At 41.5% G+C, this 144,179-nt stretch overlaps 2 protein-coding genes across 3 annotated transcripts; one reads left to right on the top strand and one right to left on the bottom strand.

Annotated features, from left to right (window-relative positions):
• The first annotated feature begins 4,733 nt into the window (after nt 1-4,733).
• Nucleotides 4,734-13,256, top strand: CYP1B1 (cytochrome P450 family 1 subfamily B member 1). The gene is made up of 3 exons (XM_081253529.1): nt 4,734-5,135; nt 5,560-6,603; nt 9,459-13,256. Exons 2-3 carry the CDS (start codon nt 5,561-5,563, stop codon nt 10,045-10,047), a joined length of 1,632 nt encoding a protein of 543 aa, XP_081109655.1. The 5' UTR covers nt 4,734-5,135; nt 5,560; the 3' UTR covers nt 10,048-13,256.
• A 31,785-nt stretch (nt 13,257-45,041) lies between these two features.
• Nucleotides 45,042-102,533, bottom strand: RMDN2 (regulator of microtubule dynamics 2). Of its 2 annotated transcripts, none has more exons than XM_081254055.1 (11): nt 102,316-102,533; nt 95,668-96,135; nt 87,858-88,032; nt 86,741-86,843; nt 82,339-82,399; nt 76,050-76,125; nt 74,830-74,907; nt 63,162-63,260; nt 57,017-57,070; nt 56,848-56,928; nt 45,042-45,402 (listed from the first exon to the last, which is right to left on the bottom strand). In XM_081254055.1, exons 2-11 carry the CDS (start codon nt 96,117-96,119, stop codon nt 45,349-45,351), a joined length of 1,233 nt encoding a protein of 410 aa, XP_081110181.1. In that variant the 5' UTR covers nt 96,120-96,135; nt 102,316-102,533; the 3' UTR covers nt 45,042-45,348. The 2 variants fall into 2 exon arrangements, with proteins under 2 accessions (XP_081110181.1, XP_081110180.1); XM_081254054.1 differs by lacking the exon at nt 102,316-102,533 and adding an exon at nt 102,064-102,235.
• Between the last annotated feature and the right edge of the window lie 41,646 nt (nt 102,534-144,179).

A 144,179-nucleotide genomic window follows, 5' to 3' on the forward strand; every position in this document is an offset into this window, starting at 1 on the left:
ACATCAATTATCCATATCAAATACTATAAAAGGCAGGGGAGATGGCTTTGAAAGGTCACGCTCCTGGGACTACCCCATCTGAGAAACCTCAGGATCAACACTGCTTAATACAAAGGCAGAGAATCCAGAGGATCATTGCTTGCATGCATTGTGCTTTGTTGACTCTAAAACACACTTTAAAAAAACCATTTTAATATGTCTGAAATCAAAATATGTCTTACAACAATGGCAGTCCTGTAATGGTGTAATTACAATTGGCAGTCCTGTAGCCTTTATATTAGTACAGAAAATAATGGTGCATCCTATAAATGATAGCTGCTTAGATTAGATGAAATAAGATGTATTTTTAGCTCTGTGGTTCTCAGCCTGTGTATTACCAGGAAGAAGGATGCAGAAGCAAGTCAGCTGGAGCACAGGGTTTTGGTATCAACTCCTCTATCCTCTCAATTCCCCTTCACATATTTAAGCTGTAGGATACTGTAGCTGTGCAGTATCCTACAGCTCTCCCCTCTGCCATGTTCTCAGTCACTGCAGCCACTTGGTGTGTCTCCTTATTCCTGTTTCTCTGCCTACTAGCACGTGTCTGGTTACTGATTCTTGCCCATCCCACATGTCAGGCTTGCCAGAGATTGCTGCTTCTACTCCACTGTAGAGCACATTGCTTAGCCATAAAATTGACACAGGGATTATGCCTGAGAGAAATCCCGTGAAGAAAACCCATAAGGCTGAGCTTTCTTGGCTACTGGTTCCAGGCACAAGGTACCTGCCTCATATGCTAATTTATTATTATTATTATTTTGGGTTATTCTTCAACCCAAAAGGGACTGATGGACAGAAGTGGGATGCATGAGGACTGAGGGTATTCTTTTTTTTTTTTTTTGGTACGTGGGCCTCTCACTGTTGTGGCCTCTCCCATTGCGGAGCACAGCCTCTGGACGTGCAGGCTCAGAGGCCATGGCTCACGGGCGCAGCCGCTCCGCAGCATGTGGGATCCTCCCGGACCGGGACATGAACCCGTGTCCCCTGCATTGGCAGGCGGACTCTCAACCACTGCGCCACCAGGGAAGCCCTGAGGGTACTCTTATCTTTGGTTTCCTAGCATGTTTCCCCCACCCCCATCTCTCCTTTTCTGAAAACAGAAGTAGCCCTTTGGCCACAAGGGTGGCCTGATGCCAACCTGGCACAACAGAGTTCTTCCAGGGGCCTGGGTCATGACCTTGAAAGAGACATATTCTCTTTCTCTTGGGGTGGTTAGTTTGAGGCTGCCCATGGCCAGCCTTCCCGTTACATGAAGAGAGTATCTGGAACGAAGCCCAGGCAGAGACTAGCATACTAGACAAGTGGGGCGAGCAGCCCCAGGTCCTTCCATCCTGTGAGGTACCACCATTATCCTTCCCTGCACATGAGCCAGTGCATTCCTGTCCTGCTTAAACAAGCTTCAGCTGGATTTCTGTTCTGTGGAATCAATACAATACAAGGTATTTTAAACCTCTGCTTTGAACTATCTCTCTAGCTTAGCTGTTCTTTTGAAAGTTATTTGTACCAAACAATTCAAATTTGAGTTTTGGGAAGGCAAAATCCCCGTATTGTGTGTTGTTGACTGAAAGGAGATCCCTAGGCCTTAGCCACTGGCTTTGGTTGAGGAACTGAGATAACTTAAAAGCCTGGTGTGGATTTTCACTAGAGTGAGGGCTCCACCATGAGCTGGATCAGGGGTACCCACAGGCCGCTTTGGAGCGTTTTCATCAGGTACCAGATGGACCCTCTAACAGAAGTCTACACCGTAAAGCCTGGGAGAACCTGAGGCCCGGCGGTACAGTAGCCAGTCATTTTGGCTTCGGCTTGTCATAATTGATGAGGTCTATCTTTCTGACAGCATTTGCCCAACTGGTTCCTCTGTCTTTTGAAGGCATGTCCTACAAGAGCTGAGCCCAAGGCATTATGGCTTGGAGGAGGGTTTGCTTGAACTATTTGCTGTGGCAGGAAGGTATGTATCTAGTTTACTAAAAACTATATGACATTATTCAGGAATTAAACAGGAGATCTTAGGAACAGCTTTGTTTGTACTTTTTAAGATAGAAATTTACTTGGTTTAAAAGCACCTCCAGGGCTTCCCTGGTGGCGCAGTGGTTGAGAGTCCGCCTGCCGATGCAGGGGACGCGGGTTCGTGCCCCGATTCGGGAAGATCCCACATGCCGCGGAGCGGCTGGGCCCATGAGCCATGGCCGCTGGGCCTGCGTGTCAGGAGCCTGTGCTCCGCAACGGGAGAGGCCACAACAGTGAGAGGCCCGCGTACCGCAAAAAAAAAAAAAAAAAAAAAAAAAAAAAAAGCACCTCCATCCGTCTGATTCTGGTAGAGATACTGTGATAAAAGCTTTCAGGAATGTCCATAGCTCAAAATTGGCATTAGCCCATACACAGTTCTTGTCTACTGAAGTCTAGTAAGAGACTGATACATTGCAACAGTCTTGAATGACTAGACAAAGGTCATACTAAAGCTGGATATTGTAAGGTTGCTACAAAATTCATTTCAAAGGATATATATGCCAGCACAGCCCTGGGAAACCAATGCTTATTTACTCAGTTGCTCAAAAACTAACTTCCTTACAGAACTGAGTACCCCATCATGAAGTGTAAAATCATTTCCAGAGAACCTCTCAAAAGCTACTGAACGGAGAATTTTACAAAAAGTCATTTTCTTATCAGATAAGATATTTTAATGTTAGTTTCAACCTTTCAATAAGTCAGACTCTTAAGATGTCCCTTTATTTTTCTTTAAAATTTAACCAGTTATTCCAAAATCAGCTATGAAGCAGGCCTCCCTCATTCAAAACCAATTTACCTGCAGAAGGTTAGCATACTTTTTCTTTAGGATCCTCAGAATCCTCAATTCTGTAAAACAAAACAAAACAAAACAAAACCCCCCAAAAACTATTAAAAAAATCTGCCCATCTGATTTTTTTTTTAAGGCGGGTAGGAAAGAAGGCATTTGTGCCTTTTATCTGAGGATTTCCTTCCGCGTAAACTTGTATGATTGATCTGGAGTGCGACTTCGTGGGTTCAAATTCTGGCTCCACTTCTTACTAGCTAGCAGGAGGGAGGATGGGAGGGTAGAAAACCGCCCCACTTTGCCCATGCAAGCATTTCAATCATTTACTTGGAAAGAGAAATCATTTAAGATTAGATTGTTTGATTGTAAATGTATTACTATAGTGCGTGTGACCTTGGGTAAGTCATATAATCTCTCTGAACCCGTTTCCTCAACTGTAAACCGGTAAACAATAGAGATTCGCAGCGCCGGTAAAGCTCAAAAAGCACAGGGCTGTCACGTGGTAAACGCCCAATTTCTTTACCTACACTTGATAACCCCGGAGGCTCGGAAGTACACTTCCTACCTGGGTAACTACTATACATCCCACCCTTTCTCCGGGCTCGTCCTTTCCCCAACCTTAGAGAAAAGACCATTTCTCTCCAGGGTCTTTAAAATACTTCGTACTAGCCGACTGCAAGGGCGCCGCGGCCAGGGAAGCTACCGCGGCCCAAGCGCCTTGGGCTTCCTCTTTGACAAGAGAGTCCCCACTCCGAGAGCAACGCGAGCCCAGATCCGGCCTTCGGGTGGCGGCCCGGGCGGGCGCGGCTGTGCATGCGCCGCGGAGGGTGGTGGCGGTCCGCGCCCCGCCCTCGGCCGCCGCCTCCGCCGCTGCCTCGGCGTGTCAGGTGCCGTGAGAAGCGCCGAGGGACATGAGTGGAGCCGACTTTCCAGAAGCGGCGCACGCAAGGCACAGCTCCGCACGCAAGGGGGAGGCGACAGCAGAAGAGATTTTTCAACCCAATAAAGTTCGCAGGCGCGCGGAGATTGGCCTCCTCCTCTTCTACCCCCCCGCCCCGCCTCCTCCCTCCAGGAATCTTCAGAGCGCCCTCCCTCCCCTCCTCTCTCCAGTGTTCTTCCCAGCTTGGCTCCCGGGCCGGGCACCAGGGCCTCCGACGCGGCCAGTGTTGCCCCGCGCTCTCCAGTGGGCGGCGCCACGTGGAGGAGTTTCTACGCGGGAAACCTCGGGGCCAGCTGCGGTGCGCCAGGGCTGGCTGGCCTTTGTGTGCCAAGGGCACTCTGGGCCCCGGGGCGGGGGAGCGGCGTCCTTCAGGAATTCTCGATCTCGCCGCGCAAGGTGGAATGAGAACTTTGCTCGCCAAAGGGCCTGACATGACAGGCCGATTTGCTTGCGAGAACGTTAAAATAAAAATAAAACAATTCAGGATGCAGTAAGGCAAACCGCTACCACAACCGAGCTTTCTTTTCCAAACTGACAGGTTTCCTTTCCCGGTTCTGGCGCCCAAGGATCTCGAGCGGTTTTCTCTCGGGGAAGGACGCTCAAGCCACCGAGAGGGAAGTACGCTCGGGGCGTGGAGGCGCTCCCACCGAGATCGCAGGGAGGTGCTCAGGTTGTGTCCCGGGGAAACTGTGCGGCCTCGATCTGGGGTGACTGCGAGGAAGAGTAGTTTTTGGGCAAACGAAAAGTTCACACCGCTGCTTCCAGGAAAGCCGCCAGCTACTGCGCCAAGGCCGTCGGGGCGCTCCGGGGCCGCCTCGCGTGACCACCCGCGCGCGCGGCGACCCAAGTTGGAGTCCGAGAGGCTTGGACTGTCCCGGCGCGCCCCGCCCGCCGCAAGCCCCGCCCCCGTCAGGTCCCGCTGCCTCCTCCCCAACACAGACCTTAAAAAAGAGAGAAGCGGGATGGCGCGTTTTGACTCTCCCGAGTGACTGTTCAAACGGGCCACGCCTGTGCGACGCCAGCTGTCAGAGCCGTGCGGGGGGCGTGGGGGCTGGGAATTGACTCTATTCATCGACCCGCAGTCTCAATCCCCATGCAATGAGAAAACCCTGACTTTGCCGAGGCCCAGGTGCAGCGGGGCTCTGCAAAGAAGACACCTTTCTCCGCCCCATCCCAATCCAAGCGCCTCTGGCTCTGACGACGCCTAGAGACTCCGGAGTGGGCGCTAAAGTTCCCAGACCTGGCAACAGGTGTCCAGGGCGGGCCTCCGACTTCCTGGAGACACTTAGGTTGCGGTCTTGAATCCCACAAAGGCCCCAATCCGTCCTCGGAGCCGGCGCTGCTGGAAACCGCGCCGCCTTGCAGGTCAGTCTGTCGGCGGAGCCGCCTTCCTGCGGCCTCTTGTGATGGGTTCTCGCAGATCAGGGGTGACGGGGGGCGCAGGGGCCGGGGTGGTAGGCACTTAGAGGGAACTGAGCGCCACAGCCTTGATGCCCGTCGTGTTGCCCTTGAATTGCATGAACCGTTACGCGGCTGGGGCGGGGTCGGGGGGAGTCTGGGTCACAGAGAGGTTGAAACACGACCCTTGCCTTCGCTTTTGGGGAATGGGTTTGGGATGGCAAGAGGCGTCTTCAGCGGCTTCTCCAGTGAGCTAGCCCTGACCTGACCTACGCACGACCCCCTCCCTACCCAACAGTGCACGGTAGCCCGAGGCCGGGAGTAGGGGCGTAGGGCGCCCGTTCCTTTCTCTGCCTACCTGAGTGTCACGCCTTCGCCCTTCTCTCCTCAGCATGGCCACCAGCCTCAGCCCGGACGATCATCTGCCGCCTATCCCTCTGTCGGCCCAGCAGACCATGCTCCTGTTGCTGCTCTCGGTGCTGGCCGCGGTGCACGTGGGCCAGTGGCTGTTGAGGCAGCGGCGGCGGCAGCCGGGGTCCGCGCCCCCGGGTCCCTTCGCTTGGCCGCTGATCGGAAATGCGGCGTCAATGGGCCCGGCACCTCACGTCTCGTTCGCACGCCTGGCGCGGCGCTACGGCGACGTCTTCCAGATCCGCCTGGGCAGCTGCCGGGTGGTGGTGCTGAACGGCGAGCGCGCCATCCGCCAGGCCCTGGTGCAGCAGGGCGCCGCTTTCGCCGACCGGCCGCCCTTCGCCTCTTTCCGCGTGGTGTCTGGTGGCCGCAGCCTGGCTTTCGGCCAGTATTCGGAGAGCTGGAAGGCGCAGCGGCGCGCGACGCACAGCACGATGCGAGCCTTCTCCACGCGTCAGCCGCGCGGCCGCCGGGTGCTCGAGGACCACGTGCTGGGCGAGGCGCGGGAGTTGGTGGAGCTGCTGGTGCGCGGCAGCGCGGGCGGCGCCTTTCTCGACCCGCGGCCGCTGACCGTGGTGGCCGTGGCCAACGTCATGAGCGCCGTGTGCTTCGGCTGCCGCTACAGCCACGACGACGCGGAGTTCCGAGAGCTGCTCAGCCACAACGAGAAGTTCGGGCGCACGGTGGGCGCGGGCAGTCTGGTGGACGTGCTGCCCTGGCTGCAGCGTTTCCCCAACCCCGTGCGCACTGCCTTCCGTGAATTCGAGACGCTCAATCGCAACTTCAGCAGTTTCGTCCTAGACAAGTTCCTGAAGCACCGTGAAAGCTTTCGGCCCGGGGCCGCCCCCCGCGACATGATGGACGCCTTCATGCTCTCGGTGGGAAAGGAAGCTGCCGCGGGCTCTGGCGACGGCGGCGCGCGGCTGGACGAAGAGTACGTGCCGGCCACCGTCACAGACATCTTCGGCGCCAGCCAGGATACTCTCTCCACCGGGCTGCAGTGGCTGCTCGTCCTCTTCACCAGGTAAAGCCTCCAGGAGGCTTGGGATGGCCTTCCTCCCCTCCTCTGTAAAAGGCAGAGTGGAATTAGAGTATGCTGAGGTCGCGACTAGCGCGCAGGGAGGGTTTGGGGTTTCGCTCAAGGTCCCAACCTCCCAAATCTGAGACCGCGTCCGGAAAGCGCGACTCTGGAAGGCACGGTGCTGGCCGAGATGGGCGCGCACGCACGCCCCACCCAGCGGCGCCCGGAGAGCTCCGCATCTCTGATCTTGTCGCTACCCGCTCCGAGTGGGGACAAATTTGTGTGAAACCCCTTGGAAAAGCAAGATTTGCTTTTAAGTGGCCAATGATCATCCCCGATCTCCCGCACTGACACAGGAGACGCAAATTTGGAACGGTTCCGAAGGAAAGGGCAGCGCAGTTAAAAAAAAAAAAAAAGTTAAATAAACACAGCAACCTAATCGGCTCGGCCAGTCTTCAGCGCGGATCGGAAGCCGCCCGGCCCTGGAGCCAAAAGCCAACAGCTCGTCAGGGCTTTGTACCCCGGCTAAGGTAGCGATTGGCGGTCGGGCCTCACGGACGGCTAATCCGAAACTTTAGGAAAGCGGCCAGAAACCAGCGGATTGTGCTGGGTTTCTAAACCCGCCGCGCTAGAAGTGTCAGTGTAAAGAATGGGAGAAGCAGTAACTTTACCGAACGCAGAGCGGCATCTAGAAAGGGAAACTGGGTATCCGGGAGACACCTGCAGCTCTCTAGGATCCTTGGGCTCGGCTCGGTTAGTTGGACCCCAGTCGCGGACCTCTGCTAAATTTGTACACGCACGAATTAAACGAGTCCCCGGTATCCCCAGACTGAGCAAATAAAAAATAAATTTTACATAGGACATAGTTATATTAAAAGATTAGCCGTTGTTTATCTGAAATTCACGTCTAACTGGGCAGCCTGTATTTTATCTGGCAACCTTACCCCAGGGGCAAATGTCTCATTCAAGGCAACTCTTGATTGCCTTGAGAGACCAGAAATCCTGGTTGTGCAATTTCTTGGCGCACAGGTAAGCGCTAGGAGAAGCTGAATTTGCTGGCCCCCTAGAAACTGGAAGGTAAAAACAACTTTTGTTGTTAGGATCCACTGCATTAGAATCCTGTATTTCCTATGTACTGTACAACTGCTTTTCACAAATCGTTCTTTTTCTTTCTTTCTTTATTTTTGGTATATTTAAAATCACTTTTCAGTATTAATATCATGGAAACACATATGGGGGAGGGGCAGAAATCGAATAAAGAGAAGTCAATAATAACAGGTCAGGAAGAAGACAGTTCCAGAATGGGATCAATAAGTCCTTTGCATCCCCAGATAAGCATGTTATCTTTTGAAACAGCCTTTCTTTTTTTCTTTTCTTTTTTTTCACTAGAAACCGAATTGTAAATCGTTCTCCAGGTACTCCAATTGGGCAGCAAAAAGAAGTAAAACAATTTTGGGATCACTTTCAATTCGGTCTAGCTAATGAGTCCTTTTTTCTTCTTTTTAGTGAAAAAATACGACAGGGGTTGACAAATTACATTACCTGTTTTTGTATGTAAGTCTTATGGAAATACAGCTATGCCCATTCATTCATGTATGGTCTATGGCTGCTTTCACACTACAGCACAAGGCAGAGTTGGATAGTTCAGAGGCAGAGGGTTTGATCCACAAATCCTAAAATATATACTATCTGGCCCTTTATGAAAAAGTTTGCAGACCCCTCAAGTATGAAGCTAAAGAAGCAATTTTTTAAATCACCCATAATTTCACCACATGTGTGCTTAATTTTTTTTTCAGATTCGCAAGAATTATTTACAAATTTTTTGACTTCTGACATTTCCACTTACTGTAGTGGACATTTCCCTGTCTTTTAAACTTGATTTTAGTAATTTTTTATGGCTACATAACATTTTGCCATAGTAACGGATTGTTATATACAATCATTTCTTGTGTTTTAATGTTGATTGCATTTTTAAAATTTCACCTATTGTGGTTATGTTTTTGTACCTGCTAAGTTATCTCCTGAAAATACATTTCTAGATCACTGGGTTTTAAAAGGGTGGGGAGGAGTTACCCTTATAGATCTTGCTTTGTTTTCCAAAAGGATTGTACTAGTTTTATTGGCAACAGTGAATAAGTATTACAGTCTGTACCGTAATCTCGTGAACATTGGGGATTTGCTTTTAAATTTAGAAGATATGCAGCTTTATCTCTCGGGATACCTTTGTATAAAATGAGAACAGTGTGTCTGCTGGAATTGTCTAGGGAGATGAGGAGAAAAGAAGAACTCACTTTGAGGGTTACATTTTAATTTTTGTGGACCCCCGTGCTTTTGCCTTTGTAGACATCTTAATAAAAAATTTTTAAATTAAATTTTATGACTACATTGGTATAAATATTAATATATTAAAATTATATATTGAAACATTCTCATTGACCTAAAAGTTTATTTTCTTCTGATTTTAAAAGAAATGAATTTTCATGAGTCCCTCAAAAGTGCTGTGGGTCCTAGGCACTGTCCCTGCTGTGCCCAATGGAGAAGTCGACCTTATCCATTGTTGTGCTTTTTCAGGCTGAGAAAACTTAGGCCTTTTTTTGACTTATGATGGGAAGGAGAGCGTGAGCCATGGGAGACTTATTACAGGAAATATAACAAACTCCATCTTGTAATGCAGTGATAAATTAGGAAACCATTTTAGCTTTTTTTTTTTTTTTTGCTGGAAATCTTAATTCAGTTTCTGATTCAGATAGCCAGTTTAAAGAACAGTGGTATTAAAATAAATTGTAATGGGCTTTCTAGATGAAAGAAGAATTAGTGTTCCTGACTTATTTTCTCTCTCTGCATTAAAAACCAAACAGGTATCCGGAAGTGCAGGCTCGGGTACAGGCAGAACTGGATCAAGTGGTGGGTAGGGACCGGCTGCCCTGCCTGGACGACCAACCGCACCTGCCCTACGTCATGGCCTTTCTTTATGAAGCCATGCGCTTCTCCAGCTTTGTGCCCGTCACCATTCCTCACGCCACCATGGCCAACGCTTCTGTCTTGGGCTACCACATCCCCAAGGACACGGTAGTTTTTGTTAACCAGTGGTCTGTGAATCATGACCCAGTGAAATGGTCTAACCCAGAAGACTTTGATCCAGCCCGATTCTTGGACAAGGATGGCTTCATCAATAAGGACCTGGCCAGCAGTGTGATGATTTTTTCAATGGGCAAACGGCGGTGCATCGGGGAAGAGCTTTCCAAGATGCAGCTATTTCTCTTCATCTCCATCCTGGCTCATGAGTGCAATTTCAGGGCTAATCCAGACGAGCCTTCGAAAATGGATTTTAATTACGGCCTGACCATTAAACCCAAGTCATTTAAAATCAATGTCACTCTCAGAGAGTCCATGGAGCTCCTTGATAGTGCTGTCCAAAAGTTACAAGCTGAGGAAGACTGCCAGTGAGAAGCCAGAGGCAAGCAGACATTTTATAAGTACACAAGTCTTGGGGGATGGAGAGTAAAATTAAGGGTTTTTTTTTCCCTAGCCCCTCTGTGCCACTTTCTCAATTAGCCTCTAAAGTGAGTGTAAACCAACTGACCCGCAGATGATGTGCTTTGTACACATGTCCTCAGAATGGCACCTCATGAGCAGTGGGGCTGTGTAGGAGCTCCAGGAGATATTTTGAGTCAAAGAATTAAAGGATCCAAAGAATTTTTATACATATATTGAATGTTGGTAATAATAATTTCTTGAAGGAGCATTCTTTGGAGTTAAAATACACATGTGCATATATACAGAACTACCTAATAAAGAGGCATTTTAGTAACCATGCCTCATCGGTTGGGATCCAAGATTGATGTTCTGTGTGCTGAAGTCTGCTCCATCGAAAACCATATTAAGCAAAGTTTCAGGAAATATTGTTGAATATGCAAAGGCAAATAATTTCAGTGTAAGACATGTGATTTGGGGTGATAAGGGAAAAAGTAAAGACCAGAAATTCCCTTCTCACCTTTTCAGTAAAGTAGCTTAGTTAGGCTCTAATATCTATGGATGGATTTATCTTTTTGCCAACTGATGTGCTTCCTGTTACTTTTCTGGATGAGCCATAAAGTTATTTGCTTGGAAAGAAATTAATAGCAGTTGATTTAGTGGGTTTCAGTGATTTCATGAACTTTAAAGTGTAAATTGTTAAATTGTAAAAAATTCCAAGCTGAAGTCATACTGCTCTTGGTTGCCAAAGTACAGAATTTCAATCATGAGAAAAAAAAATTTACCAGCTTAGCTAAGCTTTAAGTTGTGTGATTGTAATGTACTGACTTCAGTAAATCTCATAGGTTAAAAAGTCACCAAGTAGTGTTCAATATGGGTACATATATTACATAATTATTCAGAAGCAATATGTAGTAGTTATTTTATTATTAAGCAGTTAGTATTAATTATTTTGGTCAAGAAAGTGTTGAAAAGTGTCTTTTATAATGTCATAGCAAATAGAAAAGTACAACTAATTTAACCAATTTTCAAATACATGGTATGAACTTGATTAAATCAACTGTTTTTGACATCATGGAAACCAAGTTGAAGCGAAGTCTCTCCTCTCATCCAAAATTTGAATGAAAAATCTCAAAATTAGATCTGCAAGATGTGTTCCTTATCACTTTACAACATGCTTATTAAAATTATATTCACAATACAAAATCTTTTTTTCAAATTGATCTAGTTAATATGTTTTAATTCCAAACTCTTGACGTGCTTAAATTTTAATTTTATTTTAAAGCCATTCTGATTATTGAGTTCTAGGAAGTTACTGGAAATCTGACCATTAGCCTGTGAAAGGCAGAGAGATCGAAGCTGTGTCTGCCTGGGGAATAATGAAAAAATGCAATGAATGATCTGGATGTTCTTTATTAAATAACAAGGGGGAAAATTCCCATTATAATGGACCTAGTTTCTATTTTAAATGATTTTCAAAAAATAGCATTGGTGTTTGTGTTTTGGAAAGTCAGAATCAGTCTTGGGAGGTTGTTTGGAGGATTGCATTGCATTTCAGTGGAGCCAGTCAGATCAGCTGTGCTATTTAAGATGGCCAACCCAGCGAGCAGTCACTTTGGTAACTGTGAAAACATAAAGCTTGAACAAAATAGATATGTTCAGTTTATGTAAATAACCTGAAAACCTTTTTTAAAAAGTGATGGAAGATTGACAATGTACAAAGTGAAGTTTGGAGTTTTAAGTTTTTTGCTCGCAAACGTCCAAAAGAAGTTGTGCAGTGTCCTAAAAGCTTACTGCTTGTTACATTTCATTAAGCTTTTAGGAAACTTTTTATCAAAATTGTAAAGGGAGGAGTGTATGATGGTTGTGGGGTCTGGTAAGAGAAAGGAGTGGAAAAGAAAAAGAAAAGGAAGAAAGTTGGTTAGACATTCTCCTACTCCTTCAAAATTAATTAGTTTGAAGGATGAATATTTAGAAGAAAGATGTTCCACGTGCCAGTGTTGAATCCCAAATAGATTTTTAAAAATCTACAACATAGCAACTCTATTTTATAATTTGGAATTTTTATTAATAAAAATTTTATATAATTTTAATTAATAAAATCTCACAGCTGTACCTCTTGAATATGAAAACACTGTGCCAGTATTTTTAAAGGCACTAAAGTCAACTGTGGAAATCAGGCTTACCCAATACATTTCGATCTGGGGGGTACTGGCTATTCCAAAACATTGTTACCCACCCTTCCCTGCACCCCACCCCCTGCAGGGCTGAGACAGTAATTTGGGGCTGCCCTAGCCTGCTTACTCTGAGACATGGTGTGGCAGCAAAAGTAATCATGTACCAATCTGAATGCCTGCTTAAGTCAACCGGGTCCAAATGTGCTGTAGCCGTTTTTTATGTCCGTAGGCTCGGTTCATCTGGCACTTTCGGCAGTGGGCTGAGGTAGAAGAAAGTAAGGTGGGAGATTTCCTGGTTTATTTAATATGTTTGTAACCCAGTTAAAGGAAGGAAAGCAAAACCAAAAACAAACAAATAAAAATAACCAAATTTGGGGGCTACCGTAATCAGGTTACTAGCTTGATCAGAAAATCTAATATTATTTCTGCCAGAGAAAGAATGTATTTGCTGGTCACCATTTTACTCAGAACATCTAATCCAGGTTATTACAATAGTTAAAGTATATTGTTTATTAAATGCTTCATTTATATATTAAGGCTTTGACTTTGTAAGGAATCTGCTTTTTTTCCAAAACAAGAGGAAGATGTCTCAGGTTTGTTTTGTGGATTATCTAAAAGCTTTCATGTCTCAGAACTTAGCCTTTACCTGTGAAATGCTATTATGGCCTTAATATTTTCATATCACATCTATATTAGATCAAATAGTTGCACAGCATTATGTATTAATTTGTATGTTTTTTAGCTATGACACAACTGTGTAATACAAAGGTATACTTTAGTAGATGTTTATAATTCAAGGATAACTTCTTATTTAACCTTTTCTTGTTTTTGTATTTTATCATGTATGCTTTCCATCTGTACATAGCAACTGTAATACATAGTTGTAACCAAAATAGATTTGGGGGACGCAGCATTAATATGTGGTTTTTACTGTTTGATATACCAAATTAAAAAAATTCAACACCTGTAATTACCTGTAATAGGACACCATTACCAAAATAATAAAAATACTTTCACAATCTTGTTAGGAAGTTTTACTTTATGTTATAGCAAATACAGTCTAATGTATTTATTTATTTCAACTACTATTTATAAGTGCTTGACTTAAAATGTTGCATTGTAAATATTTTCTTTGGCCATTCTACATTTTAGGCAGCTTGCTTTTTTCTTTTAAATAGGCTTTCAACATCCAGTCTCCTACCAAATTCTTGATTTCTCCTTATTTTTTTAAATTGAAATACAGTTGACTTACAATATTATATTAGTTTTAGGTCTACAGCGTAGTACATAGATTCAATATTTTTATAGATTATGCTCCATTTAAAGTTATTACAAAATAATAGCTATATTCCCTGTGTTGTACAATATATCCTTGTAGCTTATTTATTTTATACATAGTAGTTTGTACCTCTTAATCCCCTACCGCCGTTTTGCCTTTCCCCCCTTCCTTCTTCCCACTGGTAACCACTAGTTTGTTCTCTATATCTGCGAGTCTGTTTCTGTTTTGTTATATACATTCACTTGTTTTATTTTTTAGATTCCACATATAAGTGGTAACATTTTTGAATTTAACTCAGAAGTTAAATTTCAATGGCAAACACCTGGCAAAGTGGCAATTAATTTCTAATTTTGAGAGATTGAATAGATTGAGATTTTAAGATTCTGACCTTATATTTCTGCTTTATCTAAAAAATGCAGGACATATTTTTCCCCCTCAGCAGCACACCAGTCCTTTTCCTTGAGTATTTCATTCATTCGTTTTTTTTCTTTTGACAGGAAAGCTTTTGTTTTTAATTTGGTTGGTAAACATTTATTCATTCATTTTGTAAGGGACGTGTGCCTTAATTAATAAGTGCCATTAATGTCCAATAAGATAGAATGAATGAGAGTATTCTTTAATATACTATGTGGAAATATTTTTCTGCTGACATTTTTAACCTGGTAAAAGACTTGACTTCCCAGAGCCCCTGCTGGCACTCCCAAGCTTTCACTGCCCCACCCTCACAGATGGCAGGGCCGTGCAGTAATTTGGGGCTACCCCTTACTTCTTCCAGAGTTTAGCTCCCATTATTGTGAAATCAGGAAAAGTAATTGTAAAGCATAGTTGCACACAGTGTCATTGATCCTTTGGCTTGAGAGCATCATTTTGGAAGCCGAAAGATATAGTTAGGAATTGGTTTAAGAGAATACTCACTTGTTTTCCAGATGTACTAACTTAGGATCTTGGAAATGGTCATAAAGGTTCAGGATGAGTGAAATAAATATTTTCGTAGGAAAAATATTTTTTAACAAAATTGTAATTGGGGTCAGGTGTTTGCAAAAATGTCAAGCGGAGTTGAATTCCACCCAATCAATCTGGTAGAATATAAGACTAGAATGCAGGGGGGGGAATGAATGCAGCTTTGGACATAAAACAGGCTTAAGTGTTGCAAACTCATAGAGATTGTTTCTATAACCTCAAAATCAGTCAGTTTTCCTGCACAAGTGCTGCAGAAGTTTTGGCCGTTAACTTGCCCTTATTTTGGTTTAGTGACTCACATACTCTCTGCCCTCAAGTTTTGATCTATTAGTTATAATTCTCGGAGAAGGGAGGATAAAGAAAAGAAATTAATCTATTCAAATATATTTGGAAGCAATTATTTTTAATGGGAAAGATTGGAGGGAAATAATCTAGTTTAAACAGGTAGGGGCAAGCTATGGGTAAACGACAGCTTTGTTTATAGCTCCTTTATTCACTCACACACAGGCTATGTGGTCTAAAGTAACACTTTTCAACAGGGGCCAAGTATGAGGGGAAGAAATGAAACTCAGATATGTTTTAAACTAATACTATGTTTCATCACCCTGCTAAGCACGTGAATGCATCATCACACAACAGTCCTGTGAGGGAGGCAGTAATGTCACAGGCCAAAATTCTACGTTGAAAAGTGTCAGTGTCTGGATGTTCCCTGGAGATGAACTGACTCCAAAGCCTGCTGTCTTTGGACTAGAGAGCTTGTCACTTACCAACCTGCCCATGTTTGGGTATACAGGCTAGTCCGTCTGTTTTTCAATTCCTGTGATCCCTGGAGTTTCACCAGCAGTGCCCCTGCTTTGCCTCGGCCACATGCCACAATGACAGTGTGAAGTGCCAGGAAGACTCACAATACTCCTTCCTTCTGAGAGAAGCATCCTCAAGCAAGAAAAAAAGAAGGGGGTGTGTGTCATGCTTTGTTTTATAATATTAAAACTTCTCTCCCATAATCTGTGAGCCAGCAATTTTTGCCTGAAGGCCATCCATAGGTTGGACCAGATGCCTGACTTGAGAACCCTCTCTGATAGGAGTGGAGGAGTGCACCACACTGGATATTGGCTCATGTGACTAATCAGAACCTTTCCTGCTCTCAGAGACCTTGAATAGGATTAAATAGGATGCCCTCTGGCCAGAGAGAGAGAGTGCGCAAAACCAAGGCATGAAGGAGACAGGTGTGTTGACGGGAAGCCTAGCTTTGAAAACAGTGTGACTGGAGCTACTGGAACTGGTCTCGGACCACTTGAGATCCCTTTAGGTGATAGAAAGGCTACATAAGCTAACTAAATATATTATGTTAAATAAACAACACACTATGACACAAATTACGCAATATTCCAGCACACACCTAACAGCCCTGAGAGCCCTGCCGGTCAGGGGTTCGGAGTCGCTCCACCAGCCTGAAAAATCTTCCAGCTTCTTTCAAAGATTTTTAATTCTGCTTTTATTACTATTTGCCTACTTTTGTTTCTTTCCCTCTCCATCTCAATACTGCCTAATGTGTACTTTTTTTGGGATGCGGTCCAACGAAATGTGTATGATTGTTTTGTATACATGTTTTTGTTTAAATTTTATTTATTTTTGGCTGCTTTGGGTCTTGGCTGCTGCGCGCGTGCTCTCCTTAGTTGTGGCGAGCGGGAGCTACTCTTTGTTGTGGTCCCCCCGCCCCCCGCTGCTCACCTCCAGTAGGCACCTGGGGTCTTCCACGGCCCTTCCCAGCAATCACCCTTTCAGTTTAAGCCTCTGCAGTTCCCACAGCCCCCAAGCAGATCCAGTTGGCACTCTGCTTTCCTAGCACTTGGCATTGACCTCGAGGGAGAAAGTGGGGAAACACAGGCTGGATAAGGAAGTGAGAGAATAAGGCTGTATTTTCACTGTCGTGTTTTCCAGTGTGGTTTCCAGAAACTTATTGCAGTAAAAAGCAGGGTGAGCCTGTCTGCCACTTAGTTTGAATTCCTAACTTCAAGCGATGGCTCTGGAAACTGCTATGGAAGCTTGGTTAATATAAACCAACAACAACAAAAAACTGTTCTCCTTCCTCATTGCCCCACCAGGCTCTTTTTTTGTGTGACAGCGTGCCAGGCAGTTCAGCTCATGATACAGACTTGCCGTTTGGCTCTGCAGGGTTTAGTACCTTTTTCACTTTCTTTGCCCAAACTTCCCATCACCTCCCTGTAGTCAGAGCTCAGGTTTCATCTTAATAAAGCCTGTCTGGAACTCTCTGCTTCATACTCAGCCTGGCCCCTTCCCCAGTCACTCGCAGCTCCCTTACGTCGCTCTTCTGTTTTTCCTTTTCATAGGACTTATCTCCTGTTAATATAACATAAAGTTAATCTTTTAATTTCATTCATGGTTCATGGTTCATTGTCTCTCTTCACGAGATCCCACTTCCCAGGGTGTCAATGCGGCAGGGGTGGGCATCTTTATGTTGCTTGGCAAGTGGAATATCCAATCATCCTGCTGCATTTCCTACCCAACATCCCCAACAAATGCTTTGCACTATATTTTAAATTCACATGGTGTGATCACTGCCTAAATAATCCACTCACAAAAAGAAATTACTTATTGTCCTATAGACTGGAGCTACCCGATAAGGTAGCCATTAGTCACGTGTGGCAATTTAAATTTAAATTAAATAAGATTAAATAAAATTAAAAGTTCAGTTCCTCACTTACACCAGCCGTATTTCTGGAGCTCAGTAGCCACATGTGGCTAGTGGCTACTGTTGTAGACAGTGCAGATGAAAAACACTTTCATCAGAGCAGAAAGTTCTATCGGACAGCACTGCTATAGATGAATCAATTTGTCAACTTAATGGATTTTTACTTTTACTCAATATTTAGTATCTACACTGAGTAAGGCACCGTGATAGCTGTGCAGGGAAGATTCAGAAACCTTGCTTCCTTCAGCAAATGGGTCTGAAGATAAATATAATATGAAGATACATATCAAGAGCCTTGAGAAGAGACGGATAAAGTGCTGCAGAAATTCAAAGGAGGGAGAGATTTGTATTTTCCAGTTCAAGGGAGAAAATCAAGGAAAGCTTCTTGGAGGAGGTGAGTCTGAAACAGAAAAGTGCCTATAACCTCAGTTCTGAAGCACAACACACTCAACACCTCAAGACAGCTAAAGGAGAGAACCTGTACCAAGTAATAGTCTGGTGGAAAAGTTAACTCCCAACAAGGAGATTAACGGCTATGGTTCCATGGCTTTGGAGTTCTCCTTTTACTTCTCACTCACCTTCACTTTGGGACAACTAGTCCCCACATCTGCAGAAATACAGACTTCTGGTCCTGACATCCTCTGCTTGTGCAGAGCTGAGAAAAGCTGGTGGGGCTACCCAAATTTCGATGGTTGCCTCTCTAATCCTTCCCTTCTGTCTGGAAATTCCAATCCAAAGAGGATCTTCTCCTAATGCTGTTTATCCTTGTAGGACAAAGCTTGACATCTTCACCTAAAGAGTTATATTAAGGGATGATGAATGATTGAATGTGAATTTCAGACACCTGAGATTCTCCACCTGGCCTCACGTATCCCCTCCCCTGAGCCCATAGGGGCTGACTCATATTAACCTGACCTTCACCCATAGTTGAAGAACCCAGTACTCTCAGTGGAAAATAAACTCAGGTCGAAGAAACAACGCACATGAGGAGCACAGTTATTTTCACAGAAAGACATTAAATTGCTGAGAGCTAGTGTGGCTTTCCAGTGCCACCAATACAAGTTCAGTATCTTTTGAGCGTTTGTTCTGATGCTGTTCAGATAGTCTCAGTGGGCTCTACTGGCCACTGGTCATCTTGGTTGACGACTCTTCCATGGTCCACAGCAGAGATCAGCAAACTATGGCCCATGGGCCAAATCTGGCCCACTGCCTGTTTTTGTGCAGCTATGTGAGCTATGAATGGTTTCTACATTTTTTTTAATGGTTGGCAAAAATCAGTAGACATATTTTGTGATACATGAACATTTTATGATATTCAAATTTCAGTATCGAGAAATAAAGTTATGTAGGAGCACAACCACATTTATTTATTTACTTAATGTCTATGGGGCTTTCCTGTTACAATGGCAGAGCTGAGCAGTTGTGACAGAGACCACATGGCCTGCAAAATGGAAAATATTTACTATCTGGCCCTTCATAAGAAAAGTTTGCTAACCCTGGTCTGTACCCTCAGCTTCTCAAGGCACTGACTAATAATGACAATAATCTCCTCATGCTTCTCCAGCACTCGTGGTTGACAAAGCCCTTCCCCATGTCCCTTGCACCTCTGCCTTGAGTCCTCCTGGGCTGTGCCAGGGCCCTGGCAGGCTGACGCTGCCTCACAGAGGGACGCAAACCCACAAAACCAAAACCCTAAGTGAGGTCATTAGGAAGCAGAAACAGGTCAGAGGCATTTTTCACAAAGGCATTATTCCCGATTGTTTGAAAAATGGAGGCGTTTTCTCATAGACTAGAGGACACAGCAGTTAAATTCAGTCAAAATTCAGACCCACACAGTGTACTAACATCACTAAAACAAAATTGTAAAACAGAGTGCAGCTTCAGAAGCTGAAGTCTTTGCTGAATTATTTTCTCCTTCCTGAATCATTGGGTCTCTGTAATTTTATATTGTTTGAGGGTGTGCCATAGTTTCCCAATTCTTGTACATAGCCTAAGAAAACGCAACAATCAAATAAACAAATTCATCCTCTTATATAGTCACAGGAGATACTCTGAAATGTGTTTTTGAAGAGTTCTTAAATGCAGAGCACAGTAAATCAAGAATAATTTCACGTACATTCATGTCAGCCAAATCATCACTTATTCAGCAACTGATTTATGTTTCTTAAACATTGTTAAGCACCGTCAGACTGTTAAAAAATAAAACTGTTATAAAAACAAACACATTTCCTGATTCAGAAGCATTCATTTTCTCTTTGAGGAGAAACACTCAACTCCCCTAACACAGCATGACGGATGCTGTAACAGACATACGTGTCAAGCACCATGGGAATAAAGATTAGGACATACCTGATTCTTCTAGAGAACGTGGGGAGATGAGGATCACGAAAGGCTCCACAGAAGAGGTGTCATGTGAGCTGGGCCTAGGCGGGTGCTTAGGGGTTGACCAGAGAGACACAGAACTGGGGAGAAGGCATGAGAACATCCTGGACAAGGCACTGAGGTATGGAAGGGCATGGCCATCTGCCTTGTTCCTGCTGGAACCCCGTGCACAGTCCAGCGCTGGCATCTCATAGCTGCTCAGTAGCTATCAGTTGCATGAATGAATATGATGTGCTTGGAGGTGGCAATAATCCAGGAAGAGCAGGGGAGTATGTGTATGGACACTCAATAACATGCTACTGGGGTACCATTTTAGGGACTAGACGAGATTGACTTTTAGTTTAATATTTCCAGTGTCTGTGGGTATATAAATGGCATTTTTTGGAGTCCTTGGAAATAGCTTGTACTCTTTCTTTAGCAGCATTGCTGAAGCTCTCTCCTGCTCTGATAGACATCGTGCACGTGTTTGACATTCCTGTGAAACCTCCAAAACTTCCCAGGACATTTAAGCTAACTGTACTGAAATACCCAACGGTTAATGATACGTCACAGTGGCCACTTGTCGTTGAATGTTTGGTCTTAGGTAAGACAGGCTGTGGCTCTTTGGCAATTGTATTTGGAAGGCATGATTTTTTCTCTCACTGAAAAAAGCATATCTCAATTCATGGGATAACCTTCAATCAATCACTCTCATTTATTTTTAAGGGACATTATTTGTAATTGTTGGCTCTTCATTTTTGGTAACAAATGACTTTCAGTCTCACAATGAATTAAGATATAAGAACTGGGATTAAGAAGCACTGCTTTGAGCTACAACAGTGCCTTGACATTTGCAGATTTGGCAAGCATGGAGTTAGTGACTTGGGATCCATCCGATTTTACTGAGGCACAAATTCGAATCCCGTGGATAACAAAGCCAGAGTATGGGCGTGAATCCAAAGTAGTGTTAATGTTTTCTACTCGACTTCAGAGACCCTGTAATTCTTAAGGACTGATTTTTTTTTTAAAGTCTGTAGAAAATGGACCCAGAAAAACCAGCAACTTTTGGCTATGGCAGTAAAAAGAGAAAGAAGTAGTTTGACAAAGACAGATCTTTAGGCAGGTTTGTAAATGCCTATGGAGAATCATTAAGAATATGAAGCTCACTGAAAATTTTCATATCCACTTGACTGCCTTGTAAGGAGGAAATTCAAAGTCCCACCACCATTCACAAACACTCCCAGACATATCCCTATTGTATATGAAGGGTTGACTATATCTTGAACACTCCCCCTGCAATTTTGATTTTGCATGAAAGGACTGGCAAATCAAAGATAAACATCAAACCAGACTCAGTCTAATGGCATAAATTCTGGGTTAATGAAGCCTGAGCTAATGAGGTTTCATGCCCTCAAGTAAGTCTTAATCCTTGTCACCGGTGTTGGTGATGTCTTTCCTGAAGAGGCTGGTTCCTGGGGCCAAGCCAGCCTCACGAGGTCACGTTACAACGTGTTCTCCCCTCTCCACAACTCCGATTCTGGCATTTAGAAATCATGTGCCATTCACAACACTTTCCAGGTAATTTTTCCAGGTGAAGGTTCTCAAAAGCAAAGGATTACCCAGGAGCCTTCTTTGTATGCTGCTTCGCTCTCTCATTTCCTTCTGATTCTCAGGCATCAACCACAGGGGGTGGCACAACTTGAGTTCCAAAGTTCAGTGAATGTCTCTTGTAGCCAGGAAGCTAGATGCAGGTCAAGAATTACTATTCAATTTTGATTTGTGATGTTTCTGTTAGAGCACATCAGGAGGAAACCATAAATAAAAACCATAGGAAAAAATCACCCCACATTATATAAGAACTCATTTCAATTTCTTAAGCTCATGTCTTTTAAGCAATACCTTGCCTTCACAGAGTGCTCCCAACTTTTTAAGGTCTTTTTATTTTTATTGCCTGATTTTCGATTTATATAGATCCTACAGATAATAACATAAATCATCATAATTCAATAAAATTGAATGTTATTACGCCAATTCAGTCGATGAGGAGGTTAAAGTAATCACTCAGAGCCATATGCTGAAATGGTCCTTTATTCTTTTTTTTTTGTTTTTTTTTGCGGGGGGGTACACGGGCCTCTCACTGCTGTGGCCTCTCCTGTTGTGGAGCATAGGCTCCGGACGCACAGGCTCAGCGACCATGGCTCACGGGCCCAGCCGCTCCGCGGCACGTGGGATCTTCCCGGACTGGGGCACGAACCTGTGTCCGCTGCATCGGCAGGTGGGCTCTCAACCACTGCGCCACCAGGGAAGCCCCCTTTGTTCTTACATTAAGAAATATATATGTGGAGTTCATGCAGAATCATGTTTTCTCTCAATTCCAAGTTCTTAGTGACATGACCAGGAGCTCTGTTAGAAATTGAACCATGATAGGATATCCAGGCCAGCTCTTCTGCCCAACTAAAGACTAGACTGCATCCCAGGCAGGCAGGGCATAAGCACAATGGACTTTTTGAGGCTCCACAAAAACATCTAAGGTCTGAAAATAATGTGCTGGGCTGGTTATGTTGCTGGCTTTCTCAGGAATATTCGAGGAGAATCAGAAAGGTTGAGGCTATATGAGGGGTTACATGTTAGGAGGTATATGGTAGAGGGAGGTATTTTTTCAAAGTAGGCGATACTTAGGCATGTGTGTTTGCTGGACATGATGGTCCAACAGGGAGCGAGGAAAGGGTGAGGCGGGGCAGAAAGGAGCTGACCCTAGGGGTCACTCCCTGACAAGGCACTGGGGGGTGGGATGCACGGCCATGTATTAAAATTAATTGTTGTCTTCTGATTTTTGCCAACCATTGAGCGACCTCAGGCTGCCAACTCATAGCTTTGTACTTCCCCCAGAATCTTAAGTTGCAATGGATTTGGTGCTAATAAAGCCCCCTTTCCCCATCGCCCATGTGGGTTGGCCAGGGTGTAGTCCAGATGTTTCTACTTACTTGCTTCTTAGGCAGATCAGCCCCAGAGGTAGCAGCTTTCATGCACTAAGTACACGAAGTGCATGTAATGTTAGGTTAAGAGGTTTCTCCAATCTTGGGTTCAAATCTTGTCTCTACCAGTTTGTAGAAATGTGTGGAATCAATGTAAATTAACCTCTGTAAGTGGCTGTTCCCTCATGTGTAAGATGGAGGGAATAGGCTCTCAAATTCAATGATTGGTGCGAATATTCAAGTAAATAACGCACGCAACGAGCTTAGCACCATCTTTGGAATCAAGTAAGCATGCTGCAGACGTTAGCTTCAATAGGAATAATAGTTATTATTATTGCTAATATTAGGCACAGAGGCTGGGGAAGCAAGATGACAAAATATATTAATCATGGTGTCTGCCGGCAAGGAATGAAAAGTTGTGAGAATTGTGAGAGAGAGACGTAAACGACGGTGGTACAGAGCAAAATTAAGTCATTGTTTCCACAGCCTTCACATTTTGCTCTCAGCAGGGATGCAGAGGCCAGTGAGGGCCCTGGCGGGGGGGGGGGTGTCATTCCTGAGGATGCTGGACTGAGCCCCTAGGTGCCCATTTGTTATTCGTCTTTCCTCCTTCACAGCAGGACTGGTCAGTCCACTGTCACGGCTTTGTGGCTCTTGCCAGGCCTCTAGCCCTATGGCCCTAACTTTCCCTCCCCACGCCTCTTCCTTCCCCCAACTCTCTCCTTCGTTGTCCCCCACCGAGGCAGAGGGAGAAGGTAGCTCTCCTACGAAGTTGATTTTCCAGGTCTGATTTTTTTTTTTCGCCATGCTGTGTGGCTTGCAGAATCTCAGTTCCCCAATCAGGGATTGAACCTGGGCCACGGCAGTGAAAGTTGGGGATCCTAACCACTAGGCCACCAGAGAACTCCCTCCAGGTCTGATTTGCTCAAGCCCAGGGGACTGAATAATAAGCAAAATTTCTCATGGTATGAAGGAGCTAGGCCCATTTGATAAGCAGCTTTCTGAGAAAGAAGATGAACCTGTGCTCTCCATGTTCTACAGACTAGGAAACAAACACACAAGATCCTTTATGTCAACAAGCAAGCTGCTCAAGATCATCAGCTAAATTTTATTTTCTTTACATTCCTATTACCTAACACCATGCCTGAGAGGAAGCAGCCCCTCACTACCTGTTTGTTGAATAATTGGAATGAGTTAATCTATTAAGGCCACATATTAAAATCTATTATTGAGCTGCAAATTGATCTCAGGCTGCCAACTCATAGCTTCGTACTTCTCCCTGAATCTTAAGTTGCAATGGGTTTGGTGCTAGTAAAGCCCCCTTTCCCCATCACCTATGTGGGTTGGCCAGGGTATAGTCTAGATGTTTCTACTACTTGCTTCATATGCAGATCAGCCCCAGAGGTAGCAACTTTCACTTGGAAGGACTTATATCTACCCAGCGATTCTATCATTTGGTATTTTTCCCATATGTGTAGACTCCAAACTTGAGTCATCCGTTTTGTTTTCACAGCTGGAGCTCAGTTTCAGGCTTCTATAAATCGGTTCTGAGCCTTCTCAGAACTTCATTCCTTCTTAGTGCTGAATAGTATTCCACTGTATGGATATACCACATTTTGTTTATTCATTCACCAGTGGATGGACATCTGGATTGTTTCCACTGTTAACCTCTTGTAGATACTGCTGCTATGAACATTCCCATAGAAGTTGACGTGTGGACACCTTTATAGAAACCTATTTTTAAATAGGTATTTGCTTTTCTAGAGCACTTTATTTATTCATGTGGACTTAAGTTACCATCTGATGTCATTTCCTTTCAGTCTGAAGGACTTCTTTTAATATTTCTTGCAAGAAAGATCAGATAGCAATAAATTCTCTCTGTCTTTGTTTAACTGGGAATGTATTTCACCTTCATTTTTGAAGAATAGTTTTCTGGATATAGAATTGGTTAACAGTTTTTCCCTCTAGGACTTTGGCTATGTCATCCCACTTCCTTCTGGCCTATATTCTTTCATATGAGGAATCTGATATTCATCACTGTTCCTCTGTATGTAATGAGTCTTTTTCTTCATGCTGCTTTCAAGATTTTTCTCTTTGTTTTTGGTTTTTAATGGTTTGACCAGGATGTGCTTAGGTGTGGATTTCTTTGTGTTTACCTTGAGCTTTTTTTAAAAAATTAAAAAAATTAATCTATTTATTTATTTATTTATCTATTTATTTATTTATTTATGGCTGCATTGGGTCTTTGTTGCTGCACGCAGGCTTTCTCTAGTTGCGGCAAGCAGAGGCTACTTTTAGTTGCCGTGTGCAGGCTTCTCATTGCCGTGGCTTCTCTTGTTGCAGAGCATGGGCTCTAGGCATGCAGGCTTCAGTAGTTGTGGCTCGCAGGCTCTAGAGAGAAGGCTCAGTAGTTGTGGCACACAGGCTTATTGACCCGCGGCATGTGGGATCTTCCCGGACCCAGGCTCGAACCCATGTCTCCTGCACTGGCAGGAGGATTCTTAATTACTGAGCTACCAGGGAAGTCCAAAAACTTATGTCTACATAAAAACCTGCACACGAGTATTGATAGCAGCTTTACTCACAATTGCCAAAGTGAGAAAATGCATGTAAATGGATTACTGCAAAGCCAACTACAAAAGGCATATAAATAATGGATGCTATTATTATTCTATTGTTATTATTCTCTGGTATTATAATTTGTTCCATTTTCCACCTTAAGTCTTCTGCTCATTTGATATGAGATCTTGGACAAATTACTTAATAACTCTAAACCTCTATATTTTTTAACAAATAAAATGGGATTATTAACATTTTCTTGCATTTTTGTGAAAATTAAGTAATGTAGTAATGTAGTAAGAAATTAATTAATGTACATAAATGATGCTCATTATGAATCTTGGGACATAGTATGTAATCATAGTGGTCACACTAGCTGTGTGACTTCAACCAGTCTGTTCATTAGCACAGAATAATGATACCTCTCTCACAACAGTAAAGCATAAGATCATACAGGCCTAGTGAGTTTAATGACTGGTTCAAGGTCACATGGATGGTTATTAATGGGCCAGAACTCAAGCCTAGACCTAGATTATAGGTGTTCAAAAATGATGACTATTAATTATAGCTATTATTTCTCTCCCTCTCTCTTCCCACCCACTCCCACTTGAATCTCACACACACACACACACACACACACACACACGAACACACACACACAGTCATTCATATGCAGTGAAAAAACTAGATCCTGAATCTTACTACCAGCTTGCCTTCCCATCCCTGGGCTTTAGGCCTGGCATTCTCTGTCTTCCCAGCCCACATAGCCTTTCCCCCAAATTGAAACTGCTTCTTGGGAATTCCCTGGTGGTCCAGTGGTTAGGACTTGGCACTTTCACTGCGGTGGCCTGGGTTCAGTCCCTGGTTGGGGAACTAAAATCCTGCAAGCTGCACGGCGTGGCCAAAAAAAAAAAAAAAAAAAAGAAAGAAAAAAAAAAGAGAGAAACAGGAAAAAGAGAGGAAAAAAGCCTGCTTCTTTCTGTTTGTCCACTGGATACCAGAGCCCAGGGGTCTTCCTCCTGCTTGGAACATTATTCTGCAATGAAGAGAGGGGAGCCTGCCCGGGAGGATGGTAGGATTGTCCAGCAGAGAGACAGAGATGCTAAGGAGTGGGAGGAGGGGGCAAGCAGGGATTGCAGTGTGTGTGATCAGACACTGTTCTGGGCACCCTCGTGCCCCTTGTTCCATTTAATACTCACAGCAAGGCCTGACCTTTAGCATCCTGGGGCAGATGGTGACACTGGAGACGTTAAGGCCATGGGAAGGCAGGAGCAGCCCAGCATCCCTTCTTGCTGATCCTCCTGAACCCTCAGGGAACCCATGGTTGAGATGCAGACAGAGGATGATTTTCTGGTAAGGAAGGAAGAGGAATCTTCCCTCATCTGGCCTCACACCTAATTCCTCCCTGAGTGGAGGCCGGACCTTCTAGTTACCAATATGAGTGAAAGGGAGGGTGAATGTTTCCATCAAAATGGAAATAATATATCAGAGGAGCAGGGTGTGTAGATAGGAGGGACTGTGCCTCTTAGTAAAGGAAGTCAGGGTTTCCAACAAAGAAGTAAGAAAATGCAGTGCCCCCAGGGGTGCTCAAGAAAATCTTGAAAGACTGCATGTCAGCCTCCATCCATGGCCACTCAATGGACTTTGAAACCAGACAGGCCTGAGTTAAAATCAAAGTTCTGTGATTCTCTAGCTGTGTGAGCTTAGGCCAGTTAATTAGCCTCTCTGGGCAATAGTTTTCTCATTTGTAAAATAAGAACAATCCCAATGACTAAAATCCTAAAAGTGAAGTGAAGTGAAGCTCTAAAGTGAAGATTGTCCTTTGCAAGATTAAAATGTTATATATGAAGTATTGAATAGCATCTGGCTTTTAACAGTTGCTTAAAAAGTATAATTAGGGCTTCCCTGGTGGCGCAGTGGTTGAGAATCTGCCTGCTAATGCAGGGGACACGGGTTCGAGCCCTGGTCTGGGAGGATCCCACATGCCGCGGAGCAACTAGGCCCGTGAGCCACAACTACTGAGCCTGCACGTCTGGAGCCTGTGCTCCGCAACAAGAGAGGCCGCGATAGTGAGAGGCCCGCGCACCGCGATGAAGAGTGGCCCCCGCTTGCCACAACTAGAGAAAGCCCTCGCACAGAAACGAAGACCCAACACAGCCAAAAATAAATTCAAAAAAAAAAGTATAATTATTTTCATCATCACGAAACTCAAGTCAAAGCTGAGCACAAAGGAACTCCATCTAGAGGAGTTTGGCATCTAGAGGGCTTACCTTAATGGGAAACATGGGCCTGGCCCTCCTAGTGCTGAGGAGGGGCAGAACCTCTCAGGGCAGGGCTGGTATAAGAGATGCCAAGAAATGTCCTTAGGTGTGGACTCCACATCAGGGGACACCAAGATGCCTCTTCTCCTACCTGTCCATGATGTACCTGTTGGTCCCAACCCTATGGGCTTCTGAGAAGCACCCAGTGTAATCAACTCACCTTCCATACTGATTCCAGAAGACTTTTACTGCATGCCTGCTATGTGGCAGGTTTTATTCTATCAATAGATGCTGTGGATACAAAGATGTGTGGCTTCTACTTGGCTGTACCACAGCTCAGGAAGATGAAAGAAGGCCACATACCCTGCCCCCAAACGCTGAGGCTCTTACACTAAAGGCTCAGATGGCCCCGCGGCGCAGACAGTGGTAACCAACCCTGCACCATGCAGGAGACAGTCCCGAATTTCCCAGAAAACAGTGTATACAACACGGGTTTCAGTTTTCTTCTTGGCTCTTTCCCCTATGTACCAAGACCACTAAACTGGTAACACGGAACTCAGCTTATTTGATTGTTGGGAGAAACAGAAAACACCCCAAGGGAGAGAAGGGAATAGAGCCTTATGCAAAGAAAGACTAGAATTAGCAGCCACCTTGCCTCACCCGATGCTCCTGGCGCTGCTGACGGGTGCCCGCCACTAACACGAGACCCTCCAGTTGGAAGTCCCCAAGGTCCTCCCCTGGGCTTGGGAGGGTCCAACTGGGGGAAGAAATGGAAGAAGGAGAAGAAGCGGTCGAGCAAGAGTAGAGATGGGAAGAGGGAAGGGAGGCAGGGAGAGTCCTGGACCACCAGGCTTGCAAGAAAGTCAACAACTGCCAGGTTCCAAAGGCTTCTGAAACTTACAAACACCTGAAAGTATTGCATTTTTATATTTTCTTAAAATTCTCATTCTCTCACCATCTCCTGAAAGTTCTGGACGTGACCCTCAGCTGGGGCGGTCACTAGCCCTGTCACACTGTGTGAGATATTTAACCTCAGGGCACTTGTGTCTCATCACCTGTAAAATGGGCATAATGACCCTGTGGGAGGATTAAAAGAGCCAAGGGGTGCAAAGAATTTTACACAGTATCTTCTGTGAGCAGTTTGTGGGATTTCATCCTTGAGTTTCTGCCAAGCTCTCCAGACCCAATGGGAAACAGAAAATACCACCAGATTAAAAATGTGAATTCAGGAAAGTCTCACCCGGGTTGGGAACTATGTCGTAAGACCCAGTGAAGCCAAGAAAACTGGCACGTGTTCACCATTCAGTGTGTGTGCAGCACAGCACTGGGGCAATAAAACATGTGTAGGAATGAAGGACAGCTCCTCTCCCAGGACTTACAAGAAGTTCCTTGGATGCTGCCATGCACTTCTGGGATTCTGGGCAGGGAGCTCATGGTGGGGCCTGCTCTGGAGACAGTCATTAAACAACCAGAATCGTCAGCCAGCACTTATCAAATTCTTATATGTGAGCAGTATCAGTGGCGCTGCAGGGATGTGGGGAGAGAAAGCAATGTGGAAACGTCTAGGCAAGATATAAAGAGCCAGAAGATTCTCTGTCCCTCCAGGAGGGAAGCTGAGAAATATTCTCCATTTCTACATGCTCGTTATTTTAAGCACATTTATTCAATCTTCATAACAAAATCCTGCAGAGTAGGAATTTTTATCACCATTTTACAACAAAGAAACTAGGGCTCAGAGAGCTTAAGTCACTTGCCCAAGTTCAGGCACATAGTAAGGTCTGGATTTGAATGAGTCTGAATCCAGGATTTTTTTCTCTCTCCTCCCACCTTTCCCAAAAGCCTACATTTCTGGGAAATAAATGAACTCTAGTGATAAAGCAGTGCCTTTTCCATGTGCTGTGTGCTTGACCCCTTCCTACCCTTTCTCTAGAAATAGATAATAAAGCCACCAGAATCCTTGAGGCAGCCCTGTTTGTCCTTGCAGTGCAGTCAGCACAGTGGATTTTTTGCCTAGTTGCTTTCCCTTCAGACTTTTGCAGAAAGAACACCGCATGTGTCAGCTCAGTACAGCACATCTTTCTGGCTCTGTTTTCTCTCCACAGGAACCCGAGAGTCTCTCTGTGTGTGTGTGTTATCAGACCACTAAAGAGTTACATATGTCAGCACAGAACAGCGCTTTGATGTGCGCTTCGCATCCAGGAAAGCCCTCGCTCCTGCCCTGTTCTGGCTTGAGCTCCGTGTCTTTCATTAAGTTCCATGGGACGCCTTGCTGCCTGCCAAGATCAAGACAAATGAAGCAGGGGGCTCTCAGGGTAAACGCTCCTTCCCAGGACCTGCATTTGGACAGCAGCAAGATGCTGATTACTCCATGGCTCTTAACCTTAACTTCCTTTGGGGGAGGGTATCTGGATTCTTGCTGGGTCTACATAGTCTGTGGCTCCTTTGGAAATAAGAGGTGACAACGGCGAGGTGAGTGTGTGTTACAAGACTCAACTCAAAGTGAACAATTACCTCTGATCAAAGTTTGCAAAGTATACCCACATTTGTCATTTTATGTCCTTCTTATGTGAACCCTATGAGCTGGGCACAGCAGGGAGACTTGTCTTGATCAAGATCACACAGGAGCCACACTGGGCTCCTGGTGTGGATGTCTTGCAGGTGATGGATGGTCCAGGATGACACATCAGATCTCTCCGTGATGAGATCTCCATGGTTGTCTAGCATAGGCACCTCTTTATCTTCAAATTGGTTCCGTCGACAAGGGTCCCCTGGGTGTGTGCCCAGCTAGGCTCTTCTCTCCCTCCCTTTTCCTCTCTTTTTCTACCTATCCTTTTAAATTCTGAGCCTGGGTTCCCTTCCTGGTTGGTATACCTTTCCCTGCTGTGGTATTCAGAGTGTATGGACCTTTCATGAGGAGTTACTGTGTGTAGCTCCAGACACAGCTGTGCACACTTGGACCGTAACCCTCCATGTGACAGGGTTGGTGCCCTGAAGTGGTTCTGAGCATCATGGTGCTGTGTGAGGACAGATCTCAAGATGCTGCTGCTTCCTGCTGGTTAAACTAGATCTAAACCAGCCGTTCAATTTTACAGTCTAGCTTCCCAGCCTTCTTTTTCTTCCAGGGGCTCATTGTTTTTTTTAAATTGAGGTAACATTGATTTATAACATAATATTTCTATTGATATCCCTACCATGTGCTCACCACCAAAAATTTATTTTCCATCCATCACCAGACAGTTGATCCTTTTCACCCATTTTGCCCTTCCCTGCCACTGTCCCTTCCCCTCTGGTAACCACTACTCTGTTCTCTGTATCTACATGTTTGTTTTTTGTTTGGTTTTATTTTGGGTTTGTTTGTTTATAAGTTTTGTTTGTTTGTTTGTCTGTTTTGCGGTACGCAGGCCTCTCACTGTTGTGGCCTCTCCCATTGCGGAGCACAGGCTCCGGACGCACAGGCTCAGCGGCCATGGCTCACGGGCCCAGCCGCTCCGCGGCACGTAGGATCTTCCCGGACCGGGGCACGAACTCATGTCCCCTGCATCGGCAGGCAGACTCTCAACCACTGCGCCACCAGGGAAGTCCTATAAGTTTTTTTTTTTTTTTTTTTTTGCGGTAGGCGGGCCTCTCACTGTTGTGGCCTCTCCCCTTGCAGAGCACAGGCTCCGGACGCGCAGGCTCAGCAGCCATGGCTCACGGGCCTAGCCGCTCCGCGGCATGTGGGATCCTCCCAGACCGGGGCACGAACCCGTGTCCCCTGCATCGGCAGGCGGACTCTCAACCACTGCGCCACCAGGGAAGCCCCTATAAGTTTTTTAATATTCAACATATGAGTGAAATAATATGGTATTTGTCTTTCTCTGTCTGACTTACTTCACTTAGCATAAAACCCTCAAGGTCCATCCATGCTGCCACAGATGGCAAGATTTCATCTTTTTTTTCTTTTTATGGCTGAGTAGTATTGCGTTATATATATCTCATGTCTTCTTTATCCATTCATCTGTTGATGGCCAGGGGCTCATTTTTGAATGATCCATATTACACACCACCTTTATCACATATTAAATTTGCATGTGTATTTGGATGTATTTATGATATTTATATTCTGTTTCACTGATCTGTACATCTATTTATTCACAATACCTCTTTAATTATTATAGATTTATGGTACATTTTTTCACATCTGGGTGGTACAGTTGCCCTTCCTTACTTGACTTTTTCAGAATTTCCACAAGGATGCTTGCTGTTTGTTTTTCCATTTGAATCTTAGAACACAATAAAGAATCTTTTTAGTACTTTAATTGGAATTACACTAAACTTATAGATTAACTGAGGAACTTTTGCTAACTTTTAGTATGCTGTCTTCTTAGTCAAAATACACTATGTCTTTCATTTGTTCAAACCCTTTGAATTCTTAGATTTCTGCTTATCTATCAGGCATGAAACTTAGGTTTACTGCTAGATTTTTTATTTTGTTTTGTGATTATGGTAAAGGAGGTATTACTTTTTATTACATCTTCTAACTGGCTGTTATTTGTATTTGTAATGGTTATTGATTTCTACACATTAATTTTTTACTGCACTATCTCAGTAAATTCTCTTATTGTTGAAAATAGTTTTGAAGTTAATTCTCTCAGGTTTTTTCATGCACGCAAGTTTATATACCTACATAAATGATATTTATTAGCCCTGTTAATATATTAGTTTCAAATGTTCTATTGTAATTGAAGTGTTTTTTCTAATTAGAGCTAGTACTTCCAAAATAATATTAAGTAATAATAGTGAAGTCATCCTTATTTGGTCGTGACTTCAGTGCAAATCATTCTAAATTCTGTGTTAATAGCATAATGTGCTCAGATAAATATATTTTATCCTTTTAAGAAAGTACCCCTTTATTTATACTTTGCTAAGAATTTCTTTTTTAATCAAGAAAGGAGGTAATCTCACCCTTTAAAATGTTCTACATGTTGTGTGCTTTATCATGAACATTTTAGTAGAATATATATGTGCGTGTGTGTGTATATATATATATAATTTATACATAAATAAATGTAAATATATTGGGAGATGCCAATTTTTAAAAGCTAATTCAAGCATGCAATCAAAGAGTTTGGAGACCAATGGGTTTAGAAGATTATAATAAAATAATTTACAGGGCTTCCCTGGTGGCGCAATGGTTGAGAATCTGCCTGCCAATGCAGGGGACACAGGTTCGAGCCCTGGTCGGGGAAGATCCCACCCCGCGGCCACCCCTAGTTGCCGCGGAGCAACTAGGCCCGTGAGCCACAACTACTGAGCCTGCGCGTCTGGAGCCTGTGCTCCGCAACAAGAGAGGCTGCGATAGTGAGAGGCTCGCGCACCGCAATGAAGAGTGGCCCCCGCTCACCACAACTAGAGAAAGCCCTCGCACAGAAACGAAGACCCAACACAGCCAAAAATAAATAAATAAAATTTTAAAAATTATATTAAAATATTAACATTCACCACATATGATGAACTCTTTCCTTTTTTTTTTTTTTTTTTTTGCAGTACACGGGCCTCTGACCGTTGTGGCCTCTCCCGTTGCGGAGCACAGTCTCCGGATGCGCAGGCTCAACGGTCATGGCTCAGGGGCCCAGCCGCTCTGCAGCATGTAGGATCTTCCCGGGCCGGGGCACGAACCCGTGTCTCCTGCATCGGCAGGTGGACTCTCAACCACTGTGCCACCAGGGAAGCCCTGAACTCTTTCCTTTTTAATGCAGAAGGCACTTCTGGATCTTGAAGGCTTTAAGGATCATCATTATGAATACTGATTATCTTATCGGTTGATAGAAGACTGGTTAACTGAGGCTCAGTCATTAGAAGGCTTTAGTTCTCCCCTGAAAAAGTTTGATCTTTGAATGTCCTCCACTGTGTAAGACAGTTGTAGTGAAGCAGCAATATGCTGGGTTCCCCAGGCCCCCAACTCCCCATCATGTAGGCACCACAGTATGACAGAGGCAGGAATGGAGCATGAGTCAGTGTGGCCTGCATCCAGCCTCTCTGGATCACACCTGGCACAAGTAGAGTGTCCCGACTGAAAGATCCTCTTTCTGGCAGAGGCAGGGTAGGAGCTGACACACCTATGGGCAGACCAGTCAAAGGGCGGGAAGGAACCAGTCCTCATAAAGACCCACTGCTTCAGCACAGTGGGACTTCCTGTCATGGCCACTGCCAGAAGTCTTCCTGAGTAGATAACTCTGAAAAGTAAAGAAACACCAGTGTTCTCTGTAGTCATAAAAAGGGAAGAGATAGCTGGAGGGATAAACATCCCAACCAACAAATTCTTTTGATGGGATGTCTGGCTTTCTGCAAATTTTTACTGAACCAAGACATGTGTTCTTTTAAAATTAATACATGCAGGGTAAAAACTCAAAACAATATGCTGATTTATTTCGTAAAGATAATTCCCAGGCTAACTGTGGTTTGTTTAACATTGTCAACAAGAGTAGGGAGTGTGGGGGGGAGGAATCGTGTGAAGTCTTAGAGATGAAAAGTTTGGGTTCACATGAAATGACCACTCTGAAATTGACCAAGTTCAATCTCTGTCTCTGTCTCTCCCTCTCTTGCAAATTTAATTTACCTTTAAAAGAATTTATTGAGCACCATGGAAACACAGAAGCAAGATAAGAAGAGGTGTCTTTTAATGTATTTAGGGAATGAATACATGTGCCTATGGAGTAGTTAAAAATTCAAAGAAATATAGAAACTAACAATATAAGTAGCATAGACTGTGTTGTGAGAGGTCAGAGAACTCAGGACTGGTCACTGGGATTGTATCAGAGGGGCTCCTATACGTGGAGAAGAGCAAGGAGGGAAGAGGGAAGGACACGTGGTTTACAGCTCCCTTTTCCCAGCAATGTTCCAATGCCATAGGCTCAAATCTACCCGCTCAACTTTCGATGTAGGGGATGTCTGAAGGTCTGTTTGGATGCTCTCACCATGCGACGGGGGGAAATCAGAGCTTCTGTCAGATTTTTTTTTTAAGGTACTGCCCATGTGAAGGCAAGAAAGAAAAAGTAACAACTTGCCAGCAGCTGACAAGGATGCTTTTGGCTGTGGGATTATTGAATTTAGTGTCATGGAACTAGTCGGAGCAATTGAATCACGGAAGGAAGACACCCAATGAGCACATGAAATGATGCTCAAATCGTTCGTCATAATTAAAACCACAGTGAGATGCCACTACACATCCATTAGAATGGCTAAAGTTAAAGACTGAGACGGACCATGACAAGTGTTGGTGAGGATGTGGAGAAGTGGATCTCTCAGACATTTCTGATGGGAATGCAAAATGGTGCAACTGTCCAAACAACAGCACGGCACTTCCTTGTAAAGCTAACATACACTTACCAAGTGACACAACAATTCCTCTTCTAGGCTTTTACCCCACCCTCCAAATAAAAACATGTCCTTAGAAGGACTTGTACCTGAATAGTCGTATCAGCTTCATTCATAATAACCCCAAACTGCAAACAACCCCAAATAGGTGAATTGATAAACAATTTGTTGCATATTCCAACTATGCAATATTACAGCAACAAAGTGGAATGAACCATTGATATACCCAATAAAAACAGATGAATCTCCAAAATGTGCTCAGTGAAAGAATGAGCTCAGTTATTCATTAATTGTTAAAAACAAGTAACCTATAGTGACAGAAAGCAGATCTGTGGTTGCCTGACCCTGGGGTGCAGGTGGGAGATTGAGTGGGAAGGGACACGAGGGAGCTTTCTGGAGTGATGCACATACTTTATACCTTGCCTGTGGTAGGGGTGACACTGGCATAAACCTTGGTCTAAACTCATCGAACTGTACACTTGAAATGGTTGCATTTGGTTGTGTGTAATTTATACCTCAATAGGGGACTGAGGCTGATGCATAGGCTGGCAGATGTGGTGCACAGTCTGCTTGTTTGGATGATTCTTTTGAGACCTGACTCAATTCACTGGCTCCTCTCTGGATCAAGAACTTCGAGAGAGGTCAGGAGGGGATGTGCAGCTCTCGCTTCCACAGCCCCAGCAAGCTGTCTCCTTTGTAAAGAAGACCAGTGTTGACCATACCTAGCTGAGTCAGGGAAAATCCAAATAAACTTTCTCCTCACACTGCAATTTTTTGGCCAACTCGGTGAGCCAATTAAAGCAGTCCACGTTTAGGGGGGATTTTCAACTGTGAGATAGATCATAATCTCCATTAAGTATGTTATGAAACAAATTACAGTTACGGAACAGTGGAAATTCACATATTTACAGCAAAATTAAAAGGGAAACAAAGTATGACTATGAGCAACAGCTTTTGGAGAAATTACCACAACCAGATGTAAGTAAATTGTACCCTAAAGGCAACTTTCCAGGCCATTCCTATGAATTTGTCTTGTACAGATCCTAAACTCCCTAACCAAAGCCCATCTTATTTATTTATTTATTTATTTATTTATTTATTTATTTATTTATTGGGTCTTCGTTGCTGCGCACGGGCTTCCTCTAGTTGCGGCACGCGGGCTTCTCATTGTGGTGGATTCTCTGGTTGCAGATCACAGTCTCTAGGCGTGTGGGCTTCAGTAGTGTGGCACACAGGCTTCAGTAGTTGTGGCTCGCGGGCTGTAGAGCGCAGGCTCAGTAGTTGTGGCACACGGGCTTAGTTGCTCTGTGGCATGTGGGATCTTCCTGGACCAGGGCTCAAACCTGTGTCTCCTGCATTGGCAGGCAGATTCTTAACCACTGCGCCACCAGGGAAGCCCTCCAAAGCCCATCTTAAATACTGTTTTCCCGTCCAATGAACCACTTCCCCCACTGTGGGAGACACATGTATGATGTTGGCTAAGTTAACGATTATACAAATTTCAAGAAGTCTATCTTTGTTTGTAGAAGTCTAGTTGTTTAGCTGCCTTAAGCACTTTTAAGGTAAATGAAAACAAAAGAAAAGGAAACAAAGAGTTCCTGAAGGACATTAAATCTTACATGGTTTAAGATTGATTGTATGGCTCCAAATATGATTTCTTTCTTCATTGCACAGGTCCCGGGCTGGGAGTCAGGACACCGGGGTCTGGTCCCTGCTCTCTCATGAGCTAGGTATGTGACCTCCAGCAAATCTAACCTTTGTTCCAGTCCCCTCGATGGTCAGAGAAGGATGGTAGCACTTTCTCAACCCGTCTCAGCAAGTAAAAAGTATTCATTGAAATATTAGGCATGGCAACACTTAGAAAAATTAAAAGTTTAATACGAATATAAAGCAGGCTTTATTTGGCATTTAAAAGAAAACTTTAAAAATGTTAGAAACATAATATATGTGCTGTCACTATACGCATACGTTGTAGGACCAGGTCTCTCAAGCAATAAAAATCTTCGGTTATCTTTTTATTTTCCAAACTGTTAACAATGAGTGCAAGGGCTAAGTATCCCCCAAAAGCAATACTCACCCCTACCAGGTTGTCAGGGATGGTCCTTTAAATCATTTTAAGCTTCACACTAGAGTACTGCAGGAGTTACTTTATTGCTAAAACAACAGACTGAAAACTAAAGTCTAGAAATGGAATAAAATTTAAATTTCAGAATAAAAAAATGGAGTCATAGAAATGTCACAATGACTAACCCTAGTATGTGGTCTGTATTTCATTGAAGGAAGGCTTTGCCAACAAGATAATTAAAATGAAAAAAAGACGTCTGTATTGCTTTTAGGCGAGTAAGAGAGCATCTCGAATTTGCAGTGGAAGGGCTGGTCTTCGCATTGCCTCAGGCTTGCTGTCCCTTGTCTGGCCCCCGGCCCGCCGGGCTTCTCCATCTCCTCCTCTGCCTCTCCCTTCCCTTTGCTCACTTCTCTTCTCTCTCTTTCTCTGCTCTCTCCCTGTCACATCACATCTGGGGATAGAAATGACTCTCCGTTTTCTCTTTTGGGAACCTTGGGAAGATGAGAAGTGTTTTTCTCTTTCTTGAGGTGTTTGATTTAGCTTAACACTTGTTATGCGAGTCCCTGTAGCTAGACAGGCAACGCGAAGGTGAGGGATGGATGGTCCTTGCCTCGCCTGGCTGCAGATCTGATGGTTGGGCTAAGAAAGAACCCCCAAAGTGCCCTGCTATTTTGAGGAGGGAGAGGGCACATCTAGTCATGTGGCTCAGGAAGGTTTGGTGGCAGAGCTTCCATCGCTGGAGCCAGGCCTGGAGCGGCGGGGAGAGATTTCCACAAGTGGGCACGGGGGAGGGAAGGTCGCCCTAGAGGATGAAAAATCCCAAGCCAGAGGGCAGAAGAGCACCAGGCAGGTCTGAGCAACAATCAGTCCAGTCTGGCTGGAACACAGTGCATGTATGCGGTGAGGGGTGAGGGAGGCCTGCTGGAAAGACAGACTAGGTGGGAGCAGGGGGTCACAGGGCATTCTTGAAGGCCTTGCTGCAGACTCCGGCCTTTATGCTGCAGGCTCCGGCCTTTATGCTGCAGGCAGTTGGAAGAATATGGCGAGATACTGGTATTAGTCTGCTCTTATTCAGGGCACTCACTTGCCTGGCTTTATGCCCACCCACCCCCGCTCCTTGTCCTTCCCCGCCCCCTAAGAGCACCCCAGCCCCTGCACCAGGAAGGCTTGAAGAGCTCCTCAGCCTGTAGTGAATGTGGTGGGCAGGATGATCAGTGGGTAGCTTCCACCTCCACATCAGTGGCCCCAGGGACAGCTCGCTCCTGGGGTCTGCACTGAGCTTTAGACCCTGACTTGGACTCCAAAGAGAAGGACATGAACGAGATGCTGCTTGGTCCCCTGCTCAGGGCCCACCACGATCCGGGCTTCCAGACTTTCCTCATGGCTGGGATGTGATGTGGCTTGGAACTGGAGGTGACAAGGCTGGGCAGAGCTGGACCAGCCGCTGCAGCAGGGCTGCACAGCCTGGCTCACTGTGCTCTAGGGGCTGGGGTTCTCCCAAGGCTCACTCACCCTGGGGGAGCAGCACAGCCAAGGAAGTCACCACACACCATTAGGAACAGCAAGTGAGGCTGAGAGGAGCTTTTCTAAACCATTCGAAATGAAAGCTAAATGTCAATCCATCATGCTAGGGGAAAGACCAATGTATCCGATATCCTCTCTATAGAAAATGACGTTAAAAAATTAACGTCTTAAGATGAAGTGAACAAAAAGTATGTGAGAAAACATAGGAAAAAAGTATCCTAGAGGTGTGCCTCAGAATTAATAAGTAATAATATGTTATTTTTCTCGATTTTGTAATATTTGTGGCATGTGTCAGCTTTTAAAACTTTATAATTGGTTGTGATGTCTCTCATTCTAAATAAAGTTACTTTCATACCTAATTTTGTATTCTTTTTCTTAACCAATACTCCAAATTGTATATGCTTGAGGCTCACAAACTTGGATCCGTCCTTGGATGATTCCATATTAGCTCAATACACATGCGATTATTTATGACTGCTGGGTACCCTGAGCTCCTAGGACTGAAGAACATTATGGAAATAAAATGCATTTCAAGCAAAGAGACAAAATAAATAACTGAATTGGTAGCTTGGCTGGAAAATCACTATCTTCATGACTGGAACCTTTTAAAAATTTAGGACAGACAGTGTTACGTGCCAGACGATTTCCACACTACACCACAGTTTGCCCGATTGGAAGGGGCTGTCCAATGAGGGCTCTGCCAGAGGCACGGTATGTAATGCCATTTCTACCTGTAAGTTTCAGCAGATTATTTTCCCAATCAGGTTTCCCAATTTAAATTAGTTAGGATATGGCAATACAAAGTATTTAAGAAGGAGGAAAGATATACTTTAATTCTCTATATGCAAATTTTATTGCCCAAAACTTAAGAATGCTATATAAAAGCAAACAAAAAAATTATCTCAGAGTTCTAACCAAAGTCCAATTAAGTAGTTAGTTTCATAGTGCAATTGCTCAACTTGCTTTATTTTATAGAATGGATATATTTGAATATTATAGAAACTTGTTTAAAAAACTAAACTCAATATGTTAGAGTTTGCTGCATGCAAAATCATGGTTTATGGGACTGGAAAGCGCCCAGGTACAACTCTCCAAATTACAATTTCTGTCTTTCAAAATCCAAACCATGGGGCTTCCCTGGTGGCGCAGTGGTTGAGAGTCCGCCTGCCGATGCAGGGGACACGCGTTCATGCCCCGGTCTGGGAAGATCCCACATGCCGCGGAGCGGCTGGGCCCGTGAGCCATGAGCCGCTGGGCCTGTGCGTCCGGAGCCTGTGCTCCGCAACGAGAGAGGCCACAACGGTGAGAGGCCCGCGTACGGCAAAAAAAAAAAAAAAAAAAAAAAAAAATCCAAACCATGGACAATGTATATGAATCAATTGTTTTCAAGATATTGGTCAGCAGGAAAGAAAGGACAGTGATCCCTGAGAGACAGGTAATGAACAAAGTTAAGCCCTACAACTGCCCCAGATCACTGTCTGGAGAGAGTTTCCAGGCAACGGTGCACAGCAGGGAAACCATAAAGGAGTCCCACCATCTCCTTGAGTTGAGGAGACAAATTAATCAACATAATGCCAATCAAAGTCTAGATTTTTTATGTTAGAAATTTATAAACTGATTCTAAAATTCATATGCAAATGCAAAGAACTTAGAATAGCCAAGAGGAGTTAGCAAAGGAACACGCCTGGAGGAATATCTGATTTCAAGACAGTAGGAAACTAAAGTAACCAACAGAGTGTGGTATTGGCATTATTACTAATAGATCAATGGAACAAAGTAGAAAGTACATAAATAGACCCACATATATATGGAAAATTGATTTTTGACAAAGGTGCAAAGGCATGTCAGTGGAGAAATGATACCTTTTTCAGCAGATGGTGCTGGGACAACTGTATATCCATATACACAACAAATGGACTTCAATCCATAACTCAGACCATATACAAAAATTAACCTAGAATGGGTCACAGATTTAAATGTAAAACCAAAAATTATAACACTTTTAGAAGAAAATATAGGAGAAAATCTTTATGGCCTTGGATTAGGCAAAATATTTAGATACAGCACCAAGAACAAGATACGTGAATGTACGAATTGTTTTATCAAAATGAAAAACATCTGTCCTGTGAAAGACACTGTTAGGGAAGACAAGCCACATGGAAAGAAAACATTGGCAAATTACATATCTGATAAAAGACTTCTATCCAGGGCTTCCCTGGTGGCGCAGTGGTTGAGAGTCTGCCTGCTGATGCAGGGGACGCGGGTTCGTGTCCCGGTCCGGGAAGATCCCACATGCTGCGGAGCGGCTAGGCCCGTGAGCCATGGCCGCTGAGCCTGCGCGTCAGGAGCCTGTGCTCCGCAACGGGAGAGGCCACAACAGTGAGAGGCCCGCGAACAGCTAAAACAAAGACTTCTATCCAGAATATATAAAGAACTCTCAAAATTCAACAAAAAAGAAAACAAGTATCTCAATTAAAATAATGGGCAAAAAAATTGAATAGAGACTTCACCAAAGAAGATATATGAATAGTAAATAAGCACATGAAAAAATGCTCGACGTAATTTGTCATTGGGGAAATGCACATTAAAATCCCAAGTAGATATCACTACACACATAGACTAGCAGCTAAAATGAAAAAGACTGACTTTATTGTATAACAGAGAACTACATTCAATATCTTGTAATAACCTATAATGAAAAATATGTAACTGAATCACTTTGCTGTACATCTGAAACTAATACAATGTTGTAAATCAACTATACTTCAATTAAAAAAAAAAAAAAAAGACTGACCGTAACAAGTGTTGTTAAGAAGGTGGAGAAAGTGGAACTCTCATATACTGCCGGTGAGAATGTAAAATCATACTTTGGAAAACAGTTTTGACAGTTTTAAAAAATACTAGACATAAATCAACTATATAATTCAGCCATTCCACTCCTAAGTATCTATCCAAGAGAAATGAAAGCATATGTCAATTTGAATAATTTATATGAATACTCATATATTTATTTGTAATTATCAAATACTGGAAACTGCCCAAATGTTCATTAACAGGTGAATGGAGGGAAAAAAAACTGTGGTGTATGTAATAAAACACCCCTCAGCAATAAAAAGGAATGAACTATTAGTACACACTATGACATGAATGAATCTCAAAATAATTAGGTTGAGTGAAAGAAATCAGACAAAAAAGAGAGTACATAATGTACAATCCAATTATATAAAAGTCTAGAAAATGCAATTGCTAGTAACAGAAAACAGACCTGTGGTTGGAGATGGGAGGTGCAGGTAGAGTCAGGAAAAAGGGGTTGCAAAGGGGCAAACTTTGCTGTTTATTTGTGGTGATAGTTTCATGGAGATATATACATATATCTCAAAACATATCAAATTGTACACTTTAACTGCACATTTTTTGTATGTCAATTATACCTCAATAAAGCTATTTTTAAAACGTATGATTTGACTTCAGGCATCTAGAGCAAAATGTAGGTTTGGGAGCTGCAAAAATCACAGATCATCAAGATATTAACTATATTTGGTTCTAAGACGTGACCTTGTCTTTACCTGTGCAGTGAAATCTTCTTGGTAATTGCCCAATCAGTAGGTCATATAGTCCATAATGAGGCTCTCCCTACACACACAGATCAAGTGGAACTAGTCATTTACAACAGGTTTCACCATCCTCCCTTTTTTCTCTTTCCTTATCTTGGGCAGAGAAGGTGGAACTATAAAAACAGATTTAATACAAGGCAAGATACACAACAGGTTGTTGGGAATTTATGATGTGAAACCAGAAAATGGGTATCAATATCCAAAAAGACAAGGAAAGATTTTTCTTTGCTCTCTACTTTTCTTTTCCTTCTTTCCTTACTATCCATCTCTAACCACCCCCCCACATTTTTACACCATTTCTGCCTTTCCCTTCCTTCTTTTTTTTCCTGCTCTCCTTCCACCTTCTGTCTTTTACTCCCTACAACCCCCCATTTGTTGGCAGGATTGCATGGTGGTTCAGACCACAGCTCGGACTCTGGAGCTGACTGCCCAAGTTCAGATCTCATGCTGTGTTAGGCATGGTATTTAATATCCCGTGCTTCAGCTCCCCTATCTGTAAATGGGATAATAACAGAAGTTCCCTCCTCACAGGGTTGCTGTGAGGATTAAATGGGCTAACATAGGCAAAACACTTAGAACAGGTAGAACCATGCAAGTGTTACCGTTCTCAGACTTCTTTCCCTCCCTCCCATTCCCCTCCATCTATGCCAAACACATTGGACTCCACTCGGTTAAATGGAAAAGGCCCTGGGTTCAAAGACGGGTTCCGAAGGCATGAGATTCCAAGAGCTGGTACCTCATCCTGGCTCAGCCACTCACCAGTTCTCTTAGATATCAGAGATTAAACTGTTTACCGGTAAAACGAGAAGGCTGGTCTAGATGATTGTCTCTATGGTCTCATCCACCTGTTTACACGGCTTTTTATAATTCAGAAGTATGCAAAAATTATCAAATGAAAAGCTTTTTGACAACTTTTAGGCACAACAGAGATTTTCATGTTACAATGAAGGATATTCAGTACTTAGAAAGATAACTAACATTGCAAATTACATGGACATGACAATTGTTAAAATTTTAGTGGAACACTGCGTTACTTCTTTTACTTGTTTTATGAGAAATACTGCGTTACTTGTTTTATGAGAAATTTTAACATGCACCTTATTATCTTCCGAAATCAAACACATTCAAGAAGTTCTGGATCGGAACTCCCCCTTCCCAAAGCCGTGCGCGAACTCTCTTGAAAGTTTAGGAGTCAGTGTCCTTTGTCTGTGGTGCAGGCTGTACCACTGGCTTGGCCTTGGTGACCCACCAGGAGAAATCATTTCAGAAACACTCGGCAGCTATTCTGTCTTCTCCCAGGTCAGCAGAATGAGTGGCAAGTGAAGCAACTACAGAAGGAGTTCACAGTGGTTCACTTTGTGTGAAATTCACTGGAGTAAGTGAAATAATTTACATATAATGCTGCCATCCGAAAACACTACTCAGCTTTTAAAAGGCGGGGAGGTGGATTTAATGTGGAAACCGTCTTTAGCTGGCTTCATCACACATAGATGCTTTGATTTTATGACTTGATGAAGACTAGCTATGACCAGGCGTGACCCTGGAATGGAGCACAGAACACCGCTTTGATGTTAATTTGAAGGGGATATGGTATTACCATGGTGAGGAGGGAGATTCCCTCCATTAACCTCCTACTGAAAAAGCTGTCCAATGTGTCAGAAATTAACAAGATTTTAAAGATTCAAGTAACTTTTAGAAATGTTACGCTCCTATTGGGTTAAGTTCTTATTCAGAATCTGATCACTCAATCAAGGGACATCAACTTGTCCACTGAAGACATTGACTACAGGGACCAAATGGGAATTGTTAAAACAAGATTGATTAGGTCTTGTTATGTTTCAATTATGATCCCAAGTCCCACCATCACCAAAGAGCCTTCCCGCTGTTTCTCATAATTCTTAGCGGAAGTCTTTGTACCACTCTCTGCTGGAATGAGCTGCTCCTACAAAGCCTACAGCGTGGTTGATTCTACATTATTTTCTGCTGCTAGAATCACCTGTCTCGACTTGCACATTCACCTAGCTGTTTAGAGATAGCCAGAGGTAGCCATGGCTTTGTGGATACTGTGTATCCTTGAGGGTACCTGTAAAACTCTTGTCCCTTCCAGCTAGTAGTTTCAGCGTTAGACCAATTGTCAGAGTTTGGGCAAGAATCAGTTGGATTGATTTAGGCATCTCGATGGGCCATTATAAAAGACAAGAGGGAGAAACTAGCTCAGTTTGATTAACTGGTATCACTAAGTCAAGGCTTGAAATTGAGTGTGTGTGTATGTGTGTCCGTGCATTTGGGATAGCAAACAATATATTTAAGCTTTGACCTGATTTCCAGGGTAAGGCTGGTTAAAGGGTAGTGGGGAATCTAGAAATCACTGCTAGGTAAGTTCAATTTAAAAATCCTTTTAGTTTAATTATTAAAAATTGGGAAATATTAGAAATCAAACACAACTCCACAGAAATATGAACAACTACCAGGTTAGTGTATTTCTAATAGATGATTTTCTACACACATTTTCATACAGTTGAGATCATGTGCGTATACTAATTTGTCTTCTACTTGAACTTAAGATTGTGCATTTCCCTGTCATTTTTGAAATTATTTTTAATGTCAAAATAATATTCTATTACAGTTTTATTCAAATATGGTTAACTGCTTTCTTACTGCTGGACACAGTGTTTTGCTGTAAAAAATAATGCTGTTATGAACATTTGTGCATAAGTGTACTTTCTCTCTTTAAGATTATTTCCATAAAATGAAATTACAAGATTAAAGAGTTTATATATTTTTAAGGTTCTAGATACACTTTACCAAATGTTTGTGTCAAAATGCCCTCCCAGCAGCAGTGTATGAGAATGGTCCATCTCATGGCATCATTGCCAGCATTGAACGTTTCTTTAAAGAAAAAAAGAAATCCTTGCCAATTTGATGGTAAAACAGTATCTTATTGTAATTTTCTTCACATTTTTAAAATTACTAGTTATATTTCCCTTTTTCTTTTTCCTCTCCTATCAACAACTTGTTCATGTCCTCTGCCTTTTTTCCATTTTTCATTCACATTAATGAAATTATTTTGTTTTGTAAAGTCACCATTGAAGCAGCAATAAAACACTCACTTGAGTTCATTTTATTGACTTAAATATTTTATTTACAGAAATATTCTGAAGACTATAGTTTAATAGGAAAAATATAAAGCATACATGTTTAAAGATCATTTTGTAGTGACATTATAGGAAATAGATTCCTCCAAATGACATGATTAGCTTTGTAGTGCTACTAGTGGAATGCATTCTGCAGAAACGTGGTTTTGCCTTGATATCTGAGCACATTACCCTTACATCAAAAAAGAAAAAAGGATGATAAAAAAACCCACAACTTTGATTAGTTTAAATTTTAGTAGAACACATCTGATTTGTTGAAGAGCAAGTTCTTTTATTTACCTCTTCAAGGAAGTGTTTATTTTTTTCACCTCTTTCTGTGCATCTTTATCCTATAAAGAAAATACAAATACACAAAAAGATTTCACACATTCAACCTCATACTCTAGGTACTTTGAAGTAGACTTTTGTTGAATGAGGGAATACTCTTTTAAAGACCATTACAAAGAAACTGTGCATTTCTTAGGACCAGGCATGAATCAGATCTTTGAAAATGTAAGTGATGTGGAGAGTGATTTCTAGGCTCTTCCTCCAGCTGGTGTGGAGTTGGTGGATACAGGAAGGTGAGCCCGTTCTATAGAAGCTGACACACTGGATCCACCAGCGTTTTAATGATAACACTATTTTCTTCTTCAACTATAACATGTGGAAGAGGTCCTGGTCCTAGCAGCAGAATTTGAAGAAATCTGAGATTCCTCTGTAAGATCCAGACAAGATTCCACTACAAGATCCAAACTACCTATTTTATCAGGTAGTTTATATTTAAGATTAAAAATCATGTAATATGTTTTATAGGACTCCACATGTGTTATTTCCTTAAAACAAGTGTGGAAGTTAGGAAGAGTGGAAACAAATTCAGATGGTAAGGTACTCCTATGCGCTTTTGTGTTTAACAGACACTGAGCACATATCAGAAAGGATTTAAGGAATGTTAACACATTTAAAATAAACAGATGAGGAAAACTGGACAAAGTAGATTTTGGAAGTAGTTGTTAGCCAGATTTTTTTAAAAACTGGAAGTTCTTCAATAGTTTTAATCATAAACATTAACACACTGATTCTACTGTAGTGTCTGATCAGCTAGGAGTATACCTTCTATCAAATCAATATTTTTGAAGGTTGTAAGAAAATATGGTTAATGAATCTATGATAGTGATGCATTATTTAAAAGAACTTATAAAAAGCCATAATTCAAGTTTATCTTTGTAATCCTAGGGCCAGCTCAGTGCCTGGCACCTAGAAGACCCTAAATAAATGCCTGTTAAACAAGTGGTTAGACACTGGAGCTCAGCAACAATTTCCCAAATCTAGGAACCAATTTCTTATAGACGATGTAGATGAGAGATTTATTTCAACTAGATGCCTAAAGAAATGAATATGCTCAAACTACAATAAAAGATTTAAAATGAAGATCATGGCTTAGCAATATTTGCCCTCAGGCACCACAAAGAATTCCTACAACTCCCACCCGATCCAACTGCACACACACACACACACACACACACACACACACACCCCTCCCATTTTACCTCCTTCCCAGGGTTTCCACCTAAGTCTTTAATTAATTTACTTTTTTTTTTTTTGGTGGTACGCGGGCCTCTCACTGTTTTGCCCTCTCCCGTTGCGGAGCACAGGCTCCGGACGTGCAGGCCCAGCGGCCATGGCTCACGGGCCCAGCCACTCCGCGGCATGTGGGATCTTCCCGGACCGGGGCACGAACCCACGTCCGCTGCATCGGCAGGCGGACTCTCAACCACTGCGCCACCAGGGAAGCCCTAATTTACTTTTTTAATGGATAGAGGACACTGGCAGTGCCTTTTAGCTTAAAAAAAACCCCCACCAACTAAAACCAGCACCTCCAGTCAAGCTTTCCTCTGTCACTGCCCAAAATGTACCCCCTTCAGACCATGAATCCTCTTCGGTCACCCCAAAACCGCTCTTCTCAAGTCTCTCTTCCCTGACTCAACCTCACACTCCTCCTTTTTCCCAGACAGAGCTCCCTGGAACCCCTGTTAGAAGGCTTGATTTGAAGTCATTTCTGCATAACCAGCAATGTATTTGCTAAAAGAATATTTCTGAGGGGCTCGGGAAGAGGATGAGGGAGTGGTTAGAGCCAATGGTAGAGGATAATTGCTCTCGACCATTTCTTATAGCTGTTAACAAACTCCTGGTCACTCTCCTTTTACTTTTATTTTTTATGACTTTGGTGCCTTGGTCTCCACACTGAGTTCTGCCACCACTTTTGGAGACTTCACTGTTCCCATGGCCCGTGTATCCCAGCCTTTTAGAAGGGTGTCTCCTCATTTTCCCCACCACCCCCGCGAGTGCACCCTGGGCTGTGTCAGACCTAAAACTGCTCCACCTCTGAAACAGGCATCCTGTTCTCTGAACACTGCCTATCTTTTGGGGTCATTTATCCAATTACGCTCAATACATCAAATTTTCAACCTTCAATAGGCTCATGGAGTGATTTTTTCCTTCTTGTTCTCCATCAGCTTTTTCCTGCTTTGACTTATTTTCTACCCACCTTAGGTTCAACACCCGCCTACTCTCACTCAAAGACTAAAACGCTTTCTCCCCTGGGGCACTTACCCTGGTTCACTACAAATCTACAAACCCACAAACCCATCAATTCCTCTATCTAGCCCGTGACAAAAGGACAGGACCTTAATGTGCTTTGGATCCCACCGTCTCCGGATTCCTGGTGACCTAATTCTATCAGTTATCTCCCCCCTCTCTAGTCTTTCTTGAACCCTTCCTTCTTTGCTGGCTCTTTCTCATTACTATTATAAATATGCTCCCAGGGCTTCCCTGGTGGCGCAGTGGTTGAGAGTCCGCCTGTCGATGCACGGGACACGGGTTCGTGCCCCGGTCTGGGAAGATCCCACATGCCGCGGAGCGGCTGGGCCCGTGAGCCACGGCCGCTGAGCCTGCGTGTCCGGAGCCTGTGCTCTGCAATGGGAGAGGCCACAACAGTGAGAGGCCCACGTACCGCAAAAAAAAAAAAAAAAAATGCTCCTAGATTTTCCATCCAAAACCGAACTATTTCTCAATTCAAGCACAGCTTTAACTTCTACCTTACATCTCTCCTCTCTTTCCCATCAAATTATTGGAGCAGTGTCTGCACGTACTGACTGGATTGTCTCACCTCTAGTGCTCTGCGCTCTGTTGCCTCCTATACTGTTCCACTGAAGCAGTCTGGGTTAAGATCACCAATGACATAGGCATCATTAACTTCATCTGCTCATTACAGTCTTGACTTCCCTAGAGTGTCTGACAGAGTTGACCACTTCCACCGTCCCTTGGATTCTGGAGTCCTGTCATCTTTGGCCACTTCTTTCAATCTCATTTGTAGGTTTCTTTTCCTCCCATTACACTGGAGTTTCTCAGGGTTGATCCTCTGCCCTCTGCTTTTCACACACTACTTAACCTCTCTGGATGATCTCTGCCATACTTGTGGTTTCAGACATATATATGCCAAATATTCAATCACTTAATGGATCTGAAAATCTCACAAACACAAACTCCAAATGTCCAAAACTGAACTCTCCTTGTCTACCAAATCTGGTTCTCCAATATTCCCTGTGTCCGTAAAGGGTACTGCCACCTGCCCTGGTCAGGTTCCCATGCCAGAAACAGAGATGTCATTCTTGAGTCCTCCATCTTTGATATCCAAGTCCTGTAGACAATACTACCTACAAATCTGTTGGATCAGTCCTCATCTCTTCACTCCTCGCTGCCATCATCTTGGTCCAGGTCATCACCTCATGTTTGTGTCATTGCAGAAGTCATCTAAATGGTATTCCAACTTCCAATTTTGATCCCCTCCCATCCAAGTCAATCTCCACATGGTAGCTATTGTGTCCTTCTAAAAATCTCATTGTGTTACTTGCTGCTTAAGACCCTCTAATGCTTTTCTCTTGCTTTTAAGAAAAAGGTATACAAGGCTCTCATCTCTTCTCTCAAGAACTCAACGTTTCAGCAATATTGTACACTTGATACAGTGCTTTTTCACATATTTCTCAACTCCAAGCCTTTCTATTTATCTTTCTATTTCTATTTAATAAAATATGGTATGTATACCACCCGCATCAGTATCACCTGGGATATTTGAATCACTTATAAACTGTGCTTATTGGTCCATGTTTCCATTCACCCTTGCCATGTGCGTACATATTTAAACACAAATAGAATAATTAGAACACATGTTTTGTATTCTACGTTTTTTCCGTTACATTAAAATGTATTTTCTGATTAAACAATGTCCTTGTAAATACGTTTAGAGCTGCGTACAAAATTGAAACCGATCAGCTGATCAACAGCGAAGCAGTAAAGGAAAATGCCTCAATTACTCACCATAATGTTTCATGATTTTTTTAAAGACAAATACCCATGTATTAGATTTTTCATCAACTCTTATCAATCTACTGAAGAGGGGTTATCACATTGTTTATTACATCTCACCAAAATCTGCCTTCAACTTTTCTAAGAATGCATCACAGTTCTACATCTTTACATGGTATTATTTTCAGTAATATGTCATTTGGCAGAAGTCTAAATATATGTTGAATTATGTACTAAAGGGTTCTTCTTGATAGAGTATTTTTTTCCACGAGTATGAATTTTCTTATATAAAATCCAGATGAAGGCATTTCTACATTGACTTGAGGCTTTAAGGAACTCCCAAGTGTGAGAACTTTAAGGCTGACTAAGGCGAGATCATTTCATTCATGACACTGAGAGTGTCTGATACAGTAAAAGTCCTCACATGCCCTGGAGTGCTGCTCTATGAGTAATGGGTTTCCCATGTTTATTTCATTGAATTGTTTCTCCAGCACGAATTGTCTGCTATTTCCCAAATGGCTTCCTCCTCCTGGTAAAGACTTGCTGCGTCCCTTCCTATTTGAGTTTTCTGTGCAGACCAAGGCTTGAGAGATGGCTGAAGGCTGCAGCGTTTCTCCCCTGTGTGAACTCGCTGGTGTCTATAAAGGTTAGAGCTGGGACTGAAGGTTCCTCCAAATTCATTACATCTCTAGGGTTCCTCTCCGGTGTATGCTGTTTCACGGCTAAGGTTAGAGCATCAGCTAAAGGCTTTACCACATAGATGATATTCTTATGGCTTCTCTGCAGTGTGATTCACTTGTGTCAATTGAAGGATGAATTATTACTGGAGGCATTTCCATAATGATCGCAAAGGGTTTGTCTCTGGTGTGAACAAAAGGTAGCTCTCTGGCTAAAGTGTTTCCCACATTCGTTACATTTACGGGGCTTCTCTCCAGTGTGAGTTAACACTTGTTGAGTCAATGTGGAGCTGTGAGTGAATATTTCCCCATTCTCATTACATTCAGAGAACCCCTTTCCAGTGTGAAATCTCTGCTACTGAGGAGATGAGAGGCTGTTAAAGGTTTGTCCACATCCATTCATCTATCCATTCTGCTACATATGAATTTTATGCTCATTCATTCATTGATAACATCTAGTTAAAGTCTTTGCCACACTGGTTACTTTCACAGGGTGTGTGACTCTCCTGCAGGTACAGGAGTTTTCTCCTTTGCAGCATGTCCACTGTATAGTTATCTGAGTAATTCTGAGGCCTTCATTATGTTTCAAGCACTTGATGTTTGACCATATTTATGCAAATGTCCTCTTATAAGAACCCAGACTCTGGTTGTGAGCTCAGGTTACTCCTTTCTTCCCCAAATTCAAACTATCCAAACCTTTCTGCTGAGACAGCACACTTTCACCTCAAATTGAAGTCATGAGATTGTTCTGCATTCCTCAGTTACCCCACTCGCCGATCAGTTCTAACGTAGAGAAACAGACCTCACCCTCACGAACTTATCGTGACATTAGATCGCTCCTTCCTGCAGATATTCTGCAGGGAAGTTATGTCCTAGTTTTTAAGACTTTCCAGCCTAGACTCTGGTCTTGGGCAAATCTTCTCCCTCCCCCACCTCAGCTCTTCCCCTTGAACCAACTGGGAAGTCACATCTGATGTTCAGAGCTCATACCCAAGGGAGACCCAATGACTGATGTTTTCTAGCATCATGTCTCTGTACGGCTTCCCCTGAGATGGGTCCAGCAGGCCCATTCTTTCTGAGTAAAGTCCAAAGCCATGTCCTCAAAGGTCATCATTTCCTGTGGTTGCAGTGCCAAGAACCCAGCTACCACCTGCCTTCCTCTGTTTTCTTACTCAGGGACAGTCTGAGCACTAAGCCAGCAGAGCAGAAACCTGAGTGAGTCACATTGATAGTGAGTTTGCTGTTATCACTCTCTGCAGCGCAGAGCTTCTTTCTCTCTAGAAAAAGGACAGGAATCCATATTTTTAACAAGCCCCCCATACCCAAGGAAGTCTTAAAGATTTAAACCATTGGGTTTAAATTCTAATTTCCTTAGAATCTCAGGTTACCTATCAAAACCTCAGGAAGGCCTTTCTTAGCCCCCGGTCCAGGTTGCAGTCCCAGTTTTATTTTCTCATAAATCTCTGTACTTTTATTTCTATTACACTCATCACACTTTATTGCTATTACTTGTTCAGTGCCTGCCTTCTCCACTAGACTACAGAATTCATGGTGGCAAGGACAGGATCTGTTTTTTTTTTCTCACTGTATCCCAAGCCTCTGGCAGAGCATCACCATATTTGCAAGATAAATGAATAAAGGTAATTTTTTTCACTCATTCAAACACACATTCAAAAACATAGATTTATTTGATCTGAAAGAGTCAGAAAATATTATGTTTTGATTAAATACATCAATGCTCTCTGCTACAGAGATAAATAAGAGAGAGACTCATTTATATTAAATCATTATGCTCTAAGCGTTTGGGTAATGATTTATCAAACATCAACTTTACTAGACTGCATACTGGTTAAAAATAACTGATCCCAAACTGATGCTACATCATCAGTTATCTTAAGAAAATTAATTACAAGGAAGGCTAAGAAATTTCTTTAAGGTATTTTTAAGATCAACTTAAAGAATACAGCTAAGGCCATTACATACTGAGAAAGCTTAGAAATATATATTTCGAATGCAGATAAATAGAAGGTAGGAGACAAAAGAGTAGAAATAGGAGGGTGTAAACAGAGTAACATTGCCTGCCTATAATTCATGAAATGTCTGTTCAGACTTTATTTTTTTTTTGTATAGGAAGAATTAATTCTCCAGGCATGGATAGCACAGATGAGTTAATGCATAAGATATACATTTAAACCAGAAAGAAATAGGCAAATATGAATTTCTAACAAATGAGACCCTGGACAACACTGCTGGATTTTGGTAAGTGATCCAGCCACCCCTCTGAGTTGTAGCATCCCTAGAACAGGAAGACAGGTGAAGAGTTGTGGACTAACTATACTTTCTAAACTTACCTGAAAAACCGATGTCTTAATTAAGATAATCAAATATGAGGTCTTAATTAAGATAGAACATTTAAAGTAGAATTAGGATTTTAGGGAATTCCCTGGTGGTCTAGTGGTCAGGACTTGGCATTCTCACTGCCGGGGCCCTGGGTTCGATCCCTGGTTGGGGAACTAAGAACCTACAAGCTGCGTGGTGCAGCCAAAAAAAAAAAAAAAAAATTAGGATTTTATTATTAAGAGTGGTTACTAAGGAGAGTGATGATTCTCAATCTATAGAACAGGTTGGAAATGCAGCCCAGGACTTAAACTACAGGTAGTTTCAAAGACAACTATACCACTTGCTAAATATAAAGAAGTTCTTTACTTTCTGCCCTCCCAGAGGCATCTTCTCCCTGTGGTTGTTTCTGGTACATTGTATTTACTGTCCAATAAGAGTTTGTTTGCCTTAGAAGAGCGATTAATGTCACTTCAAAATAACAATTTTAAAAGTTTTTTTCTTTACTGGATTAGCACATCCCTCATTGTAGCACAACATATCACACAATGCTTTTTATATTTGCACTTTCTCAGTGTGCTCTGAGTCAACCACTTGGACTCTTCCTTCAGGCAAACAATTTTCAGGCTGCCAGGTTGCTGTTATTTCATTCAGTGATCATTCTCACACTGCCTTAGACACAGGAATCCCTTTTATTTTAAAAGAAGGAATGTTTCTCAGGAGCTGACATTACCTATCTAGGGTCAAGAAAAGTCCACATGAATAATAAAATACTGTGATTTCAGCTTCTGGAACTGTAAAGTGGCTTATGTGCATGAATCTGGGCTCTAGAGGCCCAAGGGCTGACATTCCCGATATTAAGTGCAGTATGATGAGCTCCAAGCTCCCTGATAAGGACAGAAGTCACGTTCACAAATGACTGCGATGCCAGGAAGAGGGTACGAGTGCCACAGAAAGAAGCACAAATGTTATGCAAGTTCACAGGAGGGAGAGAAAACCGATGGCTGGGCTGCCTTCGCTGTAATGAGGGCCAATGCTAGATATTTTGGAAATAAATAAGTGGGTCAGCAGAATCACTAATGGGATATACTTCAACCTGGAAAACCTTTACAGAGAGAGTGGGTACTATAGATAACTTGCCTCATTCTATTTTCTAACTGAAAAAGAAATTGAGATATTCCTGACAGTACATTAACCACTTGAAAAAAAACCGCTAGGAATACAAATCACTGGAAAAAATAAGTAATGTGGGAAATATTTGCTAAGGCTGTTTTGCTTATTACATAAATAGTTCCACACTGCTCAGCTTTCTTAGTTACATTTATTAGCGGTTCTACTTATTATTACTATTAGCACTATTACTGAGTCTTCCTACCAGGACTTACTGAGTCCTTGTTATATGCCAGGCAGTACATTTGGCACTGGGAACAGAGTGGTGAATGAGACACACCTGGCTGCTGCTTTCATGAACCAACCGCACAAATAACTATATAATCACAACTGTGCTAAATGACATGAAGGAAAAGTATGAGGTACTTTCTTGCCTGGGAGTGTCAAGGAAATCTTTCCTGAAGAAATGACATTTCTGGTGAGGCTTGAAGGATGAATAGGAATAAAGCTGGTGAAGGGAATGGAGGGTCTGTAGGGGAATGTTTCCAAGAGGGAACACTGTGCCCCAAGGGCGCAAGGCGGGAAAGAACACAGTGTAGAGGAGGGGAGAGAGGGGAACATATGAAGCTTAAGAGATTGGTAGGCGCTAGATCAGAGCCCTGAAGGGCATGCTAAAAATTTTGAACTTCATCCTAAAAGCAAAAGGTTTTCAGGCAGGGAAGTGACATGCGAAGTTTATGTTTAATCTGTGGCTTTGGGTGATATTGGGAGCCAAGAATGACTGGGCAGGGGGCAAGAAGCTGTGAGACCAGTTGGGAGGCTCTCATGATCGTAGCTCAGGTGAAAGAGGGTGGTGCCCTGCTTGGAGTGGTGGGTGGAGAGCGAGCGAGCGAGCGAGACAGAGAGAGAGAGAGAGAGAGAGAGAGAGAGAGAGAGAGAGAGAGAGAGAGAGAGAGAGCAGTTGGATGTCTCAAGGCATGTATTAGAAGAACTACGAGAGGGCTTCCCTGGTGGTGCAGTGGTTAAGAATCTGCCTGCCGATGCAGGGGACACAGGTTCGAGCCCTGGTCCGGGAAGATCCCTCATGCCACGGAGCAACTAAACTCGTGCGCCACAACTACTGAGCCTGTGCTCTAGAGCCCACGAGCCACAATTACTGAGCCCGCGTGCTGCAACTACTGAAGCCCGCACGCCTAGAGCCGGTGTTCCGCAAAAAGAGAAGCCACCGCGATGAGAAGCTCGTGCACCGCAACGAAGAGTAGCCCCCCGCTCGCTGCAACTAGACAAAACCTGCATGCAGCAATGAAGACCCAACACGGCCAAAAATGAGTAAATTTAAATAAATAAATTAAAAAAATAAAAAGAAGAACTACGAGAACTTGGTGACTGGGTAGACATCCGGGTTTGGGGGCTGAGGGATAAGGATGTGTCAAGGATCATTCCCAGCTTTTCTAACTGGGTGGGTGGAGGTGCTATTTACTAAGAGGGGCAGATGAAGGAAGAGCAGCTGCAAAGGCCTGAGGACTAGTTGAGTGTGAGATGTCTGTGAGTCATCCAAGCGGAGATGTCAAGCAGGACGTTGGATAATCAGGTCCAGACTCAGAGGAGAGGTCTAGAGACGCAGGCACATAGTATTTGAAGCCATGGAGGATAGGTTTGGCAGGTAGGGAGGAGGAAAGGGGAGAGAAGACTTAGGGACCAAGGATCAAACCCTGAAGCTGGTCAATATTAGCCCTCCTGTGAGAGCACTGAATGTCATGCATAAACATCTGCATATCAAACCAGGTACCTCGCTATCATATTGTATTTTAATCTCATATTCTAATAAGAATGCACAGACACTCAGTTTAAAAGGACTGCATGTAACCCAAACTGGCATCGTTCAGGAGAGATGTAAAAGACAGTAGGGTCCCAACCACTAACACGGAGCAAGCAACGAGAGGGACAAAATCTGTTCGCTGCCGAAAAAGTTCCACAAACTGTCTTTTAGATGAAGAGTGCTGTTTTATATTTCCTATTCACCAATGGAGCCAACTGGGGATTAGAGTTAGAAGGATAATGAACCCCGTAGGAAATCCCAAACATAGAAGCAGGCCAAGCCCTTGCGCAGGTGGCTGCTGATGAGCCGTGTATAGAGACACAGGCATCCCTGAACCTGGAAGGTCCTGGGCAGGCCTTGTTTCACTTCCCTTTTCCAGACTTATTTCCCATAACTGCCCTGAATACTCCTTCCACTCCAGGCAAACAAACCTTTGCTTTTCCACCTGTGTGCTTCTGTTCACGGCCCGTGACGTGCTTCGCCCACACCTCCACGTTATATGCGTCTTTCCAGGTCCACCTCTGATGCTAGCTGATCTCTTCCAGGTGAAAATAATTTCCCCCTTTTCAATATGTCCATAACCAATTATTTGTCCCTCTCTGAGCACTTCATGCTTTCTACTCTGAGCTCCCTTTCTTTGGATATATACCTTATGTTCCCTTCTAGGCTACAAGCTCCTAGAGGGCAGTGGGCATGTCTTACGTGTTTATGTTCCAGATCACAACAAACGCTGAAGCCTGTACTACTCCAACAGAGCAGAGGAGGAGTACGTATTTCTGAGGCATTTCTATTCAGTTGCGATTCACAGGCTGATAATGTTTATGTGCTGTGAGAAGGGAGCAGGAAAATATTTATTCATCTCCTTTTGTTCCCGCAATTCCAGTACACAGGAACACAGATCGAATTGTTAATGCTGTGAAACTCCTAAAACTTACAGCACATCCAGAATTCTGAATTAGCTGGAAAAAGGCAAGAAGCAATGCAACACCTTCTTTTTCATTAATGGTGTTCAAAGACCAAGAAAATGTTAGTACATATTTTTTAGTCCTCTTCATGGCCTTGGACAACCACAGCCTGCTGTGCGCTGGGGACTGGCAGTGGCAACTGCACAGAGCCTCCTCCTGCTGTAAGGCGGCAGCCTGTCTAGCTTGTTTGCTGCCCACCCCAGTTTAATCACCAGCTCCCCAGAATTATGCTGTCCTCCACCCTTCCTCGTGGGGCCCTTCCCACTCCCTGCTGTGTAACACCTAACATGCATCACAATGTTTTACCCGCTAGCCCATGATTTGTGTGCTCCTTAAAGATACAAGGGATCCCCTGGGGAAAGGTTACCTATAGCAATTTTTAAAACGTCATAGTACACGTTAAATCCAAGTCAAAATGTTTTAGGATAGCAAAAAACTCCAGATGTATCTAAGCCAGTTGTTCATATTTGAGGCTGGAATCGTACTAATAAAATAATAGTGCTCCTTGTCACCGTGTGGACTTACCTCTTTGGTAACACAAGGAAGCAACACTGCCATATCACAGAACTTCACAGCAGTATCTGTTTGTTCAAGATCAATATAACACTAGAAATGAAAAAATAATCAACATGAAGCGTAATCACATTTTTGTGTAATGAAGTCAAAGTGATCTTAAAACTGTGGTCTTCATTACCTTGGCCAAGAACATGTAATTGGACTTAGAAAACCCAGGGTGTAGTTCTTCGACCTGATTTTCAGAGAAAACAGAAAAGAGAATAACAGAGAAATACGAAAACAATAAGTAAAGAAGATATATTTCAATAAATCAGACATTAACCAAATTGCCCTAAGAATTTAGGATGGTTGTGTCACATGTGAATCATTTTATTAGCTCAAGTATCCTTTGGGTAGAAATATAGCTTTTGAGCTTATCCATTAAAATAGAATTATTACTGTGGTCATAAACCTTACAAAGCAATGAGATACTTTAAGATTTTGGGATTCCTTTGTATAACCATCTTCCTCACTTCCCCTTCTCTATCTTTTGTGGTTTTTCTTTCAGGGACAAAACAACTGGTGATACACTCTCCCCAGGACATGTCCTTACAATCTCTTTGGGAAGCACAAGTAGAGCGTGACTGGTATCACATGGCAAGCATCTTCCACTACATTAATATTTGATTTCTTATGATCTCAACACACTCCATATGAGCTGAATAATAACTGAGGTCCATCACATCAAGTTCTTTTAAAGAAAACGCAGATGCTCAAAATAACTAGTCCAAGTAGCAGACCTCCTTGCAGATTTTAATAAGTGGGTATTATCAAGGTACTTTACCCCTCATCTACTAATGTCTTACGTACCAGTTCCTTTTCTCTATCTCTGGTAAATAAGAATTCCGCCAGGTATATGGTGTTGCTCCTAGAGAGCTCTTCTTAGAACCTAAGTCAATCTTTGCATCGGAGCCAGGTTTTGCTGTTGTAAAGGTCTATGCAAGGAAACTCCCAACCTGACCCGGCCCCCAACACAGAGGGACACAGAACCCAAAAGAAGGACACTTTAAAAAATTTATAAAAATATGCTTGTTTTACAACACACTAACAATCCAGACATTTCCAAAATTAACAAGTGAAAGTTTCTCGGTTAGAATCTTATTCTCAATTACGATCTCAGCCCCCAGGGGTAACCACTACCAACAGTTTGACAAATGCATCCTACAGACATTTTACCAAGTAGAGGAACCCTCCCCCTCCAAAGGGAACTGATTTTTGAAAAAAAACTTTTTAGTGGGACCATTTCCTACCTATTGGTCCAAAACTTTTTCCCCACAACATACCACAGATACATTTTTGTGTTCACATACAAGATCTCCCTCATTGTTTCTGAGAGTTGCATTTCATACGACACATATACCATAATTAAATTAAGCATTCTCCCTTAGACATTCAGACTTATTTTTCACTATTACTAATAATGATCAGCGAACATACTTGTTCCTATATGCTTGTGTGCATGTGATTACATGTGTAGGAGAGATTCCCGGAAGTTGAATTGCTGAGTCAAAGGATACATCCATTTTAAAGATGGATACTAATGGGGGGGAAAGCAAGACCTAGGGTGCTGAGGAGCGTTCCAACACCTTACAGGAGCACATCCCTTGTAAAGGCCATTTACTCTCTACAGAACCCCAAAGAGAAGGGTCCTGGGAGGAAGAGGAGGACAAAGTCTCTTGGGTTGGGAAGCCAGACTGGGTGCACCTCTTTCAGAGGTGAACAGCGTGTGGATCTGGCCTAGAACCTACTAGTGAAACAGCAAGGCTGCGGACAGACTGAAGGAAGTCCAGTCCTGGCCAGAGTCTTGAAAGTCCTGTAGAGCCATCCATGGTGCTGATGGGTTCTGGTCCTCCCACTTCCTCTCTACTTGTCTGGTTATTTCCATTGTAACTCTTTGAGTTTACTAAGTGCATTTCTTGAGCCACGCTAACACAATTTTTGTATATTTACAAAATAAATAAGTCACAGGTATGAAATGTATGGTGTGGGGAATATAGTTAATAATTATGTAATATCTTTGTATGGTGACAGATGGTAACTAGACTTAACATGGTGATATTTTGAAATGTATAGAAATATTGAATCACTATGTTGTGCACCAGGAACTAACATAGTGTAGCAAGCCAATTATGCTTCAAAAACAAACAAACAAACACATAGAGAAAGAGATCAGATTTGTGGTTACCAGAGGTGGGGGTGAGGGTGTTGGGAGGGGAGAGGAATTGGATGAAGGCAGCCAAAAGTTATAACTTCCAGTTATGAGATAGATAGTACTAGGGATGTAATGTACAACAGGATCAATATAATTAACACTGCTTATGTTATATATGAAAGCTAAGACAGTAAATCTTGAGTTCTCATCACAAGGAAAATATTTTTTTTCTATTTCTTTAATTTTGTGTCTACATGAGATGACTGACGTTCACTAAACTTACTGTGATAATCATTTCGTGATGTATGTAAGTCACATCATTACGCTGTACACCTTAAACTTATATAGTGCTGCATGCCAATTAGACTTCAATATAAGTGGAAGAAAAAAAAGGACCTAGAGTAAACTTTATTCGATTGTACATTCTATGTCCAGTAGTTGCCCCAGTTCTGAACAAATCCCATCTAGATAACTTGCCCCAACATATGTACACAGCAGCTTCTTATTTCTTTAATGTTGGCATTTTAATTCTGCATATACACCTTAACACTTATGTCTAATTAACTAGAATGATCATAAATCCGAACATCTCTTTTTGTACTCATGGTTAAAAAAAAAAAAGTCCAAAGGAACATAGGCAGGCTACTAATAACACTTAAGTCCTAAAACGGAGCAGATCCTGACCTTTGCCAAAGGCCTTAGCTGAATAACAAGGAAGGTATTGTTACTCAACAGAATGTTCTGGTTAAGGGGCAGTTTCTAGCTATGCTCTTAAAACACTGTCATAACACCTGGCAGAGAATACTGTACCTGTTTACTTCGTGTTGGTTGTCCAAGTTCCATGGAGGCAGGAGCTGTGTTGGTCATTTCTGTGTTCCCTTCATTTGGACTAGGTATGTGCTTAATAAACATTGCTGAATAAATTAGCTTTGTTTTTAAAACATCTCATAACCTCGCACAGCAGCCCTCTGTCATATCAAGGCACAGAAGACAGCTCTGCAGCTGGTGGTACCACCAAGGAAGACTCAGGGATCATGTGACTGCAAACAGTGAGTGACATCAGGGTAGCCAACATTGCCACACCTGTCATTTACTACACACACCGATCCAGTGGTTCTTAACCATGCCATGGGCTGCACATGAAGGACCTTGAGAACTTTAAAAACGCTGATCAAGCTTTAAAAACACTTACCATATGACCCCACAATTCCACTCCTAGGTATTTATCCAAGAAAATTTAAAACATGTCTACACAAAAGCTTGCAAATGAATGTTCATAGAAGCTTTATTCATAACAGCCCCAAGCTGGGAACAACTAAAACATCCACCAGTAGGTAAATGCATAAGCAAATTGTGGTATATCCATATGATAGAATATTACTAGGCAAACAAAAAGAACTACAGATACCCTCAATAAAATGACTGCATCTCAAAACATTATGCTGAGCAAAAGAAGCCAGACACACACAAAGTACAAACTCTAAGATTCCATTAATACGAAATTTTAGAATAGGCCAAACTAAGCTATAGTGACAGAAAGCAGATCAGTGGTTGCCTGGGGCACGAGGCAGGGGTAACTGACAGCAAAGGGGCAAAGATAGCCCTTTAGGGTGATGGAAATGTTCTATATGTTGAAATGGAGATGGTTATGTGAGTATACAAATTTGTCAAATTTCACTGAACTACACATAAAATGGGTATATTTGATTGTATATAAACTATACCTTAATATATTCAGAGATTCTGAAATAATTAGTCTGGGTTGTGGCCTGGGCTGGCATTTTTTAAAGCTCTCCAGATGATTCTAAGGTATAGACAAGGTTAAAAACCACTGACCGAGGGAATCATGCCATAATTTCGGATGAGGTGGGAAGAATGCTATAGCTTGAAAAAATTCCAGCAGGGAATTCACAGATGACTCCTGGTCTAAAACCACCTCCCTAGATGCTTTGAGACTGTGGAGGACCAGATTTCACCTGTTATATGAGCAAAATAATAGCAACATTTATTTTCAGTTAGTGCATTTAATGTGCTAGACCCTGGGCCCAGAAAATTACATGCATTATTTTATGTAACTTTCACAAAAACCAGATAAAGTAGGTATTATTATGCCTACTTTACAGATGAAAAATTTATGATTGGGAGAAATAAACATGCCCATGTCGTACATATAGGAAAAGGTTCGGGTCTCAAACAGTCTGATTCCAAAGCCAGTGCTCTTGATCTCTATAGGACTGAACTGGATGGTTCTGGGGACTCATTTCTGTGAACACTCTTTGGAGGCATGGAGTGGGTGCAGAAGTTCTACAGTCTGGGTTCCAATGACGTGACTCCCTGTTGGGACCAGGGGGTTGCCCACTCTCCTGGGGTGTGGGATCCAAGGTATGCGCTGCTTCCTTTTCCACTCCTCCCCATCCCAGATTTCTTAGTTCCTCCATGGCTTAGCCTCCTCAGTACCCTCAGGTGTTGCAGTCAATACAGGGAGAAGCATTCCTGATGCCTTCTCGCCCTCTTGACAAACACCATGGAATGCATTTCAGACAATCTAAGTCATAACTAAATGGTGAGGTCGCAAAGATGGTCTGCCAAGGTGTTTACATTTTAATGAAGTTAAAACTCTGTGAGCTTTTATTGAGCACTTACGAGTTGCTGGGCATTCTCTAAGCAATTTGCTTGTATTAACTCATTTAATCTTCACAACAACACTATGAAGTGTTGTTCACAACAACTTCACAACAACAACTATAACCTCCATGTTACTGATTAAATTGAGAGAGAGAAAGAGAGATTAAGTACTTGCTCAGTGTTAATCCACCAGTAAGAAGTAGAACTGGGATTTAACCAGGTGCTCTGGTTCTAGAGTTTGCAATCCTTACCTTACATTACTGTGCCTCTTACTACTTTTATCTGTGTAATACTTCAGGTGCATAAGCACCTTAAGAACTTTTGTGCAGTGTCCTGAAAACCTGACCCTCCAGTTATAACTTTGATACTATGAAAAAATGGGTTTCAAATTCAAATAAATTTTTTTGCTAATGAACATAGCACCTTTTATAAATCATTTATCTTAAATGCACCATGATCTCTATTCTTGTAAAATTTAACATGGGAGAACTAATTCTCAATGGTAGAAAAAAGGTGAAGTGATGATAATGCACTCCTATCTTTGATCTGCCATTGTGTGACACTGGAAAAAATTACATTCCTGAGATCCTGTTTTATTATAAAACAAAAAAGATCACACTAAATAAAAAATAAGAAACATACAGCCCTTGTACTTGTATTCCCATACTTTTTTCCATTGGGCTCATGCTTGATTTTAGAATACTTATTTTTTCACTGTTCAGAGAAGTGCAATGCAACATATTTGCCATCTTAGATTATATGATCTCTAAGCTCTCTCTCAGTTCTACAAAATCAATCCCTAAAATATAACAAAAAATATTAGCCTGTATAATATGTTGGATAATTACCAAAATCAGAGCCTGATTTTGTCACAAATCTGAAGTAGGCAGGTGGTGAAAGAAAAAAAATCTTAGTATCTATAAGATTCCATAATTGGTTCCAGAGAAAGATGAAGAGATTAGCCCAACAGGAAGTTGGTTAAATGGGTGGATGTATTACACATTTTCATGTGTGCATACACACACATTACTATTTAGAGTTTTATCAGCATAGCAATTGTACATTTTAAGACAGGAATGAAAATACTGGTTTGGTCTGATGCCCCACAAATGTTCCATAGAACTGTCTGCAATTCATAGAGTGACTTTTTAAATACCTCCTCTTCTTGGCAACTTTTAGTTCTTTAAGATGAAACTGGTTCTATATTAGGATAATGAGGAGTATTTAGGACCAAGTCTAATAATCAGGGCATGAATGCTTTTGCACATATTCACACGACCTGGAAAGCTACACTGGATTTGGCAGTGAGGGCTGCCACACCCAGGACCTAGGGCATAACTATGATCTAAGAAGTAGTTTGGACATGCCAAAATGAGGACTCAGTCTGGGCTTTCAGTTAGAAATCAACAAATGGAGAAGAGAAAGATTTCCTTGACAGCAAGGGTAGGAGAGCCTGGTGCAGATAGGAGCCAGTTTGACACTGAAATAATGGATAGACAAAATATACCTTAAGGAAATTTTGCAAAGCTTCTTGTACAGTTGAGGATGGTATTTTTCCAAACAGAGTAGCAGCCATTTTTTTCTCAATCCAGCTCAGTTTTGAGACCTGCAAATATAGAGCAAATCACTCTTAGAAAGTTGTTCACCTTTTGAATGAATAATCTCTCTCCAGTTAGATGAGTGTGAGATATCACTCTTATGGCATTAATATTTTGCCTTCCTTTTTTCATAATTCTAACAAACTGTGAGCTTTAAAAGCATTGGTTACCAAACCAATTTGAAATACTCATAAGGTTTGTGTCCAAGGAGGGAAAAAGGGGGTGGGGCTGGGATTAATGCTGATCCTCTTTGTTCATGTGCTTCTTCTTTTTTTTTTTTGCGGTATGCGGGCCTCTCACTGTTGTGGCCTCTCCCGTTGCGGAGCACAGGCTCCGGACGCGCAGGCTCAGCGGCCATGGCTCACGGGCCCAGCCGCTCCGCGGCATGTGGGATCTTCCCGGTCATGTGCTTCTTGATCTTGAGCTGACGCATAGTATTTCTTTGCACAGGGCATAGTAGCTACAAGACCCTACCTTTGCTCTCTTGCCACCTTTTCCATGCTGCCAACCTGACGTAGAATGCAGCATCTCAGAAATGTAAACAAAACGAGGATCCTTAACTCACGAGGAGTGTACAGTGAGGGCCTGGTATAAATATTTATAATTCAGGAGAATTTTTTTTAAACTTGATCAACACCAAAATTAAACCTCATATTACCATTTGTTTTTTGCTTTCTTTTTAAATTTTTTCACTTTTCTCAAATATGAATAATAGATATATAACATAAAAGATTAAAAGGATTCAGGGGACTTCCCTGGTGGTGCAGTAGTTAAGACTCCACACTTCTAATGCAGGGGGTCCGGCTTCGATTCCTGGTCAGGGAACTAGATCCCACATGCATGCCGCAACTAAGAGTTCTCATGCCACAACTAAGGACCCGGCGAACCACAACTGAGGAGCCCACCTGCCACAATTAAGGAGTCTAGGTGCTGCAACTAAGGAGCCAGCGAGCCGCAACTAAGGAGCACACATGCTGCAACTAAGAAGCTGGTGAGCCACAACTGAGGAGCCTGAGAGCTGCAACTAAGGAGCCCGCTGGCCACAACTAAGACCCAGTACAACCAAATAAATAAATAAATAAATAAATAAATAAATAAATAAATAAAATATTTTAAAAAAAGATTCAGAAATGAATTCTTAAAAGGGTACTATGCTCTCCCAATGCCATCAAGTGTCTTCCTTCCTAATGCCATCTTCTAGGGTTCTAGGTAGCCATTAACCTCTATTTAAAAAAAAATATTCCATCAATATTTTATAATAACTATACATGGAGTGTAACCTTTAAAAATTGTGAATTACTATCTTGTACACCTGAAACTGACATAATATTGTACATCAACTTTAGCTCAATAAAAAAAGAAAAGAGGTACAAACTGCTATATATAACATAAATAAGCTACACGGATACACTGTACATCACAGGAAATATAGTCAATATTTTATAACTTGCAATGGAGTATAATCTATAAAAACTATGTTCACTACGTTCTACACCTGAAACTAAGGTAATATTGTAAGTCAACTATACTTCAAAGAAAATACGATCCCCCCAAAATTATTCCCTCACTTTTCTATATAATGTTAATTTATTGCTATGCTTATTTTTGCTTTTTTTGAACTTGAAAAAAAAAGATACGCTGTTTATTTCCTTCTTTGACTTATTGTTTTCACTTAGCATTATAGTTTTAAGATTTCATCCAGATTGATGAGAGTAACTGAAGTTCAGTCACTTAAACAACTCTGAGATATTCCATCATTTAAACACACATCAATGATTTTTCATCCACTTTTTAAAATTGTTTACAATAACAGATAATTTATTATTCAACAAAAACTGAGGCATAAGGACTCAAGTAAAGAAAGTAACACAAAATATTTTACAAGGGACCTTGAAGACAGAGCCCAACTAAAACAAAACTAATGCTTTACCATATACTACAATAAGGATTGAAAAAACAAATTTTTCCATTCCACATTCATAAATACATTGGAATTTTTTTATACAGCAGGCTCTTATTAGTCATCAATTTGATACACATCAGGGTATACATGTCAATCCCAATCGCCCAATTCATCACACACACCCCCCACCCCCCAGCCGCTTTCCCCCCTTGGTGTCCATACGTTTGTTCTCTACACCTGTGTCTCAATTTCTGCCCTGCAAACCGGTTCATCTGTACCATTTTTCTAGGTTCCACATATATGCGTTAATATATGATATTTGTTTTTCTCTTTCTGACTTACTTCACTCTGTATGACAGTCTCTAGATCCATCCACGTCTCAACAAATGACCCAATTTCGTTCCTTTTTATGGCTGAGTAATATTCCATTGTATATATGTACCACATCTTCTTTACCCATTCATCTGTCGATGGGCATTTAGGTTGCTTCCATGACCTGGCTATTGTAAATAGTGCTGCAATGAACATTGGGATGCATGTGTCTTTTTGAATTATGGTTTTCTCTGGGTATATGCCCAGTAGTGGGATTGCTGGATCATATGGGAATTCTGTATTTAGGTTTTTAAGGAACCTCCATACTGTTCTCCATAGTGGCTGTATGAACTTACATTCCCACCAACAGTGCAAGAGGGTACCCTTTTCTCCACACCCTCGCCAGAATTTGTTGTTTGTAGATTTTCTGATGATGCCCATTCTAACTGGTGTGAGGTGATACCTCATTGTAGTTTTGATTTGCATTTCTCTAATAATTAGTGATGTTGAGCAGCTTTTCATGTACTTCTTGGCCATCTGTATGCCTTCTTTGAAGAAATATCTATTTAAGTCTTCTGCCCATTTTTTGGATTGGGTTGTTTGTTTTTTTAATATTGAGCTGCATGAGCTGTTTATATATTTTGGAGATTAATCCTTTGTCCATTGATTCGTTTGCAAATATTTTCTCCCATTGAGGGTTGTATTTTCATCTTGTTTATGGTTTCCTTTGCTGTGCAAAAGATTTGAAGTTTCATTAGGTCCCATTTGTTTATTTTTGTTTTTATTTCCATTACTCTAGGAGGTGGATCAAAAAAGATCTTGCTGTGATTTATGTCAAAGAGTGTTCTTTCTATGTTTTCCTCTAAGAGTTTTATAGTATCTGGTCTTACATTTAGGTCTTTAATCCATTTTGAGTTTATTTTTGTGTATGGTGTTAGGGAGTGTTCTAATTTCAGTCTTTTACATGTAGCTGTCCAGTTTTCCCAGCACCACTTATTGAAGAGGCTGTCTTTTCTCCATTGTATATCCTTGCCTCCTTTGTCATAGATTAGTTGACAGTAGGTGTGTGGGTTTATCTCTGGGCTTTCTATCTTGTTCCATTGATCTATGTTTCTGTTTTTGTGCCAGTACCATATTGTCTTGATTACTGTAGCTTTGTAGTATAATCTGAAGTCAGGGAGTCTAATTCCTCCAGCTCCGTTTTTTTCCCTCAAGACTGCTTTGGCTATTCAGGGTCTTTTGTGTCTCCATACAAATTTTAAGACTTTTTGTTCTAGTTCCATAAAAAATGCCATTGGTAATTTGATAGGGATTGCATTGAATCTGTAGATTGCTTTGGGTAGTATAGTCATTTTCACAATATTGATTCTTCCAATCCAAGAACATGGTATATCTCTTCATCTGTTGGTATCATCTTTAATTTCTTTCATCAGTGTCTTAGTTTCCTGCATACAGGTCTTTTGTCTCCCTAAGTAGGTTTATTCCTAGGTATTTTATTCTTTTTGTTGCAGTGGTAAATGGGAGTTTCCTTAATTTCTCTTTCAGATTTTTCATCATTAGTGTATAGGAATACAAGATATTTCTGTGCATTAATTTTGTATCCTGCAACTTTACCAAATTCATTGATTACCTCTAGTAGTTTTCTGGTGGCATCTTTAGGATTCTCTATGTATAGTATCATGTCATCTGCAAAAGTGACAGTTTTACTTCTTTTCCAATTTGTATTCCTTTCATTTGTTTTCCTTCTCTGATTGCCATGGCTAGGACTTCCAAGACTATGTTGAATAATAGTGGTGAGAGTGGACATCCTTGTCTTGTTCCTGATCTTAGAGGAAATGCTTTCAGTTTTTCACCATTGAGAATGATGTTTGCTGTGGGTTTGTCGTACATGGCCTTTATTATGTTGAGGTAGGTTCCCTCTATGCCCACTTTCTGGAGAGTTTTTATCATAAATGGGTGTTGAATTTTGACAAAAGCTTTTCTGCATGTATTGAGATGATCATATGTTTTTTATTCTTCAATTTGCTAATGTGGTGTATCACATTGATTGATTTGCGTATATTGAAGAATCCTTGCATCCCTGGGATAAATCCCACTTGATCATGGTGTATGATCCATTTAATGTGTTCTTGGATTCTGTTTGCTAGTATTTCATTGAGGATTTTTGCATCTATATTCAGCAGTGATATTGGTCTGTAATTTTCTTTTTTGGTAGTATCTTTGTCTGATTTTGGTATCAGGGTGATGGTGGCCTCATAGAGTGAGTTTGGGAGTGTTCCTTCCTCCGCAAGTTTTTGGAAGAGTTTGAAAAGGATGGATGCTAGCTGTTCTCTAAATGTTTGACAGAATTCACCTGTGAGGCCATCTGGTCCTGGACTTTTGTTTGTTGGAAGATTTTTAATCACAGTTTCAATTTCATTACTTGTGATTGGTCTGTTCATATTTTCTATTTCTTCCTTGTTCAGTCTTGGAAGGTTATACCTTTCTGAGAAGTTGTCCATTTCTTCCAGGTTGTCCATTTTATTGGCATAGAGTTGCTTGTAGTAGTCTCTTAGGATGCTTTGTATTTCTGTGGTGTCTGTTGTAACTTCTCCTTTTTCATTTCCAATTTTATTGATTTGAGTCCTCTCCCTCTTTTTCTTGATGAGTCTGGTTAATGGTTTATCAATTTTGTTTATCTTCTCAAAGAACCAGCTTTTAGTTTTATTGATCTTTGCTATTGTTTTCTTTGTTTCTACTTCATTTATTTCTGCTCTGATCTTTATGATTTCTTTCCTTCTGCGAACTTTGGGTTTTGTTTGTTCTTCTTTCTCTAGTTTCTTTAGGTGTAAGGTTAGATTGTTTATTTGAGATTTTTCTTGTTTCTTGAGGTAGGCTTGTATAGCTCTAAACTTCCCTTGTAGAACTGCTTTTGCTGCATCCCATAGGTTTTGGATCGTCGTGTTTACAGTCATTTGTCTCTAGGTATTTTTTGATTTCCTCTTTGATTTCTTCAGTGATTGCTTGGTTATTTAGTAATGTACTGTTTAGCCTCCATGTGTTTGTGTTTTTTACGTGTTTTTCCCTGTAATTGACTTCTAATCTCATAGCGTTGTGGTCAGAAAAGATGCTTGATATGATTTCAATTTTCTTAAATTTACTGAGGCTTGATTTGTGACCCAAGATGTGATCTATCCTGGAGAATGTTCCGTGTACACTTGAGAAGAAAGTGTAATTTGCTGTTTTTGTATGGAATGTCCTATAAGTATCAATTAAACCTATCTGGTTTATTGTGTCATTTAAAGCTTCTGTTTCCTTATTTATTTTCATTTTGGATGATCTGTCCATTGGTGTAAGTGAGGTGTTAAAGTCTCCCACTATTATTGTGTTACTGTCGATTTTTTCTTTATAGCTGTTAGCAGTTGCCTTATGTATTGCGGTGCTCCTATGTTGGGTGCATATATATTTATAATTATTATATCTTCTTCTTGGATTGATCCCTTGATCATTATGTAGTGACCTTCCTTGTCTCTTGTAACATTCTGTATTTTAAAGTTTATTTTATCTGATATGAGTATTGCTACTCCAGCTTTCTTTTGATTTCCATTTGCATGGAATATCTTTTTCCATCCCCTCACTTTCAGTCTGTATGTGTCCCTAGGTCTGAAGTGGGTCTCTTGTAGACAGCATATAGATTGGTCTTGTTTTTGTATCCACTCAGCAAGCCTGTGTCTTTTGGTTGGAGCATTTAATCCATTCACGTTTAAGGTAATTATTGATATGAATGTTCCTATGACCATTTTCTTAATTGTTTTGGGTTTGTTTTTGTAGGTCCTTTTCTTCTCTTGTGTTTCCCACTTAGAGAAGTTCCTTTAGCATTTGTTGTAGAGCTGGTTTGGTGGTGCTGAACTCTCTTAGCTTTTGCTTGTCTGTAAAGCTTTTGATTTCTCCCTTGAATCTGAATGAGGTCCTTGCCAGGTAGAGTAATCTTGATTGTAGGTTCTTCCCTTCCATCACTTTAAGTATATCATGCCACTCCCTTCTGGCTTGTAGAGTTTCTGCTGAGAAATCAACTGTTAACCTTATGGGAGTTCCCTTGTATGTTATTTGTCATTTTTCCCTTGCTGCTTTCAATAATTTTTGTCTTTAATTTTTGCCAATTTGATTACTATGTGTCCCAGCATATTTCTCCTTGGATTTATCCTGTATGGGACTCTCTGCACTTCCTGGACTTGGTTGGCTATTTCCTTTCCCATGTTAGGGAAGTTTTCGACAATTATCTCTTCAAATATTTTCTTGGGTCCTTTCTCTCTCTCTTCTCCTTCTGCGACCCCTATAATGCGAATGTTGTTGCGTTTAATGTTGTTCCAGAGATTTCTTAGGCTGTCTTCATTTCTTTTCATTCTTTTTTCTTTATTCTGTTCCGCAGCAGTGAATTCCACCATTTTGTCTTCCAGGTCACTTATCCGTTCTTGTGCCCCAGTTATTCTGCTATTGATTCCTTCTAGTGTAGTTTTCATTTCAGTTATTGTACTGTTCATCTCTGTTTGTTTGTTCTTTAATTCTTCTAGGTCTTTGTTAAACATTTCTTGCATCTTCTCAATCTTTGCCTCCATTCTTTTTCCGAGGTCCTGGATCACCTTCACTAACATTATTCTGAATTCTTTTTCTGGAAGGTTGCCTCTCTCCACTTCATGTAGTTGTTTTTCTGGGGTTTTATCTTGTTCCTTCATCTGGTACATAGCCCTCTGCCTTTTCATCTTTTCTATCTTTCTGTGAGTAGAGTTTTTGTCTCACAGGCTGCAGGATTGTATCTTCTTGCTTCTGCTGTCTGCCCTCTGGTGGATGAGGCTATCTAAGAGGCTTGTGCAAGTTTCCTGATGGGAGGGACTGGTGGTGGGTAGAGCTGACTGTTTCTCTGGTGGGCAGAGCTCAGTAAAATTTTAATCCGCTTGACTGCTGCTGGGTGGGGCAGGTTTCCCTCCCTCTTGGTTGTCTGGCCTGAGGCAATCCAACACTGGAGGCTACCTGGGCTCTTTGGTGGGGCTAATGGCAGACTCTGGGAGGGCTCATGCCAAGGAGTACTTCCCAGAACTTCTGCTGCCAGTGTCCTTATCCCCATGGTGAACCACAGCCACCACCCCCCCACACACCGCCTCTGCAGGAGACCCTCCAACACTAGCAGGTAGGTCTGGTTCAATCTCCCCTGGGGTCACTGCTCCTTCCCCTGCGTCCCCATGCGCACACTCCTTTGTGTGTGTCCTCCAAGAGTGGAGTCTCTGTTTCCCCCAGTCCTGTTGAAGTCCTGCAATCAAATCCCACTAGCCTTCAAAGTCTGATTCTCTAGGAATTTCTCCTCCCTTTGCTGGACCCCCAGGTTGGGAAGCCTGATGTGGGGCTCAGAACCTTCACTTCAGTGGGTGGATTTCTGTGGTATAAGTGTTCTCCAGTCTCTGAGTCACCCACCCAACAGTTATGGGATTTGATTTTACTGTGATCACGCCCCTCCTACAGTCTCATTGTGGTTTCTCCTTTGTCTTTGGATGTGGGATATCTTTTTTGGTGAGTTCCAGTGTCTTCCTGTCAATGATTGTCCAGCAGTTAGTTGTGATTCTGGTGTTTTCACAAGAGGGAGTGAGAGCACGTCCTTCTACTCCACCATTTTGGTTCAGCCATCCACTCTTTTTTCAGTGGACATTTGGAACTTTTCCATTTTTTGCTCTTAGAAACAAGACTGCTACAGGCATTCTTGTACATGCATTCTAAAGCACATTTGCAAGAGTTCCTCTAGGGTAGGCACCATTGTCGTATGGTAGACAATCAAATTTCAGAGGCAATACCCAATTGTTTCCAAGATGGTTGTGCCGATTTGTGCTCCCACAACAATGTAAGAATTCCTATTGCTCCATATTTTTACATCTCATGCTGATAATTTAAAATTTTATCAAATGAGTAGGTATAAAATGGCATCTTATTTTATTGTCATGTACTATTATTTCTAATTCAAGATTTATGGTTTTTAAGCTGTTTTGTTTCTGAATTTCTATTACAATTGCATTATGATCAGAAAACCTATAGGATATCAATTCTTTGAAATTTATTAAGACTTGCTTCATCAATCTTGAGAATGAAAAATGGAGCTGGAGGAATCAGGCTCCCTGACTTCAGACTATACTACAAAGCTACAGTAATCAAGACAGTATGGTACTGGCACAAAAACAGAAAGATAGATCAATGGAACAGGATAGAAAGCTCAGAGGTAAACCCACGCACATATGGTCACCTTATCTTTGATAAAGGAGGCAGGAATGTACAGTGGAGAAAGGACAGTCTCTTCAATAAGTGGTGCTGGGAAAACTGGACAGGGACATGTAAAAGTGTGAGATTAGATCACTCCCTAATACCATACACAAAAATAAGCTCAAAATGGATTAAAGACCTAAATGAAAGGCCAGACACTATCAAACTCTTAGAGGAAAACATAGGCAGAACACTCTATGACATAAATCACAGCAAGATCCTTTTTGACCCACCTCCTAGAGAAATGGAAATAAAGACAAAAATAAACACATGGGACCTAATGAAACTTAAAAGCTTTTGCACAGCAAAGGAAACCATGAACAAGACCAAAAGACAACCCTCAGAATGGGAGAAAATATTTGCAAATGAAGCAACTGACAAAGGATTAATCTCCAAAATTTATAAGCAGCTCATGCAGCTCAATAACAAAAAAACAAACAACCCAATCCAAAAATGGGCAGAAGACCTAAATAGACATTTCTCCACAGAACATATACAGACTGCCAACAAACACATGAAAGGATGCTCAACATCTTTACTCATTAGAGAAATGCAAATCAAAACTACAATGAGGTATCATCTCACACCAGTCAGAATGGCCATCATCAAAAAATCTAGAAACAATAAATGCTGGAGAGGGTGTGGAAAAAAGGGAACACTCTTACACTGCTGGTGGGAATGTGAATTGGTACAGCTACTATGGAGAACGGTATGGAGGTTCCTTAAAAAACTACAAATAGAACTACCATATGACCCAGCAATCCCACTACTGGGCATATACCCTGAGAAAACCATAATTCAAAAAGAGTCATGTACCAAAATGTTCATAGCAGCCCTATTTACAATAGCCCGGAGATGGAAACAACCTAAGTGTCCATCATCGGATGAATGGATAAAGAAGATGTGGCACATATATACAATGGAATATTACTCAGCCATAAAAAGAAACGAAATTGAGCTATTTGTAATGAGGTAGATGGACCTAGAGTCTGTCATACAGAGTGAAGTAAGTCAGAAAGAGAAAGACAAATACTGTATGCTGACACATATATATGGAATTTAAGAAAAAAAATGTCATGAAGAACATAGGCGTAAGACAGGAATAAAGACACAGACCTACTAGAGAATGGACTTGAAGATATGGGGAGGGGGAAGCGTAAGCTGTGACAAAGCGAAAGAGTGGCATGGACATATATACACTACCAAACGTAAGGTAGATAGCTAGTGCGAAGCAGCCACATAGCACAGGGAGATCAGCTCGGTACTTTGTGACCGCCTGGAGGGGTGGGATAGGGAGGGTGGGAGGGAGACACAAAAGGGAGGGGATATGGGAACATATGTATATGTATAACTGATTTAATTTGTTATAAAGCAGAAAAAAAAATCTCAGAAAAAAAAAGACTTGCTTCATGACCTCATATATGGTTTTGTAAACATTCAACATATGCTCGAAAATGTGTATCCTCTAATAGCTAGATACATATTTTCATCTATGTTTATTAGATCAAGGTTATTAAATGTAAGGCTCCAATCAATGTTTTACATACTTTTTAAATGTCTTTTGTTCTATTAATTACCAAAAGAAGGAGATAAAAATTCACCACTACGTGGTATCCTTACTTCCCTTTCATGTCTTTTTATCTCTCCTTCATATTTTCTATCTCTTTGTTCCTCTGTGCTGCTTCCAGGCAACATTTTCAGATTTGTCTTAAAGTTTGTTAATTCTCTCTTTAGTCGGGCCTATCTACTACCAAATCTTTCCATTGAGTTTTCTTTTAATGACAAATAATATACTTTTTATATCAAAAATTGTTCCATTTTTTGAAATCTACCTGGTCATTTTTGTAGTCTCATGCTCCTCATCCATTTTTCCCCTAATTCATTTTAGTTTTAAAAACACATTATGTGTAGGTAGCTGTTTAATATTCTGTATTCCATGTTTCCAAAATCTGAAGTCCTTTCAGATATACTTCTGTTCTCTTTTTTTTGTTTCTTTTGACTGTCATTTATGATGGCTTGTTTCTTTGTATATATTCTATTATTTTTCACTGTGAGCTCAACTCTGCAAGAATGTTCTAAGGCTTGTGTGTGAAGATACAATCCTCCAGGAAGGATTAGCATTACCTTCTGCTATTTGTCTATGGCATGAAGATCAGGTTCCATTTGGAATTAAAATTTCCTTCTTGGGCTTTTTAAGCCTAACTGTATAGTGTACATTCAAGTTCCAGACTCATGAGGTTGGGTCAATGGTTTTTAAATCTTAGGGAAGTCCCCTATCTTCATGAAGACTCAGATTCTTAATATTTAAAACTGGCATAATAAAAACTGCTTACAGGGTTGTTAAAAGGATGAAATGTGATAAGAAATATAAAATATAAAATGCACATCTGACATATATAGCAGGTATTCAGTAAAAGCAAACCTCCTGCTTCATCCCTAATCCTCTACAAGCCACAATTAAAAAGCTTCCTCTTTTGCCTATCCCAATTTTCTCATTCAGAAAGAGCAGTTCTCTTCAGGGTAATTTTTTTATGTAGCTGTTAAGATATATTTTCACATTCTGTTAACTTTCCATAAACAGGTGTCATTTAACACATTGGGTCTTAGAATCACCAGCTGCCTTTATTATATTTCTATATGTCTTACGTCCCCTTCTAAATAAAGTTTCTTGAAGAAAAGGACAGCGAGCACATAATTTATGCTTAATAAACTCTGATAAAGGAAAAAAGTTCTCCCACAAAATAGAGCAGTGCACCAATACAGGGTGCATGGGTACTGGTGGCTGATCACCATCTGAGAAAAAGCACATTTAAAGGGAGACAGTGTGACTGCCGCAAGGGGAAATGGAAAGGCAGTAAAGAAAAGAATACATGCATTTATAAAATCATATATTGTGTACACACAATATATGATTGTGTGTACACACAAAATATATAAATTTATAAACTCAAAATATGTACTAATTTCATCATTTTCTCTATAGCAGGCACTAGGTAAAACAATAAAAGAGTAAGTCACTGAAAGTGTATCATATAATCAGAGTACATTCAAATAAGCTTTACAGATAAAAGCTTTCAACTTACAGTGTAACAGTATCTTCCCTTGAGGTAATACAAAAAGGGTTCTTCAGGTAAAAATTCGATTGCTTTATCTAGATGCTCCTGAAAGAAAATCCAAAAGAAATATCTCCCAAGTTTCAGGTAGTGTTGAGTAGAACTCTGCCTAGTAAATTCAAAGGGACTTTATAATGTTGTTTTGTCTCCCTCCTCAATCTTTATCATTAATACAATTAAGCTTCTCAATAACTCAATCATCAAAATGCTCACAACTAGAACCAGAACTGTGATTATGATTTAATAAGGCTACAGAAAACGTCACCTTAAAAATAGAAAACATCCAAGTCACATTTTTGTCTGCCCATGACTTGCCCACCTAATACTTATTGATTGAGAGGCAAACTTACAAATGTCATATGATGTGGGTATAATGGAGAAAAAAATAGCAGAACTAGGTGAGAGAAGAATCTACTCCCCTGACATTGTCAAATGGTTATAGGAAGCTGGAAAACAAAGAACTCTCTGCCCATTCCTAAAATTATTGACCCTGAGGGGTTATTTACTGAACAATTACAACTACAGGCACATGATACATAATGAGTATGCGCATTACTTATTTTATTCATCTATCATGGCAAATTTAAGCCCTAGATTGAATTCTACTCCTCCCAGCAAATCAATATGTATTAAATATTAACTAATTAGTGCCAGTCATGTTTATGATGTTGGTGTGCTCATGACTAAAAGGCTAAGCCTCTACCTTTAAAAAAATAATACTCGGGCTTCCTTGGTGGCACAGTGGTTGAGAGTCCGCCTGCCGATGCAGGGGACGCGGGTTTGTGCCCCGGCCCGGGAGGATCCCACATGCCACGGAGCGGCTGGGCCCATGCGCCACGGCCGCTGAGCTTGTGCGTCTGGACCCTGTGCTCCGCAACGGGAGAGGCCGCGACAGTGAGAGGCCCGCGTACCACACACACACACACACACACACACACACAAAATAATAATAATAATAATAATAATAATACTCATCTACTATGTGACTTCCTTCAGGATCTATAATAATAATAATAATCCTTAATCACCCAAAGAGTTTGTTTCTTTTTTGGCACAGTACTATTTAAAGGCTGTCATTTCATTTAAGTAAAAAAGATAAATTCCTAGAGATAAACCTGTTGAATAATTTGATTTATACCTGTGAATGGAACATACAGCTACAGTAAAACATTTTTAATATCAAGAAATACCTTGAAGCGATATCCATAGTTAATTTTGTTTTGTAAGCCCTCAAACTCAGATACATAGCCACACAAAACCGCATACCTGAAAAGGATAAAAACAGTGGACATTGTGTAAACTTTTAATCAAATACCATGAAATTTAACATTTAAAAAAAATCTGTAAACCATTCATTAATATTTAACAAAAGTATTCATATTGATGAATAAATAACCAATGTTTGACATTAACATGAGGCCAGTTTCTTCAGCTGTACCTGGGGATACTAACACCATCTATCTCATATGTGTGCTATGAGGGTAAAATATCTAAAACGTAATCGCTTACAATAGTATCTGGCCTGGAGTGAGTTCCAAGAAAGATTAGCTGCTGCCATCACCTTCATCAACATCAGAGTCACAAAGAGACCCTCAGAAAAGTCTATTCACATAAGTATTAACCTGAAAAATACACTGTGTCAACAGATTCCTGCTTCTCTTTCATAAAAATAAAAAGTTCAAGGCTCCCTTAACGTCATTTGAAAATTAAAATAAATATCATGACTAAAAACAAATGCTAAAATCAAAGGTAATTTTAGAATATGTTTTTTCAAAAATTCCCCATGTCCTTCAATCCTTCCTTGGAAACACTGCATTCATTACTAGAAGAGTGCATCCCATGGATTCTTTACTTTTTTTCCCTTGGGAATATAAAATTTACATAAATAAATATTTGACTATAAATTATGTACACTATTTGTTCAGCAACTTGCTTCCTCTAAAAATTGGGCACAATATTTGTTCAGCAACTTGCTTCCTCTAAAAATTGGGCACATATTACTTTTTACGTTCAGACTGTTTCTGTCTGTGCAAAAGTATTCAGAGTGTTTCTGTCTGAGGCAAAATATTCATTTACCTAAATAATTCAAAAGTAGGTCTTAATTTTCACTTGCATTGTCATAACTGAAATGAAAAATGTAATTTTGGGTGTTATTTATCTTGATTGTTCCTGTAGATACACATAACTTTCAAATAAAAAATAGAAGTGAACAATTTTCTTAATTTGGAACAGTTAGACCATTCCTGAACACAAAAGATCACATAATTCACACAACTTATGCACAACCAATAAAATGGCCACTTTTCAGTTATAAGTTTTTTGACTTCTTAATTTTCATTAGAAAATCAATAATCTCCTAACAGTAGAAGCAAGAGTTATGACAAAAGCAACCTATTATGATCTGAGAACTTACCTAGATTAGGAGATACTACTTAAATTACTATCTTAAATACTATCTTAAATTACTATAATACATTTATCACAACTGTACTAATATTGATATACAATATTGAAAATTTTCAAAATGAACCAATATTAATATATTATTGTTAACTAAACTCCATGCTTCATTCTAATTTCCATCTGTTTTTCCCTCACGTCCTTAAATTTTTTTTTTTTTTTTTCTTTTTGCGGTATGCGGGCCTCTCACTGTTGTGGCCTCTCCCGTTGCGGAGCACAGGCTCCGGATGCGCAGGCCCAGCGGCCATGGCTCACGGGCCCAGCCGCTCCGCGGCATATGGGATCCTCCCAGACCGGGGCACGAACCCGTATCCCCTGCATCGGCAGGCGGACTCTCAACCACTGCGCCACCAGGGAGGCCCCACGTCCTTAAATTTTGACATTTTCCTCTCCATCCCTCCTTCCATATTTATCCCTCTTAATTCACCTTGTTCAGTATCTCTTTCAACATGTGAAAATCTTTTAATTACTATTGTCATCCATCAAACACCCTGTTCCTCCTAATTTTGCATCACTTGCAACATTTATAATCATACCTTCCACATCTTCACCCACTGAAGAAAATTACTGAACACACTAGTGTCTAAGAACTAGACCTGGAACTCTAGAATCATGATATTGTCAACAGTTATCCTTTTGAATGATTGAGGTTCAAACCCTTCTGCCAGCATGGGTGACAAAGAACCTTGCCCATATTTTAACATCTTGTCCCCAAGAATATTATGAGTGAACTTGCCTTAAAGCCTTCCTTAAATCCAGATATATTAGCTCAATTTCCCTACTCTATCTACTAGCAAAGAAAAAACAGATCATCTCACATTTTTAGAAAAATCTGTTGAGTCTTCTTGAACTTCATCACTCACAGAAAACCCAACTAACTATTTGTGCTGTAATCAAAGGAAAAGATTCTGTGTTCACTGATCTATAGTGGTGGAATCAATCTTCTATTTTTTGAAAATCAGAACAACTTATGCACATCTCTAGCTTTTACAGAGCTCTCTCAGCATGTTCTTTCCAAGTTACTCTGAGTGAAGAAAAAGAAAAAAGAAAAAAACGTGACTTAAGAAAACCATTATATGAAATATGTACATTTTCCCTTATAAATAATCTGTCACCAGAGTCTTATGTTTTTCATAATCATTTTGAAGTCTGCTTCTTTCAAGTCTAAAGTATTATTTATCTTCCTACATGTCATAAATTCAAAGTTTACCTGAACCACTTTTCCTCAAAGGATCATCATTTCTTTTCTGGCAATCAATCCCACCTATATCTGCATGTATGTGTTGTTGTTTTTCACACTGTTTATCTTGGAAAATGTAATTTAAAATTTTATTTTGTAAACTCTCAGGTTGATGGGAACTATGAAGAAAATTAACACACAATATGGTCTATTACCTCCATCTAGAGGTTGTTCTAACTATGCATTGACAAAAATTCTGTATTTTCTTTGCATCTATAGTGAATATTTTAATAACTGACAAACATCCCTGTCTGAACAACTAGTAAACGACTACTAAAACAACTCCATTAGTTTCCCAGTAGCATTTTTGATTTAGCACCAATTCTCTTTATACTGTGAAAAAGCAGAGGAAGAGTAAATAATAGATGAAATACTGAGTACATACAAATATAAGATCTGGTTTTTGTTTTTCCACTTATTGTATGACCCTTGGTTACTAATCACAACACCACACCAGACACACATATACTGCACCACACACAGAGACGGCCTTGCTTTCTATAAAATGGAAACAGGTTGTTCTGTGAATCACATGCTAGAAGGCATGGGGATATAATTTGTGAACAGTAGAGCACAACAAATATGTAAGACATTATTTATAATTAAGGTCAGGCCTATTTGGCTAACAAACTGCAAATCCACTGGTGATTCTGCTCTCTTGATTCTAGAAGTATTTTAGGCTGGTACAACAAAAACGACAGAATTATATAGAAAGCTTATGTAGCCTGAAAGTTACAGAGCAATTTCATTTTGGAAAAGATGATGATGAAAAACAAGTCTTTAAAATAATATTTGTTTTTCAATTATTCCCTCCATATCACCCTTTATGATAATTATTTCTAATGATTGCATCTTTTATTTCAAACTGAAGGCTTATAAACCATCACAGAACCCTGTAAACTATGGGTCAGCAAACTTTCGCTGCAGGGCCAGGTAGGAAACATTTAAGGTTGTGGGATCAGAGAGTCTCTGTTACAACTGCTCAACTTCATTGCTATGTACAAATGCACAGGTGTGGCTGTGCTCCAATAAAACTTTATTTACAAAAGCAGGCAGCTGCGTTTGGCCTAGAGGCCATGTTTTGTCATTTATGCTGAATGAATGAGAAAAAGTCGTAACATACTGAAAAAAATTCCAGCAGGATAAGACATTTTCATGACATTTTATTACAATTAATTATAGAATCAGTTAACCTAAGTTTCACACATTGCTTCTCAAGTCAAAGTCTTTTTTTTTTTTTTTTTTTTTTTTTTTTTTTTCTTTTTGCGGTATGCGGGCCTCTCACTGTTGCGGCCTCTCCCGTTGCGGAGCACAGGCTCCGGACGCGCAGGCCCAGCGGCCATGGCTCACGGGCCCAGCCGCTCCGCGGCATATGGGATCCTCCCAGACCGGGGCACGAACCCGTATCCCCTGCATCGGCAGGCGGACTCTCAACCACTGCGCCACCAGGGAGGCCCGCAAGTCAAAGTCTTAATTTCTCTTTTTTCATCACCCTAAACCTCTACTACTGTATTTAATTGACTGAGAATTCTTGTATTCAGTAGGTACATCATAATATATTTTATGAATTAAGATAAAATCACATTGCTGTACAACAGAAATTTACAATGTTGTAAATCAACTATACTTCAATGAAATAAATTTTAAAAATTGACATTTGAATTTATTAAATTTTAGCAACTGATCAGATTTTAATTGTTTTTTAATTAAAAACTGATACTGAATAAAAAATCATGTGAAACACAATTGGATCAGTACTCTGTGTGTGTCTGTGTGTATGTGAATAAGATTCACCCTCGGGGTTAAATCCCACAGTTATAAACAGGGCAATTAGTACACAACAAAAAGTGAAAAAAGATGAACAAAAGAGAAGTAGCCAGATTAGTGGAAGACAGCCTGGGAAACCCACTGAGTAAGAGTTAAGCATAATCTGTCCTCACAAGGTAAGTTTAAGGTGCTTATGAAGTCTTCAGAGAAGATTCAACATTGTTCCTTTATGGAAATTTGGAAGTTCACACTGATAAGTGTCCTCAAATTGAGGGTTAACATCAAATGTACATTTTTAATGTGATTCTCCATGGATGCAGATGCTTGTATGGGAGAAGGAAGAGGACAGCAGAGGAAGAGGAGGGGGACGCTCAGAGTTAAGAGTAGGGCTTCGGTGTTCTTTCTGCGTCCAAATCTGGCTAACCAACACCCAAACATCTCCATTATCGAAAGAGGTGAAGCAAGTGTAGCTTGATCAGTATAAATTCATTACAGTTATACTAAAAATGGAAGAACAGAAGTACTTTAAAACATTAATTTATTAATATCAGTATTATGCAAATTAGGTGAGGAAGGTAAAGCTGGCTATAGAAGTAATAGCCAAGACTCTTACATACTGGAGAAATGACCTTAAAGATATCTACCAGGATGTTAATTGCAAAATTACCTTTCTCCTAGAGTTGTGGCAGAGGTACTAGGGCACAGAACAATACTTTATCTATTAGGTATACTCCGGCTCCTAAAGCAAGACACTCTACTACCCATGCATGACACATTAGTGAAATGATTCACAGGTTCTGCCAGGCTTAGCCCTTCACCCATCTCCAGGCTATACAAGAGAAAGCAGAGTTCGCTGAAGCAGAGAGAGACCTGGAGGGGGGATTTCTGCGAATAGAACTACTAGGGAGGGTACTTGGGTTCCACCTCCCACCTTCTCATGCGAGACGGAAGGGGGTAGCCTTGTTTCTCATTTTAAGTGGTGGCAGCTTCAAAAGACTTATTCTTATTTTGGCACGTCCTTCAGAGTTTGAGGGACATAAAGAATGTTATCTGATTCCTGCCCAGGGAAGTTTTAGGATGAGAGTGTGTGAGTGGTGCTCCCCCTGCTGGTGGCAGTGTAAAGAAACAGGTCTGCTTTGGAAAAATCGTTTGCACTTTTGAGTTGGTGGGGCAAAAATGAATTTCCTGGAGGATAAATGTGGACCTGAAGAAAAGAAGTCATTTTGAGAGAGATTTGCCTAAGACTATCCCAGAAGAATAAAATAATCCCAAAGAGGGGTGGATTTCTGACAATCTAGGTCTGAGAGAAGGGTCAAAAATAAATTTATGACTATGTCTTCCTAGCACCTAAAGTACCAATATTACTGGGGACAAAAAATAACTAAGAAACTAAGAAATGCTATAGAAATACAACTATGAGTAAAATGAAGTGTTAATTAAAAACAATATTTTTCTTCTTATTTGTGTTTTATAATTGTAAATATACAAAAGATCCAAAACAAAACATACCCAAGAATAAATTTTTTGTCCCAAGGATATCCACCTATACCCATCCAACTAATTAGACTGCCTTTGTTTGAGCTTTCTTATATTAGAAATGGCTTTCCTTTGACTTGTGGAATTTGTATACCTTTACTCATCAAGGTATAATGGCTGATGTGCTTTTATTCTTCTCTCTGCGTTTCATTTAGAAATGTGGCATCACTTTAGTATTTGTTTTCAAACAAAATGAAATTAGGTTTAATTAAATTTATCATGTGCACAGTTATTGGACTTGGTAGATTCAGTTATGAATTCTTCAATGAAAATTTATCTTAAATATATTTAAAATATATATACTGAAAAATACATGAGAATAAACAGAACAAGAACAGTTACTGTGCTATATACTAAATATTCTTTTTAGTGAATGTGACACATTAAGTGGGTCAATAATATTTTAAAAATCCATTGCAACTTATAAAGAGGCATATTAGAATTTTTTAAAGACTGCATAAATTCTATGTACTTACCATAGATGACAATGTCCATTCATGGGTGCTCTAGTAATAGCTTTTTCACCTAATGTCTTTCCTGAAAGATAAATGCACTTACACTTATTACCTTCATCTGAGTTGGTGGGAGGTAAATTACTGAATTAAGCCAGTAGTTCCCAAAGTATGGTCCCAAGACCAGAAGCCATCACCTGGAATCTTGTTAGAAAAGCAAATTTCGGACCACATGAGGGACTTGATCATAAACTCTGAGAGTCAGCAATCTGCGTTAACTAGCCTCTAGTGATTCTGATATATGCTCAAGTTTGAGACTCACTGGGTTAAGTGATTTAACCAAGTGCAAGAGAAGTCATTCAATCATTATCTAGAAGTGTTAATAGAAATTGTTTTGTAATTAACTCAACCAACATTTACTGAGTGCTTTCTAAGTATCATATTATGTGAGCCTCTGGGAATAAAAAGTCAAATAAGACACAGTTCTTGACTTCCAAGGATTCACATTTCAGTAGGCAGCAGGTATATAAACAAACAAATTATGTGCAAAAAATAAATACAAGGTAAAACGAGAGTATAACAGAGAACGGAGAGAGCATCTCTATCTAAAGGGGTAAGGGAAGATGTCCCAGAGAAGCTCTTGTCTAATCTTTCACAATAATGAGCAAGCTCAGTAAATAAATAATTCCCCTAAATAATTTTACTTCATTTTAGAATAACTTTTAATAACCTATTAATTTTTGGATAGAGGCCTGTTAGGAACCAGACCACACAGCAGGAGGTGAGCCGTGGGTGAGTGGGCAAAGCTTCATCTGCTGCACCCTGCCGCTCCCCACCGCCCCCCCACCCCGGGGGAAAAATTGTCTTCCACGAAACCGGTCCCTGGTGCCAAAAAGGGTGGGGAACGCTGGTCTAAACCACATTCTGAAAATCTTTCTCAAAAAATGGCTGCTTTATTTTATACCATCTCCTTTTCCCTGCTCTAATTTTTTTTTTTTGCTTGAAGAGACTATCCAATGATCTACAAAATGCTCTTCTAAATAAGTAGTTTAGATAATTTTTATAAATAAAGATATTTTATTCTAAAATCATTCTCCTATTTGTTAATTTGCTAAGGTGGTACTTTATAGCTCTATCCATTAAGAGAACCTGTATACCCTGTATAGAAATCTACATAAACTGGAAAAAAACTAAAAGGAAGTATTTTAAAATAATAACTGATAGTACATTGTGGACATATATTAAAAGAGTTAGTAATTTGGTAATGAATGATCGAAAAACATAAATACTTTTAAATGTACAGACTTTAAAAACTAAATCAACATTTTCCCTACATTGCCAAATGAACAAAAATAGCTTTTAGGGCACTGCCACAAGCTTAAAATAGATGTGATTCCATCGTTCTGAGAATATAAAATGGATCTGGGTACTATACAGATTGGTTTTACCGCCTCATTTATGCAGCTTCAGTCTGAAAGGAAAGCTATTTCCCTTACAAAATTGTATTTTGTGATCTATTTGTGGCATTTGTATCAGTCATTTAATTCTGAAAATTACAATAATGTTCTTTTAGATATAAGATTCATATTTATTTGGAAGACAAGTATGATCAATCATAGTACGTCCACAGATGTACTGCATAATGGTATACTCCAGTTGGAGGTTTAGGAAAGAATTCTGTACTCTTCAGTGATCCAATCTTCCCTCGGCATACAAGTTCAAATATACTGTTATGAGCAATAATAGCACTCTTCCTCCCTTGTACTGGGTGCCAATGCCCTTCAACTCCAGTCTCCAATGTCTCAGCTCCAGTGTTCTTTGCCATCACCTTTGCCAGGCACTTACTACCTGTGCATTGAATTACAATTGCCTGTCTTCATATTGATCTTGTCAGTAAGTTCCTTAGTGTAACACTGTCTTGATCATATTCATGTCCCTCCTTTTCTCCTTCCCTCACCCCTCATTTTTTTTTTTTTTTTTTTGGTACGCAGGGCTCTCACTGTTGTGGCCTCTCCCGCCGCGGAGCACAGGCTCCGGACGTGCAGGCCCAGCGGTCATGGCCCACGGGCCCAGCCGCCCCGTGGCACGTGGTACCCTCCCGGACCGGGGCACGAATCCCCATCCCCTGCATCGGCAGGCGGACTCTCAACCACTGCGCCACCAGGGAAGCCCCCTCACTCCTCATTTTAACTTTGTTCCTAGACACGGTGATTTCAAATAAAGATTTTGAACAAATAAATAAAAATTTCTCATAAATATGTCTTGGATAAAAAATAGGAATTCTGTTAAATTTATTTCTATAACTGCATGAACACATCTGAGGGGTCACTGTTTTTTCTTTGACACTATAAACTTTTCTCTTTTTTGAATATATCCTGTCTCAATCCATGCTCCTTTCTTGTACTTGGGTACGAGAGTTTGGATTTCCTCCAGCCTACTTCTTTCTCCATTTTCACCATCTCATACATTAACTCAGTTAAACTCTCACTCCATTTAAAAATATAGATCCCAAGTAATTTTACTATGTGAGACTTACTTCCAGAAGAAAGAGTTCCCTGCATCAACGTTCACCCCCGCCATCATATCCTCCTTTCTGTTATACCCTCTCTTAATATGCCACATTCTTCTTTACTAACGACTTACTTCAGTGTGTTTCTTTATATGTAGGATTATTTTAGTAATACTATCTTCCCCACAAAGCCATAAGCTCCTTGCAGTCTGAGAACATGTCTAGTTTGCTATCATATTTCTACCTTCTAACATAGGAGAAGCCTTAATGCCCAGGGCAGGGAGGTGCTCAAGAAAAAAAATACATTTAATATATATTTTAAAATTATTTAATATATATTTAATATTGACAGATGTTGGAACAGTTTACATAGATATACTCTGACTTTCTCAGTAGATATAAAAATAAGTCAGTTTGTTCTCTTTGGTTAAATTTTTATTTACCTTCATGTTAATAAATCTCTTCCCTAGAATTCCATTTTGTTTATGGTCTGCAAGAAGGATTGCTACAGAAAAACTGCCCCACAAAGCTGATGATGAATATGTAAAGAATAAGAAGGGGAATTCCTTCCATCCTCCTCCCACTAAGAATTAAAGTACAGAGGCCACTTGGCAAAGAAATCTATAAGCGGAAGAAATGTAATTTCAAGGAACTTGGAAATATTTCCTTCTTAGAAATAAAAATGACAGGGAACTAGAGTGGAAGGAGATTGGCAGTATCATTATCTTCTTGCTGTTTCTTCCTCATGCTATCTCAGAGAAGGAAAGCCTGGAAAAGAGAAGACTTTGGAATAAAAACAAAAAACAAAAAACAAAAACACTAAAGAAGTTTTGATGTCAAATTACTATCCTGAAACTTAGGGGGTTTTTTGCAAGAAAGAGTTTGATATTCAGTGAGAGCCAAGGTTTATATATATATCAAATTTGACATTCTAGCTGTTTTTCATTTATTGTTTTTTTTTTGCGGTACGCGGGCCTCTCACCGTTGTGGCCTCTCCCGTTGTGGAGCACAGGCTCCGGATGCACAGGCTCAGCGGCCATGGCTCATGGGCCTAGCCGCTCCGCGGCATGTGGGATCCTCCCGGACCAGAGCACGAACCCGTGTCCCCCGCATCGGCAGGTGGACTCTCAACCACTGCGCCACTAGGGAAGCCCAAGCTGTTTTTCTTTTGTTGTTGTTACTTTGGAAAATAGAGGACAGTATAATGAACTATGGACTCATTGCTCAGCTTAACCAATTAGCTAAAACAAGGCTAATCTTGTTTTATCTTGTTTTATCAAGATAAATTTTGAAAGAAACATTGAAGTATGAGTAGTTATTTATTTGTGCTACCTGGAGTTCTACGTTACAGGGAGTAAGGAATAAGTAATTGTGGTGAAAAGACTACTGCTATTATCGCTTCTCATATTATTACCACTTACTGTCTCATCTTTCTGTGATTTTATAAACTTTAAAAGCTGGAATTTGAGTTTTTCAGTTACCTGTTCTAGTATGCTCAAATAGTTTTTAAGAACATGTACTTTTATTCTAAAAAAACCTTTCTGGGGGCTTCCCGCAGTGGTTGAGAGTCCGCCTGCCGATGCAAGGGAACACGGGTTCGTGCCCCGGTCTGGGAGGATCCCACATGCCGCGGAGCGGCTGGGCCCGTGAGCCATGGCCGCTGAGCCTACGCGTCCGGAGCCTGTGCTCCGCAACGGGAGAGGCCACAACAGTGAGAGGCCCACGTACCGCAAAATAAAACACAAAAACAAAAAAAAAACTTTCTGTCCTTAGACTATATATGTACTAGGATATGTTGAAATAGATTAAACATACTTGTTTTAGCTAAGATAATTAAGCTTTAATTAAAATTCATTAGTGGTTTACTATAGATAATGATTACTACTTGAGGATAATTAATATTTACAAAATACTTACCAATATTAGCATAATGCTTCTTTTCTTGTGCATTTGTAGATAGCTCGTACATGTCTCCATAAGCACGAGCAAACCGCCAAATAAACTCTATTTCATCTCTAAACTGAATAGACAGAACTGCACATTAGATAAACTCAGAAACGTGACCAGACTGTGTTTTCCACTGCAACTTTTAAAAAATTAGGTAAACTGGTACTTAGAAATGACTGTATCTATTCTTGTGCATATCACACTTTAAGTTCAAATATTCATGGCTACAAAATGTGATGTAATGTAGTGTTACATTTGGATCTTAAAACCAATGAATATTATGCAGACACCAGCTCCACACCTACAAAGATGAGAAACTTGATAGGTGTCAGAATTTATAAATTCTCTCTGGGTTGTAGTATCCTCTCCTTGTTTTCCTTTCTAAGTTATCTATTATTAATATGATGCTTCAATGGGCATTTCAGATAGTATCTGTAAGTTATTAGAGATTACATACATTCAAAAGAGGAGTCACATTTTTTACCTAAATTACCTAAATACAATCCTGGAGATTTAAAAACTTTTAGGTAATGTGTTTAGAGTTGCTAAATCCTCAAAGGTTAGACTTAAATCTCTCATGGGAAAGAAAAAGATTTACTGATCTTTATGATATTGCAAAACCCACCGTTTTTTTTTCCTTTGGTGGTGGTGGGAAGGATGAGCTTTCCCAATCCAGCCCAGCATTAAACACTGGAAAACGATTACTGGTAGGACACAGTGAAATACTAATGGCTGTTATATTAGTAACTGTAAGGTACAGAGCTTAAAATGTAGCTTTTCCTCCCTCCAGAGAAGCAGTATGTCTTATTCTTTATCTGTTACAAAATATTTACGAAATATATCAGATTGATAAAATCAATGTCAGTCTGTATAATCATATCTCTGGTTTTCATTTTTATGACCTTAGAGCCTAATAAACTCTTATATTTACTTTTAAAAAATTGTAGTGATATTATAAAAAAAATTACATCAATCATTTAGCTTGTGTAAACTGTGACACAATTGTTATGGTCATAACATGAATGGGACAGTAGATTAAATAAAAAATTAAAACTATACAAGCATGTTATTATCACATATTTCTTACCTTTTCTTTGTGGTCACAAAGTAGTTCAAAACTCTCCATTTTGCTGGACTCATTCATACGTAAATTATCAGCCATCTGAATAAGGGCATCTAAATTTAATTCCTCTACATGAGTGTTAAATGCCTTAGGGAGTGGAAAACTCTGTTCTTCGGTATCAGTATTAGCTGTAATATACCTAAAATTGCAGAAATAATCATCAACTCTCTGTAAAGTTATACTATAATGGATAGAGTGATCCTTTTAAAATGTAAGTCAAATCATTTCACTCTTAGGCTTGAAACCCTGTAATGGTGCCCCTTTTCATCCAGAAAAAGCTCAAGTCCTAATAACAGTCTATGAGGCTAGATGAGATTTGTCTCTCCCAGCTCAGTCTCCTCTCTGACCTTGTTTCCCACCACGTTTCAATTGTGGTCAATTATGTGCTGGCTGCCCAGCTGTTCCTTAAACAAGCCAGGGACACTCCTACCTCAAGACCTTTTCTTGCTGTTCCTGCTGATGGAATGGCTCTTCCTTCAGAAGGGGACATAACTCACACCCTCACCTCCTTCAAGTCTCTGTCAATGTCATCTTCTCAATGTGATCCATCCAGACCACTCAATTTAGTGCTGCGACCACAACACTCCAACCTCCCTGTATATTTCCTTCACCTCCAGTCTCCCATGTCATGCTTGACATTTTTTTCTATAGTACATACTTCTAATATACGTTTTTTTCTATAGTACATACTTCGAATATACTTTACTACCTACTACATGTGCTATTTTTGTCAGTATCTCCCCCACTAGAATGCATGCTCCCTGACAACAGGATTCTTTGTTTTATTAATTGATGTCATCAAGTGCCTAGAACAGTACCTGACACATAGTGGACACGCACTGAATATTGCTGAATGAATGATACAGAGTTGTAGGAACTCAGCAGGCACTCAGGTATATATATTAAATATATATATAATATACATCTATACACACATATGTATGTATTTTAATATATACGTATGCACACACACACATATGTTAATTTGTAGTTCAAGACAATGTTCTCTTAGATTAGTCTTTAAAAATTCATGCTACCTCCCACATTTCCTTTTTGGTAGCATACAATGCAAACAATTTGTTTTCATTTATTTACACACTGTTCTGTTCTAAAAAGATTTTAAGGAGGTATATAAGGATATATAACATATAAGAGAACAAATCAGAAGTGGTAGGAAAAGATAAAAACAAGGCCAAATGTGAATGAGGTCAATAAAAAAGTACATATACTTTAGATATCTATACCCTTGCTACAAGGCACACAAATGTGGTTCTACATCTTCCAGCAGCTAAAGCAGTCACAGTTCCCAACAGATTCTAACAAAGATAGAAATGAAGCAAGTTCTTGAGAGAAATGCACTTTTTTCCAATAATAAGACTCAAGTTTCCTTCAAAGTCCTTACAAAGAAGACACTATGTGAAATGATGCTCAGCTTCTTCAACAACATTATCAGTGGCAACTTCATTCTTCTAATTGCTCAAACCAAAAAACTTAGAATCATCCTTGACTTCTTTGTCTCTCCTAAGCAACATTCAGAAACTCCTGTTAGTCCTATCTTCAAAATATATCCAGAACCCAGCCACCTCTCACCACCTTTGCCCACTACTCCCCTGGTCTAGACCACCATCACGTTATCTGGATTATTGCAATGGCCTCCTATCATGTCTCCCTGCTTTAGTCCTTGACCACTGTAGTTTATTCTCAACATAGGAGCCAGAATGGTCCTTTAAAAAGCTGAATCAGATCATGTCACCCTTTGCTCAAAACCTTCCAGTGGATGACCAAATCAGAGTAAAAACCTAAGTCCTTAGAGTTGTCTACAAGACCCTACATAATCTAGTCCAATACCTCTGACCTCATCTCCTACCACTCTCCTGCTTGCTCAGCACTCCAGGAACTCTGGCTTCCTTGATATTCCTTGAACACATCAGCCATGTTCCTACTTTAACATCTGTATTTGCTGTCCTTCTGCCTGCTATGTTCTCCACTGGATATCCACATAATTTACTTCCTCACCTGTTTCACACCCTTGTTCAAACATAACCTTCATATTATTACAGATGATACAATTATTTATATAGAACATATTAAAAAAAAACCCTACAAATTATGAGACTAATAGAGTTTAGCAGGTTGGCTGCATATAAGATTAAGATATGAAAGTGAGTTTCATTTTTAATATATTAGCGGCAAAAAGCCTAAAAAACAAAATTATATAAAATATTTTACTTACAATGATCTCAGAGAATATCAGACACCCAGGAATAAATCTAATAAAACATATGTAAAAATTCTATGGAGAATATCATAAAAGATATGTTAAAAGCTGTTTATAAAAGAACCTAAATTCATGGAAAAATATATCATGTTCATGGCTAGAAACAACTGATATTATAAATAAGTAAATTCTCTCCAGATTAATTCAATGTAATTCCAATTTTATAAACCTCACCAGAAATTTCATAGAATTTAATAAGATGATCCTAAAAGTTACATGAAAAGGTAAAGAGCCGAGAATAGTCAAAGCACTGTTAAGAAGGAGAGCAGGGGGGCTTCCCTGGTGGCACAGTGGTTGGGAGTCCGCCTGCCGATGAGGGAGACACGGGTTCGTGCCCCGGTCCGGGAGGATCGCGCATGCCGCGGAGCGGCTGGGCCCGTGGGCCGTGGCCGCTGGGCCTGCGCGTCCGGAGCCTGTGCTCCGCAACGGGGAGAGGCCACAGCAGCGAGAGGCCCGCGTACCACAAAAACAACAACAACAACAACAAAAAAAAAAAAAAAAAAGAAGGAGAGCAGGGAGAGAAGACTTACCTCACCAGATATTAGGACCTATCATGCAGCTGTAATAATTAAAGACAGTGTGCTATTGGTACAAGGATAGGTGAGTGACTGACAGAACAGAACAGAGCCAAGAAACAGCCTCATACACAAATGAAAGTGTGGTATATGACAGATGTGACATGTCAGATTAGTGAGAAGTTAACAGACTGAGGTGGAAAAAAATGGTTATCTCTATGGAAAAAGTTGAATTGAATCTCTGTCTTATAATATTAAAAATAACTCTAGGGCCTCCCTGGTGGCGCAGTGGTTGAGAGTCCGCCTGCCGATGCAGGGGATACGGGTTCGTGCCCCGGTCTGGGAGGATCCCATATGCCGCGGAGCGGCTGGGCCCGTGAGCCATGGCCGCTGGGCCTGCGCATCCGGAGCCTGTGCTCCGCAACGGGAGAGGCCACAACAGTGAGAGGCCCGCATACCGCAAAAAAAAAAAAAGAAAAAAAAAAAAAAAAAAAAATAACTCTAAGGTATAACGACGGTATAAGGAATTAAGTGTTAAAAATAATTTTTTAAACTCTAAATGGAAAATATAGGTGAATAACTTTTAGTCTATGGGGAAAGAAATTTTCTTAACCAAAATACAAAAGCATTAGCTATAAATGATTATTAATGATTACTAATTATGAATGATTAACCAAATTGACTATATTAAAATGAAAAACTGTTGCTAATCAAAAGATATGTTCAAAAATGCAAAAACACAAATTAAAAACCAGGAATAGATATTTTGTAACATGTACAACTGGAGAACATTAATATCAAGAATACATAAATATTTTCTAAAATTCAATGAAAAAAACACAATAAATGCAACAGAAATAAGCTCAAAAGAGGTTTTCCCAAATGAAAAAATACATATAGCCAATAAACATAAGAAAAGATGTTCAACATTCACTAGCGATCAGAGAAATACAAATCATGACCACAGAGAGATATTATTGACACCTGTTGCATTTACAAAATTTAAAAATCTGACAATACTAAATGTTGGTCCAGAAGGGAAACATTACCTCATTCCTCAAGGCTTCTCATCACAAATCAGAGAAATGGCCTGGATAAAGAGTGGCCACACATACCTTACCCCCTTCACAAAAATTAACTCAAATTGGGTCACAGACCTAAATATAAAATTTAAAACTATGAAGCTCCTAGAAGATAACATAGGAGGAAAACCTAGATAAATTTGGGTATGGCAATGACTTTTTAAATACAATACCAAAGGCATGATCCATGAAAGAAATAATTGATAAGCTTCTGCTCTGTGAAAGATAATGTCAAGAAAATGAGAAGCTACAGACTGAAAGTATTTGCAAAATACACATCTGAAAGAGGACGGTTATCCAAAATATACAAAGAACTCTTAAAACTCAACCATAAGAAAATGAACAATCTCATTTAAAAATGGGCCAAAGACCTTAACAGATACCTCACCAAAGAAGATATGCAGATGGAAAATAAGCATATGAAAAGATCTTTCACATCATATGTCATTAGAGAAATGTAAACTAAAACGAGATACCACTACACACCTATTAGAATGGTCAAAATCCAGAATACCGACAACACCAAACACTGGGGAGGATGTGGAGTAACAGGAGCTCTCATTCATTGCTTGTGGGAATGCAAAATGGTACAGCCACTTTGGAAGACAGTTTGGAGGCTTTTTACATAACTAAACATACTCTTAACCATACAATCCAGCAATCAAGTGCTCCAGTATTTCCCTAAATGAGATGAAAACTTATGTCCACTCAAAAACCTGTACATGGATGGTTACAGCAGCTGCCTTCATCATTGCCATAACTTGGAAGCAACAAAGATGTCCTTCAGTAGGTGAATGGATAAATAAATGGTGGTATATCCAGACAATGGAATATTATTCAGCACTAAAATGAAATGCGCTATTAAGCTATGAAGAGATATGGAGGAAACTTAAATGCACATTACTAAGTAAAAGAAGCCAATACAGGCTACATACTATATGATTCCAACTATATGACATTCTAGAAAAGGCAAAACAGTGGAGACAGTATAAAGATCAGAGGTTGCCAGGGGTTTGGGGGGAGAGAGGGATGAATAGGCAGAGCACAGAGGATTTTTAGGGCAGTGAAAACACTCTGTATTATACTGTAATAGTGGACACATGTCATTATACATTTGTCCAAACCCACAGAATGTACAACACCGAGAGTGAACCATAATGTAAACAATGGACTTTGGGTGATTATGATGTATGTATCAATGTATGTTCATCAGCTGTAACACATGTACCACTCTGGCTGGAGCTGTTGATAATGGGGGAGGCTATACATGTGTGAGGGTAGGGATTGTACAGGAAATCTCTGTACCAACCCCTCAATTTTGCTGTGAACTTAAAACTGCTCTAAAAAAGTAAAGTCTCGTTTTTTTTAAAAATTAGGGGAAAAAAAGGGTGGTCAGGGCCTTACATTCTTGATCCTTGGCATACCTAGCAAGATGTGTAAGTGAATAGGAAGCCCAAGGAGGACTGTCTCTCATTATAGCAATCTATTATTTGCTTCCCTTTCTTGTGAGATTATTGTCTATTGTTCCTAAGTCACATTAAATCTGTGAGTACCTTTTCCAAAAGGATATCTTTTGCAACTGAGACAATGGATTATATAATGCTTATAAAGTTTCTATTAAAAACTTCTCTTTCCAAAAGTAGACCAGTTTGTTGTTTAACATTCCCACTAAAGGCCTCTAAAAGAAGCACTTGCCCACTGAGCTACCCCAAAGGAAATGATGAAGTTATGACAAGATCTCAATGCTGACAAATACTTCTGCCCAAAGGAGGTAATGAACGAGGTCAGATCACTCCCCTCCTCACCCCACTGAATAAATCTACAATTATCAATTAAAAAAAAGGGTTTAGGTGTGCATGTCTGGGGGGTGGGGAAGAAGGTCCAGATCTGCACAGACGTTTGAAAGGAGAAGACATTGCGTACTAGCATCAGTAATATCTAAAGGTTGTGTAATATTTTTCTGGAGAGAGTACTTATCTGTATCTCTAATCCTAAAATCACCCCCTCATGGCTTATTTTTAAGAGAACCTTAATTAGACACAGCCCAGAAGTGAGTAAACTGTCATAACAGTAAGCATTTAAAACACGCTTCTCCTTCAATCCCTTCCTAATCCTCTTTATTCTATCAATTGTATCTATTGGTCCTGGGCATTGGAGAGGACACTTAAAGATCTAAGTTTCATCATTGGTCCCATGAATCAGGGGCACCCAGATTCACCTGTGGACTCACTAGTAGGAGGAATGCACACAGTGCACTTCAAGTTGTGAACAAAGCACAAGAAGCAAGATCACTAGGTGAGGCTTCTATAGACAAATGTCTCCAAATTGGAGGCAAAAGCCAAGAGAATGTAAGTTCAACAGGTGCAGGGACTTGTTTGTTGCCACTGCATCACCTACAAGAGTGGCGCAGTGGTTAAGAATCTGCCTGCCAATGCAGGGGACATGGGTTCGAGCCCTGGTCCAGGAAGATTCCACATGCCAAGGAGCAACTAAGCCCATGCGCCACGACTACTGAGCCTATGCTCTAGAGCCTGTGAGCCACAACTATTGAGCCCGCGTGCCACAACTACTGAAGCCCATGCACCTAGAGCCCATACTCCACAACAAGAGAAGCCACCGCAATAAGAAGCCCACGCACCGCAATGAAGAGCAGCCCCCGCTCACCACAACTAGAGAAAGCCTGCGTCCAGCAACGAAGACCAAACACAGCCAAAAATAAATAAATAAAAATTAAAACAAACAAACAAAAACCATTTCATTGCCTATTTTAAAACCAGTCTACAACTTTTCCTGTTGTTCAGGAACACAAATTTTTAAGACCTTCTTGTTATCTAGATCTAGCATTTGTGGCTCTTCTCTCTCTGATTTTTCAAAAGTTTTTTCTCCAGTTCTATATAAAGATGCTAAGTAATTCCAGTCCTAGCATTGATCTCAAAGACCTCATCAACCATTTACACTTCTTTATCTATGAAATCACCCTTAAATCCCTACACTTTGTTTCCTCTTTCCAGATCCCCTCTCCTTCTTCCAATTCTATAGTTATTTAGCAGATCACTCATTAATTCAAGAAATAGTTACTGGCATCTACTCAGTGGCAGGCACAATAATAGGTGTTAGGAATACGATGACGAAAACATAGGGTCCCTGCCTTAAAGAATTTCAGGCTATGCTACATCCACTGGTGCATCTTTATTTACTTGCCTATTTTACTCCTTAGAAACACTAGTCAGGCACAATTCCTTTTTTCATAAATCACTTGTTTTTCCCCTAAAAGAACATTATTTATGTTCTTGATTGTAGAATTCAATGAATTACCCATGCAAGGATGAAACTGAGTCACTTGTACATTCTCAAATCTATTTAGGTCTGCACTGCCCAATTCAGTAGCCATTAGTCCCATGTGGCTAATTTTAAATTAATTACAGTGAAATGAGATTAAAAATTCAGTTCCTCAGTTTCACTAGCTACATTTCAAGTGCTTAATAGCCACATGTGGCTACTGGCTACCATATTGGGCAGCACAGATTTAGACCACTTCCATCATCACAGAAAGTTTTATTAGACAGTACTTTTTGGACAGTCCTTATGTAAGGGGTCACAGAGTGGCCACATATAAAAACAGGTTACACATTTTGGCAAACAATCACTGTCTTCCTCAATACTCACGTGATGCCACCTAGCACGAGAGTAAGTTACATTCTTTTTGTCATTGAGGTCTAAACTAAAATACTGACCTCTATGGAACAGGGTTTTAATTGTAACATAAGACAAAATAATCACTCCTTTTTATGCCTTCTTAGTAACAGAATATATGACTGGAAATGTATAATGAAAGTACCTAAGTAATAGCAATAATGCAATAATCAATTCAACGTGGGAAACATCTTAAAGAATCTTACCCTCCTTCACTTTCCGCTTCCTCTGAACTATAACTTGTTGCCGAACTTTGAACTGTGACAAGCCTTCTTTTTCTAGCTCTGTGCTGAGGACTTATCTTGTGAACAGTTATCTTCCCTCCAAGTTCGCCTTGGATATATTCCTCCAGCTTTGGAATGGCTTCTTTAAGAACTCTGATTTCCTCTTTGAGTTCTTCCATATTTGTCAGTAATTCATTTAACTTCTCCAATATCTGAAGTTGCCTTCCTTGAAAAATCGCTGTTGTTCCTTGGCCATTAGGCATTTCATCTTGCAAAGGCATCAAGTCAAGTGAATTACCCAGAGAAAGAAATTTAGGTAAATCCACTGCTGTCCTTGGTTTACGAACCTTGTGGTACCACAGAAGCAGCAAGCTGATTCCAGTAGTTCCCACCATGATGCCAAGTATCATTTCTTTGTTTGTGGAACGAGGCATTTCCTGGTTTTTGTTTCTAAAATTAAAAGTATAAATGTAAATGAACATTGTTTCTGTCTTTCCCAAGACAAAAATATTAGGGCTTTTTCAATCAACAAAAACCAAGTCTACCTCATCACAAAAAAATTTAATAACAGTTGATAAATCACAAACTAAAATAAACTATGAGTAATTGCCTCTATAATGTATGTGGCTGAGTAGAAATACTACCTTTATAGATATTACTGACAACCAGTATAAAGTATCAACTTTAATTCAGAATTTGTATTCTACTTCTGATCTGAAATTTACTCTTTACCATATATTTTTAAAGGGTATGATAGAGTTTTACCTAGCATCATTATAAATTTCTGAAAAAAACTATTTAAGAATTCAAATTATGCTTAACTGTGTCTGAACCTTTTATTTGTATAAAATTAACTAGTGTGCTAATGTCTGGGTTTTATCTAATCTTTAAGGAAAGCCCAAGAAAAAGCTCTTCCTTGGCATCTAGTTAACATTTTGTACTCCAATTTAGAGTGACAAACATTTTTAAATGGGCTTTGAGATATAAAATATACAAAGAGTTGTGGCAAGTTTGTAACCACCTCATCTCTTTTATTCAACATGGAAAGCAGAGATGCTAATATATGTGCAGACTTTACCTCCTTTCTTCTGACCTGGAATTCTGCTTCTTACATTTCTATTTCTGTCTGAGGTCTTAATGTTTTTATTTTCTTTCAAATGTTCACTTATTTTTAAAGTAACAAAAAATAATTGCTTTGACTCCTTTCTCCTTCTGAACTTTCACCATTTTGCATCAAAGACCCAAGCTTTGGGCTACATGAGCCTAAGCTTCCATATAAACTAATAAGCTTCCATATAAACATAAACTTGTTGCATATAAACTTAGCTACTTTGACAAAATGCACCATAATCTTTCTTTACTTCATCCACTCTTCACTAGTTTTATTGCTTATCACTGTTCTTAAAGAAGGCCACTAAAGGAAAACAATAATATAAATCCCCCTTTCCTTCTGAGACTTTAAAATGGCAATGAGCATATAAATACAATGATAAACTTTTGTAACGAGAGTAAAATACAATAAGGCTTTTATACAGACTTTGAAGTTTCCAAAATTGTTTTCCCATCAATTTCCCCTATTTTATAAACAGGTAAACACCTGTATTAAATTTTGTTTGCAACTTGGGAGAAATGATACAAATAATGGTAAACTGTCTGTTACAGGAAATTAAATTTGCAAATATTTCGGTTTGTTTTTCCCGACACTTTCTCAAGGAGCAAATTATTATACCACTGCCACTCTTAATTTCTGATAAAAGGGAAACAAAGAGGAAAGTACTATGATCTCCCCAGGTTTCCAGTTGGAGGCAATTTCTGGACTATGGCACAGGGAAGGGAAAACCAAACAGAGCCTGGTAATCTCACTGAGTTGAACAGAGATCAGAGTTCAGAGAAACTGAAGCACCCAGAATTTGTGCCCACTTAGTACTGAAGATGAGGGAGTTATGCAGAGAAAGAGTTCCAGAAATACACATAGGGCTATTCTTGAGTCTATTTTTTTTTTAATTTTAAAAAATTTTTATTTATTTATTTTGGCTGTGCCAGGTCTTAGTTGCAGCACGTGGGATCTTGGTTGTGGCATGCAGGATTTTTAGTTGTGGCATGTAGGATCATTAGTTGTGGCATCCTTTTAGTTGTGGCGTATGGAATCTTTAGTTGCAACATGCAAACTCTTAGTTGTGGCATGCATGTGGGATCTAGTTCCCTGACCAGGGATTGAATCTGGGCCCCCTGCATTGGGAATGCGGAGTTTTAGCCACTGGACCACCAGGGAAGTCCGCCTCCTTGCATCTTTAATTGAATACCAATCTGCACATGCATAGAGTGAAACCCCACTGAGCCAGGCAAAAAAAAATTTCAAGGGAAAGAACAATTACCAGGGAGCTGTAAGCTGAACTATTCCTAAAGATTACACAGAACTCGTAAGTGTTCAAGTGTTTACCATCCAGAGTGTAGAGTGTGTATGAGTTACTTGAGACTTGCAGTAGAGGTTTCAGAAGGGTAATGGCTTGCTAATGCAGCTAAATTAACACTAGAGTTAAGGCTATTTAGACCTGCTCTAAAATAGATTAAAAATGAGCCTTCAAAGGATCAAACTGATTCACAAGTAATTTAACTGCCTTCAGTAGAAAGTCCAACGCTCTTTACAGGAATAGAAAAAATCCAGAACTCAACAACATAAAATCACAATGTTGACCATCTAATCAAAAATTACTAGACATGTAAAAAAGCAGGAAAATGACAAGGGTGATATAATTAGCAGATAAGGGTTTTAAAACAACTATTACAGATATTACGTTCATTATTTAATATAAATATTAAAAATATGCTAAAGGAAAACATAAACATGATGAGGAAAGTTATAGAAGGCATTAAGCAGAACCATACAGAACCTCTAAAGATAAAAAATAAAATAACTGAAATAAAATTTTACTGAATAAGATTAACAGCAGAGAAACACTACAGGAAAAAAAAAATATCAGCAAACCCAAAGACACAGCAATAGAAACCATCTCCTATAGACTAAATATTTGTGTCCCCCCAAATTCATATGTTGAAATCCTAATCCCCAAGGTGATAGTATTGGATGGAGTCCCTTTAGGAGGCAGAGCCCTCATAAATAGGATTAGGGCCCTTATAAAGAGACCCCAGAGAGATCCCTTGTTCCTTCCACGACACAAAGTTACAGCAAGAAGGTGCCAGCTATGAACCAGGAAGCAGGCCCCCACAAAACAGTGAATCTGCCAGTGCCTTGATCTTGGATTTCTTAGCCTCCAGAATGATGAGACATAAACTTCTGTTGTATATAAGCCACCCAGTCTACAAGATTTTGTTATAGCAGTCCAAATGGACTAAGACGTCATCCAAAATGAAGCACACAGATTTTAAAAAAAGACTAAAAAACAAACAAACAAAAAACCAAGTAGAGCCTATAGGGTAATATCAAGTAGTCTAAAACATATATCGTTAAAGGGAAGAAAAGGAGGGGTAACAAAAAAAATTTGAAGGAAAAATGGCCAAAAAATTCCAAGTTGGACAAAATATATAAACCCAGAGATCCAAGAAGGTCAACATAATCCAAGAAGAATAAATTAAGAAAACCAAACCATGGCAAAACATTATTAAAATGCTGAAAACCAGTGATAAAGAAATGTGAAAAGCAGCCAGTGATGGAGGAAAAAAAGACATATTATGTACAGAGAAAAAAAAGATAAGATTACAGCAGACACTGTCTCCAAGGCATCACCTCAGAAACTATTCAAGCAAGAAGACAACAGAGTGACCTCTTTAAAGTGCTGAAAGAAACTGTCAACTTGCATTTCTACACCCAGTAAAATATTTTTCAAAAATGAGGGTAAAATAATGAATTTTTTAAACAAAGAAAAGTTGAGAGAATCCATTACCAGCAGCTATTCACTACAAGAAATGCTAACAGAGGTTCTTCAGGCAGAAGGAAAATAATAACACATAGAAACTTGGATCAATACAAAGGATGAAGAGCACCAGTAGTGGCAAACATGTGGCAAAATATAAGTCATTTTTCTCATTTGAAGATTTATTCATAAAATATTTGCTTATTACAGCAAAAATGACAATAACATATCATGAGGTTTTTACCATATGTAGAAGTAAGAAAGTAGGACAACAGTAGCCCAAAGGCTGGGAAGGGAAAAAGAGGATATACTGTTGTAAGGGTCCTAAGTTTATAAAGCAGTGTTATATAAAGATCCACAGTTGTCACAGCAAAGGAAACCATAAAAAAGACGAAAAGACAACCTCCAGAATGGGAGAAAATATTTGCAAACGAAGCCACTGACAAAGGATTAAGCTCCAAAATATACAAACAGCTCATACAGCTCAATATTAAAAAAAAAACAACCCAATCCAAAAATGGGCAGAAGACCTAAGCAGACATTTCTCCAAAGAAGACATACAGATGGCCAACAGGCACATGAAAAGATCCTCAACATCAGGGATCATTAGAGAAATGCAAATCAAAACCACAATGAGGTATCATCTCACACTGGTCAGAATGGTCATCATCAAAAAATCTACAAACAATAAATGCTGGAGAGGGTGTGGAGAAAAGGGAACCCTCTTACACTGTTGGTGGGAATGTAAATTGATACAGCCACTATGGAGAACAGTACGGAGGTTCCTTAAATAGCTAAAAATAGAACTACCATATTGAAATATGACTTCAGAACTGAGAAAATCAACTGGGAAAAAAACTAAAATCAATGGAGCAGGTATTTGTTTTAAATAATCACAATTAGAGAATAATAGCTTAAGCTATGTTTGAGTTTTATATCAGTATAAAATGAATGTGCTTCTAAGCCAATAGTTTGCAAAATGCCACTCATTAAAAATCAGAACAGGGCTTCCCTGGTGGCGCAGTGGTTGAGGGTCCGCCTGCCGGTGCGGGGGACACGGGTTCGTGCCCCGGTCTGGGAGGATCCCGCGTGCCGCGGAGCGGCTGGGCCCGTGAGCCGTGGCCGCTGAGCCTGCGCAGCCGGAGCCTGTGCTCCGCAATGGGAGAGGCCACAGCAGTGAGAGGCCCACGTACAGCAAAAAAAAAAAAAAAAAAAAAAAAAAAAAAAAAAATCAGAACACCTGCTTGCCTGCAGTATAATTTCAAAGGTTATATTACATCATTTACATAACTTTAATACATTTAATTATCACATTAGTAGTAGACACTTGGTACTTTAGTATAAAAACGCAGTAATTTAAAAATATATTGACTAGGGAATTCCCTAGTGGTCCAGTAGTTAGGACTCAGCGTTTTCACTGCTGGGGCCCTGGTCAATCTCCGGTCAGGGAAGTAAGATCCCATGGCATAAAGAAAGAAAGAAAGAAAGAAAGAGAGAGAGTGGGAGGGAGGGAGAGAGAGAAGGAGAGAAGGAAGGAAGGAAGGAAGGAAGGAAGGAAGGAAGGAAGGAAGGAAAAAAGATTGATTCTTGGTTTAAAAATATATATATATATATAGACTAGATAATCAGATACTAAGTATTATTCCTGTCACATTTCAATTTGTAAGGTGCTAATAATAATGTAAAATAATAGACATTATTTTATTATAAATTATTGGCATCTAAAATTAATGGGTAATACATAATTAAAGGTTGTTTGAAGAGATGAGAATTAAGAATGCTGCTGAAATAGTAAATCATCAAAATGTTGACTCTACTGAAATTTCTGCATTAAAATTCCTTTGTAGAACCTGTCATAAACATTAACTTCAGAAAACATTTAATTTTCATGTTCTAGCTTTAATTAAAATTTTTAGAAATGGAAATTATGTTTTACCAAGTTACTTACAATGCTTTCAGCAATATTTAGCATATATATTCACTTAATTCATCAGCAGATTCGTAGGGGGAAATACATAAAATATAGAACTCTGATAAACTCGGAAGATGAAAATTTTTGCAAGGGTAAAGGCACAATATGGGCTATAAACGACCCTGAGTTTTAAGTTTCCCAAGGGAATTGCTCTGAGACCTTGAATTAGCGATTAGATTCTCCACAGCGACCTGGATAACTTGATACTTTCTAAGTGAATTCTAATACTCATATGTCTTTCGGTTTTCATATTTTTCCCTATTTTATAATTTCTTTTTCATTTAGGGCTCCCTGATGTTTGGCTTATTTGCAAATGTTTGTCTCACTGAAAATCTAGCCTTCATTTTGTGTAAAATAGGTGGAGAATCTGATCAAAACAAAGCAAAACAAAACAAAAACGTTTGCTGACGTTTCAAAGGTAAGAAAGACCCAGGGAGCCCAGGTGAGAAGCGAGCAAGTGTCTCCGGCAGAAACTCATCGGCGTTTGCGGGGACCCGACAGGCCGAGGCAGTACGCTGCCCGCTCCCCACGCACCGCACGCCGGGCGCCCGCGCGGAAATACTAGCGACCTCCGGGGTTGAAACTTCCCAGGCACCGGCTGAGAGAGGGTTGCGCCAGGGTAAACTGCTGCAAGCCCGCTCTACCGCCCGGAGGAGGATGCCCCCCAGGCTTGCGGACGCCTAGAGGACGCCCGCACGACCCGGAAGTGCGGTGGCCACCGCCGGAAGTGCTGCCTCGATCCTCGGTCGCGTCCCACCCCGGACAGCCGAGATACCCACTGCCCACCTGCGCAGCGTCAGTTCTCGCCGCGCCGGCCTCTCTGCTGCCGGACACCGGGGACCTGCCGACGGGGTGGCTGGGATTGAAGCGGCGAGCGGACAGTAGTCCCGGAGCCAGCGGGTCCAGAGGTCCGGCGCCGCGGCCGCCTTGTCCTGACCCAGATAGCCGAGGCGCCGGGGGAGGAGCCCGCGCCGCTCGCCCCGCGGTTCCCGCCTCTTCCCGCCGGGCGGTTAACTCACCGGGGTGGGCGCCCTGAGCACCTTTTACAAACGGAGACAAGGGCGCTCCGCCGGGCGCCTCGGCTCGCACCGGACTTTGCCGCCCGGTTGCTGACTCCCTCAGAGCTTGTCTCCCCGCCTCGACCACCGCGCCCTGGCTCAGGGCCAGCGCGCCCGGCCCGGCGGGAGGGTCGGCGCGCGCTTCCTGCCTCCAGCGCGCTTTCTCCCATCACTGCCGCTTCCGAAACCCACCCTCCCTTCGGTTCTTTCCCGCCCCAAACCCACCCCCCTGCCCTAGTTTCACCCTTCTTCTGTGCCCCTTTCTATACACAGCCTTGAACCCTCCGTACGACAGAGTCAAACGTGGACGTCTTGCATCAATTACTAATCAAGTTATCCTAAGTTCACTTTAACTCACTTTCTCTCTTAGTGAGCTAAATCCCCAGCCTCTCCGTCCTCCCCTCAACCCCACCACCATTCAGAGTTGCCTTTAGGCGAAAACCACTATCTTCTCGAGATGCTTAACATTCGAGATTTTACCCAGCTTCGCTTTCTGTGGTTTGTATATTGAAAATAAAATTCTGCCAAATGAACTCTTAAAAACTGCGCATTCACTCCCTTCTGTATTGTCCTCACTTTGAGCTTTAAATTTAGGCTTGCAGGAAACAGTCTTGAGTACTAAATTCCCTACCAATGTGCTGAATGGAATTAAAAACGGATGCATTCCTATTTATCAAAAAACAAAACAAGCAAAAGAACTCCTCTAAAGAATCAGAAGGCTAATTAAACAATCCATACAAAACTATTTACTAATGGAGATTCCACAGGATCTTTAAGACTATAAAACGTTTTTTGAGCTTTAAGCAAGCTGCACTGAAGAATAAGTAAGCCTAGCCACGTCATTTTATTAAAACTAAGTTATATTTTGGAAGGCAGCAGGCTAATACGTAGCCTCTAAGATTTGAAACTATAAAGCACTCCTAAGAACCACTTTCATTCACACTTTGTTATGATTTACAAAGATATTACAATACAATGCTAATGTTTGCTTTATTTAAACAATACAACATAATATAAACCTGTCTGGCACGGTGATCTCTTTTAATGAGATTTCTTTCCAAAAGAAACTTTACTGTCTCCTCAATAACACTTAAAAGAAGCTTGAAGCACCTTGAGATTTAAGCTTGTCCAGAAGGAGTCCATTGAGTTGTTCACGGCTGCAGCCTCAGCACACAGCACAGAAGAGGTCTGCAATAAAAATGTGGAGTGTGGGCTGAGAACAGGGCCTTACCAACCCTCTGCTCCAAAAGAAAGATGTCAGCTGGTACTGACTTGTTCTTCAAGTTCAGGGAGTGGGGTAAAATAGTTGGACTCTTTCTGTATGCCTATGTAACTAACACCTGTTCCCCTTGATTTTGTTTCTTGATCAGTAAAAATTATCTGTGAGGTAGAAACTCACAGAGCGGTGGCCATTGATCTTTGGTAAAGTTAAAACTAAAAAGTAAAGAGACGAGCTAGATTCGCCAGGCGCTGTTGTAGGGATGTCATAAAAAAGAAGGACTTATTCTACCTATCTCTACTAGGAATGTGGTCTCAAAGGAATGTCTGAAGGGGAAAAATAAATCACTAGGAATCTCACAGATGCTGTTTGTCATGGACTGAATGTTTGTGTTCCTCCAAAATTCATTATATTTAAGCCCTAATCCCCAATGTAATGGTATTTGGAGGTGAGACCTTTGGGAAATAATTAGGTTATGAGGCTGGAGCCCTCTAGAATGGGATGAATGCCCTTATAGAAGAGACCAGAGCGCTTTCTTTTTCTACCATGTGAGGATACAATGAGAAGCCATCTGTCTGCAACCCAGAAGAGGACCCTCACCAGAATCCAACCCTTCTGGCACTATGATCTCTGATTTCCTGCCTCCAGAACCATGAGAAATAAATGTTTGCTATTTAAGCCAGCCATTCTATGGTAATTTTTTATAGCAGCCCTAACGAAGACACTTGTATTCATCACAAGTAGCACAGCATTACAGTCAGCTGACACCTCTGGTGTACAGGCACTTCACAATTTGTCCCCACCTACTTTTCCAGCTTTTCTCTACCATTTTCACCAGACATCAATCCTTCACTTCACCTATAGGCAAACTACCTTATTTTCTTTCCAAAAATCACACGTTTCCCCAGTCTCTGTGTTTAGACTGCTCTCTGTGTCTGCAATACCCTACTCTTTGCCACCTGTCAAAAAACAGTTCATCCAGTTTAATCTGCATCCCTTGAGCAGCTACTCTACACATTCTCCTCCTCCCCCAAAGAAGAATTCCTCCAGACCCCGCCAAAACTCTGCAGAAGGATAAGGAGTTTCCACGAGTAGAAACCCCTCCCTGCTGGTTTTCTGCACCCCGCTCTCATGTACACTATTATTACCGCTTGGTCAGTGACTGTTGTGCCCTTGAGCTGAACATCTTCAAGGCAAGGATGTATTTATCTTTGTATCCCCAGTGCCTGGCACAGTGCACATACTCTATATATTAGATAAATAGTTGAAAAAAATTCTTTGAAAGTGTATGTACACTCAAGAGGAAAGCATTAAGAAATCTGCCGTCCTTTATATGGTAGGAACATGAGAAGTGTATGTCAAGTGTATGTTGGAGAGGGGGGTTTGTTTTATTTTTATTTCTTGGCTTTTATCTAACTGGTTTATATCCAGGAAGAAATTGAATGACAAAGCTGGTGGACGAAGGAGCCATCCAAGCATAACTGAAGCTCCAAATTGCCCAAATTAGGTCTGTAAATTGGAGGGAGAACCAACAGCCACAGCAAAAAGATTGATTAACTCTTATACTCAGTTCCTGCTTCATTCTTTATATGAATTATCTTATTCCATCTTCCCAACAGTCTACTGAGGTAAATTACATTACAGGTGAGAGTTTGCTGCCTGTGATGGAACATTGGAAGGGGGCTCTTTATAGCACCTTTTGTAAGTACATCATAGCATTTCTCAAGAGATGGTGTTCTGTCTGCATCTCCTACTTCAGTTACTTGGGGTTCAGTCTTCTCTGCTCCCTCTATGGGAACTGAACCTCCAGACAGAGCACTTATCCCATGGAGGGCTTCCTTGTAGGGGTCTGCCATTATCTCTAAACCACAGGGTATAAAATTATGATGGGTCTATCGTGTTCATTGCAGGCTAGGAATGGAGTTTGGGGAAAAATAATCCTGTGTCTAATATTAACAGTTTTGGGCTTATTTTAATTTTAGGGGATCCTTAGAACACAAGAAGATTATTCCCAAAATTTCTGAAAAGATACCTATGACTAAATTGGATCTTCCAAGGGAAAAATGCCTTCTTTGACAAAGGTATGAGGATAAGTTTATTAACTATTTCCACAAGACTAAGCAATTAGTGTAATAAATTATTAATCACATAAATACAATAAAATAATTGACCAAATATTCCTGTACTGAATGAATCTTAAATGGTATTTTAAAAAGACATGTATAAAAGAGGTTAGAAACAATATTTATGTAATATAATTTAGCAATTCAATGTTGAATCAATTTGTTAAAAATATAACTACCTCATTAAAGTATAGAATTCTTCTAAGAAACTTTTTGTTTTGTTAGAAAAATTAAGTTTTTATTCAATGTCATGTTCAGAAAGGCATATGCATTGCCTGATGGATACTAACCTGAGTCAATGATTATCAGCAGTTTTTCTATGACACATAAAGATAGGAATGAAGATTCTTCAGATATTCCAGGGGATTTTGTAAGTCACATTCTTACACTGAGTTTCTGAAGTCAACCTGTTAACAGCTTTGGATATTCTCTAAAATGGAACTCAACAAAGTCATAGCAAAAAGTCACTTTACCCCTCCCTTCTGCATTCTTTCTTCATCTTGAGAGAAAATGTTCAGGGATATCTTTGACAGTATGTATGTCAGCTTTATAAGTTAAGGTCAGTTTCATTGTTTGTGGCAGATTGAAAAAAAAGTGAAATGTTGGTCAGTTAGACAAAATATTGTTACAATATATGCATGTATACATTAGTTAAAATAACTGAATAGTTTTAATTACATATAAAAATTAGAAAAAAAGATTTCATTTAGGACTTGGATGGCAAGTCAATTTTGTGTAAGGTTCTCCTGGGAAAAAAATTGGGTTTAGCAGTTTTCCAGACCCACTGTCCTCAGACTATCCAAAGAAAAGTTATTTTCCCCTAGGAACAATATCTTTCTAGAAATTGTTCAGTAGATAGAGGCAGCCTCTTGGTATGCAAATCAGTCTATAAAGATGGTCACTCTTCTGATGCAATAAAGACACATTAATTAATCAACCATTGTTAAAACTTTTTCCATTTCATAAAAGTTGTATTCCTATCTTTATAATTAAGACATATATTTGGACTCTCATTGAGAGAAGTGAATCTAGAAAGAGATGAAATTCACCACTATAATGATTTTAGAAGAAAGTTTGTCTCATAAAGCAAGTGACCAAGCCATTTGTATTGTAATAGAAAATAATTGTGGTTTGTTCAGAACTGAGAACATATCTTATCATAAAGTCATGCTATATAGGGCTTCCCTGGTGGCACAGTGGTTGAGAGTCCGCCTGCCAATGCATGGGACACGGGTTCGTGCCCCAGTCCGGGAAGATCCCACATGCTGTGGAGCAGCTGGGCCCGTGAGCCATGGCCGTTGGGCCTGCGCGTCCGGAGCCTGTGCTCCGCAATGGGAGAGGCCACAACAGTGAGAGGCCCACATACCGCAAAAAAAAAAAAAAAAAAAAAAAAAAAAAAAAGTCATGCTATATAAATCGTGGTTTGTTTCCTAAGTAACCCCATAAAATCCTTCGTAATCCATAGAATAATATGCTCTATGGTTTTCACTTGGATTCTAACTCAGAACTGCTGATGTCAGGAAATCATCTATCTGTGCTATGGCCTTGGCTGCTTCCACTTAAAAAAAAAAAAAGTAACCTTGACCTTGCCAGCTGCAGCAGATAACTGATAACTGTCCAATGAGAAGAGAGACCCATCCTCCAGCTGCAACGTCTGCTTACCAGCTAATGCAAAAAACTCCTACCACCAGCCACAGCCTCTGCCAGGTTTCTAGCAAAGAGCCATGGGGCTCTTTGACTTCTTCACATGAAGCAAAACAACCCTTCCAATCCTCCTTAAAACAAAAAAAGACAATTCTGACAGTAATGACATTTACTTTCTCTCTTGGTAACAGAAACCTCCCATTTCTCAAACAGAAGGGTACTGAAAGGAACTTCTCTTCTGGACATAATGACATGGTACAGGAAACACAATTCAGGAGGTGTCTGTATTTCATAAATGAAAGACTGTTAACAAACTAATATGAATAATTTAGTTATTTACATATGGACATTTTACAGAGTGAAAATAGCTTCAGAAATTTTCATAAAGCATTTAATTGTGAGAATCCAACTTCAGACATAAAGGCACTTCCAGTATTTTCCTCTGCTAAATATTTGCTATTATGGAGACATGACCATAATTAGGTATCATGATTTTTCTCCTCTTTTTAAGAAGTAGAATCTGTAAAGATCTTTCATCAAAATAATTTATTGCTACTGTGGCTTAAGTTATGGCTTAAAAGGCATCAAACACCTAAGTAAAAAATGAAAATTTCAGTTGATTCAAGTACTTTAAAACATTTTGGTACTACCCATTGTCTTTCCTAAAACCCTGCCTCTCCAACTCGTGTTACTACCATATCGCACATCCATCACTATCAAAAACTATAAGAGAAAAATTTCCACTCACAGCCTTCACTTCCTGGCTCCTTACCCACTTATCAGCTCGCTGCAGAAACCACTAAAACTGCACTGACACTGCTCTCACCAAGAAGGACAAGGTCTCCTGATTTCCCCAGATAGTGGCTTTTCATCTTTTTAGAGAGTTTCTCAACTTCAGTACTATTGATTTTTTTGGACTGGAGAATTATTTGATGTAGGGAGAATTCTCTGTTGTGGGATGTTTTAGCAGCATCCTTGGCCTCGACCCACAAGTAAGTTAGTATAGTAAGCACATTTTCCTAGAGAATTAAACAAAGCTTGCTAAGCAATGCCCCAGCATTGAAAGAAGGTGCTATAAATTCTTAATTTATAAGTTTTGGATAACTTTTCTTAAAAGCATGGGCCATGTCTTATTCATTTTTCTACCCTCAGTACTTGATGTTCAGTAATATAGATCTTGAATGAATAAATAGATTGATGGATAAATTAAAATATCTAGGTCTCTGAATTTTTCACTTTTCAACCAGAAGCTTTGGCAAGTTTGCACATATGTGACCAGCCTATGTGATTGCTTTAAAAAATTATTTTAATTGTCTAATTCCAAGTAAGGTAGCTTAAAGAGAGAAAGTCCCATTGGCCATGGAACATGGAATTGTAGAGAAGCTGAAAAAGGAGAAATGAAATTTCTGAAATTAAAAAGAAACTTTTGACTTCACCTCAGATACCTAAATCTTGCCTAAAGCCAGCTCTGTGTATCAAATGGCTTTTCTCATCAGAATTGTACTATCCAGGTTTTGGAATTCTTTCAAAATATATGTACACTTTAAAATGTTTTAGTGTCACTGGTTTCTGCTTTGCAAGGCCCACTAAATCTTCTAGATAGCATTTATAATTAAAAAGACATTAGTAGGTATTAATTCTATATTCATTTTAGCAAGGAATAAACAGAGGCTCTTATAGTTAAAATCACATATCTAGAAATGGTAGATTAAAAATTTGATTCCATGTTCTGTGATTCCAGACTATACACTTAATTAAAGCTATGGTGCTTTAATAAAAACCAAACTGGGTATTGAAAAAAAAAAAAAGACAAACTGAAAGATTGGGATATTTATGTGCATAAAAAGCAACTGGGTTGCCTGCTGATTAATGTAGATTCTCTGACCACCAAACCTTCAGATTCTTAGTTCTGAGATGGGGTCCAGGATTTGCATTTCAAAATATCATCCTGAGTTGATGTTGCATGAACCACCCTTTGAGAAACATCGCATGTAGCCAAATTTCTAAAGTAAAAATGACATCAAACAGCCTTATCCTAAAGGCACAACTGCTGAATCTGGTTTTTATTCACTTTTGGTCTTTTACGCAAAAAGGGGTTCAAAGACCATGTGGAAAGGAACCAAAAGAAATTCTGGTTTTGGAAACTGAGTACTTCATTGGGAGTTTTCCTTGCTATTACTCCTGCCAGAGAGAGAGAGAGAGAGAGAGAGAGAGAGATACGAAAATAGTTCCCTTTCTTTCAACACGAGAGGAAACGGGCCCACTTCTCCAGCGTCTTCTGACAGGTGCACCCCTGGCCCTGGGGCCCCAGCCCGTTTGGCAGCTCTCAGCTCACGTGTCCTACCAAGCCTTCAAGAGATGAGATGAGGCAACGATCACACGAGCAGCACCTGCTCTTTTGTTCTTGGCCAACGGGTTTAGTGCTGTCATCCAGGTTAATCATTTGTGTCACAGTCGTTCTCTGCTCGCCAAATTCCTTTGCCCCCACCAGCTAATTCTCAGAATGTGGATAACCAGTGAACACAATCCAAGATTTCATGCAAGAGGTATGAGAATGCTTTCTGCCTCCTTTTATCAGACACATAACACTTTGCAATCATGGGGCACTTGGGAGCATTCAAAGTGCTTCCACGTGTTTGTGTTATTGTCACCTCCAACCTCTGAGATGGACAGAGCATGGATTTTCATTTTTACCTCGCAGATGAGGAAATAGGTTCTCAGCGATTAAGTCACACAGTAAATAGAAACTCTGCACTCTGGACTTTCCTGGCGGCGCAGTGGTTAGGAATCCGCCTGCCAATGCAGGGGACACGGGTTCGAGCCCTGGTCTGGGAGGATCCCACATGCCACGGAGCAACTAAGCCCGTGCGCCACAACTACTGAGCCTGCGCTCTAGAGCCCGTGAGCCACAACTGAGCCCACGTGCCACAACTACTGCAGGCCATGCGCCTAGAGCCCGTGCTCCACAACAAGAGAAGCCACTGCAATGAGAAGCCCGTGCACCACAAGGAAGAGTAGCCCCCACTCGCCACAACTAGAGAAAGCCTGCACGCAGCAACAAGCACCCAACACAGCCAGTAAATAAATAAATTAATTAATTAAATTAAAAAAAAAAAAGAAACTCAGTGCTCCTCACTTATGATGAAGGGTTCTTTCTTGCCTCTCCTGCTGAAGCCTAGTTGCTAGTGTGCATTTCTGCTGTGTGTTGGCTGGGCAGTGAGAGCTAGTGTAGGCTCAGACAATGAGTGTGCAGAAGGGTAAGGCAGTGTTAGTTTATGTTTAATACACAAAATAATAATAAGTTCACTGAAGTTTCCCCCTTGTGCATTACTTATTTTACTTATAGGGAAAGAAAACTTTAAAATACTAAAGAATAAAAATGCTACCCCTTAAGCTGGGATGAAGTGAGAGAGTGGCATGGACATATATACACTACCAAACGTAAAATAGATAGCTAGTGGGAAGCAGCCACATGGTGCAGGGAGATCAGCTCGGTGCTTTGTGACCACCTAGAGGGGTGGGATAGGGAGAGTGGGAGGGAGACGCAAGAGGGAGGGGATATGGGGATAAATGTATATGCACAGCTGATTCACTTTGTTATACAGCAGAAACTAACACACCATTGTAAAGTAATTATACTCCAATAAAGATGTTAAAAAAGAAATGCTACCCTTTATTACTGACTAGCAAAATACTGGATGCTGTTTCATAGTTTTTTTTTATGAAATGTCTTCCAAGTCTTGACCTTAAAGATGATAAAGCATGTTCATTATCTTCATCTAGCACTGATTTCCAGTTTCCTTAAGATTATTTCCAGTCCAGTGCTTTTGTGGCAATCACAACTTGTTAGATCTTTGTTATAAGGTTCTGTAGTGTGTTTGTAAATTCATAGACTTAAAATTAGAAGGGATTTAGGGAGGTCACTTAGGTGACATCTAAAGGAGTATTTCTAGGGTTCTACATATAAAGTCAGAGGCCTTGTTGGGGGTGGGTATGCTTGTGACCTTTATTAGCACAGCTTGGGGAAAAATCTGTTGCACTTTACCCAGATAGAGCAAGCACTTACACTTTCAAATGAAAGCTTGGGATAACTGACAAAGATGATGTAAGTTTTCAGGTTCAAAACACTGGAGCAATTGGAAATTTACTTTTCAAAACATTGCCTCAATTTCTAACAACAGTTCTCACAAAAAGGAGGGCCTTTTGAAGTATATCTCAGGAATGAAAGAGTGATAAAATTCGGCAGCTTTTGAACTTTTGTGATAACCAGAAAAGATAAGGCAGGCTCACATTCACCACATGAATCGCTGAGAAACCATTCTCATGATTCCAACTCAAAGGGAATGTGCCTCTCAGCACTTTTTGATTATCCTGAACACTATGGTTTTATTAGACTTATTAGACTGGGTTTCTGCAATCATCAATTAGATCACTGAAGAAAATCACACAGGGGATAAATTCATTAAAAGTTGTTGTAGGAAAAGCAAAATGTAAAGAATGAAAATCTAGGTGGAGATGGGATCACAAAACAATAGTACAGAGGCCACATACTCTGTCCACACGTATTATAGGTTTACAATATCTAAATATCCATGATAGTAAGTCTTTTATTTGATCTGTCATGGTACTATACAAAAGCCACGTAAAAGCACTGCAAACAGAGAAACCCATATCAGGAGCGGAACTAGAATGGGAAGCAAGGCAGTAAGAGGATGGGACTGAGAGGATAGAGCCTTCTCCTGTTGGACATAAACATCTCACGGAACATCTAGCTCAGAATAAGACACTGCAACACAAAATGCCAAACACACGTCTCTCTTGCTAAATGAGTAACTGCTAATTCTTTACTAGTTACAGTTTTATCTTACCTCTAGTTTGCCCTCCTTGTATGTGAGATTTATTAAGATACCCTTCCTAGAATTGCTCCCTCTTTCTGACAACGCACACTCTAGAGCATTCCTTATACTCTCCCGAAAATTACCCAACCCAAACCCAAATCCTATATGTTCATTCTAATAACCTCTTTCGAGACACCTCACCATCAACTCCAGGTGTGCTCCTGGTGGTCTTTGGCTGGAGAGCATTGACAGTTAAATTATTAAATTCTTTAAATATCAATAGGTAGGTAAAATTTTTTCATACTGGAATTCTTGGGTCAAAGGGATAAATGTTTAAAATTGTGATCAATGTTGCCTAATTGTCCTCCAAATAATATTCAGTTTTAAATGCTAACCAGCAGTTTTTCTATCAGTTGTTAGCCTTTTCTTATGGTTGTGCAAGATTTTCTTTGTTACAATAACACTGGTTACAATAAACCAGACACTCTTCTAAGTGTTTTCCATGTTATAAACAAACTCTTGTTAAGCCTCATACCAAACCTGTGATGTAAGTTCTATTATCCCCATTTTACAGATGAGAAAACTGCCGTGATTAGAGGTTATGCAGTTTGTACAAGGTCACATGGCTGGGAAGTGCTCAAGCTGATATTTGAACCAAGCAGTGTGAGTCCAGAGCCCCTGATTATAGCCACGATGTCATGGTACTTTATTGCAGTAATGGTAAATGAGCAGCATCCACATGAAGAAAAAGTTAAAGCCCTAGTGAGAGACATAAAAATAGGCTGGAATAAATGAAAAGCCATTCTATATTCCTGGATATAAAGATTTACTATTTTACGGATGTTATGTTTCCTCACTTTAATCCACAAAATTTCAACTCAAAACAGGCCATTCTGGAGTATTTTACAAAATTATTTTAATGTTCAACTGGAAGAACAAAATGTATGAACAATGAAAAGAAAAAAACAACTCTGAACAATAATAATGAAATTAGACCATCTCTACCAATTATTAACGTTTACTATAAAATGGATACAACAGCACAGAACCAGTGCAGGAATAACGTAATTAGCCCTGACCATGGGCTTTTCACCTCAATAAGCCCTAGTGATTCTCAACCCAGTGACAATTTTGACCCCCAGGCGAAATTTGGCCATTTCTGGAGACACTTTGGTTGTTATGACTGGGGAGAAGCTATTAACATCTAGGAGGCAACGGACAGGGAAGCTGCCAAACTTCTTTCAATGTTCAAGATGGCTCTCCATAACAAAGAATTATCATTTTCGAGTGTCACAGTGCTGAGGTTGGGGAATTCTGCCCTAGGTGAATTTTAGGGGTAGGAGGCTGTGTCATAACCCCTGAAATCACATCATTTAGGCACCTAGTTAAATTTGTCTTTACATCTAGAGTCACTTACTACTGGATCCTGTTCATGGAAACCATTTCCTGATTTCTTTCTGAAGACTTTATACAAACATATTCCACAGATGCCTTTGGGGGTCTTGAAAGGAAAAAGGCATGTTCATGTGACTTAAAAGATTTTGCTACAAGTCTATGAACTGAGGCTGTCTGTTTATAACCTATGCTACATCCAAGGGTCCACTGTGCACCTACTATGTACCTGGCAAGGTTCTGGAGTCTGGCAAGACACACGGGGTGACTCAGGGCAATGACATTCTCATGGGGAGACACGACAGACAAACCAGCAACTCTAAAATATGCTGGCAGAGCTAATGGCTATGGTAAGCTGAAATAGGGGAACGTGACAGAGGGGCAAGTTTAGACTGGATGGTCAGAGAAAACCTTATGAGGAGGAAGGCTCCAAGCTGAGATCCAAGTGAAGGATAATACAAAGAGAGGAACAGCTGGGCAAAGGCGTTTAGCTGGGATGAGCTTGGCATGTTAGATGAACAAGTAGAAGGCTGGTGTAGCTGCACCACAGTGATGGAGAGACAGTGGTACAGGATGGGACTGGAGGTGTAGGCAGGGACCACATGCTAGAGACCATATAAGAAGTTTGGCCTTCATTCTAAGTATAATGGGAAGCAGGAGAGTGCAAGGATCTGGTTTTCATTTTTAAAGAACTGGCCTGGATACTCTGAGCATGGAGTAGAGGACAAATGTAGAAGCAGAGAGTCCAGCTGGGAGGGGTTTCAGTTCATCCAGTGGAGAGGCGATGGTGGTGTGGACAGGGGAAGTAACAGGTGACATGGAGAGAAAGTGTGCTGGGATTTGGGCATGGCTGGGAAGACTCATACCAGGTCTGGCAGAGTCCTAAAATTCAGATAATGATGTGTTTTCCCAACCTGTGGGACTTACTGCTTCTAAGTTCAGTGGTTAGAGTACTTTTTCTTCCACCATTGTTTTTTTTTTTTTCTTCCACCTTTGAATTCTGCATATGTAGGAAATTTCACTGGTGAAAGTCACATGCTCACCATTAGCAGCTGTAAATCTCTAGATAAAGGATGGTGATACTAGAAGGGAGGAGGTGAATAAGGGTGGTAGCAAAGAATGTATTTGATATTTTGTGGGTTTGTTTGGCCACATGCTCTAAATGTAATAAGCTCTGAGAATTTTTGCCTGAAGGAGAAAAGTGGAAAATACATATCACTCAGGAATGCTTTTAACCACAGGTAACAACAATAAAATAATCCAACTAACAGTAGCTATAAAAAAAAAAAAAAAAAAGCAAGTGGTTGCTGGCATTGATTCACCAGTCAATGACACCATCAAAGGCCAGACTCTATCTTTCTGTGCCGTCATCCACAACATTGGCTCTTGGTCCTAATGCTTGACTTGCTCAAGGTGGGAAGAAGGGAGAGAGAGACATGGTGCCCGTTATCAGGGAAGAAAAGCTGTCTCAGAAATCCTCATGAAATTTATGCTTGTAACTCATTAGCTGGAAATGAAACACACAGACATTTCTAGTTGAAAGAAAAGCCAGGAAAGGGGATTTTCTGACCTCCAGAGTGGAAGAATGGAAGAGTGAAGGAGATTGTGAATGGTTTGGGGTTAATCAGCCAACGGGGTCTGCCACTCTGACCAAGTGGGAGGTGGAGTGTGTAACCCAGATCCAGAAGCAGAACTCTGCAATATACAGCAGGGGATCTAAATTCCTACTGTATGTACTGGCTGTTTTCTCAGTCTCTCCCTTGTCTTGGTACAATACTATCTTAATGTTTCATGTCATACGATAACATATTAATGCAATTATTGAGAGATCTCTTGCACTGAAGAGTTTTTAAGCAATATCATTGTCTCTTCAATCGCGTATCCTAATTTTTAGGTGCAATTTAAATGCTCAATTTTCATACACTATGGATTCTAAGAATATCTTCATATGAACTGACGATTGCTGGCAAACTCAGGCAAGATTTCCTTCTGAAATAAGAATTCTTATGTATTCTGTGGTTTATGTAAAAGCCTATGGTTTGAGATGCCTTCAGCAGGATGGAAGAAGTGGACAAGAAGAAAAAGAACAGGAAAACATAGTAACCAGGTGGTGAGCACTTTTAAAGATGAGAGCTCTCAGGAATATTGTCTTGAGGGTGTTATAGAAGGTAGATGCCATTAAGCTGTAAGGAAAGAAATTGGGCCTGGGGAGTACGGTTTTTGCAAAAGAGGGGAAATATAGTCTTTAAAACTAGAAAGTTAAAACATTAGGAATCATTAAATGTAAACTAAAATTTATTTTTTATCTTTAAATGTTTAAAATAATTGTAATGAATATCTAATCATAGTGTCTGGATTCTCATCTGCCTGATTTTCCCTGTCCAATTTTTCTAGATCCAAAGAATCACAGCAGGAAAATTAGAATACAAACTAAAACATTTTTATTCAATCTTCAGAGCTTATAGGACTTAGTTCTGCCATGACTTTTATTTTTTTATTTTTTATTTTTTTTGCGGTACGCGGGCCTCTCACCGCCGCGACCTCTCCCGTCGCGGAGCACAGGCTCCAGACGCGCAGGCCCAGCGGCCATGGCTCACGGGCCTAGCCGCTCTGCAGCATGCGGAATCCTCCCGGACCGGGGCACGAACCCGTGTCTCCTGCATCGGCAGGCAGACTCCCAACCACTGCGCCACCAGGGAAGCCCTGCCATGACTTTTAATGTATTGCTTGGACATCTCTGGCTGCAAGTAACGGAAAACCAACATGAAGTGCCTTAAACACTCAAGATTTTTATTATCCCACATCTTAAAAAAGTCTGGATGTTAGACTGATTCAGCATCCTAACACTATCATTAGGAGCCCAGACACTTTCCGTATTTCCATGCTGCTACCCACAGCATACTGACTTTCATCCTAGGCTGGTATCCTCATGGCTGCAAGATGGCTGCCACATCTCTAGGAATCATGCCCTCTCACAACTGCCTCCAAAGGCAGGAGAGAAGATGGAGGCTCTCCTCATGCATCACTTTACTTCTGTGAGTGAAAAAGATTTCCCTAGATGTTCCTTATATCTCAATGGCCTTAACTTATCACCTGTGCCATAGCTGAAAGGGGGCTATTTTAGAAAAATTAGTAACTGTTATTTGCACCTCTTTTGTGGGAGGCAGGCTCTTTCAAATGGCAAGAACAGGGAGGGGAATGGCTATTGTTCAGGGAGTCTTGTGGGTAAGAAAACAAAATTACCTCATTAACAGATTTGGTATCTTCCCTCAGATGTGTCAATAAAAGTGAGTCCGATTTCTAAACCTGCTTTCAAATCAGAATAATTCAGTCTCAGGTATTTCCTATCTTCTGAGAGTAATTCTAGCTTATTAACTGCCTTCGGAAAATAGAATGCTGATCATGAGCCTGAGCTAGCTCTCCTGCTAATACTTTTTCACTTCAAGGAGTAATGAATGCCTGTATTAAAAAGGAGGATGTGTTCCAGCAACATATTACATTGCCAGAAACATCATTAACAGAGACCTATATAATATAGAGGGTCAAGAATCCTTAATCCCTTAATCCTGGCTAGCAATGCAATGGGAGAAAGCAAAATTGCCTACTCAAGGTAACTCAGTTACTCCCAGATTTTAAGTCTGGGATTCTTCCCATCCCCGTTCACTTTCTCTCTCTGGGTTCATGCTCTGGCTTCAGCTGCTGGTGTCTCTGGTTATTCCCATGGCCTTTAGTTTCGAGGTCCAGCACTTTGTTTCTTTTGTGGCCCGATCATAGATGATGAGATTTTTCTGGTCTCTGGCCCTCTCAGCACTCAGCTCCCCGCTACTACTCCATCCCTAGGGGTTTCAGGAACTCTTGCCTGCTTTCCTACCTGGGTGGGGTAGCAGAACTTTCTGAGACAAACTGGTCTATTCATAAAAAATAATGGTGACACAATTAAGCATCACTATCTAAAAAGAGACTTCCTGACCATGAGATTCTACAAAATCTCTAATTTCCTTTTGCAAATTTGCATGAAAGTTGCGTTTATGATAGAGGAAAATAAGAAATAAACACTGCTTCACACATACAAGAGCTGCTCTGGGAAAGCAGGAAGAATTCAGTCCTCTTTTCTTAGATAAGGGAACAAAGTCAGAGATAAGATGTTGCCTTGGGAAAAAAATGTTTGCTTTCAGTGTTTTTCCTCCTGGGAGCCTGACTTGTCTTCGGGGATTCAATACTCAGAGCTGAACCTGTGTGGGTTTCTGTGCCAATAAGCTTCACGTATAAAGCATTCAGCTTCTGAAATGAAGAGCTGTGAGATGCTAAGTACCACCACGTTGAATCAATGCTGTGGGCCCTGAGGGGCATGGGGACTGTGGAATGAAACCGAATTTCTCGTTTAAAAAAAAAATGGAAAGAAAAAGATGATTGATGTAGTTTCGCCACAATTTTTAAATGTTTCATGCGGATTAAAGGAAGAGTTTTGAATGATGACAATCTACATGTTTCGATACACACCGTTTTGCAAGTTAAAATTTAAGTTAGAAAGAAGTTTCTAATGGATACCAATCTATCAAGAATTTTTCTATGGGTGGTGGTGGCTGGGATGTTTTTAGCCTTGGGCTGCCTTGATGGAATAAACCTGGGAGGGAGACCTGGGCTGCTCTTTTGGCCTCTGAAATTGATTTACTTTGTGACCTCAAGTAAGTCACCTTACAGGATTTTTGTCATAGTGAGTCAAGGACCTATCCTTGACGTTCACTGAGCAATAAAGCAGACAGACATGTTCGCTGAATGACTGGAACTTCTCAGAAGGGCGCTGCTGTAGAAAGACCTCACATGACTTTCCTGTACACTCGTGAACCTGGTGTTGACCCATCAGAGCTGGAAGAGGCCTCTTAGACCATCCAGCCCAGCCCTCTCATCGGCAGATGAGGAGCCCAGAAGGGGGAAAATAATTCTTAGCCAGGTCACATAGCCAGTGAGTGCAGAGTTGGGCTCATAACTCAGGTTTTATGGTTACTGTGAGGTTTTCATTTTCTCCAATGTCCAAGTGTGAATAAAGAGTTTGTTTTATGGTTAAATGCAAGGTGAGTGTGCTCACAGTACTATCAGTAATTCTCCAGGCTCTATGTCCCAGAGAACAGAGGGATGACTTAAGGGAATGTCCCCAATGAGTCAGGCAAAGGTTGCTTTGTCCACCTGTGGTCCCTAGGAATGAACAATTGCGACAGCCCTGGGGCTGATGCCTTCAAGCAGGAGGTAACCCAAGGAGTGGTCCGTGCTCCCCACCACCGAGACTTGACTAGGGAGGGCAGCACTGAGTAAGCAAGTCAGGGCTGAGGGTAGGAGCAGAGGCCTGGAAGGGGGCGGGGTGCAGAACACGTGCATAGAGGGCTTCACAGCAGAATGATATCAAGCCCGTCACATGTTTCTTGTTTTTTGTTTGTTTGTTTTGTTTTGCTTTCCTGGGGCACTCTGAAGAGTTTCTTTCAGGGATTCAACCATTACATTTGAAGCTTGTGACTTTGTGACACCTTGTTAGAAAACAGTGGTCTCTGAACCAGGAAGCCTCAACTCCCAGACTTTGAGTGACAGTAGATGGATGTGGATAAGACAGTATCTCATGAAAGTGTGAGAGGAAGGGCAGGGAGGAGGGGGAGAAGGGGAGTAGACTAAGCAGGGGTCTTGGCTGACTTGACTGACAGGTGTGAGCCCTGCTTGAAGATTCCAGCTGCTGGGCCAGAGTCATGATGGAATTTGGAGACGGTCAGAATGGAGTCAAGCTGGAGCATTCTCTAGAGAGTTCCTGGGGAGCCGGCTGCTTAGAAAAGAGCCTTTGTGCAACAGTTGCTGCCCAGGGGTCTGAGTAACTCCACCCCAAAGATACAGCCCCTTGAGCCCTAAAAGGTCTAGACTTCATAATAAATAATAGCAAATACTAGTTATTAAGCACTTCTGTTGAATGTGATACAGAAGTGATTTTTTTTTTTTTTTTTTTTTTTTTTTTTTGCGGTACGCGGGCCTCTCACTGTTGTGGCCTCTCCCGTTGCGGAGCACAGGCTCCGGACACGCAGGCTCAGTGGCCATGGCTCACGGGCCCAGCCGCTCCGCGGCATGTGGGATCTTCCCGGACCGGGGCACGAACCCGTGTCCCCTGCATCGGCAGGCGGACTCTCAACCACTGCACCATCATGTTTTCATGCTCTGTCTCATTTCACAATCACAACAAACCTTGAGTTACATATTGTTAACCCCATTTTACAGATGAGGAAATTGAGGTTTAGAGACATTAAAAGAATGTCCCAAGATCACCCAGCATATAAGCAAGCAGAGATTCCAAATCCAATTCGTATTCTAAATGCACATTTTTAATCATCATACTTCACTCCCTTCTGCTGGGCAGGTTATGGCCTCCTGAAGAGGAAGCAGGGACTTAGTCACTCAGGAGAGGTCAGTGGCTGTGCTCAATAACAGGGTCTAACTTCAGGATTCTTACAGGGTCTGAGCTGGAGATAGGGGTGGGGCAAAATAAGTGGGAATTCCACACACTTAAAATATGCCCCTGGGGTCTGGTCCAGGATCCTCCTTTGAGTACACCAATTCCATGATTTTTTTCTGTGCCAACCTGCCCATTACAAGCTCAATGTGAGGAATCAGAAACTCTGACTCTTTGCGGAAGGAAGACAGAAAAAGGAGGAGGAAGGAAGTTGGAGGTGGGAGAAGCTGCAGGCACTGAACATGTTCAGTGAAGCCTCAGAGGCTTCATCTGCCTCAGGGCTGCTGTTCTCTGTGGCTTTGGGTCTTAGCTTCTTTACAGCCCTGGTCTTGTGGAAGTCACGGGCAGGAGAGGATCCTGCAGGAAAGCACAGGACCAGGGGTCTAGTTATACCACAGATGCTTGTTCAGGCAGAAAAGGAGACCAGGTAACATAGGGCAGGGTTGTGAGAATGGTGGGTCCAGATAGGGAGGCAGGATCCAGAATTAGAGCATCTCTGTGGGCAGGAGGGTCTGGAGCAGATAGGAGGGGGTCTGTGGGTCTCTGAGATCATCTCTGTCAGAAGGAGCACAGATAAGTTTCAGGAAAGTAAGCCGGAAGAGAGCACTTAGGACTTCAACAGAAATACCAGACAAGCTAGTGGGTTCTAGGTGCCATGTTTTGGCATCTAGCCCAACCATGCAAAGTCCTCAGAGCCACCACCAACTTGGGACACACCACTGATCCAGGACAGAATCTGCTCCCTTGCTCATTTTGGCTGGCTTACTCAGCTCAGTTTGGGTGGGAAAACTGGCCATGAGAGGGCGGTAGGGAGCCACAAATGCCCTAAGATTATTGCCGAGGACTAAGTGCTCTGGGGTGGCCCAACATACCTAGGTACAAAATTACCTGGTCAAAATGACACTGATCCTCAGCCACACCCTGGACATTGTGATTCTGTAGCCTGGGTGGGGGCTGGCAGTCTATAGTTTTAATACACGACCTACGTGATTCTGATGCAACAGCTCCACAGCTGGTTTTTGGGAACTGCTCCCCTAAAATATGCAGAATCTTCTATTCAGCTCCCTTAAACCAAATGACAGATACTATTGTTAAGAGAGTAATATCTGTTAAAATATTTTATTGGAAAAATGGATCACATAACAATGAGTATATGAAGCATATTCTCATTTCAAAGAAGATAATAAAGCAAAGAGCTATGCAAATATTTCTTGGAATTAAAAGAACTTTAGAAGTCCCAGCACTGTGTGCCCCTCTCATCTCATGTTCCCTCTTCTCCCCAGAGGTAACCTTAATCCTGAGGTTTGTGAGAATGGCCCCCTTCCTTTTCTTTAAAGCTTAACACCTCTGTTTTTTTTTTTTTTTTTTTTTTTTTTTTTGCGGTAGGCGGGCCTCTCACTGTTGCGGCCTCTCCCCTTTCGGAGCACAGGCTCCGGACGCGCAGGCTCAGCGGCCATGGCTCACGGGCCTAGCCGCTCCGCGGCATGTGGGATCTTCCCAGACCGGGGCACGAACCCGTGTCCCCTGCATCGGCAGGCGGACTCTCAACCACTGCGCCACCAGGGAAGCCCAACACCTCTGTTTTTATCCCCAAATGACGTATTTTTTTAACTTGGGCTGATTTTGAATTTTAATAATTATTTTTTTTCCATTAACAGTATATTTGTGAAATAAATACATGTGAATGTGTGTGTTTATAGTTCATTACCTTGTACGGATATGCCTACATGGATTTATCTCCTTTCTTGATGGACATTTAGGGAGCATCTAGGTTTGGGGTTTTTTTTTCTTATTAAGAACAATGCTGCTATGAATATTTCTACACCTGGAGAATTTTGCACGAGTTTTTCTAGGACATATATCCAGGAGTAGAATTGCTGGGTTTTAACGTATACACAATAAGCACTCACCATAAAAAAAAAAAAAAAGACTGTTACAATTTGATCACATCAAAATTAGGAATGTTTTTAAAGATAGTGAAAAGACAAGCCACAAACTGGGACAAGGTTATTGCAATACATATAATTGATGAATGACAAATATCCAGAGTATATAAAGAACCATGAGTCAATAAGAAAAAGGCAGATAACCTAGTAGAAAAATATGAGAACGTCACATGCACTTTACAAGCAAGCAAATCCAGAAGGACACTATAAATATTTAAAAATGTCCAACCTCATTAGTTAACAGGGAAATGCAAATTAAGGCCACAGGGTTATATCAGCACATAGCTTACAGATTGGTCAACATTTAGGAACCTGCTAATGACAAATGTTGTGAAGTTTTGGGACAACAGAAACTTCCACTCATTGCAAAGTAAATGGTATAATCACTGAGACACTCCAACATTGTCTAAGTAATCTCGAGGCTCTGGCATTAGAGGACAGGTTGAAGAAGGCAGTGGAATCTGAGAAGCCAAGTGTCCAGCACTGAGGTGGGCTATCGAGGGGAACTCAAGGAGGGGCCTATAGTAAGCTCTTGCCTTGGTGTAGCTATAGCCTCTGTGAGCTCACAGCCAAGCACCTGATGGGAGGCCTGGGGCCGCTATGGACTAGCGGGGCCTGCAGTGTGGAAGAAGAGCCAGACATGGAACAGAGGAGAGTGAGGCCCCTACAGGGCACCTCATCTCATCACAAAGACCCGCAGAGAGGAATGGCTCCTGTTTCACTCATTCCTGCATCCCACATCTTGTTTAAGTTCATCTCTTGGTCAACTCTAACCAGGACTTATATAGTAAAGGGGATTCTGGGAAATGTAGTTTCTATCTGTACTAGTTTCCTATTACCACTCTAACAAATTGCCACAAACTCCGGGGCTTAAAACACTGCAAATGTATTAGCTTGCCGTTTTGGAGGTCAGAAGTCCAAAATGGATTTCACTTGGCTAAAAGCAAGGTATCGGCAGTACTTGATTCCCTCTGGAGACTCTCAGGGAGAATACATTTCCTTGCCTTTTCCAGAGTCTCCAGGCGGCCTGCCTTCTTGGCTTATGGCCCCTTCCTCCCTCTTTAAAGCACACGGCTCCAACCTCTGCTTCTGTTGTCACATCTCCTTTCTGATTCTGCTCCTCCTGCTTCCCTCCTAGGAGGGGGGTGATTATCTTAGGCCTACCTGGATAAGCCAGGATAATGCCCTCATTGACCCTTAATCACATCTGCTAAGACTCCTTGCCATGTAAGGAAGCATAGTCACAGGTTCCAGGGATTGGAACCTGATATGTTTGGGGGGTTGTGATTCAGCCTACCACAACAGCACAGTCCAGCCGCCTTCCCCCACCAAACAGGGAGTCTTTCCCACTGGAGGTTTTTCAATTTGCTCACCTAGGTTCTCACATAATGTATGACCCTCTCCCTTCAGGGGTGCGTTGTGCTGGGAATTTATGAATCCCCTCATCATAAGATCTTTCTGGACTTCCCTTTCTCTCTCAGGCCCTGCTCCTGTCTCATAGTTTGACACATCCACCCATACTCTGAAGTTGTGGGAATTCCTTTTCACCTAGCTTTGTTGAAGATGTCCTCGGTGTTTTTCTTTTATCGTCCTAGACTGCTTTTATGATTTGGGGAAATTAAATAAAACTATGCTGCCACCATGGGCTTCCCGGGTGGCGCAGTGGTTGAGAGTCCGCCTGCCTAGGCAGGGGACACGGGTTCGTGCCCCGGTCCGGGAGGATCCCACATGCCGCGGAGCGGCTGGGCCCGTGAGCCATGGCCGCTGAGCCTGCGCGTCCGGAGCCTGTGCTCCGCAACGGGAGAGGCCACAACAGTGAGAGGCCCGCGTACCACAAAACAAACAAACAAACCAAAAAAACTATGCTCCCACCAAATTCTTGCTATCTGAATGATCTGCACTCTTGTCATGGTTTTGAATGAAAGGATAAAACAGCATTTTTTTTAATATTGAAGTTAGAAAATAAGTACAATGATAAAAAATTAATGAAGGTTTTCAAAAGACCCTAAGAATGGATTTCCTAGTCAATCTCTTCCCAAACCATCCCCTAAAAATATGACTCAGCACTGTACTTCAAAGCTGAGTAGTTATTTACACTACTAGAAATAAAATTGAATGTGAGTGTGATGTGGCCAAGATACCCTCCATTATGGTCAGAAATGAAATTGCAAATGTTTAGGGTCAAGATATCTTCTCAGTTGAAATATCAGTTTTAAAGATTTTCAAACCAAGTGGTTTGATTTCTTACTGTCTTGAAAGCATTTGGCTTAATTTCATCCCAAATGAGATTTTTTTACTGTAAACCACATGGAAGGAATCCCTTGGACCACCTATCTCAAAGCTTCTGCTTGCAACCACAGAACATACACACACACACACACACACACCCCATTTGAAGTGTTTGCCTAGCATATGACCATCTCTGTGGTTATAATTTTCAGATATCTATTTCTGTACCCTTTTATGGAGAATTCAAATCTCCAGCAGAAAATACTCTTTAAAAAAAACCCCTACTCATTGCATTTGGGCAACCACAGACCAGGTGGAGGGCTTTCAAAGACCAGATTTTCAGAAACTGTAATTTAGAACATAAGAGGCATCATGGTGTCTTGAGTTGAGGAGGACCGAAAAGATACCTGGTACAACCTCCCCCCGGAAATCTAAAAACTGATAAAGCAAGCAATTTGTATTGATTCAGATATAAAAAATGTCTTAAAGTCATTAACTCTGGAGCCCAGATGTCAGCTAAGACCTCCTTGCCCTTTGGGGATTCAGGAAACTTTCTAATGGGACTTGGCTAAGCTCCTGCATTCACGAATGTTTCTCTGTTTTGCCTTCCCTCAACCTGGACGCTCAGGCCCTTGAAGTTTTCTGGAACTGGTCACTCTCCTCAATCATCTCTCGAATTTAATGACATCATGGGAGGGTCCTAAGCAGTCCTATGACACCACTCCATATTCTGCCATCTCCTACACCTTCCCTCCCCTCCTCCCCTCTTCCACCTTCTAACTCCACCTCCATCCTTCCCTAGGGAGCAGACAATCCCACCCCCTGGCACTGTATGCCCTTTCCACGTGGCCTTGGTGCCAACCCCCACCCACTCCCTCCCTGAGGCTAACCTGCTTGGAGAGACCTTACTGAGTATTTTCCCAACAAGGTGGGACTCTTCTGAAGAGGAGTTCACCTGCCAGCTGCTGAAAGAATAAAAATATCTTCATCTCCTTATATACATGGCAGGTAAAATGATCATCAAATCACGAAACTACATGAAAAGTTATTTAGTCTCATTCTCCACAGAGAAAAATCCACATAGAGAAACCCAGACAGACAGGTGAGGACAGATGTGAGGGTGTATAAAGGCTTCTTCATAACTAACTCTTTCCCTTAGCGGGTTCAGCAAATGTGCGTTACTTGAATTTTATGCCTTTCCTAGAGCTGCAGTCAGAGTAGGTGCCTCTCCCAATACTACAATCAGAATAGGTTACTCTTCTTCTGCATTCTTTTCCAATCCTGGGAAATCCTTCTTCTCATTAACTAAATCTGTCATGCTATTATTTCTCCTTGCTTATAGGAACACATCCAAAAAGGAAAATTTCTACTGCTAGGTTTTGTATTTATTTCACTTGCTATTGAAAAGGCCATGTTGCAATGAACTGTACTCATCTGATATTCCCTGTGTAGAGAAATCAGTAAGTTCTAATGACAAAAAATAAGATGGATTCTTATATTTTTCTTTAAGAGTTTCATGTATACGTGTGTTGTTTTACTGACAAGGCAGCGAGTTCCTGGGACCCTGTCAGACTTCCTTTCAACCTTCACCTAATCTAGCATGCTGCCCCTACTTGCTTTACAGATGAACATAAATCGCTAAGCTTCACTGGGCTGCTTCCTACTAAGTCAGACAAAAGAGGGCACTGTCTTGATTCAAAGGACTTTAAGAAGCAACATGATGTAATAGGAAATATTGGGATTAAAGTCTGAGGGCCTGACTTCAAAAGGGCTGCGGGCAGGTTATCGAACCTCTCTGAGTTTCTTTGGTTTCCTTGTTTATAAAATGACTAATAATAATTACTACCCAGCATAAGGCTGTTGTGAGAATCAAATACAATTGGGCATATTAAATTTCTTTGCATACTGTAAAGCATTTTACAATGTTGAGATATCAAGCCAGGGTTTAGCCATCAATACACCACATAGCATGTGAAAGGAAGGAAACATGGATCCAGGCAATTCTCTGAGTCTTCAGGTGCATTTCTGTGGACTTGACCCTCAAATCCCTTCCTCCAGCTCTATTTTTCATACAAATCTTTCCTTTGTCTCCAACAGTAACCTTGGGTTTGTGATGCATTGGCTGTGGCCTGGGTCAACAGAGTAAATCTGAGCAAGCAGCTTAAACTCAGCCCTCATGAAGGGAGGTCCCACCGAGGTATGGATTGTCCAGGAGTGATGTTTGCCTTTCCAGGGCTGCAGGCTCCAAGCTGACCCCTGTAGGTTGTGGCTTTTCCTTCTTTCCAGTGCATAGAATGAGATGCAATCTGGACAGCCAGACTGGGTCGGTCATAGAGGCCCAAGCAAATCTTCATCTCTCTGACCCAACCAAACCCTCCAAGGAGGGTCTAACCAATGTTCCCTTTGTGGACTCCAGGGGGCTTGATTGCCAGACTTGTCAGGGGCCTGACTAGGGCGGGCGCAGAACTATTTTACAAAGGCCACAGAAATGGGTTGGGTCTGGAAGTCCCCTGCTGGGTCAAGCATTTGCCATTTAGTTGCTAGATCCAGGGGGAATGGAGAGGGACAGCGAGAGTCTGGACAGTGAGGGTAGGGAGGAGGGGGTTGGAGGGAAGCCCTTAGGGGAGATGGACCAGCAGCTATTTACCAACCTACGAAATAGTACAAAAGTTTTTAGATATATGAATACCTGGAATGCACTTACGGGGGTACATAGGCTGAATACCAGCCCAGGGATTAAGGTGTCTTCAAGTCTGTTCCCCTGGGTTCATAGATAAGGAAATTGAGTAACTGGGTCAAGGTCCCTCTTTACTCGGAATGGCTTCTTCCCTGCATCTTCTCTGGCCAATTGCCCTCAGTCATCTGGACTTCAAAGCCTGAGGCCTGAAGAGCACGCCTGGTTTCTATGGCAACCATAAAACAGATATTACACTGGGACAACCCTTTATTTCACCCTTTATTAAAGTCTTTTCACTGGCACCTTGAATTTGATTTCCTAACACATTCTACTTTTCCTTCATCAGTAATTCACATCAAGAAAACTTTATTAAGCAGTTAGTGTGTAGACGGGGCAGATTCCACAGGAGCTACAGAGGACCAGAGAGCTTTGGAGTTTAAGGAGGCCACAGGCAGAAGTGGACACAGGTGTCACTGGCGGGGGCCCAGGAATCTCTGAAACGCTGAGCTGAGAGTGGGGAGGAGCCTGCACAGCCTGGAGTACCTGGACTGGTGTGGAGGCCAACAGATGGAGCCTGGAGAGAAATGCTCATCCCAGAAAAGATGGGCCTGTGGGTTTACAGGTTAAATTGGATGAAACCAGAGAATTCAGAATAGAGAGCAGATACAAATGGTGGCAGTCGGGTAAGGCAGTAGTTTTTTAACTTTTCTCAGAAGCAAATCTTAGGAGAAGCTGAATATAAAATGGACTAACGCAGAACTGTGAAATGGGGGTAGGGTAGGATGGAGAACACCGTGAAAGTGCAGGGCTCTCGGAGCACAGTTTGGAAACCACTGGAAAAAATAAGGCCCTTGGGGGCTGGAGGATCTTGCTGAATAGCTCCTATACCTCATTCCAGGATCCCCACAAGGAAGGCCTCAGACTCCTCAGACCCTGGGAGATGAACTCAGGTGAGAGACTAACTGCAAGAGACTTAAGGAAACACCAAAACGCCAGCTACTCGGTTCTCCACAAGAAAAATAGGTTGGACCATTTACACGTTTTCCCTGTAGTTAAGCTACATGACAAACTAAATCATAATCAGAAACCACTTTATGACTTTAGCATAAGAAAACATGGCCACAGATTAAAATCACTAACACTAATAGGAAAGTTCAGCAAGTTTCCTGGATCTAAGATAAATACATAAGAATCAATTATATTTTTAGGTACTAGGAACAAAAAAAAAAAAAAAGAAAAGAAAACATGGCCACAGGTTTGGAAATATTCAAAGTCTGTATCATCAACATTCTCTTTCCATATAGACATACATATATGGCAGGACATAATCAGAAGGAATCAGTACAGGGAGAATTAAAGAAACCAAATCTTTAATTCCATCAAGCTAAAATATCCTGATATTTCTATCTTCTAATCCAGTGGACTTCAAACTTTATTGATTGTGTACCCCAATCAGCAAAAACTGTTGGAGCCTACATTCCTAGTATATGTATATCTATGCATTACAGAAACTTCTACTGATATTTTACATATTAAACATTAAAAAATTTTAATTTAAAATGAAAGGAAAAATTCTAGTATTTTCCTCCTCATTACAGTGGAATATCTAAGTGATCTTTTAATGAAGGAAATGGCTTTCATACCCATGCATTTGCCATGTGTGAATCTCCTTTCAATGGAAAAATTCAAAACATTCTAGGGTGCAGATGCATAAGGTGTTTGGTGCTAACTTTTCTCCAGTGTGCTCTATTAAGATCATCACCTATCTCAGTGGTTAACTGTGTCATCACAATATGTAGAAACTGTGCTTCTAAGCTTCTAACTTTTGTGTTTGCCCTTTGATCTTCTCTACCATTGAAGAACATGCTGCCTTCCTTGCGTGGAAGTATTATGATCATTAAAAATATTGAGGACAGGGCTTCCCTGGTGGCGCAGTGGTTGAGAGTCCGCCTGCCGACGCAGGGGACACGGGTTCGTGCCCTGGTCTGGGAAGATCCCACATGCCGCGGAGCGGCTGGGCCCGTGAGCCATGGCCGCTGAGCCTGCGCGTCCGGAGCCTGTGCTCCGCAACGGGAGAGGCCACAACAGTGAGAGGCCCGCATACCGCAAAAAAAAAAAAAAAAATTGAGGACATCAAAAACATAAGCAAGTCCGGCTGCCCAATTTACATCTACAAAAGCTGTAACTAAACTGGTTTCTTAATTCGCAGAAAAGTGATGAGTTTATTTCATAGGTTGAACGTTATTGACTTGATGGAACTTTTCCCCTCAATAACCATCACACCTCATCATTATTGTCATGGATCAGCATCTATATTAGCACATAATAAAGACAATGATTTGAATCAAACATGTTGACCTTGATGTCATTCCATTTTTACAGTATCATTAAGCACAATGTGTTAGTTCAGCCAACTTTTAAAAGATTTTTAATAAAATTTTCTTGATGAGCAGTGAGCTGATTCACATTCACCGGTGCAAACTTCTTGGTGCTTCTTTGCCCAAGGGAGTATGAAGATGCTTGTTGTCGAACCTACCCAACCAGCTTCTTCCTCTGTTCTCTATCCTAGCCTTCCCTGGGTCTAAAGAGAAAGACTTTCCTCTCCTCTGTTTTAGTTTCCTATATGGACTTTAACGGTCCTGCATGGACTTTCATATGTGAAAGAAGGAAAAAAAAAGAATTTGGAACAGTTTCTCTTACTATGAATTAGGACTAGTTTTCAAGCTTAGTGTTTTGCTGCAAAATCCTATTTTAAATAACTAAAGCTATTATTCAAATATCATTTTTTTCCACTTTGCATTACTGCTGTAACAATCCTGAGGCAGATGATGCCTCAGGCTGCTTAGGGAGAAGGGCATGTACCCGCAACATGTGAAAAGAAAACATGCTAACATTTTTCAGTCTCTTTCTTTACAGAGCTTGATCAGTTGGCTTCTACAGAAGGTTTCGCAGTGTGGTCTAGAAACCGTGGTTTGCCTGCCTGATGTTTTACCAGCACTAGCCATGCAGTGCTGCAGCTTTCAGCTCTCTGAGGATCTGTCTGGCTTCTCTGTCATGATTAGTGTTTCCCCCATCAGGCTCCATCTACAGTAGTTCTGGGCTTTGCTCTTTAATCTCTTCCTATTCGCTGCCACCAGGGACGCTCTGACCCAACACAGGAAGTCCTTAATTCGTGAATGGTCTCTGTTTGGAACGTCTGTAAGTGTAGCATTTGAAACCCAGAACTCATTTTTCTGCAGAGAGCATGTTAGAAGTGTTTGTTGGGTCTCCAGGTCAACCCCCAAAGCCCCATTCAACCCCTAGCACAGGTAATGAATTTTCCCTTCTCTCCTTTTGTACATCATAGCTGGACCGAATGTCGGAGCTGAAATGGAAGTTAGAACATCGTGCTATACTCTGGTAACAGAGTTGCTTTCCACTGTATTCTATTACAAATACCCCACATTCCGTCTACATTAGATGTTAGGTAGGGTCCTGTGGTCTAGCCTGGAAACCCTTTATAGCATGGTAAAATTGAATAGTTATAAAGCAGGAATAGTTTTGCTGCAGACAACTTCACCTTGGCTATTTTTCTTTATGACCTTTGGGGCATACTGCAAGGACTAGTGTTTGTCGGTGATGTTGTTACATCTACGTACACAGATGTGGCCAATCCTTATGTAGCTTAAATCAATATGATCATGGAAGCCATCACTGGGAAAACCGAAGGGCTCAGGTGTGGGAAGGAACACCTTGTGGTGTTTACTGAGCCAACCGTACTTCTATCTTAGGGTTCCTCATCGTTCCTGTCCTCTTGTCTGGAATGCTTTCCCCCAGAAATCCTCAAAAGACTTCATCAGCTCTTTACTCAAGTATCACTGCTCAGCGATGCACTCAATGCCTGTTCTATCTAGACCAGCACTTCCTGGCACTCTGATCTCGTGCTCCTGCTTTGCTTTTTTCCATAGCACTTCATTTGATTATTTGTCAAATTCCTTGCCTGCCACTCCACTCCCAACTTCCATGTAAGCTTCATGAGTGTAGGATTTTGTCTTTTTTGTTTATTCTTGTACCAACACAGCCTAGAACATTGTCTATCCAACACACAGTAGGAGCTCAGGAAATATATTTTTAAGTGAAAGCATGAAGTGAGTGAGAACGAAGTGAGTAGTAAGTGCTAGCCGCTCTATATATGTTATTTCACTTAAAACGCTTCCGTGCGGTAGGCTGCTTCTTCTCCCCCGCTCCTCCCCTTCTCCCCTTCTCCCCTTCTCCCCTCCTTATTCTCAGATGAGTGGCAAAACACCTTTAGCTTTCTGTTTGTTTGTTTGTTTGTTTGTTTTGCGGTACGCGGGCGTCTCACTCTTGTGGCCTCTCCCGTTGCGGAGCACAGGCTCCGGACGCGCAGGCTCAGCGGCCATGGCTCACGGGCCCAGCCGCTCCGCGGCAATGTGGGATCCTCCCAGACCGGGGCATGAACCCGTGTGCCCCGCATCGGCAGGCGGACTCTCAACCACTGCGCCACCAGGGAAGCCCCACCTTTAGTTTTAAATGCCACTTTGACAATGCAATTTTGTGATTTGTATTTGCATTTTATCAGTTTCTAATTATTGATATTTTTGAATCTCAGTAAAATTTTCTCACATTCCCTACAGAAGAAATTCGAATTAAAAGAAATTCTCTTTGGATTTAGTTATTAAAAAGAAGAAAGGTGGGGCTTCCCTGGTGGCGCAGTGGTTGAGAGTCCGCCTGCCGATGCAGGGGATGCGGGTTCGTGACCCGGTCCGGGAAGATCCCACGTGCCCCTGAGCAGCTGGGCCCGTGAGCCACGGCCGCTGAGCCTGCGCGTCCGGAGCCTGTGCTCCGCAACGGGAGAGGCCACAACAGTGAGAGGCCCGCGTACCGCAAAAAAAAAAAAGGAAAGGATAGCAACTCTAAAGTGATTTGTCTGTAAGGAAATACCTTGAGGACAATTTTTAGCCAACCGGATTCAGTTCAAATCAATAAATCTCAAATGAGTAATTACTATGTGCTGGAGTGGGAGAGAATTTAAGGTCCCCATCCACCTCTTCATCCTGGCAGAAATGGTATGTAATCATTTTTCATTCATCCATTCATTCATTAACAAGCATGAGTTCTGCCCTTGAGGAATTCTGTTGCAGAGAGAAAGACACCTCTAAAAACCCATTAATAACACAGTGAGCTGGTAGTAGCAGAGGTTTGTACGAGATGCTCTGAGGACTCGTGGAACTGTAGGTTCATCATCCTTTTCGTCCGTTGCATGTCAAACTCTCTAAGAGTCTTCCTGAAATTACTTTCAGGAAGTAATGTATACACACACACACACACACACACACACACACACACACACAGCGTGGTTAGGCAGACTCGGCACATTTATACACTGCATCAGACCACAACGATGGGACCTATATCAATACATGAAAACCAGAGTCTCACTGAGGGCCCCAAAGCAGACAACCACAGATACATTGGTAGGGGATTCAGAGCCAAGTTTTGTGAGTTAATAGGAATGAGAATAACTTTGGAACCAGAAGCAACATTGGATTTAAACTTGGCTCTTACTTAGCTGTGTAATCTTGGTCATGGTACCTACTATCTTGGAATCTCTCCATCTCACAGTATTGCTGTGAAGAAAGTTTCTAGCATAGTCTGATACTGAGCATATGCTCAATAAATATCATATAACACTAGCTACCTTGCTCTACTAGCTTTGGAGTAAATTTTACATATATCAGTTAATCAGCAAAATAACCTTATAATTATTCATATTTTACAGATGAAAAGACTGAGGGTAAGAGAAGTCACATATCTACTAAGTGGTTTAGCTGAAACTCACCATATCTTATCCTCTTCCAAAGTTGGTCCTCTTAAGCATTACATAAATCGTTATATTTTCATTTTATCTGGTTCTTTCTGTAAGTTTCTTAAGGATGTCATAATCTAAAATAAAAAATGTGTATTTACAAATCTTTACTGGTTAAATACCGGGGTTATAAAATTGTCTTTCCCTCATTAAGCCTTAATTTTCATTGACGAGTTGTAATGCTTCATTATTTTATTGATTGACAGTAGATGGCGCTGCTGATCGTCCAAAGAGACAAAGATGCTCCCACACACCCCACCCCCTACTTCTTTCCTTAGCCCTAAAAAAAAAAAAAAAAAAAAAAAAACCTGGTGAAAAGAAAGTAAAAATTTCATTCCAATGAAAGGTTGAAATTAAGAGTTTGGAACTGCCATGTAATTGAGTTGGATGTGTATATGATCCATCTGTGTTTAATTTGGGACTCTAGGGGAAATCTCCTCGGCTATTTGCAAAGTTTCATTAACAGGATTAAAACAAAATACAGTAAAATTTAATTAGCCAGACAAACAATAAATTTAGAGCTCTTTGTTAGACAGATTTCCTGCCCATTATTTTAGGAAGAGATGAATATTAAGACAACTATGAATTTAGCTTAAAATATGTATAACTTCCATTCCAGAATCCTAAAACTAGGACAGAGGAATATGGCGGTCAAGATGAAAAAACAAACAAATTAATGAGCTGACCTCTGAGTAAGTTACTTAACATCTCAGGACGTAAATTTCCTCATCTGTAAAAGTGAAATATTTTTTGCCTAATTCACAGGACAGTTGCATGGATCAAATGAAGTAACGTAGTGTAAACACCTAGGGAACGATAATGTCCTATATCCAAATAAGTCTTTATTTATCTTTTCCATACATTCACTCCAACCTCCTGTAGGTACAGTCATAACACGGTGAAAACTGAAATTCAGAGTAAAAGACTTGAGGATTAGATTTCCTCTTTTGTCCACAAACAGTATAATAACTTTCGGTGTTTAGATTTATGTAAGAAAAGAGACTAAGGTATTTTCAACCATCAAAGGAAAGTTTAGCTTAATATGCAGTAACCAGAAAATAAATAAAAGAACACTTGAATCCAGAGCATATAAATGAATTGCGGTAGCCTAACTGTTTTCACTGTCCTCTCTGTAGGAGTGTGTGTGCCATGTATGGAGGCGTCAGGGGTGCATGTCTGTGGGGTACATGTTTGTGGGGTACAGACCAAGCTGACTAGCTGAGTATACTTAAGCTGCAGAGATGGTTACAACCCTGAAGAAGCCTATGTGGAATGGCTCCCTTGACTTTCACAAGAGGCAGAGACATTCCCTTTTCTCCCCTCCTTTTTTTTAACAGCTTATTGAAATATCTTCAGTACATATGAAAATAGGCACTTCTCAAAAGAAGAAATTCAAATGGCTAACAGGTGTTCAGCATCTCTAATCATCAGGGAAATGCAAATAAAAACCACAAGGAGATATTACCCTACACCTGTCGAGGTGGCTATCATCAAAAAGACAAACGATAACAAGTGTTTGTTAGTGAGGATGTGGAGAAAAGGGAACCATTGTGCACAGTTGGTGGGAATGTAAATTGGTGCAGCCTCTGTGGAGAACAGTATGGAGGTTCCTTAAAAACTTAAAAATAGAGCTACTATATGATCCTCTGCTCGTCTTTTAACAAAAGAGTCACACATTTTTGCTGATGATGGTGAGTATTGTGGTTTCTGCCTCAGGAACACTGGGCACCTCATGGCAGTGGTTGCTGGGCCCCAGGCTGCTGCCCCAAGGGGCCAACACTCTCCCTAGCAGCAGCTCTAGGCAGCCAGATGCAGCTTCTTCATTCCTGACAGGAGCAACTGTCCCCTTTCCATGCTCCACTATTTGATCAGGGTTTTGGGGACCTAAAGCATCCTGGCCGTGGCATAACTGACTGGCCAGCTTCTAAAAGCACAGGGGTCAGATTCCTGTCCCCTGCCCCCTCCCTCCTGCTTTTACAGATTCTAGCATATCCTGAGGCAGGAGTCTCTGCCTGGCGTCCATCAGGGCTGCCATCATATGTCCCTGGGAACATTCCCTTACAGGCCTATTGAACTTGTGATTATAGAGGTGTTTGTGTTTGTTTAATTTCTCCCACTAGACTCTAAGTTCAGGGGGAGATGTGAAACAGTCTGTCTTTTTGACCACCGTGTCCCACAAGCCTAGCACAAAGTAGGTACTCAGCAAGTAGCTGCTGAATGAGTGAAAGAATAATTGGCTTTAACCTTCCCCCCAAAGGGCTGGTAGGCATCTAAGAGTTAAACGAACCCACCCACTAAGTGCACAGACTGGCTGCCTTTATGCCACTTCTCAGCGCTTCAAGAGGACAGACCTATGGAGGGGAGAGGAGAGTTTCTGATGGGGAGAGGCTGGGTTTGTGGTCGGCAGCCCCCCATGAGCTAAGCTCTCCCGAGCCTTTCTTGCTAAGCCAGTCCCCCCAAACGCGAGCCTGCCTGCCCCTTCCCCCTCTTTCCTTCATTGCTCCCTGTGGACATGGGCTGGCACCGAGCTTGATCCTGAGTCAGTCTGTTCTAACAGGAAGCGAACAGCGTTCCTCCCCTGATGGAGGTGTTTCCTTCTTAAGAAGTTACAAAGGGCTCTTTTCACAGAGCAGGGGGCCGGGCCTGTGTGTGGCCACAGTGCTGTCTGCCCTGTGCTGAGCGAAGCATGTTCTAGACTCAGGGGCCTCCTTTTCTGGAAGAGGTACCAGCCTGAGCCCTGAAACAGCATGGCCCTGTCTCTCTTGGTCTCAGTCCCCTTACCCGCTGCCTATAAGCATCCTCTGGAGGCCCCCAGGATCACTGTGAATCTTTCTCTTTTCTTGGCTTCCTGGACACACCAGTCTGGGTTTTCTTCCAATTTTGCGGTCCCCTTCCTGGGTCCTCTTCCTCTTTGTAATCTCATCATCCTTTCATCCCGGGTTCCCCAGAGCTCCATCCTGAGGGCCCTCTTTTCCAGCCACACTCACTCCAGGGTGAGCACACTGAGTTTCACTCTGTGTGCTGAGGAATTCCATATGCTTAGTTCCAGCTCTGGTTTTGCCTTGAACTCCAGATTCTTATAACCAACTGCCAACTCTACATTCCCCACTGGGATGTCTAATAGGTGTTTCACCTCCACTGGAGCTAAAGCTGAACTCTTTTTTTTTTAGGAGCCTACTTCTTTAATGAATGACAGAACAGTAATGTAGACCTATGTAGTCTATACCACGTGCAACAGTGGGAAAATAGGGTTCTTCCTGTTAAAGGTCAGGAAGACTGTAAGCAGTTGGCCATCTTGATGCTATTTTAACAATGAGGAGGAGGTTCTAGCCAATTAAACAAAATGAGGGGTTGCAGAAGGAAGGAGAATGAAAATTATTATTTGCAAGTGATATGATTGTCTTCACCACAAACCAAAGAGAACCTACGGAAGAAGAAAATAATATAAAAGAGATATCAAGGGCTTCCCTGGTGGCGCAGTGGTTGAGAATCTGCCTGCCGATGCAGGGGACACGGGTTCGTGCCCCGGTCCGGGAAGATCCCACATGCCGCGGAGCAGCTGGGCCCGTGAGCCGTGGCCGCTGAGCCTGTGCGTCCGGAGCCTGTGCTCCGCAACGGGAGAGGCCACACAGTGAGAGGCCTGCGTACCGCCAAAAAAAAAAAAAAAAAGGATTATCAAATAATACTCAGAAAATAAATATATATTAATACCTTGTTCAAGAAGTAACAAATTCAAAATATAATAAAAATGTCCCATATCCAGTAGAAATTTTAAAAATATGTAAGACACCACAGAACCAACTTCTCTAAAAGTATAACATGTGTATTAAAGAAATTAAACATAAACTATATTTAAAAGCAAATGACAAATTAGGAAAAGACTTTGCAAGTATACAACAAATCAAATTTTCATATCTCTAATGTATAAATAGTTCTTACAAATAAATAAGGAAAAGGTGGAATTCCAATTAAAAACTGACAAACGGCAAATAATTCACAAAAGAAAAATAGTCTACAAGTCTGTTAAAAATGTTTGGCATCATTCGTAATCAAGGAAGTGCCAATTAAAACGGTGAAATGTGTGGCTAGTCAAATTGTAACCTTTTTCTAAAATATTGTCAGCATTGACAAGATGTGAGGAACGGGGGCACACTCATACTTTGTTGGTAGAATGTAACTAGTTGTGATTTTCCCCAAGGACAATTTGACAGTATGTATCAAAATCCGTAAGCCATCCTTCGACTCAGAAATTTCACTTCTAGAAATACATTCCAAGAATATAATCATAATCATGGATATATAAAGTTTTGCTATAGCAAAATTTAGATGAGGAAGTTCTGAAAACAACCCAAATGATGAGCAATAGGGGACTGATTAAATAAACTATGGTTCATCAAAAAATAAGGAGATCATACAGCATTATGCATGATGTTACAGAAGATAAAGTTGAATTCTTCTTTTTTTTTTTTTGCCGAGTGGCTTGCAGGACCCTAGTTTCCCAACCAGGGATCGAACCCGGGTCCTCGGCTGTGAAAGCACAGAGTCTTACTGGGCTGCCAGGGAATTCTCTAAAAGTGAACTCTTAATTCTGTCCTCCCTACGCACCTGTTGGCCTGTCTCTTAATGTTCCTCACCTCGGTAAGTGGCTCAGTCCCCAGACTGTGCAGTCACCCTTGACTTTTCTCTTTCCTTCACATCCCATATCTAATCCACCGTGAGGCCTGTTAGTTCCACCTTCAAAATGCATTCCTCATCTGACCTCCCCATCACCCCCTCCTCAAACATCCTAAGTCTTGATGGAGACCAAGCCACACCCCCTCAGTCCTGGGCCATCACAATAGCCTCTGATTCTTCTGCTTCCACTCTCGTCCTGCTACATGCACTTCTCCACATAGCAGAGTCACAGTGATCTTTTTTTTTTTTTTTTTTTTTTTTTTTTTTTTTTTTTTTTTTTTCTTTTTGCGGTATGCGGGCCTCTCACTGTTGTGGCCTCTCCCGTTGCGGAGCACAGGCTCCGGATGCGCAGGCCCAGCGGCCATGGCTCACGGGCCCAGATGCTCCGCGGCATATGGGATCCTCCCAGACCGGGGCACGAACCCGTATCCCCTGCATCGGCAGGCGGACTCTCAACCACTGCGCCACCAGGGAGGCCCCACAGTGATCTTTTTAACTATCACATCAGGCTTCCCCTGCTTGAAACCACCCAGGGGCTTCCCTTACACATGGAGTGAAATGCAAACCCCACACAATGGTCTAGCCAGCTTCACTGGCTCTGGAACCTGTTTATCCTTCTTTTCTTTTCTTCTTTGAAATTTATTTATTTATTTATTTATTTTTGGCTGCATCGGGTCTTCATTGCTGCGCGTGGACTTTCTTTAGTTGTGGCGAGCAGGGGCTACTCTTTGTTGCAGTGCGTGGGCTTCTCATTGCGTTGGCTTCTCTGTTGTGCAGCATGGGTTCTAGGCACACAGCCTTCATTAGTTGTGGCATGTGGACCCAGTAGTTGTGGCTTGCGGGCTCCAGAGTACAGGCTCAGTAGTTGTGGTGCACGGGCTTAGTTGCTCCGCAGCATGTGGGATCTTCCTGGACCAGGGCTCAAACCCATGTCCCCTGCATTGGCAGGCGAATTCTCAACCACTGCGCCACCAGGGAAGTCCCCTGTTTATCCTTCTGACTTCAACTTCTATCTCAGCTCTATCCACGCAGGCCTTCTTGGAATTCTTTGGACTCACAAGCTTGTTACTGCCTCACATTTCCCCTACTGTGATAATTTTCCCCCAGGCCTTTATGTGGCTTTGCTTTCTGGAGAGACTTAGAAGTCTTCTCTTGAGAGAAGCTGTGTTTGATCAGTTAAATAAAATAGCCTCCATCATTGAAAACTCCTCAAAAGGATTTGTTTTTATCATTGTACTTGTAAATACCTATGTCAGGTATTACCTACCTTTAGGTGAAAGCATGAGAAACCCTGGCTAGTTTAAGTCCAAAAGGGATCTCTTAATAGATTTTGAGAGCTCAAGGAATAGTTGGGAAAGTTCAGTGACTCATAGCCACGAACAATGCATGAACCCCACCAACAGGTGAGAACTCCGCTGTCTCTGCTGCCACAGGTTACATCACCAAGGCTGCTGAGCTGGCCACTAGTTCTGCCTCACCCACCACCTCTGGTGTTCTGGAATCTCCATCTCACTGCAGATGCTGCCACCATCAGAGAGAATTCTCTGCAAGCCCCGTGTCCTTGAATCACCAACTCCTGACCCCAAGTATGAGCCAGTGTGTCTGATTGGTCAAGCTTTGACCACAGGTCTTGGCTTGTTCTACAAAGGAGGCTGGTCAACTGCTCTCTGGCATTTTTCATTTCTGTGTAGTAGGCCATGGCCTCTGCATCCCCACAAGACTCCATCAGGTAGGTAGAGAGTCTCCAGACACAGGATGGAGGTTCAGATTCTAGGCAACTAAAAAGAATGAGAAATGTCCATTGCGCTAGTTGGCTCCTACTCTATGTTTATTGGTCTATTGCCTATCTCCTCCTCTAGAATGGAAGCTCCATGAGGTCAGGGACTTTGTCTTTTTCCGTCTGTTTCCCCAGAGCCCAGAATAGTGACTGCACAGAGATGTCCCCCTCCCCATAACTATGTGTTCAGTGAATATCAGATACTGTATTGACAGTGTTGCCAAATGTAAAGATTAAATAGTCTAGTTGGTGTTATCATTCTTCCTTTGGGTGGTTGATGTTCCTGGCCCCTCTTCAGGCCTTTCCCTCTCCCACAGCTGCTAAAGCAAAAGCAAACCAGTCTAGCCTGATGAGGCCGGAAAGTGGGCAGATGGTTCAAGGCCAGGTGCTCTGTACCGGGGACGGGAAGTCAGCAGCGACAAAAGCGGATCCCAGGGAATTTCAAGGAGGGAGGACAGGGTGAGTCAGGGGTAAGGGCCAGAGCATAAGCAAGTGAGATTTCTAGGATGTTGAGAAAGCCCTATCCTGTCAGTGACTTCCTTGAAGAGAAGAGGGCAGAGTCCCAGAAATTAAGGCTCCTTTAGCTACCCTGTGCTTTCAGGCTCGGGGAGCCTGAGGGAGGGCGGGGTGTGCCTGAGGGGGGCACAGTGAGTGCAGGGCCAGGAACAGAAAGCCTGCTGGAAAAGTCCCCATTCCACCTCCGTGGGTTTCAGAAATGGCCCATTGTTTTCCAAGCCCAGGCCCGCCGCTGACATGTGACTTTGGGGATCTGAAGGGGTCTGAGTCTGTGTGCTCACGTGTGTGTGTGTGTGTGTGTGTGTGTGTGTGTGTCTGATGGAGGAGAGTGAGGGGAAGGTACGAGGCATGTCAGGTGGGGTGGAGGGGACGAGATGAGACTCCTGCAGTGCCCAGGGGCAGCAAGGCGGCCTGCTTACCCTCTTGTGGGCTGTACTTCAATGCTCAGTAACTGCATCCACCCTCTAAGTCTTTGAACATTTTGAACCTGCATGTAATTGGGGGTGGGCACGGCTGGCTTGTTTGTCCTGCGGCAGCTCTGGGGGAGCTATGGGTGGAGCAGGTGTGTTGTAAGAGCACAGGGTCGCTTGCCTTGGCTGCAGTCTTACTGTCCTGGAGCAGGTGTAGGGATCATGGGGTTAATGTCCCATGGGGCAATGGGACGTGGCCTCCCGGGCATCAGGTTCCCTCTGTTTTCCACCCCCTTGCTCAGCCTCCTTCCTTCCTGCCTCTCCCTCCCCCCACTAGAGTATGGGCATCGTGGTACCTCCCACCCCAACAAGCGCTTGGCCGCCTGGACTTCTGGACTCCTGCAGGGCTGGGGGGCAGTGACAGCTGGGCGGCTTTTAGGGAGTCTTTAAGAAGGAGGATGCATGGAACTCTGACCACTTGGTTGGCGGGGCGAGGTCAGATGCAAGATGTTTCTCTTCTAAAGAAAAAGAGCAAAAAATTGAGAGTGAAAAGCGGTGTCTGGGCTGGATTGCCTGCAGGAGAGGGCTGGGTGGAGGAAGGAGAGAGGAAGGGAGTGGAGAGTGGAGAAAGAGAAACAAGGGAGAGGACCCTTGTCGCCAAGAATTTGACTGAACATAATGTGGAGGAATGCTTATCGTATTCTATTTATAGATTCTAGAGAACATCTAAGAAGAGACACTGAGAGTTGGTTTAGCTGTGTTAAAAGATTACTAATTACAGTCATTTGGGAGAATGGCTGCTTAGCATTCTAGCTAATCACTGCGTAGGCTGTAAGTATTATCCGTATCTTGAGTAACTGTCAGTGTATCTTTCGTTGTAAATTTTGTGCTATTGCGACACCTGCTTATGAAGATTCCCTCTGTTCTCATGCAGCAGAGCTGCCTACTCAGGACTAAAAACAACCCAGAAGGAAAGCTTTCTAAGAAGAAAGGGGGAAAATGCTTATAAATATATCACATTATTGCCTTTTGTTATTTGGGGTGAAGGTTAATCGGTAGAAGAAGGTTGACAAAGCACTCAGAATTTTTTTTTGCAGTTTCCTATACTCCCATTCCTTATCCTCACCAGCATCTCTCTCTCTCTCTCTCTCTCTCTCGCACACACACACACACACACACACACACACACACCCCACTCTGAACATGGGATCTATGATAGTTTCAGAAACACTATCCATTGTGGTGCTTTGCAGATGAACATAAGTTTTTTCTCCCATTTTACAAGAAAGAATACAAAACCATAAGTGCCTGTTACTCATGATGCCTGGGTCACTCCGGAAATCTGCATCATATCAAGCCACATGGAGCTTGGATCAGAACGAAAGAAGGTCAGGTTAAATCCAAGCAGAAACATCTTGACGTTTAGCTTAGAAATGCACATAGTTCCCTGCATGAGATTCTGTTTTGCAAAATAACCTTCCAAAACGCGGTTTGTGGGTGTGTGTAAACGTGTAACCCTTGGAGCGGTCTGGGAAGAAGCAGGTCAACATGGCCCCCACTCTCAGCCTCCATCGTCTCTGCACGGTGGCGATAACCTGGGGCGGCTGACCAGGGCCTCTCCACCAAGGCTGGAATGCAGATGGGGAATTGCATACATAGAAAAAGGAAAACAGATTGAAATCGCTTATTTCCTATACAAATTCATCAACTTCTATCCAGTCAATGTTTGGCTTCGCCACCAGGGAATCAACCTTTCCAGGCCTGTTGTTCAGATGAAGACATTACCGAACACAAAAGGCACGTCAAGTCCTCCAGCACGGCAGCAGGCCCGAGATAAAAACCAGACTTTGGAGTCAGAGAGGGAACACGCTACACAGTTTTAAAATGTTACTTACTTGCTGTTAAAAAAAAAAAAAAAAAGTTAGGAATCGGGAATCAGAAAATTAAATTTAAGGGCAAGATTTTAAAAATCAAGCATTTTCTCTTTAAAAACGCTACTTCCATGTAAAATTGTGATTTGGCCCTTAATTCCCTCAATGACTGGGTTATTGGGTAAAAACAAAACGATGAATACTTAGAAGCCATTTAGTGCAATTCTCAGCTGCTATTTGAATTCTCTCTTTGTGCCCCAATATCTTGTCATCCTGCTTCTGCCTTAAAACTCTAAGTGGTAGCAAGCCCATTGCCTGTCAGGGCAGCCCATCTGTGTTGGAGCATGCTGATGAGAGGCCGAACACCTTGCTACTACATCACCCTGTTGTCCTAGCATTGCCTTTGAAGACACACAAGTCCAATCCCTCTTCCATGTGCAAGCCCTTCCTTTACCATCAGGAAACCTCAATCATGTGCCCTTTGCACCTGGCCTTATGTCCCAAGTCTACGGAATACTCCTGAGTCACGGCGTCAGGCTCCATCTCCATCCCTGCTGTCCTGGTTCCAGTTTGCAAATGCTCCTCTTCAGGGTGGTACTTGAAACAGAACCCAAGCCACAGTCTGGGGTTTGGCTGGGTTCAGTAGGTATCTGTCATATTTTCGACGACCTAGCAACTTTTTTTGAACACCCCCTCTTAGGAGCCTGCTTGTGCCCGAGGAAGGAGTCAGAACCTGCTCTCCAAGCCTCTCTTGCAGCTAAGGTTTGGGCATGTGACCCAGACTCCCCTGATCATGTACAACCGTAAGTTGAAAGCTTAGGGCATGAAGAAGGCCTGTGCTGAGGGCATTCTGATAAGGGTGGATGTGGTGACATCCAGCATTTCACAGACAGGGTGGTGAAGTCCTCTGGGTAAAAGACCTGAGCCCAGAATCTGAGGGAAAGTTTCTGTGGAAGGCAGAATAATGGTCTTTCAAAGACGTCCTTGTTCAAATCTTCAGAACCTAGGTATGAGTATGTGACCTCACGTGGCAGGTGTGATCACACTCAGAATCCTAAGCGGGAGGTTATCTTGGATTGTCTGGGTAGCTCTGATGTAACCCAGAGAGTCCTTATAAGAGGGAGGCAGGAGGGCCCATGTCAGAGAAGGTGATGTGATGATGGAAGCTGAGGGAGAGAAGATGCCATGACAAAAGCAGAGAGGTTCGACAGTGTCACTCCACTGGCTTTGAGCTGGAGGAAGGGGCCATGAACCAAGGAGTGAGGTGGCCTCCAGAAGCTGGAAAAGCCCCCCCAAAACCGACCCCCCCACACCCAGAGCTTCCAGAAGGGAATGCAGCCCTGATGACACCTTGAGTTTAGCCCAGGAAGACCCATTTTGGACTTCTGATTTTCAGAAGTGCTAGAAAATTGTGTTGTCTTAGACTATAAGTGTGAGGTAGATTATTACAGCAGCAATAGGAAACTAATACTTGGTACCTAAGTTCTTAAGCCCAGTGACGGCAGTAGCAAGGTCTTCACTAGAACAGTTTGATGCAATTCAGGCACTTCGCTTAGCTACAGCGCTTGTAAATCTGATTCTCAGCACGCCCCACCTCCCCACCTCCCCCCGACTGCCTACCAAAAGACTCTGTAGCCTCTCTTATATCATTTAGCAAATTCATTTTCTTCTTAAACCAGATGGAATACATAGGTTCTGTGGCTTTCAGCAAAGAACCTGGTAACCCTGGCCACCCATCACTCTACATATATCCTTTTATTTTATTTCTGAATTATCTTTCAACTCCATCTTTGCTGTTCTATCACTCCTGCCTTAGTTCAGGTCCTCACTATTCCTTACCGAGACTATTTTCATGCCCTCTTAATGCGTTTCCCTGTCTCTGGTCTCATCCCACTTCCACCCTTCCTCCACACTGCTATATTTTTATCT

This window comes from Mesoplodon bidens, assembly GCF_964165515.1.
Source record: "Mesoplodon bidens genome assembly, chromosome: 14".
NCBI classification, from domain to species: Eukaryota; Metazoa; Chordata; class Mammalia; order Artiodactyla; family Ziphiidae; genus Mesoplodon; species Mesoplodon bidens.

Bases quoted from the DNA above. Each gene is read 5' to 3' on its own strand.
- CYP1B1 (XM_081253529.1), top strand. From the start codon at position 5,561: ATGGCCACCAGCCTCAGCCCGGACGATCATCTGCCGCCTATCCCTCTG. The intron at 6,604-9,458 runs GTAAAGCCTCCA...AAAACCAAACAG, and splicing joins CTGCTCGTCCTCTTCACCAG to GTATCCGGAAGTGCAGGCTC.
- RMDN2 (XM_081254055.1), bottom strand. From the start codon at position 96,119: ATGCCTCGTTCCACAAACAAAGAAATGATACTTGGCATCATGGTGGGA. The intron at 88,033-95,667 runs GTAAGATTCTTT...CTGCAATTTTAG, and splicing joins GAAGCGGAAAGTGAAGGAGG to GTATATTACAGCTAATACTG. The intron at 56,929-57,016 runs GTAATGAAGACC...TTTCATTTCTAG, and splicing joins ATTACATGTTCTTGGCCAAG to TGTTATATTGATCTTGAACA.